The sequence below is a fragment of the Enhydra lutris genome, unplaced genomic scaffold, assembly GCF_002288905.1.
Source record: "Enhydra lutris kenyoni isolate GAN:26980312 unplaced genomic scaffold, ASM228890v2 scaffoldscaffold94, whole genome shotgun sequence".
Taxonomy (NCBI): domain Eukaryota; kingdom Metazoa; phylum Chordata; class Mammalia; order Carnivora; family Mustelidae; genus Enhydra; species Enhydra lutris.
The window spans coordinates 5,138,368-5,281,257 of record NW_019154178.1 but is presented as its reverse complement, the minus strand read 5'-3'; the positions used below and the strand labels follow the sequence as shown (position 1 = coordinate 5,281,257).

At 43.9% G+C, this 142,890-nt stretch overlaps 4 protein-coding genes and 1 pseudogene across 8 annotated transcripts; 3 read left to right on the top strand and 2 right to left on the bottom strand.

Annotated features, from left to right (window-relative positions):
- Positions 1-1,666: 1,666 nt before the first annotated feature.
- LOC111138800 (SLAM family member 7) lies at positions 1,667-18,648 on the bottom strand. The gene is made up of 7 exons (XM_022490700.1): positions 18,578-18,648; positions 8,236-8,568; positions 6,651-6,923; positions 6,322-6,438; positions 5,301-5,404; positions 3,629-3,691; positions 1,667-2,652 (listed from the first exon to the last, which is right to left on the bottom strand). Exons 1-7 carry the CDS (start codon positions 18,630-18,632, stop codon positions 2,581-2,583), a joined length of 1,017 nt encoding a protein of 338 aa, XP_022346408.1. The 5' UTR covers positions 18,633-18,648; the 3' UTR covers positions 1,667-2,580.
- A 10,210-nt stretch (positions 18,649-28,858) lies between these two features.
- Positions 28,859-47,522, top strand: LOC111138802 (CD48 molecule). 3 transcript variants are annotated; one of them, XM_022490702.1, is made up of 4 exons: positions 28,859-29,046; positions 41,704-42,003; positions 45,239-45,505; positions 47,180-47,522. In XM_022490702.1, exons 1-4 carry the CDS (start codon positions 28,983-28,985, stop codon positions 47,257-47,259), a joined length of 711 nt encoding a protein of 236 aa, XP_022346410.1. In that variant the 5' UTR covers positions 28,859-28,982; the 3' UTR covers positions 47,260-47,522. The 3 variants fall into 3 exon arrangements, with proteins under 3 accessions (XP_022346410.1, XP_022346409.1, XP_022346411.1); XM_022490701.1 differs by lacking the exon at positions 28,859-29,046 and adding an exon at positions 29,053-29,231; XM_022490703.1 differs by lacking the exons at positions 28,859-29,046; positions 47,180-47,522 and adding exons at positions 29,053-29,231; positions 46,647-47,027.
- A 22,969-nt stretch (positions 47,523-70,491) lies between these two features.
- On the bottom strand, positions 70,492-70,649 carry LOC111138804 (annotated as a pseudogene).
- Positions 70,650-73,436: 2,787 nt separating this feature from the next.
- On the top strand, positions 73,437-107,410 carry LOC111138803 (signaling lymphocytic activation molecule family member 1). 2 transcript variants are annotated; one of them, XM_022490705.1, is made up of 7 exons: positions 73,438-73,722; positions 81,214-81,552; positions 83,433-83,720; positions 93,179-93,277; positions 96,107-96,180; positions 103,436-103,528; positions 104,954-107,410. In XM_022490705.1, the coding sequence occupies exons 1-7, from the start codon at positions 73,647-73,649 to the stop codon at positions 105,002-105,004; spliced, it is 1,020 nt and encodes a 339-aa protein (XP_022346413.1). In that variant the 5' UTR covers positions 73,438-73,646; the 3' UTR covers positions 105,005-107,410. The 2 variants fall into 2 exon arrangements, with proteins under 2 accessions (XP_022346414.1, XP_022346413.1); XM_022490706.1 differs by lacking the exon at positions 93,179-93,277 and having other exon boundaries at positions 73,437-73,722.
- Positions 107,411-114,390: 6,980 nt separating this feature from the next.
- Positions 114,391-142,374, top strand: LOC111138918 (CD84 molecule). Of its 2 annotated transcripts, XM_022490912.1 has the most exons (8): positions 114,391-114,546; positions 128,316-128,666; positions 133,550-133,801; positions 134,147-134,266; positions 134,920-134,952; positions 136,984-137,081; positions 138,119-138,178; positions 139,753-142,374. In XM_022490912.1, exons 1-8 carry the CDS (start codon positions 114,501-114,503, stop codon positions 139,816-139,818), a joined length of 1,026 nt encoding a protein of 341 aa, XP_022346620.1. In that variant the 5' UTR covers positions 114,391-114,500; the 3' UTR covers positions 139,819-142,374. The 2 variants fall into 2 exon arrangements, with proteins under 2 accessions (XP_022346620.1, XP_022346622.1); XM_022490914.1 differs by lacking the exon at positions 134,920-134,952.
- Positions 142,375-142,890: the final 516 nt, after the last annotated feature.

Sequence of the window (142,890 nt, the reverse complement as noted above, 5' to 3'; positions counted from 1 at the left end):
GATCCCAGGACCCTGGGATCATGACCTGAGCTGAAGGCACCCAGGCGCCTCTCATTCTTTATTTTTTATCTTACAAAGTCTTCCAGCCTTCTGCCCCATTTTGCACATGTCCAAATGGAGACTGCCCACTTCATGAAGCGCTTAATAAAGCTTGTTTGTATTATCTGCATTTTGTTAATCATTTTTTAACACCATTGAAGGGGAGCAGAATACACCAGCCCAAAATATATCACCCACGCTTTGGCATGTGGATTATTTTGAAGTGAAGTCAATCAAGACCCAGCAGACTCAGGAAAAGCTTTTTGCCTCTCCATTATTACCTGATAAAATTTAGAAAGGGAGCCTGTACCAGAAAGAGAGCCACTACCAGAGGTAATGTTTTCATCTGAGAGACTTACCTGCATGGCAGGGCAAACACCGTATATAATACATTTGCTCTTCTCATTCTCCTGTGAATCATCTTCCTCCCCTTTGAAACCTCAGGCCCCTACCCCTTTCCTTAGTTCAAGATGGTATAAAAGCCTTAACTGCCTGAGAAGTTTTGAGTCTCATATTTTTTATGGGAATCTCATACATATAAGATCAAAATTTTTGACCTATTAATCTGGCTTTTGTTAATCTAATTATTATACCAGCCAAAGAACCTAGAAAGAAAGAAGGGAAAATTTCTCCTCCCTTCTCCAGACTCCTTCTTTTAAGGGCTGATTCTTCATTTTAATGCTTCTGTATCTTATGCTAAGTTGACATGGGAAGTTAACCATTTCCCCCCGTATTATTCCCTTCCTTAAACATCATGAGCCATATATGAATCTTCTACTACATACCATATACTCACAATTGTTTCATATAATCCCACATTGCAAACCCTATAAGATTTAGAAATAAGAAAGTAGAAGCTCACAGAACCCAAGTCTTTGGCAAAGGTCATTCTGCTAGTTAGGGCTTTTGACCCCAGGCCTGCTTGTCTCTAAAAACCATGTCCTTTTCTCCATGCTACACCTGGGAAGAGGGGGATCCACCCCTCTTTTGAGCTCCCATCTTCCTCACCCTCCTTTGGTGAATGATGGCTGGTAGAGTGGGCACTGCTTTTTTTTTTTTTTTTTTTTTTAATAGCTTTGATCACATACTGAAGTTTCTCCTTGTCTCAATTTCAACATTTGTAGAAGAGACATAAGCCCAGCTTGCCTCATGGGAGTCATGTGAGAACAAAACTACTGAACGAAACTTTACATAAAAGCAACCAGCCCCTTGCAAGAGTTTGTGAGATGTGGATGGGCATGGGAGAAGGTGTCTTAGAAAACTCACCTGTTGTTGGGAGGTTCACCTTACTCAGGAAATCCCCACCCTCCTAGCCAATTGTGCCCTGTTTCCATGTTGTCTCTTCTAATGCTTTGTAAACTTGGTCTTGCCCAAAAATCCCTTGAGAAGAGTACCCAGTACTTCTGAGTCAGTGTGTTCCCCAATCCATGGGTTACTTTCTTTTGAATAAAGGACTTCAAACAAAACTGTTTCAGCTTTTTCATTTAACAGTTTACACCCCTCAGACCTAGGGCATCAGATGCCTCCCCAATATTTTCATTCAAGATGTGTTCAGAAACATATCAAAAGCAACTGTCCTCCTCCCCATATTTCTCATTTCATTAAAAAGGTAAACTGTAAAAAGGGAGGCAGGGATTATATCTGTTTTATTTGCCAGACTGACCTGGCAGAGATCCTGAATAAATATTCATTGAGTGAATTACGTGACTTTAAATATTTACATATGATCACCCCTAATTCCAAGTCTTTTAAATAGATTCTAAATGCGTCTTCATGTTCAGTTTCTCCGTTGAGATGGCCCTGGCTTCTCACTTGCAGCACAGAGTGTAAATGAAGCTGGGGCTGTGGTCCTTGTCCTCAGGTCAAGCACACTTTGGAGTATCCATCCAGACAAAACCAGTCTTCTGCCTGGCTTCTCTGTCCTCATACACTTTGGCTCCCAAGTCCTACGGATTCACACCTGACTCTCTGGTTATTGGGAATTTGCGGTCAGATCTGCTGCTAATAATGCCCACAGAACTCACTCAATTCACTCATGATGAATCAATTTCATGAGAGCAGAGAGCACACCTGAGCAAAATCAGTGGAAGCTCAGCACAGTGCTAGGCACATAGGTAATGAGTTGGTTAAGGAATCCTTTTCTGAGGGCTACATCTGCTTTTTCTGGAAATATCTGCCATTCCTATGTTCTCACTCTTTTGGTCACCAGACTCTTGGTCTAGTCCTATCTCCAAGCCCTGGAATGGGAGTTGTCATTCATACGATCAGACAGTGAATGTACATTTCAATAGAGATACTTCTAAGCCTCTTCCTTGGGACTGGCTGATAAATTCACAGTAACATTTCCAGGAAGAGACCGTTACACATCTGGGGGTTGAGGAGATTTCTCAGGAGTGAATGGAATTAGGAACTCAAATCTGAAGGAACATAGAGGATAGTTATTCTGGAAGGAAGTCAGTGTTCTTCATTCTTCCTCAGTATTTCCAGTCAATTCAGTGATTTATTTTTCTTTGAGGCGAGGCAGAAGGAACGCGCTGCTGTTTAGATGACATTCTCATAGGCAAATAACCTTGGTGTGTCTGGTGATGTGGGTGGAGAGTGCGGTTTCTCCGTCTGTTAGGCAGATATAAAGATGCAGGTTGCTGGAGGTGGGAGGGCGCTGGATCCCACCAGGAGACCCCACCATCCCAGACCCCTTCCTTGCTAAGGTCATCCAACCCAAACCTCCCGCTGTAGAGAAACTGTTACTTAAGGTTAAATTTACTTTTTTGAACGCTTTATGAACTGAACTTTACTTCCAATAATCCTATTACTTTCTCCATTACTATGCAAACTGCTTTACTCATTCTTGTTTTTTCTGACCTGGTTGGAAGGGGAGACAGGAAGGTATCACTATTTCTGCCGGGTATGATCTGTGAGGGAATAAGCTTTAAAACTTAGCCCATTAGGAGTGCCTGGGTGGTTCAGTAGGTTAGGGCCTCTGCCTTCGGCTCAGGTCATGATCCCTGGGTCCTGGGATCGAGCCCCGCATCAGGATCTCTGCTCTGCAGGGAGCCTGCTTCCTCCTCTCTCTCTCTCTGCCTACTTGTGATCTCTGTCTGTCAAATAAATAAATAAAATCTTAAAAAAAAAAAAAACTTAGCCCATTAGTAGTCTGGGGAAAGGATGCAAACCAGATGTAACATAGCTAGATCAAAGAAAAGTATTAAAAATCTCTCTTGCCTCCAGCTTACTGGTAGCTCAGAAGCAAGCTGGAGTTGTCTCCCCAGCAATCTCTCCCATCTGAGGCACAGCCTGAGCCATGGGCTTTTCTCCATCCAAATCCTCAGGACCCTACTGATTTTCTTGATCATCTCTACCTAGAACCTCTCTCCCTCTCTATTTGTTCCATATTACTCCATTCGACACATAATTCTCACTTATTCCATATATTCTTGTGTAACCCTAAACAAAGGGAAAGGGAATGTGCCGGGGAAGTTTTAATACCAGAGAATACAAGATCGCTGGGGCCCAACACTGTTTCAGCTAAGCTCGAACCAGCAAAAAGGATGAGACAAGTAAGGTGAATCTTGGCTCTAAAGCTTCTTACCTTTTGGGGTATTTGCACAGAGGAGTAAAGTGAATTTGCTAGATTCTCCTCTGGAATAGTGTCCTGTTAAAAAAAGAAAAAAGCAATCATAGGTCACCTAGACAAACCCAAAGAGACAGGCAGAATCCAGGAAGGAAAGCAGAGATGGGAGGAAGGGCAAGACGGAAGAGAGCTTCTGGACCAGGAGTGGGAAAGGGAGGAGCTCTTGTTGGTAAGTGCTATTATAATTAGTAATAACTTTTTTCCAAGAAGCAATTGCCAGATTTCTAAATTGTGTTGTGTTTAAATAAATCAAAACAGGGGCGCCTGGGTGGCTCAGCGGGTTAAAGCCTCTGCCTTCGGCTCAGGTCATGATCCCAGGGTCCTGGGATGGAGCCCCACATCGGGCTCTCTGCTCAGCAGGGAGCCTGCTTCCCTTCCTCTCTTTGCCTGCCTCTCTGCCTGCCTGTGATCTCTGTCTGTCAAATAAATAAATAAAATCTTTAAAAAAAATAAATCAAAACATGTATAAGATATAGAAGTCTCATGAGCTATGAGAAGCCTAAGGTGATCGAAGGATAATTTGAAGTAATATAGCTAATGTTGCAAGTAAACTTTGCCATTAGCCCGAAGGACCCTTGGAGCAAATATGTGAGGACGATTGATGGGTCAAAACAACAAAACAGCGATGACAGCAATAGCAAAAGCAACTTCCAGGCTGGAGAAAAGTATCCTGGGTCAGTGAAGTTTCTTCCTGAACACCCAGGACAGTCCTGTGGTCTCCTGAGAGTGTGTCTTGAGCAGGGAAGGAGGAGGGTGGTGATAAAGCAATTGGTTTTGACATAAGCCAGGCTGTGTGGAGCCCAGAACAGTCACCCCTGGGAGGCAGAAAGGAACTCCCAGGACACTAACGGCTTCAAAAGAAAGCATAATATCTCCTCTCAGAAATGTGGTAGATAAGATATAACTTGAGACACCAAGGGCTGGACTGAAGCTGGCATTCTGAGGCCCCAAAGGGCTGCTTTTATTTCTTCACTGAATGGGCCAATGTGGAAAGTGTTCTATGCCTTCTAAGGAGTAGGCGCACCTGGGGCTACAGTGATTCCTGGGGCCTGTCAAAGTTGTCTGTCCAGGTCATGCCTCGAAATTATCTTATTATTTGAGTTTCTTTAAACTTTATTCTTATGAACTTCTTTTTGAAGAGTTTCATTTGAATTGACAATGTGCTTATTTACCTCAGCTTGGTGACCCACACCTAGAAAGCCTTGAATGTGGGCCCAGAGCAACCATGGCCCCTGAGCCTTCTCTAGATGGAAAAGGCATCTCTATAGCCCGTGTTCTGACACCATAACTCAAACATCAGGCCAAACTCACACTTCCCTATGGGCTGTTCTTTGCAAAAGGAATTTGGCCTGTTGAGTGGCCCTTGTGAACAGTGGAGGGAAAAGAGAATTCCACAAATTACAGGGCAAGCATTACTGGCTGGGTCAGAACCTGGGGCTCAGAACCAGAGGTCACTGACTCCTGCATGAGAAAGCATTCATAAGGACTTAGGGAGACACAGGCGTGTTGGGTTTCAAGGGCTATACATCCTCATATTCCATGTTGCCCAAGTCCACAGAGAAATCTCAACTAAAGCAAGGAGGGCGTTGAGAGGAAGATTAGGTTCCAGGAAAGATGGGAAAGGACTCACATTAATGCAGGTGATTGTGTCATACACTGGGGTCTCTCCAGGAGGGGGGTAGTAGTTAAGAATTTCCTGATGAGTATCCATTCCCTTCTTTTCTTCAATGGACTCTGAAACCAAGGAGGGAAGGAATCAGAGAAGACCCTCCTTTGATTCACCACCCCACCAGCCTACCCCTCAGAAGACCCACTTAGGGTGACCACCATGCTGGTTTCTGGGACATGGGACTTTCCATGTTACACCCAGGGAGATCCCATAATGAGCTGTTTACCCTGGTTACTTCACTTCCCAATTTGTGGACTAGGGCAGCCAAAGGGGAAGCATAGAAAGTCAGAAACACTTTCAGAGTGCTCTTGAGAGGGAGGAAAGATCTTAACACCTACAGTTTATACACAACTGCTGCTTAGGTCCCTCCCTAACACTCCACATGGACAGTATCAGGGAAGCTGAGAAGAAAAAACCAGCAGAAATATTTAGGGATGCAGAGCATGGGGTTTGGCATGGAGAGAGACAGAGATAGCCTTCTCCAGGAGGAATGTGTCCAGACTGAGATGGGAGTAAAGAGAGGTCTCCGGAGTTGATCTGATGAGGAGGACTGGGTATGGGTTGGGGCTCTGAAAGGGATGGGGATTTGGAGGGCCGACAGGAATGTGTTAGTGTATGGGACCTCAGAGTTGGAGGCCATGCCCCAGGTCTGGGGAGTGGAGTCAGTAGTGTAGGGCGGGTGTCAGTAGGAGGGCTACACCAGAAAGGCCCTCAGGGGGAAGGAGAAGGGTTAGCCCTGGAGAGGAAACTGGGAGGACTTTGAACTTAGGAGATAAATTATGGATTCTCTTACTCTCTTACTCCAGAACTGAGGAGTGCATGATGACTGTGCTCTCCTTGAGGACACAGAATATGGCCTCTTCATTTCTGTATCCTTAGTGCCTAGTACCAAGCCTGACACACAGTTTAACATATGTTTGTTGAAGAAATTAGGGGGCAAATGCAGGAATGAGGCTGAAGGCAAAACTAGTGCATGCTCTACCTTTTCTTCTTTCTCTCCGCATAATTAGAATTACCGGCACCAGGGAAAAGGCGCTGAACAGGAAGACCAGCCCCAGAACGTACAGGAACATGGAAGGTTCCAGGTCATCAGCAGCACCTTTAAAGAGAGAACGGGTGGAGGCACAGGGAAAGGAGAAGAGTCAGCGAGGGAAAAGTGACCCAGGTCTTGGAGCAACTGCCACCTTCCTCCCAGTCTGGTGACTTCCCAGGGGCCCTCAGTTTTCATGGGCTATTCCCATTCGGACCAGGAGCTGAAGAAGGTATAGGTCCCAAGACAGAAGTTCCTGGAGAAAAGGGGGAAACAGTCACCTTCACAGAGCTTCCAGGCAAAGACAGGGTTTGAAGAATTGCTGCTGATGGGGTTCCTGGCCACACAGATGAAGGTCATGCCCCTTTCTCCCAGCCTCCAGGATATGGGGAGGATGGAGCCAATATAGGACTCATTGGCTCCCTGCCCCAGAGACTCCCAGCTGTAGGTCACATCCTCTCCTCCTTGGTCCATGAAGCATGTCAAATTAGTCACACAGGTGCCATTCTCGTTGTTCTGTAGACCCATGGTAACTTTGGGCTTTGACAGGTGCTCTGCAGAAGAGAATTGGACAACCAAGAGTGGAAACTATGACTTTTCTGAATTATTCTTGCAAACCTTGGACCTGAATCTCTGGGGGTGCTACAGAGTGGAGAGCAAGAAACAATTCAGAACAGAATTCTCATTCTTATCTGGAAAAAAGAACTGTCTAGGTTGGCTTTCCCACAGTTATATATAAACAACAGTAGCAACAGAAATAATAATAATACAACAAGAATGCAGCTGCCATTTTCAAAGCAAAGCTATATAGCCAGGCTCGTGCTAGATGTATTTTAGATGTGAGCTAATTTTATCTTTTTTTTTTTTTTTTTTTTTTTTTTTTTTAAGAGGCTCCCTATTCCTTGGTCTTTAGGTTTCTTTGAAGAGACTTTCAGTTTACTCTCCAGGAGAGAATAGTATGGGAATAATATTTCTGGCCCTCTCTTTCTCATGCTCACTGTTCTCCCTGAGAGGATGAGCAATTGGTTCGTTGATGAGATGATGAGAGTCTGACATCCAACATCCTTTCTTTATTATTACCTTCTCTACTCTGAGAAAGTTAAGATTGCTGTTTAAAAAAAAAAAAAAGATTGCTATTTAAATGTGGTTTGCCTCCCACCGCCTTCAGCTGACGCATGCCCTCTGTTCCTTTCAACTATGTACATATGGAGGACACACCTGGATCAAGGTACATGGCCTACCTCTTAAAGGCAAACCTGGAGGCCCATCTCTGGCTGTCCCTGATCCTACATCTCGGTGAGTAAGGCAGCTATTCCTGTAACTGGTTGAGTAAATATTTTGTAACGTTGTCTTCCCTGAACGGGCTCCAATGTCTAGAATTGGGGGAAAATATTTCTCCTATCTCCTAGCTTCACCAGAAAAAAAATAAAGCTGATATTTTTATCTTCCTTTTGATTCTTGTGTTTTCACTACCCATAGGGAAACAGGTGTAGTTGATGTTTATATGCAATAATCTTTCTAAAATAGGCATCACCTTCCTCCCCACTATAGATATGGAAATGAAGTTTCACATAGTTTAAGTAATCTGGCTAAAACTATGCAGTTAGTAGGTAGAGAAGCCAACATTTGACTTGTGTGATCACGGCTTCCCCTATCACCCATCCTCTACATTGCACTGCCTCTTGGCAGAACCTCTGAACAGGAAGGGGCCTTAGGGATCAGCTACATTTACTTCATCCATGCAAGACTTCCCTCTTCTACATTCTTGCCAAATGTTTACCTAACCTTTGTTTGAACATCTCGAATATCAGAGAGTTAACCACTTCATGAAGGCAGTCGTCCACATTTAGAACTGATTCTGCTCACCATAGACACGCAGCCTATACCGCTGGATGAAGGGGTCTTTGAGGGAAGAGCTGTAGATATTCACGCGGTAATCACCCGAGTCACTCTTATCCAGTTTGCCGAGCTTCAGGGAATAGTTTCCACGTAGATAGTCCACCCTTTCCTTGTTATGACTCTGGGTCACTATAGCATTGGTTTGTCTCTCTGGTGTTTTCGGCTGTATGGTAATGAGAGGGGTTTCATTGAAGATCCAGACAAGGCTGTCAATCTGAACTCCTGGGGCCTTCAGAGGGAAAGTCACAGACCCACCAAGGTCACCGACCAGCTCCTTCAGAACTCCAGAGGTTACTGGCCCTGCAGACACAGAGAACCATAAAGTAAACCTAAGTCTCTGCCCTTGCCACCAATTACTCACCTGCTTTGGGTTCTGGGAAGGTCCCAAGAAATCCTCTCAGGCCAACCCAACCAGGCCCTGGGAAGCCCTTTGAAATTCACACAAAGGCAATAAGGTCAGAATACTTTGCCCAGGGGCGCCTGGGTGGTTAAAGCCTCTGCCTTCGGCTCAGGTCATGATCCCAGGGTCCTGGGATCGAGCCCTGCATCAGGCTCTCTGCTTAGCAGGGAGCCTGCTTCCTCCTCTCTCTCTGCCTGCCTCTCTGCCTGCTTGTGATCTCTGCCTGTCAAATAAATAAATAAATAAAATCTTAAAAAAAAAAAAGAATACTTTGCCTGAAAGGAGGGACTGCAGGTGAACCCACCTCTTCCCAGAGACCTCAGGTTGGAAAGTCTCACACTCTGAGGTAAGTCATGAGGCCCACCTCCATCTTGGACAAATTCCTGTTAGGGCACAAGTGGTGAGGTTATCGTCCAAACTCCCCTTTGGAATCCCAGATTGCTCCTGGGAGAGCTGATTTTGCTGCAGATGCAGAAGCAGCAGCTTGCCTGATGGGGGAGGGTGTGGGGTGGGGGGAGCAGTTGTTCTCAAGCAGAGATCAGGACACTGGGAAGGGAGCTCTAAGTTCTTAATGATAACAATAGCTAGGAAGCTTGTGGGTGTTTCATCTTCTGTTTTATGATTGATGAGAGTGCATTTGAAATCATCCCCTAGTGAGGTTCTCATTCACTTGAATTTCAGTGTCCTTCCTTGAGTGGAAAGGCAAAAGAGCACTGGACGCTCTGTAGGATGCCTAGACCGACTTGTGATACTCACCCCCAACTATTAAGAGTTGTAGTAGGGGTTCACTTCCCCAAGAAATTTTTGTCTCACCGCAATCTTAGTTCACTTCAAAAAGTATGACCTATGAACAACCACCACTGGTTATGTGGTTGCAGGTGGAAAACAGTGAAGTATGGCTGTGGGAAAAGCTTTCAGAAGTGGCCCATGGAGCATTTCCAATGAACAAGTGTGGGGGATGAGTCTTCTACCTGTTAAGATCTGAGGGACAGACTTGGGATAGCATAGAGCAGAAAGGAAATTTAGAGGTACACAGTCAGTAAGAGGCAGAGCTCACATCAGTACTCACAGGATTGAGTTTCCATCCATCATCGCTTACAAATGAGAAAACCAAACAGCAGAAACTGAGAAAGTGTTCAAGGATCACAAATAGTGGCAAAACCAAAACCAGAACCCAAGTCTTCTTAAAGGTGTTCTCCATACAAGTACAAAACCCAGTTATTTTCCATTCTACCTCTTAACATAATGCGTCATGCTGAAATGTCTAAGAGAAATTTTATTAATTCCATCATGGAAAGCACAAAAAAGAAAGAAAGAATGAAAGAAAGAAAACCTTTTTAAGTCATTTCCATGCCCAAGGTAGGGCTCAAACTCACAACCCTGAGATCAAGAGTCACACTCCACCAACAGAGCCAGCCAGATGACCCTGGAACATATTTTTAAAATCCAGTAAAGCATCCAATCTATAGGATCCCGACAGTTGTATTATAATGAGGTGGTTGTTGGGCTGCACTATGACATTTGTAGGCTGTATTCACTTTTGCCTTCATCCATAAAAAATATTAAAAATTATATTTTATGACTGCATTGGTATAAAAATGAATGTAATGCCAGCTGGATTCATTATTACATATTAATTATTTTTATTATATTTATTTTTCTTCTGATTCTGAAAGAAATTCAAATAACTGTGGGCCCCGGACACTGTGGCTCATTGGTCCTGTGTGATTGACCAAGCATCCTGGTTCTACTTCATGTCAAAGCTTGATCTGTTACCATATTTTTTTAATTGAAATATAGTTGACATACAATAATTATATTAGTTTTAGGTGTACCACATAGTAATTCAACAATTCTATACATTTTGCTGTGTTCACCGTGATAAGTGTAGTCACCATACTAAGTTATTACAACATTATTTTTTCAAAGATTTTATTTATTTATTTGACAGAGACAGACAGATCACAAGTAGGCAGAGAGGCAGGCAGAGGGACGGGGAAGCAGGCTCCCCACTGAGCAGAGAGCTCGATGTGGGGCTCGATCCCAGGACCCTGAGATCATGACCTGAGCCGAAGGCAGAGGCTCAGTTCACTGAGTCACCCAGGAGCCCTTATTACATTATTGACTATATTCCCTGTGCTGTACTTTTCATCTCTGTGACTCATTTATCTTTTTTTTTTATTGTGTTATGTTAGCCACCATATAATACATCATTAGTTTTTGATGCAGTGTTCCAAGATTCATTGTTTATGCCCCACTCCCAGTGCTCCATGCAATACGTGCCCTCCTTAATACCCACCACTAGGCTCACCCATCCCCCCATCCCCCTCTCTTCTAAGACCCTCAGTTTCTTCCTCAGAGTTCACAGTCTCTCATGGTTTGTCTCCCCCTCCAATTTCCCCTCATTCACTTTTCCTTTCCTTCTCCTACTGTCCTCCGTATTATTCCTTATGCTCCACAAGTAAGTGAAACCATATGATAATTGACTCTCTCTGCTTGACTTATTTCACTCAGCAGGATCTCCTCCAGACTGACTTATCTTCTAGCTGGAGGTTTGTACCACTTCATCCTCTTCACCTATTACATTCATTCCCTCACCACCTCTTCCCTCTGGCAACCACCAGTTTCTTTTCTGTATTTGTGAGTCTGTTTCTGGTTTTGTTTATTTGTTTCTTTTGGATTCCACATATGAGTAAAATCGTACGGTAGTTGTCTTTCGCTGCCTGACTTATTTCACTTGGGTCCATTCATGCTGGAAATGGCAAGACTTCATTCCTTGTGATGGCTGTCATATTCCATTGTGTATATATACGACATCTTCTTTATCCCTTCATCTACTGATACACACTTGGGCTGCTTCCATATCTTGGCCATTATAAATAATGGTGCATTAAACACAGGGGTGCATATATCTTTTTGAATTAGTGTCTTTGTATTCTTTGGGTAAATACCCAGTGGTAGAATTACTGGATTGTATGGTATTTCTATTTTTAACTTTTTTTTTTTTTTAAAGATTTTACTTATTTGACAGAGATCACAAGTAGGCAGAGAGGCAGGCACAGAGAGAGAGGAGAAAGCAGGCTCCCTGCTGAGCAGAGAGCCCGATGTGGGGCTCGATCCCAGGACCCTGGGATCATGACCTGAGCCAAAGGCAGAGGCTTTAACCCACTGAGCCACCCAGGCGCCCCTATTTTTAACTTTTTGAAAAAACTGTGTTTTCCACAGTGGCTACACCAATTTACATTCCCACCAACAGTGTGCTAGGATTCCCTTTTCTCCGTACGCTTGCCAACACTTGTTGTAGTCTTTTGGATACTAATCATTCTGCCTGGTATGAGCCGATATCTCATTGTGGCCGATTTGCATTTCCCTGATAATTAGTGATGAGCATCTTTTCATGTGTTTGTTGGTCATCTGTATGTGTTCTTTGGAAAAGAGTCTATTCTGGTTCTCTGCACTTTTTTTAAAAAAGATTTTTTATTTATTTGACAGAGAGAGATCACAAGTAGGCAGAGAGGCAGGCAGAGAGAGAGAAAGAGAGAGAGAGAGAGAGAGAGAGAGAGAGGAGAAAGCAGACTCCCTGCCTAGCAGAGAGCCCGATGCGGGGCTCAATCCCAGGACCCCGAGATCATGACCTGAGCCGAAGGCAGAGGCTTAACCCACTGAGCCACCCACGCGCCCCTCTCTGCCCATTTTTAATTGGATTATTGGGGGTTTTTGGTGTTGAGTCTTACCATCATATTTTCTACCACCCTGGCACTGATGCAACTCATTCCCCTTCTAGCAGACCAAATTCCTGTCCTGGCCTCTCCAGTTATCCAAAATTGCTTCACTAGGGATTTATTTCTATAGTTCCTCTTAAAACTCAATGACTCCGGCAATAGTCCCCAATATAGATACTATGTATTAAGGTTGATTCTGTGCCAAACATTTATTATGAAGATTATGCCTAATACCTAAAGCAATCCTAAAAACCAGGACTCTTGATCCTTTTACACAGACATCAGCCACCTACATAGTCCATGGCCAAATGTGGCCTGCTGCCTATTTTGGTAAATCAGATTTTATTTGGACACCTCCATGGTCTTTTTTTTTTTTTTTTAAGATTTTATTTATTTTAGAAAGAGAGAGAGCTGGGATGAGGAGGAACAGAGGGGAAGGGAAGAGACAAGTAGACTTCATGCAGAGTGCAACCGCCGTTGGGGGCTCTATCCCACAACCCTGAGATCATGACCTGAGCTGAAACCAAGAATAGGAAGCCCAACCAACTGAGCCAGACAGGTGCCCCAGGAGACAGCCACGTTCTTTCATTTACATATTGTTTATGGCTGGTTTTCCACTACAAAGGCTGAGCTGAGTAGTTGTGACAAAGGTTATTGTGCTGCAAAGACTAAAATATTTACTATTTGACCCTTCATAGCACAAGCTTATTAACTCCTGATTCGATGAGAAAACTGAGATTCAAAGAAACCTAAATAACTTTTCCAAAGGCACAAAGCTAGTAGGTGATGATTTGAGGATTTAACTCAATGCCACTCTGGCTCTGGAGCCTGAGGTCTTTCCAGTCTGGCTCAGTTTGAGGGGCTTGGAGCACTATTGCCAACTCCAGCTCTCTCCCTCACTCCTCTTCAGCAGTGAGGGCTCAGCTGTCAATTCTGAAGCCCTTGGACCTCACAGAATCTGATTACCCCTTTGTGTCTTTTGGTGACCTTCAAGCACAAGCTGCTTTACAAGTGCCCCAGAGAAAGGGAATCCTGATGCTACCAAATGTTAACCAAGTGCCTTGATTACAATTTTGGGATTTTTTTTAATTTAAAGATTTTATCTATTTATTTGAAAGAGAGAGAGAGTGCACACACATGCATGACAAGGGGGAGGGGCAGAGGGAGAAGCAGCCTCCTGGCTGAGCAGGGAGCCAGATTCAGGGCTCTATCCTAGGACACCACAATCAAGACCTAAGCCAAAGACAGCCACTTAACTGACTGAGCCGCCTGGATGCCCCTACAGTTTTGGGATCTTAACCAAATCTTTTCGCTAAATTTGTCTCCAAAAGTACTGGCTTATCCCGTGGTAAAAGTCTTTTTTGGGGGCTGATTCCTGTTTTCAAACATTTCTGTCTCCTCGCTCCCATCAGTCAGTGCATATATAATTTGGATCTCTCAAGTCTTTATTAAATCAATCTGTTAAGTAATCTGATTTTTCAAAAACCCTCTCCCTTGCATCCCTAAATACTAAAGCAGGATGATTTCCAGTTGCTCTGTCTTTGATCATCTCCATGGTGTATCAAAGTAGTCCTAGTCCATGCTACAAAGTCAGTGTCAGTTTGAATTTTCGACAGATCCTATAATGTTTGTATCCTTTTACATCAACAATAAGGTGAATATTTTGCAGTCAAAGAAAGCAGTTGTCACTTGGCTCCAAGTAGCTGCAACCCTGAATTTTCACACAAGGTTTGGGGGAGATGTTGAAATCAGGGAGACAGCAAGAATATGACTTTAGTACTATAGCTGGTGTGCACACATTTAGACACGGGCAATCATTGTTTTCACTTCCTCACGTGTGGTGTGCTGTATTCTCTGGGCGAATGCCAAGACACGTGAATTTTGTGTGAGGATATAAAAAAAAATCTCCAAATTCACTGCTCCTTGTTAGGATGAAATTGGAAGATGACACAGTGCAAATTGTCAACACAACACAGTGCAAATTGTCAAGCCTAGAGGGAGTGTATTGTTTCTATCGTAATTATATCTTTAGGATGAATATAGGGGTCATGAAAGAAGAAAGTAGCTCCATGCTATTCCCCAAGTGTGAGTTCAGATGATAAGAGGCAGGGTTAGCCAGTCCTAGCCATTTTTGTTTCCTCTTCTGTGGAAAGAGTTTCCCAGAGTTGGCTGTGAAAAGGGATCCAGAAACAAGAGACTTCTCTCAGCTGCCCAAGGCTGACCTGAAGTTCCCCATTCTGTGATGGCTTTTCCACCTGGAGCAATCCTGTTGAGTTTTACCTTGCCTATGTAGGTCATGTTTTCTTCACTCAGTCATTCTTTCCTCTAGCAAGAATTTATTTAGTTCCATATTTGTGTCAGGCACTGTCTAGGCGCTGAGGACATAACTAGGGAGGGATACCATCCTGACCCTTGTACTCTCGGAGTTAGGAAATAGCCATTAAATAAATGGCTGTATGGGATATGAAAGGGGATGTAGTAGGCATTTGGAGAACCTACAATACCAAAATTGAGCATGATTTGTAAGATTGGAAGACTCTAGAGAATGAGTGGCTACTAACACCCAACTACAAGGCCTGGGAGGATTGGACCCCATGAAACCCTCCCACCTAGATCAGTGTATTGAATGTCCTAACTTGTCTTTTCCTGCATCCACTTCATCCTTTCCTCATTTAATAGCAGCCAACTGGGTTGGGTAAGACTGACAGGAACCCAGTTCCAGTGGTAGACTTCCTCTGGCATGGTAATCAGCTTAGCAGCACATGACCTGGGCTGACTTATCTGAAAAACCCTGGGCTTTTGCTCTAAGACGTGATGCTATGGAAAGATATGAAGCTGGGGACCAGCAACCACTTGCTCTCACCAGACAAGCAGCCAGGTCTCCTTCACCTGACCCCCAGTTTCCTTTGTACCTCACATTTTTGTTTGTGCTTTATCCTACTCTCTGCCTATCCAAATCATATTCAAGACCCATAAAACCTAGTTCAAAGCCCTTCCCTGAGTAAGTCTCCACCTTTTTCTCACACCCACTCCCTGAAATTCTACCTCAAATGTCCCTTCTTTTTCCACTTTAAATTCCCCAGAAGGAGTTATTGTCCTGGGTGGTGATTGGACATACCCTTTGTAGACCAATAGTTGATCTAAAGGCATTAGGTTCCAGATTACCTGGTGGTAGGCTCTGGGGTTGTACCCTGAGAAGGGTGGGGTTGGCCTCTCCTCCAGGCAGCATGGAACAGCGTAAAGAGGTAGTGCTCTGGCTTAACTGAGAGTCAGGAGACCTGGGTTCATTCTGGTTCCTCCGTAATAAACAACAAACCCTTGATATCACTCCTTAGCTCATAAACTGGTTTAATGGCCATCATGTTTTTACCCTCAAAGTAATTCCATAGGATAGAGGTTAATTAAGCTCCATTTTATTAATGCGGACACTGGGGCTCTGAGATGCTGAGTGATTTCCCCCAAGGTCCCAAACTGGGAAATGGTAGACTTGGGATATGGAGTTAGTTGGGTCTTTTGTGTCAGAGGCTTGCATTCTTTCTACTACTACTTATTTACCACACTGAGTTACAGTGTTCTCAACTCTCAAAAAGAAAAATAACCTTTATTTTCAAGGACTTGGGGTGGATGAAGGGTGAATATGGATTTGAAAGCATTTCGAGAAATGCTTTTCGAGAAGTACAGAGCTTTCTGCCACACAGTAGGAGGTGGGAGGGAAGGGTGAGGAACAGTGTTATGAGACAGGTCTTGTGAAGGCTTCTCATTTTTAATTCTCATTTCCCCAAGGATGGCTAGAAGTGAGAAACAGATTTCCCAAAATTTCTTTGGATGGCTTCTCAGCAGGATGAGCTTTTCAGAAGGTGGTCTGGAACCTAATGCCTATAAACCATTCACTGGCTAATTCATGGCAAAACACTGTCCAGTCACCATGCATGGTGAGATCTCCGGCAGCAAGCATTCCCTGCCAACCTGCCTTTGGAGGTGGAGGGACCTGGAGCTGGAGACCCTCTGTCTTCTGTCCCGCCCAAGACTCAGATATTTTGGTATTAAAAGAGTCAATCCTAAGATACCCTTCATAACAGGAAGGTAAACACCTCCTCCCCTTTACCACCTCCTTTTCCTCTGAGTTATCACCTCTTCCCCTCACCTGCTCCTCCCCCCCCACCCAACAAGACTCAAGAGTTGATTGGAGGTAAGGATCCATATTAAGAGGAAGGGACATCATCAGTACAGCAAGAATTAAGGGATGGTACCAAGGAGGAAGACTTCAGGGTAAAGAAGGGTGTAAAACTCACTTCGTGCTTGGTGGCCTGGTCCCCAAACAAGTCTCCCAGGATGCAGTGTCTCCATTAGAATTTACCAGCATATCATGGCATCCTCTTCATGGAAACAAGAGCATCTCAGAGCTGGAAGAGGTCTTAGGGACTACTTAGTCCCATCCCACTTCACAGATGAAGAGACTGGTACTCCAAGGGTCATGGTGACATGCTCTAAGTCAGTGGAGCCAGGACTCCTAAGGCAGGGCTTCCCAAGCTATGCCCCCAACACCCCTGAGATCTGTAACACTGCCTCAGTGTATTTCTGAAGAGCTTAAGAGGGAGCAGGGGTAGATGAGTGAGAGGCAGAACAGTAGGGAGTTTGAATGTGAATGTGGTGGGTTAGGGCACGAGTGTTGGCAAAGGCATGTGGCATATTGGGAGGTTTGCAAACCTCTGTTCCCTGTGTATCAGTCTCGGTACTGATTTAAAATTCTCTTTCTGTGGCACATTAGTTAAGGGGAAGTTGGGTAAGGCACAGTAGTTTCCAAAACTGGTTTTTTCTTTCTTAAGCAAGAGTTAGTTTTGATGAAATGAACTCTATGCAGAATCAAACATGTAAATTACTGTATAGCATCAAAGCCTCTCTGATGGAAAAGGAGTCCCCTAGCTTCTGCCCTATCACCCGTCCCCATCTCTCGCCCTCTATACTTACTTTAAGCTCTTCAGAAGCACTATAGAAACACAATAAAGAAAAGATAAAGGGCAATCTTGGACTCCTTTCTTCCATGGAAGGTGAACCGTGTAGGCTGTACACAGCCCCATGGAGTAGGGCACACATGTGTGTGCCTATTGCTCATAGTTCAGGTTGCAGGAGACAGCTGGGATTTTCAAGAGCTCTGCTGTGTACTCCTCCACTTCACTATGAAGTTCCACTTCTGATCACTATTTCTATTCAGGGAGTGGTTTTTAAAGTGAGAAACCTATTCTAGGACCACCTGCTTAGAACCAGGTGCTTCCTAAATATGCAAAATTCTAATGAACTCAGGGAGGGCAACAGTCTGCTGAACACTCAGTGAGGCCAGGTTGTGGGGAGGAAAGGATTAGGAGTACTGACTGACTGTGTGGTCTTGGGCAGGTCACTTTAGGCAGGCTGGGGCACACATAAACATACCAACCAAGTCCTCAGAGGGAGATCTCATGGTGGTACCCCATGAGTTTGATGAACAGAGAGATATTCCCATTTTACAGGGCTCCAGGTCCTATCTGAGAGCCATGAGGACGGTAAAACCTTCAAAGACTAGAATCTTTGTGACAGGAACAGAAGATTCCTCAGTTCTTCATGGTATTAGACATAAAGTACCTATAGTATAAGGTGGTTTTCTAAGTAGAGACTGACTGAATTATTCAGACTAAGAAAGAAAGTTCAAATGTTTCCTTCCACTAATATCATTATTATGCATAATCATTTAAAATATTTTCTAATATATTTCTAAATAAATATTTACAAATATGTTTAAGCAGAAATTTTTAAAATGTATATTTATAAATAAATAAATATACACCTGTATGAGCTCATTTTGGTTTTAAAGTTGCCCTCAAAGGAAAGGAGGGCTAAGGCTCAGGGAAGATAGCATTCTTTATTTAATTCATGACAGAATCTAGATTAGAACACAGGTCATTCTGCTACCCAGCACCCTTTCTTTCAGCCCCTCCTTCCCTAGGACAATCAGAAGGGAAGTCTGTCTGCTGATTCATTCTTTCTTCTCTCCTAGTTTCTTTCTGTCCTCTGATTTAGAAACCACAGATTACAAAAAGATATGAAGTAGCAGAGCTTCTTGAGTTGGGTCAGAGTCCCAGAGTGGACCCAGAAGCCTAGAGGTATACCTCAGGATGGGGAAGGCAGTCAGGAGAACAGGGGAATCTGGACTCACCTGTGAGCTGGCAGAGGAGAAGGATGAGAAGGAAGCATGCTCGGGGACCAGGCATGTTGTTCTCTGGATGCCAGCCACTAAAATGTGCTACTTCCCCTCACAGTGCTCACATCTCTTTCACAACTAGCATTTGCAAAGTAGGAGGGGTCATGAAATCACAAATGAAAGTGAACTGTCTATAATTTTTTTCAATGTTTATCTCACTTGTTAATTATAAGTGGTCAATAAAGAATGGGAAAAATGAACGGAATCTCAAAAGTGATGAAGCCCTCCATTATACAGATAAGGAAACACTGGCTCAGAGAAGCTAAGAATTGATCAAAGCCATATGGTCAGTCTTTTCTACAACATTATATGACCTCTCAGATACTCAGAACACAAGAAATGTTAGGAAATAGAAGATTAGAAGGAGGGAAAAAGGGCGGCATTAGGGATAATAATAATAATATTTACTGAGTTTTGCTAAGTGGCAGGAGTACATGCATTCTTTTATTTATTCCTCTTAACAACCCTGTGAGATACACCATAACTCATATTTTCCAGATGAGAAAAATGAAGACCTAGAGTATATTACAGCAAAATTAAAGTTATTTTAATTAAAAAAAAAACGGAATGAGAGGTGAAAAGTCAAGCCAATTAGTGGGAAATGATATTTATAATACATTTATTCCACAAGTCTTATATCCATAATACACAAAGAAGTCTTACGTATCAATAAGAATTAGGCGGACAATACAATGAACAAGAGGCTGAAATAGGTACTTCGTAAAAAAAGATATCCAAATGGCAAATAAAGATAAATCACTAAGAAAACGATGTCAATAGGAATAACTAAAAGGTCAATAGAGGCACTAAAATGAATTCTAAAAAAAATTCTAAAAATAATTAAAAAAAAAATTTTATTTGTTGGAGAGTGAGAGGAGAGAGAGTGAGAGCACAAGCAAGGGGAGCATTAGGCAGGGGGAGAAGCAGACTCCCCGCTAACCAAGGAGCCTGATGTGGGACTCGATCCTAGGATCCTGAGATCATGACCTGAGCCAAAGGCAGACACTTATCCAACTGAGCCACCCAGAAAAGAAAGCAGAAATGGTGATGCCAAAAAAAAAGAGTAAGCAGAAAACATAATAAAATGGTATATCTAAATTCAACTTTATCAGTAATTACACTAAGTATAAACAGACTAAACACTCCAATTAAAAAGCAAAGTTTTTTTAAATGAATAAGAAAACAAAACCAAATTATATGCTGTCTACAAGAGGTGAGTTTACAGATAAAGACATGGTTGGGCTCAAAGTAAATGGATGGATATCATTCAGCCACTAGGCATAAGAAGGTTGGACTGGCTATTGATATCAGATAAAGTAGACTTTAGGACAAAGTGATAAGGATGGGCATTTCATAACATAGGATCCATTTATTAGGAAAGCATAACAATCATAAATGTGTATCACTAGTAATCACAGATATTCAAAATACAAAAAGCAAAGAATTTCTTTAGGATAAATGCCCAGGAAAATGATTTCTGGGTCATATGGTAAATGAATGTGTAATTTCTTAAGAAATTGCCAAAATATTTTCTAGAGTTGTAACATTTTACATCCCCACTAGTACTTTATAACAGATTCTATTCTTCTCTATCCTCATCAGCATCTGGTTTTGTTACTATTTTTTATTTTAGTAGTTTTAATAGACGTGTTGTAATATCTTATTGTGGTTTTAATTTGCATTTCCTAAAAGGTAATGATGATGAACACTTTTTCACGTGCTTATTTGCATCCACATATCCTCATGAAACATCTATTCATGTCTTCTGCCTGTTACATAAGCAGATTCTTTGTTTTTTTTACTGTTGAGTTTTGAGAGTTTTTTAATATCTTCTGGATACAGTTCTTTGTTAGATAACTTGTTTGCAAATATTTTCTCCTAGTCTGTAATTTTTTTCCCTTCTTCTTCTTCTTCTTCTTTTTTTTTTTTTTGACAGACGGAGATCAAAGTAGGCAGAGAGGCAGGTAGAGAGAGAGGAGGAAGCATGCTCCCCACAGAGCAGAGAGCCCAATGCGGGGCTTTTCTCTCTTCTGACCCTATTGAAATAATGATGAAATCCTTAAAAAGGATTTTTTTGTTAATTGGTGAAATGAATCCAACATAGTTAACTTTTTAAATCTAACTTGAAAAACACAGTAGCAATAGATGAAACATTTTCAAATGTATTAAAGTCTATAGCCTTGCTGAAAATTAAGATAACAATCTCTGTGAATGGGAAACAGTGAAGAGACCCACAACACATGAGAAGGGAGTGTATATGCATCTAAAAGGAACCTTGATACCAAAAACCATACAGAAACAGGAAAAGAATTATAGACCAGTATCACTTATGAACATAGTTAGAAATGAAATATTAACAAATCAAAACCAGTGGTGTGTTAAAAATACATCATGATTGAATATCACTTATCCTAGGAATGTGAGAATGGACCAATATTTTAAGCATTCACCAGTAAACCATCACATTGACTGAAAACAACATAACATATGATCATTTCAGATTATATAATAAAAGATTTGATAAAATTTAACATTTACTCATAATTTTAAAAATATGTAAAAAATTGGTAAAAAGAAAAACCATAGCAAACATCATATATAAAAGCTGAGCCTTGAGAAGCAATACTATCAAAGTAAGGAATAAGATAAGAATTGCTCCAGTTACTGTTACTATTCATTAATTAACTAGTGTCTTGGCCAAAGCAATGAGATAAGAAAAATAAATAAGATGTATGTGGATTAGAAAAGGAGAGACAAGTTATTATTATTTTTTGATCATATCACTGTTGTCATAGGAAATCCAAAAGAATATGCAGACAAATTATGAGAATTAGTAAGAGTAAATAAGGACTGCAACCATATTTTTTAAACTGGGCTTACAGGTTGACACTTGTTTACTAACCTTGACCTAGTCTGATTAAGAAATAGAGAGGTATTTTCCCCAATGTTTTATTAGCAGAGTCTGGAGAGAACACAAATACTGTGACTTCCAGGCAGTGATTTTCCCATTGTGAGGTATCACCCATTTGTAAACCATGCTACTACAAATGTGGCAATGGTAGAAACAGTAGCTTTGAAATGTTGTGATTTTGATTCTGACATTCCTGGCAAACAGAATGAGGTGGGAGAGGAGGTGTTTCGTTGAAACCTACCCAGCCATGGTTTTGATGCAGATGCTTTATTCTCATTTAATTTCACTTTAGTGATTCCTGTCATGGCTTTCCTTGTCCTAGAGATGACCAAACCAAGGTTTCTGGGAAGATAGGGGAAATAAACTATTTTGATATGGGAAGGGGCTAAATTGGCCAGAATGACATCACTGAAAAATCCTGGGGCACCCCATCAAGATACATGTGGAGAGAGAAACCAAAAAAGAAAGCATATGCCAAAACAAAGTAATTGCTTTTGTAACATTAAACATATCAGCAACATTTGTTAATCATTTCTTCTTTTTAAAGACATTTTGGCCCATGAGGATTGACATTCTCTTGATTCCTCCTTCCTTCCTTCCTTTCTTTCCTTCTTAAAAAAATTATTTAAATTCAATTTATATATAAAGCATTGTATATTTTCAGAGGTTTCAGAGGTAGAGGTCAGTGATTCATCAGTCTTTTGGTTCTTTCCTACCCAAGGCTTCTCATTTTCCTTTGCTCAATGATGCAAATTTCTCCCATCTATAAATATTGAAAAGTCTCTGAGTTTAGTCCTTACACTTAACTCATTTATTTATTTAATCCCAATTCTTTTTTGTTGTTGTTGTTGTTTTAAAAATTAAAAAAAATTTTTTTTATTAACATACAATGCATTATTAGCCCCAGGAGTACAGGTCTGTGAATTGCCAGGTTTACACGTCACAGCACTCACCATTGTATTTATCCCAATTCTTTAGTCAGTCTCATCTAGTCTCTTGGTTTGATATACCCTGATTTTGTTTAAAATTCTGAACTCTTTCCTGAATTCCAAGTCTGTATATCTGGTCACCTACACAGCATCTCCATTTGAATGTATAACAAGAATCCAAAACTCCACATGTGCCAAATCAAAGTCTTGCTTCCCTACCTTTTATCTTCCTCCTCTGCTTGTCTTCCTTTTACTAAATTGTAGCTCTAGTCATTAAGTTTTCATGCCAGAAAATTATAATTATCCCTGATTTACTTTCTTATATCTCATATATCTCATGTCATATATCAGCAAATTCTATCGTTTCTACCTTGGACTATGCCCAGAATCTGACCTTTCTTATCACCCTTATCAGACTTTAGCACTACCATCTCTCGCCAGCCCTATTGCAGTGGCTATTTAATATCTTTGCTTCTACCTCAGTCCCCTATAACCTGTTCTTCACTGGCCACTAGAGAAATACTTTTTTTTTTTTTAAGATTTTATTTATTAAGTTGACAAGAGAGAAAGAGAGAACAAGCACAAGCATGGGGAAGGGCAGAGAGAGGAAAAGTGAGAAGCAGGCTCCCCACTGAGCAAGGAGCCTAATGCAGGGCTTGATCTCAGGACCATGGGATCATGACCAGAGCTGAAGGTAGACATCTAACAACTGAGCCGCCCAGGTGCCCCACTAGAGAGATACTTTTAACATGTAAACCAAATCATGATATTCCTCAGCTTGCCAATTTTTTCCCATAACACTTAGGATAAAATGCAAAGTACTTTCCAGGGCCTCCAACCCTACATGATGGCTCTTAGCTACCTTTCTGATGTCATCTCCTAACTCTTTCTCCCTATCCTGTTCCACACCTGTTAAACTATCCCCTCACTGTTTCTGAATACCCCAAGCATACCCTCAAGGCCTTTACACTACAGGAAAGCTCTTCCCTCAGATATCCACATGGCTATCTCTTTCTTAAGATTTACTCAGTGTGGGGTGCCTGGGTGGCTCAGTTGTTAAGTGTCTGCCTTTGACTCAGGTCATGGTCCCAGGGTCCTGGGATTGAGCCCCACATCAGCCTCCCTACTCTGCGGGAAGCCTGCTTCTCTCTCTTTCACTCCCCATGCTCGTGTTCCCTCTCTTGCTGTGTCTTTCTCTGTCAAATAAATAAAATCTTAAAAAAAAAAACCCTTGTTTAAAAAAAAAATTTACTCAGGTTACTTATTAGAGGGGGCCTTCTTGTCCCCTTGTTAAAATATCACTTCCTGATCTTTTACTTTCTATTCCCTTAGCTATTATTATTGTTGTTGTTGTTGTTGTTGTTATTTTCCATAGTATGTACCATACTGAAATCCAAGAACCATAAGAGGAAAGACTTTGTTTTGTTCACTCCTCCATTCTCAGCGACTAGAATAGTGCCTGATATATAGCAAATCCTCAACACATCTGTTAAATGAATGAGTGATTGTCTCGAGTAATAAAAGGTGAGTGATTATGAATAACACTCATCATTCCTTTTTTTTTCTATTTGAAGAGGAAAATTGGGAGCAGAAAAGGGATGGGATTTCTCAGGGACTCAGGATCCCATTTCCTGTGAGACTGATATGGTGGCAGAGCAGAATATGGGGTGGGGGGGAGATTCAAAAACTCTAGGGGGTGAAAGAAAATTTGCAAGGAAAATAATGCTCTTGTATTTCCAGGGGGAAATCTATGTCATCTCAAAGTGAGAAACGTTTGTTGGTCTGAACCATAACAGTTACAACTCATCTAATTTAAAAATATCTCTTTCGATAGTTATTTCCTTTTTAAAACACCTATAATTAGAATATATTAGGCAAAATGGCCATATAGTAAGATTAGCAGTCACTTTTCTTATTAAGTGAAAATTGATGTGATTTTGCATTCAATTATCATTTACATTTTTTCTTTGTAAAATAACTAAACATGACATTAAAATGTGAAATAGAGAACTATAAATTTTAAGCTAAAAAATATACAGGAACTTTTTGGTATCTTTCTCACTAACATACTTTCATCATAATTTGACCAAATTTTTGCACATCTTCAGTTGAATGCTTTTCCAACTCACTCTGAAATATTTAAATTAGTGTTAAAACTTCCCTGGAAATGCACATTAATACTTTGAGACTTCATAGAAACCAGCTGTAGTCCAATGAGGATATTCCTTTCTCATTGGCTGGTGGCTTCTCTGTAGTATAGCCATGGAGTCTACACTGCTGTTGCAAAGCTATACACCCAAGTTCTCAAGCCCAGTGTGGGAAGCTGGGAGGACATGCCTTTCCTCTGTGGGCCCTGGTTCCCCTGCTGACTGCTCACAAGCTTGGACTTTGCTGATTGTCGTGCCCTGTTAGATCAGTGAGCTTTGCCTCTGTGTCTGTGCTTTCCTGTACCTGCCCCAGTTTCTGAGAGTCACTTCTAAGTGGGCAGAGGTGAAAGAATTATTATTATGTCTCACATGTCTATTGTACATTCCAGTTTCTATACCTCTTTTTTTTTTTTTTAAGATTTTATTTATTTATTTATCTGACAGAGAGAGACACAGAGAAAGAGGTAACACAAGCAGGGGGAGCTGGAGAGGGAGAGCAGGCTTCCTGCTGAGCAGGGAGCCCGATGTGGGGCTCAAACCCCAGACCCTGAGACCATGACCTGAGCTGAAGGCAGACTCTTAGCGACTGAGGCACCCAGGAGCCCTCAGACATCTTAAACTTAACATATCCCAAACTGAGATTATCCCTCATGTCCCCACCCACTGATCTGGCCACCCAAGTCAGCAAGGAGGCTCCTCTTTTTCTCATTTCCACCTCCCCCACACAAAGCCAAGTATGGAGGCCTGCTGATCCTGACTTATCCTGTCACCTCTCTACCCTTGCTGATCCTTCGTTATTGTGTAGCTGGATTCTTGTAGCATCTGCTTGCTTCTAGTCTCATCCTTCTCTTCATCAACTTTCTTTCTAGCCTGTGGAATGAAGCCTATCACTGATCTGCTCAAAATCCTTTACTTGGGGTGCCTGAGTGGCTCAGTTGAGTAAGTTTCTCCCTTTGGCTTGGGTCCTGATGCCAGAGTCCTGGGATCGGTCTGCATGTGGCTCCCTGCTCATGGGGAGGCTGCTTTTCTCTTTCCCTCTGCCTCTCCCCCCAATCCTGCATGTTCTCTTTCTCTCAAATAAATAAATAAAATCTAAAAAAAAAAAAAAGTCCTTTATTTACCTCCCCTTAAAAGGGGTCAGTGGAAATCCAAACTCGTAACGGCACACACCAAAGCCATAGGGCTGGAACTGGTTTCTTTTCCTTTCTTTTGATTTTAGCCACACAAAATATCATCAGTTTCCTCAACTAGCCCATTCTCTGGCTTCTCAGATATTACCATGTTCATCTTCCTTAACGTAACACACTTCCCTTACTCTTCAAAGGAGTCACACCTATTCACTGTTTCCCAGCAGCCTCCCACGACCACACCATTTGTGTTGGGTGGTCCTTCCACGCGGCCCCATAATTCCGCATTTCACAACCACATTTTAACACAAGACTGTGAGCCACATAAGAGCAGGCAAGAGTGTAGCTTTCATTTCTACGTCTTCAGAAATGATGTTCAGGTCAAGACATAACTCGTTGATACAGGGAAGGAGGAGAAAGGAGAAGGGGAGGGGAGGCTCTGGTCTCTGCTTCCACAAAATGGCTCTTACGAAGATTAAGGTCATGAGTGACCACACAGTTACTAAATGCAATGGACGGCTTTTCCCCCGAGCAGCCTGAGGTGAACTCTGAAAATGTTTGTTAGTCACTTGACCCAGAAAACCCTACAAAATCATGAAAATCAAGAGGTTCACATCTTGATTCACTAAAAGAACACCCAAGAAACTGCCCGGGCCATCAGGGGTATGCAGATCTGAAAAGCCACCACGTATCTGAAGGATGTCACTTTGCAGAAGCAATGTGTGTCATTCTGTCACTACAGTGGTGGAGTTGGAAGTGCGCCCAGGCCAGACAGTGGGGCTGGACACAGGGTTGGTGGCCCAAGAAGAGTGCTGAATTTTTACTGCACACGCTTAAAAATGCATAGTGCTGGGGCACCTGGGTGGCTCAGTGGGTTAAGGCTCTGCCTTCGGCTTGGGTCATGGTCTTGGGATCCTGGGATCAAGCCCGGCATTGGGCTCTCTGCTCAGTGGGAAGCCTGCTTCCCTGCCTCTCTCTGCCTGCCTCTAAATAAAATCTTTAAAAAAATGCATAGTGCTGAATTTAAGGGTTGAGATGTAGATTCTCTGGTCATTGAGCACATCCAAACGAACAAAGTCCCCAAGATGTGGCCCAGAACTTAGAGGGCTCGTGGTGGAACTCACCCTTACCTGAGCTCTCCCTGCCACATCGAGGTGATCCTTACTGGAAAAGAGCAGATTGCTCCTACACCAGAAGAGCGGGTTGCACCAAAGAAAAAGATATCCCACAAGAAACTGAAGAAACAAAAGTTCATGGCCCGGGAGTAAATTCTGCATAGAAGAAATGCAAATAAAAATTTAAAAAGGAAAAAAATGTAATGGGTCCACTTTCTGCTACTCTGGATCCAGTTTTTTGAAACCTCACTTCCTCCTAGACTGTCTGATGGATGATGCTTCTCATTTTCATCCTTAGCGTCCTTTTCTTCTGCTCACCTCTTAAATGTTAGGCCTGCCTCCAGGGTATCAACCCGCTGTCGGGCTCTTTCAGGCTCCCTGGGGTGTGTATGACACCTGTAGTGTTGCGCTGCCCCCTACGGGAGCCAGAGAGAGAGGCCAGCCAGCAAGAGTATCGTCCCTCCCTGCTTTGGCGGGAAATAGGCTTTGTTACACTCCCTGCGGCTTGCCTCGAAGCCTTCCCCGGGCGGGCTAGCCTCTAAGGTTTCACCGGGCGGCAACCCTCCTGAAACCATTTTGAAAACTCCCCGGGGGAGTCAAGATCTGAGTAAAGCCCACCCACAGTTTACTTTACTTCCTTTTCTCTTTCTCTGCCCTTGTGACTCTGCTTCTTCCTCCTCCTCAGCTTCTGGTTTTTGCTTTCTTTAAAACCTTCCCAAGCTGGCGCCTGGGTGGCTCATTGGGTTAAAGCCTCTGCCTTTGGCTCAGCTCATGATCCCAGGGTCCTGGGATGGAGCCCCACATCGGGCTCTCTGCTCTGCGGGGAGCCTGCTTCCCCCTCTCTCTGCCTGCCTCTCTGTCTCCTTGTGATCTCTGTCTGTCAAATAAATAAATAAAATCTTTTTAAAAAATAAATAAAAAATAAAATCTTCCCAAGCTAACTGCATTTCAGCTTAGCTCATTCTAGTCCTGTCTTCTCGTCTCTTCTAGTCCAAAGATTTACAGTAGCCCACGCTGCGGGGAGAGCTGAAGACTGGGGTGGATTGGAGCAGAACCTTGGTCTGACTCTGAGATTCAGTTAAAAAGTGAAGGCAATGATGCCTGCCGTTCTCACCTCCCAGGGCTCCAATGTGTTCGAATGAATGGGGTGTCAAGTGCAATTTAAGGCACTGAGCTGCCTCAGTTTCCCCATGCTGGTCCTTTTGGGAAGGGTATCTACTATGACAGGAGTTCAGAGGTTGAGGAGAGCAGTGTTTTTACTGGGCTCCTCTATGTCAAATCAGAAATGTCTCCAATTTGGGGCGCCTGGGTAGCTCAGTTGGTTAAGCGACTGCCTTCGGCTCAGGTCATGATCCTGGAGTCCCGGGATCGAGTCCCGCATCGGGCTCCCAGCTCCACGGGGAGTCTGCTTCTCCCTCTGACCTTCTCCTCGCTCATGCTCTCTCTCACTTTCTCTCTCTTCTCTCAAATAAATAAATAAAATGTTTAAAAAAAAAAAAAGAAATGTCTCCAATTCAAAAACAGCTATGAATATGCTGTATTAGGGACTGTGTCTTGCCTTATGGGTCCCCAAACTGGCCTAGGTGGGCAAATAATTCATTTAGATTCAAGAGGGATGGGCCTGAAATTTCTTAGACCATAAGGCTGGGAAATCCATTCTTCTGGGCCAAGTAATCTTGCTTTTTCTATTAATGTTCAGTAGCTCGGCCAGTGTTAAGTGTCCAAGCAGTGACTTTATGATGAAGGAGGAGGAGCCCGAGGGTGGGGCTTAGGGCATGGGAGATTTGATTTCCTAGATTTTCTGCTCTGAATGACACTTGTATATGACCTATTCCTCTCATGATTTGGGGTTGGCTCAGGCCAGAAATCCCCTGCAGACTTGGTGGGTACCTTCCAATTTTAATTTCTGCATTAATCAGGGTGACTCCTGCCTGGGAAACCAAAATTAGATATTCTCTACCGGGGGGACTTTAATCTTTTCTCCTCTTTTCTTTTTTGGACTTCAATCTTTTCTGAGCACTGACCCTTCCGAGAATCCAACAGAAGCTACGGATCCTCTCTCCAGAAAACAGAACCGACTGCACATTCAAACAAAATAGTTAATTTCATTGCTTCCGTACTGCTCTGAGATATGGGGCCTTCCTGTTTTCTGTCACCAGGCTCCACCCATGAGTTGCTGAGCATCAAAAAGATCAGTAAGTTTTCCTCTCACCTTGAACTGTGACTTCAATGGCTCTGGAGCCCTTGGTCTCTTCTTAGCCTGATTCCCACCTGTCTCCAGCGTTCCTGGGAAGTAACATGTGCTCCCAAAGCTTGAAGCCGTGTCTGGCTCTGGAACTTCTACTGCTCTTTCATTTGGTCTTGCCAACCAGCACTCAAGGTACTTCACACAAGTTGTGTGCATGTGATTGTGCATTGAAGGCTCGGGTGAGGTGGGAAAGGGGCTATGGGGTGGGGCTTAGTCCTCAAAGGGGAGTGTGGTCTCCAGACAGCAGATACTTCTGTGCTGGTAGGAGGGCTGTGGCGAGTTGGGGAAACTTTCTGAGCCTTGGAAAATCAGCCTCTCTCTTTCCCCAAGGGATCATGACAAAAAACAGGACCTCAGGGAGACGGGGAAGGAGGCCCCTCAGCTTTTGTTCCATGCTTTGTGGTCCGGGAAGATGTTTCATTTTGTTTTGCATTTTGAATAAGAGGAAGCTGCCTATTGATGGCTGCCACATTTTCTGCTCTGCTCGGTACACTGTGCTCCCTGATGCATTCTTCAGACCTCTGTTGATGCAAGGGATTATGTCCTGAACAAAGGTAAATGATGTTGTTGTGATCCCAAAGAGACACCTAAATTGTAGGAAAGAAAACTTGGAGAGGATTGCTTTCTCTAGAGTCTCTGAATGAGGGTCTGAGCAGAAGGCTGAGGCACCTCAGTATCAAAGGAGCTCTCAGCATCTAGTTGTTAGGAGTTGAGGGTCATTCCTCTGCCATGGGCTGTCCTGGTCCCCCTCATGTACCCGGGGACTGAGTTAGCTCTCCGTTTTGTTACAGCTGTTCACCTTCCAGTACCTTTTTTTTTCAGGTCAGCTGAGAAGTGAGAGTTAAGCTATTGTCTTTCTCACTACTCCCTTTAAGAGATACTCAGGTCTTTTTCATGTCAAAGGCTTTAGTGCTCACCACTATGGGGAGAAAAAAAAAAAAAAGAGTAAAAATGAACAAGCACGGGGAACCAACACAGCATCATAAAATTACGGTGTAACTTTTGGGAAGAGGAGACAGTCATGCTCATTCATGTCCTGTTGACCACTGCTGTAGGAACTCTCCGGGTGACAGTACTTTGGGTCTGGTTGATGACTGTGTACATCTAGACACACGATGTCTTCAGGACATTCCTAGCTGTGTGGGCTCCATGGCACTGACTCAACTCAGAACACGGATATGGCCTTGCGAGTGGGGGCTGATATGAAATATTAATCCAACTGTTGGGAAAAATAGTGCTGCTAAGAGAACTGGAGTATTTCAGGACTTTCTCTAGACACAAGGGCAATGTGTCTAAATCTCTTCATGCATAGATTATGCCCACAGATGGTCATCTTATCCCCAGTTTATGACTTCTCCCCTATTAATTGCTGTTTGCCTTGAAGGAGGTGCTTTCTCTGTTATGGTTAGGTTTTTCCTTCTGCCCAGGATTCACTGCACCATCCTCTCCTTCTGCCCCTTCTGTAGGCTTCCATTTTTATGAGACTTCCTCCTGTTAGCCTCCAGATTATGATGGTGAATTGCTTGTTCGAGTGTCTCCTTGAGAGGACATGAGGACAGAGACCATGTACAGTGCTAAACTTAGCAGAGTGCCTGGAACTTAGGCTGGGCTCAATAAATAATTTTTGAATATATGAATGAATGACTTCAAAGAACTTTCTTTCGGTCTCTATGTTTAGATCTTCCTGGGGTCATAGTGGTACTCTCCTCCCTGGTAAAGGATGCTTTTGTGGAAAAATCTGAGAAGTATTTTTAAATCTCCTCTTTCATCCCTCCTCAGGCTTTAGTCTCTCAGCACTCTGATTTTAGGTTCCCTCCACTACTGGGCATCTTCTCCTTCTGCTCATAGCACTTAGCAGAGTGCAGTGGAAGAAGCATGTACTGCATCAGAAGACCTTTGTTTTGTCTGGGTTCCAGGCTATGGGATTTTCTATAAATCATAAATGCTTCCTGGGCCTCTGCTTTCTCAACTCTATAATGGGTATAACAATATACTTCCCATTTCTTTCTTTTTTTTTTAAGATTTTATTTATTTATTTGACAGATATAGTGAGAGAGAGAATGCAAACAGGGAGAGTGGGAGAGAGAGAAGCAGGCTTCCCCCAAAAGGCTGACTTGGGGCTTGATCTCAGGACCCTGAGATCATGACCTGAGTCGAAGGCAGACACTTAATGACTGAGCCACCCAGGAGCCCTTTATGATTCCTGTTTCTTCAAGAGGTTATATCAGGATCAAATCAAATAAAGAATGTGCTTTGAAAATGTGACACACATAATCTGAGACAAATAAGAGCCTGGGAAGGACATAAGTAAACTTCAGAGCCCAAAGTTCTCTCATTACCCTCAGATCTGAATTTTTAATTGCTTTTAAAACATCTCCAGATTCTCCAAACATATGCCCCAAATCTGATTCATCATCTTTGTTCTGGCTATCTATTGCTGTGAAATAAGCCATCACATCTCTGCAGCTTAAATTAATAATCACTTATTTTGTGCACGAATGAGGGGGCAGACTATGCTCAGTATCTCCTGTGTGTGTGGTCAGATCATGGTGGGGCGTGAGGTCATCTCTGAGGTTTCTTCAGTCACATGGTTGGTGCCTAGGCTGAGTAATACTACAATAACCGTTTGTCTGATCTTCTTATATGGTAGCCAAACCTCCTAGGGTGAGTATCCTGACAGAAGTAGGCAGACACCACATGGTCTTTTCTAACCTCACTTTGTGAGTCATACTTCTGCTGTCTCCCACTCATTGAGGCCATCACCAAGGAGAGAGGATGGAGATACCACCTCTTGATGGAAAGAGTATCAAAAGTTTACTGACTTAAAACATTTTTATAATCTGCTATTCCTCTGCTGTTTGCTTTCTCAACAAATGACATCTCTGTGTCCAATTATTGAAGCCAGAATTCTGGAAGCCATCCTTACCTCCTTCTGTTTCCTTGCCTGTCATTTCCAGTGAGTAAGTCCTGTTAATTATACCTTCAAAAAGTCTCTCAAATATATCTAATTCCACCCACTTCTGCTGGCAGATCAAACCATCTGTCCTAAATCAAGACATTATTTTCTCTCATCCAATTACTATAATAGTTTCCTATCCTGCTTAAAAGCTCTTTTTTTAAAAACTCAGTTCTTCTCTCTGTCTACTATTTACCATACTGCCGTTGGTATAAATTTTCTAAAATGGTGATCTGTTTATTTTACTCTTCTTTTAAAAACTCATCAGTGGTCATCATAATGAACAAGAATTACAGCAGACACTGGGCATAAGCCTGCACTAGATAATGTGGTCACTTCCTACTGTTGGGTCCCCCAATAATGGGTCTATGGTCAAAGGAGCAAGACTGATACAAAGCGAAGGTCAAGCAAAGCTTTATTTCGCGCCAAGCATCAAGAATCAAACTGACGGTCAAACAGACTGGTCGGGGCCGCCCCTTACAGAGAGGGCGACCCCTCCCTGCCTCACAGACCAACTTTTATAGAGCAAAGGCCATGCGGTTGAGCCTGGCCACACACAGGTGGCCAATGACATAGCAATACACAGAGAAAGCTGCACAGTCATGCTAGGTCACACACGGGTGGCCAGTTGAACTACAATTCACCCCATAGTAGCTATTTGAACTAGCCTATCACCTTAGTCAGAATTGGCACCCACAAGGCACCCAAAAGGTGGGGCCCACACTCCTTGGTAGCTAGGGAGACAGTATGCGTACTTTACTGATTGGATGTCTCCACCTGACTCGACTCATCCCTGCATTTGGGCCGTTATCTCCACCTGACCTGACCCACCCTTGTATTTGGGCTTTGTTACCTGGGACTGATTTCCCGGACTTGCTTTTAAGTAAGTTCCCCAGGACGGGGGAGGGCAGGGTCAATTTAAGTTTTACTGCATAAACAACAAAATGGCTGTTCAACCGAGGTGGGGCTGCTCTGGCTAAATAGGCCTTACACTACCTTCCCCCATTTGGTGTTCTAATCAAATGCACTACTTCTGCTTCCTTAAGTGGACCTTGCTTTTGTGGTCTCTGAGCACTTGATACTTTTCTTCTCTTCTAGATGGAACATTGATTACTCTCAGTCCTCACCTTTACCTGGCTAATTTCTACTTATACTAATTCCCACTCACACTATTTATGGAAGCCACTCCTGACCCCTGAATTCAAGTGATATGCTCCCTTTGTATTCCATATTTTCCTTATCCTAATACTTAATCACCAATAGTGGTTAATTGTCTGTATCCACAAGAATGGAAGCTCCTTAAGATAAGGAGCTATGTCTCTTTCATTCTATGCATGGTGCCTACCACAGAACCTAGTTCACAGTAAGTGCTTGTTCTACATTTATTAGAAGAGTGAATAAATGAATAAATTGATGTACATATGTATATGTGTATGGATGGATGCATAGATAGAAGGAAGGGAAAAGGGAGGGAAGAAGGAAGTTGTGAATCGTTGTTTCTGTCAGGCTGGGATCTCAGCAAAGAATTTGCCTCCTATTTCACTAAAAAAATGGGGACTGGAGATCATAAAGCAGAGAACCTCTCAACTTGTTGCCTACCACCTCTAAACTACAGACTCTCTACATCCCCAACTGTCTTTTCCTCCTTCTCTTTTCCCTCAAAGGATAAAGTATCTCCCCTTCCAGGCAAGACCTGAGCCATTAACTCTTCTCTAAACCCCTTCTAGCCCAATGCCACTGGTCACCTTCTTTCTCTTCCATGTTTCCTTCTCCACTGGCTCCATCTCTTGACCTATTAAAGCTTATCTTTTCCTTCTTAAATAAAACTAAAAAATAAAACAAAAAAACTCTTTTTACCTTCCATGTCCCTCTACACAATGCCCTGCTAGTTTCCTTTCCATTCACACTGAAATGTCTTAGAATAGTTTACTTTTGTTCTCTCTTCTCTCTCAGCTTCAATTGAGTTCTTGACCCATTGCAGTCTAGCCTAGTAAACTCATTAGTTTTCCCATCTTAGGAAATAGTACTCTTGTCACCCATAACAAAACCTGGGGTCCTGATCTCTATTGCCAAATTACTTCCTTAAGGTAGGAAGCAGTTCAAGATGGTAACATAGTAAGATCTTGAACTCATCACCTTCCATGGACACAAATCAATGACTACACACAGTATAATTCTCTCTGAAAAGAACCTGAGAACTAGCTGAACAGCTATTCTAGAACAAAGGATAAAAGGGCCACATCAAGATGGTTAGGAGAGGCAGTATCACCAAAATCCCACCCTAGGCATGGCAACCCACCATTGGAAAGGGTTCCCACAAATATAGAGCTTCTTTCTGAAGGAACAAGGGTTTTTTGCCCTATATCAGGAACTCCAACTTGGGACCTGTACTGGAGAGACAAGCCTTACCTCAAATACTGAGCTTTGAAAACCAGTGGGGCTTATACCCAGGAGAACCATAGGACTGTAGGGAATGGAGATTCCACTCTGGAAGGGCTCACATGCAGATTCATTCATTCTACAAATCCACACAAAAGCACCATTTGAAAGGAGCCTATATCATATGTGAAGGAGATTAATTTGCTGATCTTAAAGGGTCCACCACAAAGACAAATCCTCTTGGGACTCTATCCAGGAATGGAGGTGCCAGTGGGTGTCATTTTTATGTTCTATCTCTAGCTTGCTAGTGCTGTTAGCTGCCATTTTTGCACTCTCACTCTAAACTGCTAGCACCTGCTCTGTTGTGCTGCTGATGCAGCTCTACCCTACCATGCTGCCTCCTCAGTGGGCTGGTGTTTTGTTCCCTTCCCACCCCATAGTCTCTCCAAACCAGCAAGCACATACACAGCTCACACAAGGAATGCCCCTTGAACACCCTCTTTGGTGATTCAGGGGGATTGTGTTTCTGGGTTCCATGGGTCTGAAGTAATCAGAGAGAGTGCAAGAGACAATCAGTTTAACCACAGTTAAATAATGAGATTCATCACCTACAGAGGCCACCATTTCAATACCAGGAGAGGTAGTTGTTTTGCCTGACACATAGAAAAAACACAGAGAATAAAGCAAAATGAGGAAACAGGGGAATATATTCCAAAGGAAAGAACAAGACAAAATCCCAGGGGCAAAACAACAACAACAACAACAAACCTTACTAAAATGGAGATAAGTAACCTGATAAAGAAAGTGTTCGAGAAATGGTCATAAAGATGCTCACTGAACTCAGGAAAAAAAGCGGATGAACACAGTGAGAACTTCAACAAAGAGAAAATATGAGGAAGTACCCAACACAGAAGTCACAGAGCTGAAGAATGTGACAATTGAACTGAAAAATGCACTAGAGATGTTCAGTAGCAGACTAGATGATATAGAACAAATAACTGGTGAACTGGAAAACAGGGCAGTGGAACTCACATAAGCAGAGCAGCAAAAAGAAAAAAAGAACTTTAAAAAGTAAAGATAGCTTAAGGGACTCATGGAACAACATCAAGTGGAATAATATTTGCATTGTAAGGCTCCCAGTAGAAGAGAGAAAGGAGAAGAACACTTATTTGAAGAAATAATGACTGAAAACTTTCTAACCTGGGGAAGGAAACAGACATCAGACCCAGGAATTCGGAGATTTCCAAATAAGATAAACACAGAAAGACTCACAACAAGACATTAAAATGTCAAAAGTTAAAGGTAACGAGAGAATCCTAAATACAGCAAGAAAAAAACTAGTTACATACAAGGGAACACCCACAAGGCTATCAGCAGATTTCTTAGTGGAAATTTTGCCAGGAGGGAGTGGCATAATATAATCAAAGTGTTGAAAGTAAGAAACTTCCAACCAGGAATATACTACCTGGCAAGATAACCATTCAGAATTGAAGGAGAGATATACTTTTCCAACAAGCAAAAGCTAAAAGAGTGCACCTCCACTAAACCATCCTTAAAAGAAATGTGAAAGGGACTTCTTTTTTTTTTTTTTTAAAGACTTTATTTATTTATTTGACAGAGACAGATCACAAGTAGACAGAGAGGCAGGCAGAGAGAGGGAGGGAAGCAGGCTCCCTGCTGAGCAGAGAGCCTGATGTGGGACTCGATCCCAGGACCCTGAGATCACGACCCGAGTCAAAGGCAGCGGCCCAAACCACTGAGCCACCCAGGCGCCCCTGAAAGGGACTTCTTTAATGTGAAGAAAATGTATGAAAGTAAAAGTCCCACTGGTAAAGGTAAATATATAGTAAAGGTAGCAGAATAATCACTTATAAAGTTAATATGAAGGTTAAAAGAGAAAAGTAGTAAAAAATATAACTGCAATAATTAGTTAAGGGATACACAAAATAAAAAGATGTAAAATGTGACATTAACAACATAAAATGTGGTAGAGGGGAGTAAAAATGCAGGGTCTTAGAAAGCAATCAAACTTAACTTGCACTTAAAGTAGACTGTTATATATATAGCCTGTCATACGTGAGCCTCATGGTTAACCAGGTTAAACACAAAACAAAAATCTATAATAGGTCCACAAAAGATAATGAGAAGGGAATCTAAGCATAACACTACAGAGAGTCATCAAACTAGACTTATTGTGGTGACCATTTTACAATATACACAAATGTTGAATTATTGTGGTGTACACCTAAAACTAATATAATGTTGTATGTCAATTATACTTCAGTTTTAAATATTACTTCCTTAAAAGGTTGTACAAGTTAGATAAATGGTTGATCCCATCAGAGAGCTCTTGGTAACTCCATATTAGTATCTTTAAAACTCATGTCTTTTCTTCCTTAATAATTCTATTAGAAGCCATGTGACTTGATTTTAAAGTGATGAGAACTTCTTTAGGATCTCTTTCGCTTTGCTGGTAGACCCTTTGGTATGAAATGATCACTTTCTTTGTTCTGTTTCCTTCCTTCGCCTTTTTAGTTTTGGTTTTCTACGGACAGGAAGCATGGCTAGGCACAGGAAAGAGCTGCTTCATTTTTCTATTGTAAACTGCACATAAACACAGTTACTTTATCCTTAGCATCCAGATACATAACCAAATACTTCTTCCTGTTAGAATTAACTTTCTTTACAGTTACTTCTCCTACCTTTGAACATAGGCAATTGTTAGGAAGGCGAATCAAAATTTTGTCAATTTACTTTAAAAATGAAAAAAAAAAACCCACATAAATATAGATATCAATTTATCTGAATTTAGTAGACAATTAGCAGCTAAACCACCATCTTTATACTCCAAATTATAGTACTTCATTTCCGCATTAATTTTGCAATCTATACTTGTAAAATTAATCCATATTTCTTCTTTAACTTGTGAATGAATTGTAGAATTCTTTCAGAAACTGTTACCCCTTTTTAAATGGTCAGTCAAGCATTCTTTCTATTGCTTCTATCTTCAGGTTTTTATTACTTTTCCAGGCTACCCTTTCATTAGATATTTCAAAACAAAATTCACTCTTCCATTTTCTGTTTTCAGGCATGATCTCAGCCCTTCTGAGGCTGTGGGATTAATATTTTAAGGTTTCTTTTAGCTGCTTTGCATTGACTTTTGATATCTGAAAACCTGAATGCCCTATTCAACACATTTCTATGTTGTTGGGGTTTTTTTGAGAATTCCTGGGCACCTGTTCCACTGCTCCTTGGCTTTCTTTGTCTTAATAGTCATCTTTTATTCATTCATTATTGATTTTATTCATTTATTATTATCAGGATCCAGCCATTAGACAGGGCCCCATTGGCCCAGTTTGGGCACATTTTCATATCTAAGAAACACAGTTCATTGGTTATAAGTAACTAAATAGTAACTCAGATTTCTATTTATAGTCTCTCAAAAGATGTTAAAGGAAATCCAATTAATAAACTACAGCAACACTTCCTACACTCATCTTTCCTGTCCTCTCTAGTCTTCTCAAACCGTCCCATCCATCTGCTGCCCAGACAGTCTTACAGTTTTGAGCCCCAATGTGCTAACACCCCTATTTCCTAAACCAGCTTGAGTGACCTTGGTATTTGCTTATCTTTTCCTTTCCTCCCTGCCTCATCAGTCCAAATGGGTCTTAAGAAGTAAACAAGAGGGAAAAGCTGAGTGGAAAGTAAAAATATGAAAAATGTTTTTGACTAGCAGGAGGTTATGAAAAGAAGACAGGGAGCACTTACATAAATATATTTTGTCACTGTCGTCCATTCACCCATTGTCTGCTAAACTCTTAATGTCAACTGAGTACGGTGGGGATTCAAAATTGAGCAAGATACTGTCTTTGCCTTTGAGAAGCTTACAAAATTAGTGACTGTGTGTCTGCTGTAGCTTCTCCCTGTCCCTTACACTAAATTTTAAAGTTCTTTTGATCATCTTGGGAATACCCTTGCCAAATATAATATCTTTGTCCTTATAAAGCAGTTTTTTGTCCTTATAAAGCAGATTCCATTCTCACAAGGAGAAAGGATAGAAGATATAACTGGACCTGGATCATAACTTGAGTCTATGTGCTGTGTATTCTTCATTCTTTCTCATTAGATGTATCCTTCTTTCCCCTTCCCCAAGGAAGCTTCAGGGAAGTTGACTGTTCTGATGGAGGTACTGGGACCTCTTTTCATCACATGTCCTATGTCAGTGACCTGGTTTTGTGTTATCTCTTGTGCATACCGACATCCTTTATTTTTAGACCATTAGGCTACAAGTGAAAGCTGATTCAGGAGCTGCTACTTTTTTGTTTTTAATTTTAGGCCCCTTCTTTCACATTCTTCAATCTTTCAGATTCACATATGAATATCCATTTCTAAAAAAAAAATATCATTAGTCTAGTCCTTGTTTTACCACTGTTTTGGTATAATAAGTTCAACAGGTAATTGTTAAACATCTTAGTAACTTAGGCATAGTACTGGGTGTTATGGATACAAAAAACAATGTAGGTAATAATAATAAAAAAATACATGAAATTTATTGAATGCCTATTATTCTTCCAAGTATTATTCTAAGTACTTTACTTTTATTAGTTGATTATTTGTATTGTTATATTCTAAGCATTTTATTAATGAAACTCTGTATTAGACTTTTTCAGAGAAACAGAATATATATATTTCTATATATAAATATATAGAAAGAGGTTTATTATATATATATGTATGTATACATATATATAAAAATACATAGAAAGAGGTTTATTATGAGGGATTGTCTCATGTAATTATGGAAGCATAACCCATACTGTGTACTTCTCTGTGTGGAGAAGTCTCACAACCTGTCATCTACAGGCTGGTGGCACAGGGAAGCTACTGGTAGAGCTCCAGTCCAAATCTGCAGGCCCAAGAACCAGGAGACCCAATGGTGTAAGTCCTTGTCCAAGTCCAAGGCCCAAGAACCAGGAACACTAAAGTCCAAGGGTAGGAGAAGATGGATGTCCCAGATCAAGCAAAAAGTAAATTAGCCCTTTCTCTGCTTTTTTGTTCTTTTTGGGCCCTCAATGGATTACGGTGCCCATCGCATTGGTAAGGGAGATCATTTTTACTCAGTTTACCTAATCAAATGCTAATCTCTTCTAGTAACACCCTCACAGACACATCCAGAAACAATGTTTTACCAGCTATCTGGGCATCCAGTCAACGTGACACATAAATTTAACCATTATGAACTCTATGAGATAATAACTAAAAGAAAGACAGAGAGGGTAGGTAACATGCTCATGTTTACATAGCTAACAAGTGGTAGAGCCAGGATTTGAACTGAGGCAGTGTGATTTCAGAGCACATGTTCTCAACTCTCACACTTTAATGGAAAACGAATTAAACTCAAAGGACTCATTCCTTTCTTTAGGAAGCTTATACTCTGGTGATCGAGGCAGGTAGGAGACATCAAATATCATTTCAATATGACATGATTGCGAAGATATGGACATGCACAGGATGTTGTAGCTTTCCCTCCTCTTGTCTTCACTACCTATGTGTACTGATTCCCAAAAGATCATTCTGGTGGTCGGCTATCACTTCTTACTGAGAAATAAAGAGGGGGTTAGTTGTGAGTTGTGCTATCTTCCTGAGCATATGTCTGACACTTATTGGAGAGTTTGCCAAGGATGACTTAGGCCAGTAGATCTTACCCAGAATGGGGGTGGGATATTTGGCAATATCCGGAGACATTCTGATTGTCACAGCTGGGAAGGGCTACTGGTCTCTAGTGGGCAGAGGCCAGGAATGCTGCTGAACCTCCTGCAGTGCACAAGGACAGCTCCCACAACAGAGAACCCTAAAATATCAATAGTGCCAAGGTTGGAAAACACTGATCTGGGCTATCTATTGTCATCACTTCTTTTAATTCACATGGAAGCAAGTAGCAGAATGAGAACAAGTCTAGAATCTGTGTCTGGTGATTTTAAAATCCTGAAGAGAATGTCCTGCTGGGCTGCGTGCTCCGAGAGGCAAAGCCTCCACCTGCATTGCTGACGCCAGAGCCTCTCACAGTGCCAGGCACATAGTGTTTGTTCAAGTACCATTACGGGCACTGAGTTGGTTATGTCCCAGATAAGAAAGTGTGTGGAATGGACCAACCAGAAGCGCTGTGACCAGGAATGCCTGAGTATGTCTGCCTATGCACTAGGCACAGGGTAGGTGCTCAATAGACTGTTGAAGGCAGAGACAGGTGGTGGGAAGGATTAATAACTAGAAACTTGAAAGCCCTGGGGACACAGGCATTTTCAGTCTTTTAACAGTTGAAGAGAATGCTTTTGGAAAGGACAGATTTGTGGAAAGTGAACAGCTGGATATGTATACATGATGTTGAACAATATGACTGAGGTTTTGAGGGACAGTAGAGGAGGCCAGAGTAATACAGGTTGTATTTCTTTTTCTTCTCCAGGTAGCTTCTTTCCACTGTTCTTTCTCAGCCTAATTATATCCACCTCCTTTGTTCTTCTCCCTCTACAAAGATTCAACACACCTCCTTTCATCTTGCATCTTCCTTGCTGTCATCTTTTCTTTTCTTTGCCTTAACCAAACAAGGTTTGGGCACCCTCATGAAATAAATAAATAAATAAATAAATAAATAATAAATAAAAATTTAAAAAAGAACAGCAAACACAAATAGGAACAAAAGCGAATTTAGTTAGAATGAGAAAAGAAACCCAATGTATCACACATTTTAAAAGCTAAGAAATACTATAAAAATTACAAATCCCAGAAAAATAGCGACTACTTTCATTAATGAAATGCCTTCATGCTTCTATCATAATTTGCCACTGAATAGCTCTGGTTCCCATTCACTTTAAACTTTGTTTCTTCTCTACTTCCTGCCTACTGCTAGAGAAGTAAATTAAAGCAAGAGGGAACACAAGCCCAGAAGAGGGGATGTGACTTGTCATCATTTTATTTGAAAATCTACTGGTATGAGAGCAAGGGAGAGAGTTGGGGCCAGCATCAGTGTCCTTTTTCTTTATCTTCTGGGGGAGAACTAGAAGGATTATCAGCAACACACCCTACCCCCATACCCACCCTCAAGCTCCAACTTTTACTGCATTCTTGATCAGAGGCCAGACCCCCTGGTGAAGACCATACTTACTGTTTCCAAGCAGAAACTTCTTCTCTCTTCTCCATCCCACCAGCTCAGGCAGAAGCTTTGCCCGCTGGGCCCCTCTGCCTTTCTAAGATGGCTCTCACTCTCATTGACAGGTCATTCAGAAAATCGGCTGACTGCCATCTCTGGCACCAACGTGAGTCTGCAAATCTCCAATTTGCCTGCTAAGTACAAACAACTCACCTGGTTTTACACCACCAGTCAGAAGATTCTAGAATGGGAGTCCAACCAGACTATTCTCTTCAACTCTAAGTTTAAGGGCAGGGTCAGTCTTGGTCAAAGCCATGATCTGTGCATCCATAATGTCCAGAAAGAGGACAGCAACACCTATATCCTCAGGGTGTTGATGGAGTCTGGGACAGAGAAGGAGTGGCATATCCCACTGGAGGTATACGGTGAGTTTTGGGGAGTCCCACTCCAGGACCCCGGAGGGACCACTGGGAGGTTTCCTAGGGTTCATGGGGGCTCTCTCTGGGAGGAGGATAGAGAAACCTCAGGACAGGCTTCATTAATTTCCCCTGGAGCCACTTCCTCTGGGGAGTAACCCTGGGCCAGCAGAGCCCAAACTGATAGCCTGAGGACATTTAAAAGTTCTTCTGATGTTAGTGATCTGAGATGTGAAGAGAGGGAAAACTATAGAAATGATTTCCTATTTTCTTGATGCTCTCCTGTGATCAACCCAAATCAGTTCTGAGCTCATCTTAATAATATACCTGAACACAAACTTCATCAGACTTAAGGAAAAAGTTACAAGAGACACAGAATGGGGCAGGAGCTGTTAAAAGAAGGTGTTTTGTTTTTTTTTAATTTTTCAAAATGGATAGGACAAAAACTTCCACTCACAGCTCTAGCCTAACCAATATGTGGAGAATAAGGACTAGGATATCATACTTGGAATCAGACAGACCTGGGTTAAAAACGTTGGTTGCTAGCTCACTTCCTAGCTGTGTGATCTTGGAGAAAGATCTTAACATTTCTGTGCCCGTATTAGGTAAGTTTCTTTTGATGGCAAGTAAAAGAAGCCAATTTGATGTAAATAAATTTAGCAAAAAGAAAGAAAGAAAGAAAGAAAGAAAGAAAGAAAGAAAAAGAAAAAAGAGTCTATTAAAGAAACGAGAACTATTTAGAGCAATTCAAGGAACTGAGAAGAGTTAGGAAGGGCTGAACAGTGGGAAGAAAGAGAACCAGGGCCAGCCCCGAGTCCCCGGCCTCAGGAATCTGTGGACTATGCCTCCGGATCACTGCCATGTACATGACTTACCTCTCAGAGTCTAGACTTTTGTAACTCTGGGTTTAAATTCTCAGAATTTAAATAGAAATTAAAAGAGAGAAACTGATTAAGCCAACTTGGTTCAAATATGTGTACTGATTGAAATACTTATGGCCCAAAGGGTCAGAATTTAAGGCAGAAACATGGTTCCTGGGGAGACCTCTGTGGTGTTGAGGTAGACAAAATTAAAGTAGAAGGGTGGGCAGGCATCCACGACAGATATCTACCCAAGAACCTCATCTTATGAAGATAATGACATCTTCCTTTTAGGGTGTTATGAGAATCAAAGCAGATAATGGGAATGAAACATAAAAAATGAAAATAAGGGGTTTTTCCCAAACCAAATCATTCTACCATCCAGTTTCCTTCTACCAGATGATTACCAAAAATATAAACACAAAATCTCTACAGAATACTCAGAACATATCTGTAATCTTTCTTCCCCAAAACAGTGTAAATGAAGAGTGTCTTCTATAACCCACCCACTAGATGGTTCCTGTTCTAAGAGGCTGGAAGCCTCTTCTCACATGCTTCCCTCAAGTCACATGGCCTGAAAATTTGGGAGGTTCTGGGAACAGGAAAAGATTCAAAGTCTCTTACAGTGGTGTTAAGAAAAGCCCAAATTTATATCATTTACCAATTTTTTTAAAAGATTTTTTTAATTTATTCATTTGACAGATAGAGATCACAAGTAGACAGAGAGACAGGCAGAGAGAGAGGAGGAAGCAGGCTCCCCGCTGAGCAGAGAGCCCGATGCGGGGCTCGATGCGGGGCTCGATCCCAGGACCCTGGGATCATGACCTGAGCCGAAGGCAGAGGCTTTAACCCACTGAGCCACCCAGGCGCCCCTCATTTACCAATTTCTGTTGTAATTACTCCCACCACAGCCAACTCCAAGTTAGCAGTGGTTTCACAATCAGCTCGCAACGATTCTGGATATTTTAAATTCCATAAGCTGGTGTGACGTAAGCACACCTGCCTGGGCATACGACCCTCAGGATGAGATTAGCAGAAATCTCATTCTTCAGTACAGTCCTTGAATTTCTGATAGCTCCAAGGAGATGTCTTAGAGCCAGACCACCCCAGCTAGCTCAATGAACCCCACCACAAACCACCCAGTGCGTGCTGCTAGCCATGTGAAATGCGGAAGATGTATGAGGCGAGAGGTTAGACGACAGGAAATGGCAAAAAATAGTATGAAAATTGCTCAGTTCAAGCATGCAGGGAAAGTCCAGCAGTCTCAGGGGGGTTCACATAGAAGATGGGGCTAGAGTTCCAGAGGCCAGAAAGATGGAACTCCCATTGCCCCCCACACACTTGCAGCCAGACGTGAGCTCTGTTCTGGTCAATTCTTGGCACATCTAATCCTTTGACACCAAAGCAGCACTGATTCTGCAGGTGTTTTACCCATGGGCAACATGAAAAGGCCCGGAGGATTTCAGAACAAGTGGCCCTGGCAAAGGAAGCAGCAGATGCTGGGATTATCTTCCATTCCGTCTGGCGACAAGACGACAGCAGTAACGACTATATGACCTCCAACATGCACAGAACGCTCGTGCCCCATGGACAGCGTCCCTTTATCTCACTAACATGGTTCTATGGGGTACAGTCAGTTTACCCATGGGAAGGAAATTCAAGGGGTTACTTGTCTCGATAATGTCACTCCAAGTCCAAGACCTAGGCTGATTTCACTCCAAAGCTGCTGCTTTGTCCTTTGTATATCATAACCGCTCCATCCATCCATCCATCCATCCACCCACCCTTTCATCAGATACTTACCGATTCCTATCAGGTAAGCATTGTGCTAAATCCTGAGACACCAAAGTTAGCAGACACAGTTCATCACGGCTGACGTGTGCTGGGGGTTATATGAGCTTCTTCTCATGAATCCAGGAGAGGGCTTTGCCGTGGGCAGGGTAGTATCTCTTACTCCAGGACTCTCGCTGAATATGAGCCCAAGAGCTCCTGATGGGCAGGTGGGCCACGGTGCCAACTGTGGGCTGGCACTGGAGAAGGAGGCTCACATAACTTAGTTGAGATACCAAGTCTGACCCCAGGAGATCTCTGCTGCTTTTTCTGGCCCACAGAGACTCAGAACCCCATTTTGTTTCTGGGTGCACAGCTCCCCCTCCTGGATCCATTTTAGCTTCACCCCCAAGCAGTAGCCCTTCCAGTCTGAACCTCCAGAGGGCCAAGCTGGCTCCTCCTGTAGGGGCCTCTTCTCCACCGCACCAGTTTCCGCGGCACTCAGGGCTCCTCCCTAGCTCCCTTTGTGTTTTGTTGGCTAAACACTCAAAGCATAACTGCCTCATGAATGCATGAACTCATGTCTCATCTTGCAACGTCCTCCTGATCTTCAGATCCTGTACCCAAACCTGAGATAGAAATCCAGAAGACACAGGAAGTGAACAATAGATGTCACCTACAGCTCTCGTGCAGGATCCCGGACCGGCTCATGAACTATACCTGGTATAGGGACTCAGGGCCCTTTTCAACAGGGCTTCAGAATTCTGTGCTTGAAATCGTCGTTGAGCCAAATAACTACTCCACGTTTTACACCTGCCAAGTCAGCAACCCCGTGGGCAGCAAGAATGACACTGTCTATTTCACCTCACCTTGTAAACTGGGTAAGAAGTGTTCCCGAGGGAGCTGGGGGTGGGGTGGGGGTGGGGGGCTAGGGCAACTAGTTTCCTTTTGGATGAAATGAAGGAGGGTGTGGGGAGCCTGTTCAGTCCCCTGCTCAGGTGGAGGATCCCAAATGCATCTGTGAGACCTGAGAGGCTTGGGTTCTACCTCGGGCTCTTCCACCAGCTGTCATCAAGCTTACCTGGCTTTTGTGGAGTTCATCGTCCTCGCCTGCAAAGGGTGGCTGGAACTCCTACCCTGCTCCAACAATGCATGGTCTTAGAATCCGGGGCCGGGTGATTGTAGGACAATCTGAGCTGTCAGGGGAAAAGTCCAAGTGGAAGAGCAGACCAGACACAGTTGAGCAGGTGCATGAAGGGTTCCTGGCAGACAGCTTAAATCAGCAAAGGGAAGAAGGGCCAAGTAGATGAGCACAAGCAAGAACAAGGATGGGACAGGGGTGAGGGCCTTATCCTAAGGCAGAGACTCTCTGCTCTTTAGAAACACAGACTCTGGGTTTCATGTTTCAGTTTTCTCTGTCTCTTGGGAGGACGCACTCACTTGAGCATCACTGCCGGCTCTCTATCAAGCCTACGCAGGTCTGATAGTGGGATAGCCAGGATGGGGCAAAAAGCTCAGAGGTTTTAGAGTCAGGTACCTGGGGTTAATCCTGGGATTGTCACTTAATAGCTAAGCAAGTGACTTAGCTTCTCCAAGTTATGCCCTTCTCTAAGTTGTATCCTTCTTAAATACCAGACAAAATAGTAATCCTTATGCTGTTAAGAGGACTAAATGAGACAGTACAGATACCCTCTCTAGAACAGTGCCCGACAGGTCTCCAGTGAGTGGTACTGAAATTAAAACCAGTTTCTTCAATTCTGGAGACACTAGGGACTGGCAGGAGCCCTCAATAAATTTAGATTACTACCCCCAGCATTCTGGGTCTTGTACTTTCCACACCCCTGGGACGACATCCCTGAGTATACAGATCCACACCCTTCCAGAATAACTCATTTGCCTGAGTTCCCTGTCATGCCAGTCATCAGGGACCATGGCCCCCAGGGACAGTGCTCTTTCACAGTCTTCCTAGACCCAGTCTACTCTCCCACCTGTGCTGATTTCTTCACCTCTGTTCCCACACAGGGACAATGGAACCTGGACATTCTTCTTCATTCTTCCCACCTGACTTGCCATGCCTCTTCTAGTCTGTCCTGCCACCACAGACCCTATGTGACAGTTTGGTATCTGACCATGAGACCACCTTCATATCAACACCACATCCTGAGATCCAGAAAAAGAAAGAGAGACAGTCCCTGTCCTTTATAAAATGAGGGTGACTGCTCATCTACAATGAGGATGAAAAAAATACTAAGGCCATTTTTTTGGAAGGGCAAGTCCAATCTTTTCACTCTTTAGCCACCCAAATTGTCCTAGAAAAGCATCCCTCATTTCCCTCCCCTACTGTATCACTCATTCCCTTTTTCATTTTCTGCTTCCTTTCCTATCCTCTCCTCTTACTCCTTCTCTCTCCTTCCCTTCCTATCAGTCTTCCCCTTCCTTGTCTTTTTCCCTCTTGGTATAGATGGGATGTGGGGTGGCGAAATGGAGAGGGGATGTAGTCTTACCTTCCCGAAAGTCCAGACATTCAAGCATTTGGAGTTTTCTTGCTCTTCCAGGCAGATCCTCTGCAGTAGCTTGGACTGTGACATGGCTAATTATCATGGTACCCATTGTTCCTGGCCCCCTCTGGACCTGAGACGAGCTCTTCTAAATCAAGACATTATCCAAGACAGGAGCTCTGACTACACGGGATGATAGAAAGTGTGCTATTAAAACATCTACAAGGATTTCCAAGTTAACTCTTTAAAAACTACAGTAATATTTTATTTTATATCTTCTACTTATTTTCCAACATAATTGCATCGATACTCCTATATTCTTCCCACCAAAACACGTGATCACATTATGCAATGTTTTCTTGTTTAAATAAACGACGTGACCATCAATGTCAAACAGTCAGACCATGTCTACTCCATTGGCCTGAACAAATGCCATACAAAGGAGAAGAGCCTGGGACCATAGGCTCCTATGTGTTCGTGTGTCCGAGGTGTTAACTTGTGCTGTCTCTGACTCTTGCTCCCACATCCATGCCAAATCTCCTGGGGTTCCAGCTCCTCCCCCCAAGTTCTGGCCTCCTTTCTGAGGGGCATGCTCTTTAGGTTTCCTGGGAATATGGCATTAGGCTTACCCCTCCAGAGTGAGCAGGGGTGAGCATGCAGCTTTGCCACATAAAAAGGGTCCCTTCCAAGCCTTTCCTGGGGAGCCGAGCACCGCCCTCTCCCTTTGCGAGCAACTCTTCAAGTCCTACCTGTGTCACAGGATCTAATAAAACCAACAAATGAACAAAATGTTCTCACTAGGGTCTTCCATTACAGGAAGGTGGGAGCCCCCATCCCAGGCCCAGCACTGACAGAACACCTGGGATTTCTGCTGTGTCTTCAACTCCTCCAAGGCTTTCATGGGCCTGGAGCTGAGAGGGCCTCTCAAGGAAGTGTTCCCCTTCAGGGAACAGTCCCACCACAGATCACTTTTCCTCTGCATCAAACCAGCCTTCCCTGCCATCCAGCCCTCCTCTAGCCAGAACATGTCCTGTGCTCTCATTTTCCTCTTGGGCTGTCCTGGTTAATTTTATGTGTCAACTTGACTGGGCCACAGAGATGACCAGATGTTTGACTGGTTTTGATGTTTGACTCAACATTATTCTGTGTGTGTGTCTGTGAGGGTTTTCTGGATAAGATTAACATTTGAATCAGTAGCCTGAGTGAAGCAAATTTTCTTCCCTAGTGTATATGGGCCTCATCCAATTAGGTGAAGGTGTGAATAGGCTTACGTCCCATAAGTACAGAAAAATTCCCTCGGCCTGACTGCTTTTGACCTGGGACACTTGGATTTTTTCCCTGCCTTCAGATGTCATCTGCAGTCCTGGTTCTCCAGTCTGATGACTCAGACCTTGGGCCTTGTCAGCGTCCATAACTGCATGAGCCAATTCCTTATAATAGATCTGTGTGTGTGTGTGTGTGTGTGTGTGTGTGTGTGTGTGTGTGCGTGTAGCTCTTATTGGAGCTGGAGCTGGAGAGTCCCAATACATGGGCCAAAAGGAAAGCTACCTTTCTCAGCTCCCTTTCCATTTTGCTGGGTCCATGTGACTGGTTTTAGCCGACAGAAAATGGATGGAATTGATGTGACAAGAAGTGAGGGACTCTGAGAAGTGGAGCCACATAATGCAAGGGGCCTGGGTCCAAGCCATTGCATGGAAGCCAGTTGCCTGGTCTACACTGAACATACATAAGAAAGTTTGGTTTCTGTTTGTCACCATGAGATAGCCTGGGCTCCCTAAAACTCTCACCATCTCCGTCAGTCCAGCCTGTGGTTCCGTCCCAGCCTCACCTCTGGTTGGCTTGCACCTTCCGGTGGGACTGTCCATGTCTCTTTTCTACATGCAATGTCCTTCCCTTTTCCTTCACTTTTTTTGTGGCAGAAGAGGTTTTCTTGAAGGGACATGCACACATATGCGCACAAATAGAATCAAAGAGCATTTCTGGGGAAAAGCAGTAAGAGGAAAGAAATGTCACTTTCTATCCAGAATAAGCACAGTCCTTCACAGCCAAGAACACGCGCACCTCCCCAGGCAACAGGTTTCCATCGGATCTAGTTCCTTGAAGACCAGAGGCAAATACTGACTTTGCCAGCCCAGGTCACTGGCACCAACTGTTCCCTGCCTCTTTCCCTTAAGGCAGTGCCAGATACGTAATTTGTTGGACTAAGTGTGGAATGAAAATATGGGGCCCCTACTTCAAAAAGAAGGGAAAAAGTGTCATCAAATGCTCTAAAATAATAAAGTTTTGTCCTTTATTCTGCAGCCTTTCTGTACTTGGGATGATTTTTTTAAATACCTATTTAATGTTCTAAGTAAAGGAAATTTAAAATTTAAGTTATTATTACGAATTGTATTGTTTACATTGTGCCATGTTAGTTTTGAACAAAATAAAGAATACTTAATTTGTGAAATAATTGAAATTACTCAATTCATATCTTGTAGCCTGTACATGCCTATGCATTTTTTTAAGGATTTTATTTATTTATTTGACAGATAGAGATCACAGGTAGGCAGAGAGGCAGGCAGAGAGAGAGAGAGAGAGAGGAGGAAGCAGGCTCCCCGCTGAGCAGAGACCCCCGATGCGGGGCTCGATCCCAGGACCCTGGGATCATGACCCGAGCGGAAGGCAGAGGCTTCAACCCACTGAGCCACCCAGGCGCCCCTGCATTTTGTTTTTGCTAGAACAGTAGGAATCATGCAAAAAACTAATTTAACTATTTGTTTTACCCCTTGATGGACACACATTTTCCCAACACTCTATGGAAGCCAGTGGCTTTCATGACACAATTCCTTTGAAGTCATTTTTGGTCTCTGTGAACCCTTACAGACCATTGACCCACTGGATTCTGTATTGGGGGTGGGTCCACGAGTGCTGCATTTGGTGGAGGCGGCCAGAAGAGGACGGGTGTGCCGGCTGCATGTGTTTCCTCTCATGTGCAGGCTCTATTGTCCCAAAGGACCTCACTTAAACAACACAAGTTGAAAGACGAAATGATTAAGAATTTCAAGATAGCGACAGCAGAGCACCCAACCAAGTGAAGGGCCCTCTGGACACAGGGTTCTGTTTGACTCATTGCCTCTGCAGCCGGTGTGCCTCAAGGAGACCTGGTACTTTACACCAAGACAATACTGTCTCTGGGAGTGCCAGTACAGGGACCAAGCCTTATTCTCATGGATTCCCCAGCCCCTCGTATGTTTATATACATCAAAACTCAGTCCAGTGATTTTCAGTATTACAAAAAAGAAAAAGACAGGGCCCCTAGGTGGCTCAGTCAGTTAAGTGTCTGCTTTCAGCTCAGGTCATGATCCCGGGGTCCTGAGATCGAGCCCTGGGTCAAGCTCCTGCTCAATGGGGAGCCTGCTTCTCCCTCTCCCTCTGCTGCTCCCCCAGGGCTTCTGCTCTCTCTCTCTCAAATAAATAATATATTTAAAACAAACAAAAAAAAGACAACAGGCTCCCACATGGAGACACTTGTGCTAAGCCCACATTGCCAAACCGGTACTTAATAATTAACTTAATTACAGTTTCAATCTCTTCTAGGTTGAACCAATCAATCTGGAATTACCAGATTACCTCATTACTAGTGAGGTAATCTGCCTGACAGAACTCTTCTGTCCCCTAAAGGAAAGTGACTTTGCCTGAGACATCCACTCTGCCAGTAACCTCTCCTGCTCCCTTCTGCTTATGAAAGTCTCTCATTTCATATAGCTCTTCACAGCTCCTTTGTATCTGCTGATGGGATGCTGCCTGACTCCTGAATAAGGCCAATAAGAGCTTTAAAATGTACTCAGTTTTTTTTAAGATTTTATTTATTTATTTGACACAGAGATCACAAGTAGGCAGAGAGGCAGGCAGAGGTGGGCGTGGGGACGGGGAACAGGCTCCATGCTGAGCAGAGAGACTGATCCAGGGCTCAATCCAAGGACCCCAAGACCATGACCTGAGCCAAAGGCAGAGGCTTAACCCACCAAGCCACCCAGGCACCCCTGTAAGGACCTATTTAGAAACTGTCCCTGCTCCCCTTCCCCCAGGGGATATACTTGGGAAACAAGTCCCGGAAACCAGCTCCAGGTAGCAAAGCCCAGATACAAGGGTGGGTCAGGCTAGGTGGAGAATTCAATCAGTGGGGGCATGCATACTGTCTCCCTGGTTACCAAGGAGTATGGGCCCCACCCTTTGGGAGCCTTTGGGCGCCAATCCCAATCAAGGTGTAATAGGCTGGTTCAAATGTCTACTAGGGTAAATTGTAACTCAATTGGTCACCTAGCATCACTGTGGAGTTTCCTGTGTGTGTTACAATCTCATTGGCCACCTGTGCGTGGCCAGGCCTGACCGCATGGCCTTTGCCCTTAAAAGCTAGTCTGTGAAACAGAGAAGGGTCACCCTTTCTTGTAAGAGGTGCGTCCCCGAACGTTCGGTTAGATTCTTGATGCTTGGCATGAAATAAAGCTTTGCTTGACCTTCGCTTTATATCAGTCTCGCTCCTTTAATCACGGACCCATTATTGGGGCATAACACCCCTCAGTGGAATTTTAAAAAAACATTTCATTTATTTATTTAGAGCCTGCAGGAGCAGGGGGAGGGGCCAAAGGAGGGGGAGAGAAAGACTCTCCAGCAGACTCCTCACTGAGCACAGTGCCCAATGGGGGCCTCAATCCTATGACCGACCCCGAAATCATGACCTGAGCCAATATCAGGAGTTGGACACCCAACCAACTGAGCCACCCAGGTGCATGAATGAGCCATTTGTCTTTGTGCAAAGAAGATACTCCAGCATTTGCCCCCAGTTCTTACTGTGCACGGCCTCCTGAGAAGGAAGTCTCAGGAGGATGTCTTGGCGGTCGTCCTTTTCAGGATGCTCTGCTGAGGTCCACAGCACCGCCCTCTGCTGGTACCATGGCAACCAGCTTCAGTAAAACGGAAAGCTGGGGATGAGGTCAGGGCTATGAAAACTTTCACTTTAACTGCAGCAAACCTGGGCATCTGGTTAAAATACAGACCCAGGCAGTAGGTGCGAGGTGAGGACTGAGACTTTGCATTTTAAACAAGGTTCTAGGAGATACTGTTGCCCTTGTCCACAGACTATTTTTTTGAGCAGGAAGGTGCAAGATATCCCTGAGCTCCCTGTTTCTGGGCCTGTTTTCTCCCACTTCCTGCCCTGCTCTGCTCCTGGACACCACACTCCTTCCCTTCTCAATTTAAAATGCTCAGTGGTTCCAGCCGGGTTCCCACAATCCCCAGGTGCACCACTATGGCACCAGCTTGTCCCAGAAGGCCGCCCAAGGTGACACACAGAAGGTTTGCAAGACAAAGAGCTCCTGAGAAGTGAGAGAATGCAGCCTTCATATCCTGGTGGTGGGAACTGGGCCACTAAATTAGACCTGGACCCTATGACCTATGAGCGCATTCATTCCCCACCCATATTTCCCCAGCGCTGGGCCCTACTGGGTACTGGGAGCTGCTTAATGAGAGCTAACGTTGACTGACATCATCAATGTGCCTGGCTCTGTGCTGAGCGATTTACCTGAATGTGCTCTTTTAAGGAATGGGGATAGGTATTGGAAGAAGAAATGTTTCCAACCCCCCCACTTTTAAAAGTTTTTATTTATTTATTAGACAGAGCACAAGAAGGGGGAGCCAGGCAGGTGGAGAGGGAGAAGCAGCCCCTCCCTCCCCTGCCAAGCATGGAGCCCCACACATGCCTAGATCCCAGGACCCTGGGATCATGACCTGGGCCAAAGGCAAAACACCCAACCAACTGAGCCACCCAGGTACCTAGAGATTTGGAGTTAAGAGTTTATTTATTTGAGAGAGAAAGAGAGAGGGAGAGAGGCGCACAATCAGTGGGGAGGGGCAGAGGGAGAAGCAGACTCCCTGCTGAGCAGGGACTCTAAAGTGGGGCTCAATCCCAGGGCCTTGAGATCACAACCTGAGCCCTACACTTAACAACTGAGCCACCCAGGTGCCCCAGGGATTTGGATTTAAATAACTTCCTTGACCCTGTTAATTCTACAGAATTCTTACTGAGACCAAAGCAATCTTAAAAAGATCCCATCCCCCATCCTTACTTCTTACTGAGGAGTAAGTATCAACCTCCTGCAGTGCTTTGGGGCTAAGTTCAAGGGCACTGGTTAAAGTGGCAGCCTCTCCACCCAGAGAGAGGTGCTTTCCCCTCCCCCTACCTGCTGCTCTCGCTGCCCCCATCCCTCAGAAGACTGCATGAGGAGGGAGGGGACCAATTTAGCCCAGAGCCACCTGCGTCAGCTGCAGAGTGGTAACCACAGGCCCCTATTCTCATTCAGCAGCTGCCCTGCCTCTCTCCCTTCCCTACCCCCCTACCCTGTGCTCCAGCTGAGCCCACTGTGGCTCATCTCCTTGGGCAGTCTCCTCCCTGACTTCAGTTCCTAGTCTCTTCTCCTCTCCTCCTCTCCTCCCCCATCTTCTCCCTTTCCAAAATTCTGTCACCTCACTTTCTATTCCCATCATCTTTCCATCTCTCATGTTTTCATCCTTCTAGTCCACATTATCCTGGGGATTGTTTCTCTCATTCCTTCTGCTCTTCACCTGGCCATTCCTGCCTCTGATGTCCCATCTGCTCATGAGGGTCTGCACAGCCCCTGCCAGGTGATGCCTTGCCTGGTTTCTTTCCTATTTCCTATTTGTGAAATAGGAAGTGTGGTCCCCTCAGTAAATGCCTTCTAGTGCTGTGACTTCTGTGCCTGGGGCCCAGCTCCGGCAGAGCTCCCTTTGGAACAGACAGCACCGCAAACACACTGGTTCATTCTCTCAACAGATATTTTAATGTTATTCCAATGTGACCTTCATGCCTCAAATTCAGAGCTAGGACAAAGAGACCTCACTTCTAAAGAAAGCTACAAATAATCAGGGGTGGTACCACCTCCAGGGGGCACTGAGGATTTTGCTACCCAGGCAACCATCCAGCACTTCTCCTCTCCACTCTGATGTGGGACACAGAGGCAGAAGAAAATCATTAAAATTCCTTACCTACTGAGAAGCCCTTGAAACAGGCAGAGTGGCTCTCCCCTGGGGACTCAACTGCCCTCACCTTGAGGTTTTGCTAAAGACAATCCTAGCCTGACCAACCCACTACCCCAACAGGTCCAATCAGGATCCTGTAAGTCTACTATAACAATTCCTTTAGGAAACTTTATCTCTAAACCTCCAAGATAGTGTCGAGAATCATTCCCAAGCGTAGGGCCCACTGATATACATCTAAAGGGTCTCACGAGAAGATTTTTATTACTGGTAATAAAGAACCTTTCTCCCAACAATAGCTAGCCCCTCAAGGTCCTGAAGACCTTGCTTCCAAAATCCTTGGAGACTTACATCATCCATAATCCCCTTTGTCCTCACCCACCGCCGAGTCCACCCCTACTCTGCCTTTAAAAACTCTGTAATCTGGTTCAGGGTCCAAGTCCCTACTCCGCTGTGTCCGGTATACTTGGGCCCAAGCTTAAGCTTGTCAAATAAACCCTCATGTGATTGCATCGGTGTTGGCTCCTTGGTGGTCTCTTGAATGCAAAAACTCGGGCATAACAACTCCATCTAAACAGAGGACTGGGGAGGGAATAGAGAAAGGGAACCATCAGGATCAGAACTTTTGCATTTGGGAGAGACCTGTGACTTTTCCCTCTCCTCCTCACAAATGAGGTGCCCTTCTCATGATGTCCATTGAAACGGGCCTCTGCAAGCGCCACTTTGAGAGATTCAAGGTATGCCAAAGAAGTGGATACTAATGTCTCCCTTCCTGGCCAGGCAGTGGGTCTGCTGATCTTCCCTACAGTTGAAGCATGGCATTGGATGGGAGCACACCCTTGACTGGAATGGCAAGGATGTTGTTTCCCCAGAGGACGCTGCAGACGCCAGCCAGGCTTCACAGGGTAGGTGGATTCCAGTGGCAAGAGGGAGCTGCATCACCGGTGGGAGCTGAGTGGAGAAGAGAGGGCCAGGAGAGGCCAAGTCAGAGAACCTCTCCCACAGCAACACTGTCTTCAGTGAAGAGCTCTCGCACCCCCTCAAACTTTGCTGAGGCCCCTAAAGCACTTACAGGTGCTTCATAAAAAATCATATTCAGGTACATCTGCAGTGGTTCAGTATCAGCCAGAGAAACAGAAATGACGACAGCCACCAGACAACAGTGGGGCTCTCTCCTCCCTGCCCTGAGCCACTTGAGAAGCTCGAACTGGATGAGGTAAAATGGGAGGGTGGGGAGCTTAGGTCATACTTCCCTCCCTAGTACAGAGTTTCTGGACCATGAGATAAGCCTGTGCTGGAGTGACAGGAAGAGGTTAAAAGGGAGTTTTACATTGAACTGTACTATTAAATTACTAGAAGTGATAAAAATGAAACTGAGGGATTTTCCCAAAACATCCTTAAGTGACAGAAGGCCAATTTGACATAGACTTGATACTCGAAGGAGCGAAAGACCATACTTTGATGTTAGCTCCCAACCAAGTTCAGAATATTTTTGAAAATGTGGTTATATTTTGGATGTGTATTTATGTATTCATAAAGCAGCTGCTATGAATCAAACACAATCTTCGATTTGGTGCTCAGAAAGAGAGACATGGTTCTTGCCTTCAGGCAGATGATATTCTAGTCTGGAAGACTGCCCTAAGGAAAGTTAGTAATTTAATTTCAGTTGAGACAGTTCTACAGGAATTAGATATGACAACTTCCAGACAGAAGAGCCAGTGAGGACTGAGCTGAATCAGGAAGATGGGATCTAGTTTTGAGGGTCAGGGAGAAATTCCCTTTGGAATCAGAGACTGAGAAAATGAGCAGGCGTTAGATTAGTCAGGGGAGTGTGTGTGGAAGAGGAGCCCTCAAGATGGAAGAAAGGAGCATGAGACAGGGGTATTCTGGAAGAAAAAAATAACCTGGTTGCTGGAGAGATTTGAATAAAAAAATATCCAAAGAAAGCTATATTTCTTTTTCATATTTCTCTTTCTTTCTTTCTTTCTTTTTTTGGGGGGGTCAAGATGCTTTTTTTTCCCCCTCAGTGTTCCAAGCTTCATCGTTTATGCACCATCATATTTCTAGATGCCAATAAAGAGTCATCTTGGGTGGTGGTTCTAGAAAAATAAACAAGTTCTCAAAAAATTGGATGTTCCTTAGCATAATAATCCTGGGGCTTTAATTTCACAAGCGTCAGGGTCATATCAAAGAAAAACTTCGTTTTTCTGATAGGACTGAGCCTGTTTATTTCCTAGGAAAACTAGTGAGAAAATTAGCTGCAAAATTTCACTGGCATGGAGACTTGATTAGTGGTCTCATCCTTTAGACTACAGTTTACTTTTCCCTACTCCAAAACCAACTTTGATTGAGCAAAGGAGAACTTCAGTCACATCAGGCTAAAGCCAAAGCCTCTGTACTTGGAAAAGGCAAGGGCAGGGTGTGTGTGTGTGTGTACAAGATACCCAAGCAAAAGAGAATTTCACTGAAGGGTTTGGGAGTAACCAGGAGAACTGAGGGGAAAGTAAACCCTGGTGTCTAGGTAGCAAGATTTAGTGGGCAAATTTTTAGGGTTCCCCATCAAGATGAATCAGTTGTAATTATTTTCCAGACTTGTGACACTGCTTTGTGTGCAAATTACTGTAACTAACCACTGTTTCTTCTAAAGTTCCTTGGGCTTTCAAGACCTACTAGGCAATTCAATAAAGAACTTTATTTGCATCCATAGTAGCGTGGGTATTATTTCTCTAATAAAAACAGGAAATATAGGAGTTACTCTGGAAAAGGCCAGTAATCCCTTTCCAATCTCTTGTGAGGGGACTGGGAGAAATAAGTTTGGAGGAGAATCAGCACCGCCCCCCCTTGTGAATCTCCAAGTAATCAACAAAGATAGTTATTGGTAACAGATCCATGAGCCAGGACCTACAGAGACACTGCCCTAATTCCCACTTCCCACCTCTCCAGCTTTGCACCAGCAGATAAAAAACTGAATTCAGGAAAGCCTAACTCAGGAAAAGGAGGGAAGCTTTGCCACTCCTGAGATATAGGCTGAGATCAGTGGGTCTGGGAAGGCTGGAGAAAGCATGTCAGGAGATGAGACTGATGGGACTGCAGGGCCCATTTCATACAGGGTCTTGGGAATTTTATCCCAAGAACATTGACAGGCAAATGATGGGCTTTCAGCAGGGAAGGTGCATAGCCAGATTAACGTTTGTAAATGGGGGAGCCTGGGTGGCTTAGTGGGTTAAGTGTTTGCCTTCAGCACAGGTCATGATCCCGGGGTCCTGGGATCTGCCCTCATCCAGCTCCCTGCTTCCTGGGGAGCCTGCTTCTTTCTCTCTGCAGCTCCTCCTGCTTGTGCTCTCCCATACATGCGCGCTCTCTCTCTCTCAAACAAATCAAGAAAATCTTTAAAAAAAATTGTCATCTCTTTTTTTCTCAAACCAACAAACCTGATATTTAGTTGACCATGTTGCCATTCATCTAAAGGTTGCATTTCTCAATTCCTTTACATGTAGATAAATTTTAGCCATGTCTATACAAGCAGAAATTGTGTGGGATTTCTGGGAATGGATAGGAAGATATTTTCCATTTCTTTTTTCATCCTGTTTTTTGGGACAAAAATGCATGGATGGAGTTTCAATAACCATTTTGAACCAGAGCATAAAGGCCATGATAGAACCACCATATCCTAGAGATATCCCAGATATCCTGGAAATATACAAAATATCGTTATACTGAACGAAACTGCCTACCTCTTTTTTTGTTGTTGGGAGAACAATAAACGTGCATCTTGTTTAAGGCGCTCTTTTTCATTTCTCTTTAACTCATCTAGTCTCAATCCTAACTGGTTTTCATGTGGACTTTCAAGTAGATTTACCCACTCCCCAAAAGGAAACAACTAGAAGTTATAGCTAACTCTTGCACATAGAAATCATGCCATCCATACAGTCTTCTCTGAGTTCTGTCAACTAAACGATGGTTATTTTCCCTTTAGTTCTCTTTATTACAGGCCAATCTTACTTTTGAATAGAAATTCTAAATAAAATATTACCAAATTGAATTCATCAACATAGTAAGATATGCTATAGGACTTATCCCAGGAAAGCTAAGATAGTTTAACTTTTAAAAAATCTGTTTATGTAATTAACCACATTGGCTAATTAAAGGGGAGGAAAGCAGAAATCACTTCAATAAATGAAAAAAAAGGTGAAATATTTATGACAATTTAAAAAAATCAACCTGTAGCTGAGAATTCTCTTAACCTGATATAATTTCACACATGCACATATACCCACACATGGTATACACACATGGTACGTGTTAGCAAAAATGGCAGAGGAAGGGCCTCCAAAAGCTCTCTCATCAATAAAATCAATGAGAAAAGAGGGATAAAATAATCAGAACCAACTTTTTCAGAATTCTAGAAATGAATCAAAGGCTTATAGAAATTCAGAGAGCCTTTATTCAAGAAGAATGGCTGAATCCCAGTAAGAATAGTGAGTTTGTGGTATTTTAACTTGCCCTACATCCATCCTACTCTGTCTAGCCTCTCTCTTGCCTTTAAAACCAACAGCCCACAATTATGGTGAAAGCCAACAGTGTGGCAGCCACTGGCAGGGCCAAAAGGGGTTGGAACTCCTTTGAAACTTCACTCTCAGAGAATTGTCATTGTTTGATCTATCTGGTGGTTCTTTGAAAGACCCACTTGTGGGGCTGTCTTTATTGGACATGACTGGGAAATGGCAGTGTAAAAGCCTTTATCCTGGGGGTGTTTGTCAAACACAATTAGAGGCAATTGATTAACTCTGCAGCTCTCTCAGGTATTGGATAATAGTTCTCTTATTCTTATTTTTCTGTGGAATCAAAAAAAAGAGAAGAAAGCTTCCATGAATAACAGCTAGGTAGGGGTTATAGGTTGGCTGTAGTTCAGCGGGGCTCTGCCCCACAAATGTCTTTCCATTTCAGTTCCCAGCCAACAGGAGCAGCTTCTTTCTCTGTTGGGCTATTCTCTGGGAGAGGGTATGAATACAGAGTAGAAGGGTCTTTTTTAAAACTCAAGTTTGGGGCTGCCTGGGTTGCTCAGTGGGTTAAGCCTCTGCCTTCAGTTCGGGTCATAATCTCAGGGTCCTGGGATCGAGTCCCACATCGGGCTCTCTGCTAGGCAGGGAGCCTGCTTCCTCCACTCTCTCTCTCTCTCTCTACTTGTGATCTCTCTCTGTCAAATAAATAAAATCTTTAAAAACAAACAAACAAACAAACCCTCAAGTTTGGCTGTGACATTTCCATGCTTAAAATCTTCAAGGATAGGTGCCTGAAAGTGACTATTAATCCCTACATGACTTGGCTTCTGTGAATTTCTTCTGTCTAATTTCTAGCCTGGCCCCTCCTTTGCATCAATGCTGCAAGCTTCCTGAACTACTTATAGTTCCTCAAATTCACCCAGCTTTTGCTCAAGCTTTTGTATTTCCTGGAATCTCCCCTCCCCCACCCTCCTTCCTTGCCCAAAAACTCCTACTCATTTTTCAAGATTCAAACCAATTGTTGCTTCTCCAAAACCCCAAAACCACTTCTTAGGGATGACACTCTCTCCTCCCCCATACATGACTTCTTTATATCCCCTATGAGATGGAGATGATTATTACGGAGAAGACTTGGAAATCATCAGTAGGGAAACCCATAAAATTTGTATTTCCCCGTATTTTCTTCAGTCTTGAAAGACCAAGAGAGGGAAGTGAAATGCCCAAGGCCATATAACAAGTTACCTGCTGAGTTGAAGCTGGAAGTCAAAGATGTTTTCTCCTTCCTTTGGGATTTGCTGATGCCCACTTGGGCACTCTGTAGGACTTGACATATTTTCTCTCCTATGTTCATATAGGTATCCTGGGATTCTCTCAAATCCAAGACCACTGAATCTTGCAAGACTTGCTAAGATGGCAACATTGGAACACTTGTTGTTACCTCAAGAAAGCCCTGAAATGAGTTCCACTTTTAGGCTTATACCTAACGTCTAGAACCACAATGGAAACCTCTGGAAGGCTGCATGATGTGAGGGAAAGAGTGTAAACTCTGGAGCCAGACATCTTATGTTTGAATTCCAACACCCACCAATTGCCAGTTTTAGAACCCCAGGAAAAGTAAACTTTCTAGACTCAGTTTCCTCTGTGAAAAATCGGATGCTCTTTTCATCCGGATTAAATGAGTTAATAGTAGATAGATCTTAGTAGATCCTTCAGCACAAGCTCTGGCATACATTAAGTACTTAGTATTAGTTGCCTTCCTTTGTCTCATACTGCTCCCTCCTCTTTCCCAGGCATAGGACTTTAATTTGACTGAATGAAGACAAGATCTCTTGGCCTAACTTTTTGAAGGTGTATAATAAGAAGGAATTGATTATGTGATTTCTGTACCCCAAATACTATCTCTTTTCTATTTTTCTTACTTTTGACAATCTTTCCTTCAGGTCTGTGGACAGGGCACAAAGCCTGCCCATGGGAGTGACTTACATGACAGAAGTTTTGCTCTCAGAGGAAGTAGAGGGGAGTTGGGAGGTACCTGGGGAAATGCAAATTTGTGGCTAAGTAGGACTTCCCTGGGTCTGATGATTTCCAAGATGCTGCTGAGATATAATTCCAGTGATGACGTGGAGAGGAGAAGCCAGTCCTGCCTCAAACAATGGTTGTAATTAGCATGTCTATTCCATAGATATTTTTAACACCTACTGTATGTAGAGTATTGTTAGATTGGGGAAACATGCATATAAATAGAGCAAAATGAAACTCAGGGTGGGGGGGTGGGGGGTAGATTGACCTAAACTGAAGAGACCTGGTTTCTGGTCATTGCTTTATAAAAACTGGCCATGATGCTTCTGGCAAGTCCCTCAGTAGTAAGTGTTAACCTCTAAAACACAGCTTTTTGATAGTGAGATGAAGGACATGGAAAAATAGCTTCTAAGGTTTTGTGTGTGTGTGTGTTTCCCCAGATTTATAACTTCTCTGAAATTGAGCTCTGTATATTCAAGTACTCTCTGGAACTTTCTATCTGGATGAACCATAAACACTTCAACTGAACATATCCCAAGCCGACAAACTAATCTTATACTCTTGCTCCCAATTTTGACCCAAAGTTATCTTTACCTCCTATATTTCCCATCTTAGAGACTGATATTGCTATACTCTTGAAGACTATACCACAAATCTAAAGGCCATTGTATATGGGATCTTCTCTGTCACACCCCATGTCCAATCAGTTGCCAAACTTTACCAAATCCACCTATGAAATGAGTCTCCAATGGACCTTCTTCTCCCCTACCTCACTGCCACTTCTTTGATGGAGATTATTATCTCTTCTAATCATCTTCCTATCTATAGTTTTACCTAAATCTCTCCCATACCGTGCCTGAAGTAATCTTACTGAAGGAGAAATATGGTTACTCACCTGCTTAAAACTCTTGGTGGTTCCCATCAAGAGGATGAACAACTTTCCAAGAATGTATTTAATTGTTTATGTGTGAAAAAGAGTTTTGATTAGGTGGAAGGAGGGACATTATCTGTTGCTGGAAGGTCTCAGTTCCCTTGGTAGAGTATCCTTAGGAATGAATGAAAGACAAAACAATGAGGAAGAGAAGGGAACTAGCAAATATTGATACCCGTGCTCTATCAAATACTGTACATTATATACACGATGTTGTTTTACCCCTTGGAAAATATATGAGACATTTAAGGTCAGGTTCCCTCCAAAGCAGGCTCTGAGCTGGAGATTTGTGAGCAGGAAGTGCACTGAGGAATACTTGTGAAATCATCTGTCGGAAGCGAAGGACAAAGGACTGAGCAGAGGGAGAAGTTGAACTCTCGAAGCAGTTGGAACAAAGGCCTCAGCTGACTATCTGAGGTGTTCCAGAGCCAGGATGGCCCCTAATGGCTGCTCCAAATTGAGGCATGGGGACTAGACTTTTATACCCTTTCAGTGACCAGATGACCAGTTGTTAGATGTAGGTGGTGCTCATGGACGGAACTGCCTGAGGGTGTCTCCCAAGGAGAGACTTGACTGCAAGCCATCAGGCCCTGATGCTTCTGGCAACTGGGGAATGGTTGTTTTGGTTCTCAGTCCCGAGCAGCATACCCTAACATCCATTACATGAATAAACTTGTAGTGCACTATTTTATAGATGAGAAAACTGAGTGTCACCAAGAATGTGACTTATCCCAGGTCATGCAAGTAGTGAATGAAATCCCTGTAGTTACACTTCATATTTTTCTGACCCCATGCTCCTTTAACTACAAATATTTCTGCAATTAGAAAAGCCTTCATTGGCATCAGGTCAAACCTGAACCCTTAGGGACTTTGTGTGGCACCATAAACTATCACACACAATAATCATTAGAGGAAGAATTAGAGCCAACCCATAGTGGGGCCAAGTATTTAAGGACTTAGAGATTTCTGAGAATAGACAGTGTAAGTTTCAAGATCTGTGGGGCCTCCAGGTGAAAGCCAGGACAAGCAGAGCAGGACCATGCTTATGGAAGGCCCAGCATGGGTCTTTGTAGAGGACTGGGAGCTGGAAGAGCCATCAAAGCAGCAATCACAGACGTGGGAGCTGGTGGCCAGAAGTGAACGGCAAGCTAGAGAGCTCAAAAGACTGATGATAGTGGGACCAAGGGGAGGGTGGAAAGAGAGCGCCTTAAGGGCAAATGTGTTCCCTTCTTCCTAAGAAGACAGGAAGTACCAAAGAAGTCAAGGGTCATAGATACTTAATGATAAATACATTGGGATATGGTGTGCAGAATTCAGAAAGAATGATGAAGGCTTTGCTAAGCAACATATCTCCCAGGCCAGTGTGGCAGGAGGTGGTGGAGCTTATATCCAAGTGCTATTCCTGTTCCTTATTTTCTGTGGGACCTCAGACAAGTTATTAGCTGTCTATGACTGTGTTTCCTCATCTGTGAATTGGGGGTAGTAAGGTCTAGATCCAGTGTGAACTCATGGGAAAGAGAAGCTGTTTCTGTTGTGGAATTCTCATATTCTTCCATGCCCATGACATAGCATACCTATGTGAACAAGCCAACTTTAGAACCCAGGCTCTTAAAGTAAATTCTTGTATTTTGAAAAGTTCAGTAAGCAACATAGGAGGCACCGTGATTGCCCCTCTTTCTTCCAGCTTCTATCTCAGTGTGGAATGGTGGACACTCTGGGATGCGGGTACACATTGGCTAAAGCCCCCATGGGAGTACTAGCTGGAAGGAAAGCTGAGAAGGACAGCTAGGTCTCAGGGTACCACCTGAGCCTGCAAGGTTTTATATTCCAGCTGCTTGCATCCAGACAAGATCAGAATTTAGCATTTTAATGGCCTTAACCCTGGTTCTATCATCAGAACAGGGAGCTGGGAGCCATCCTTCTTAAAGGCTGTACAACAGAAACAGAAGCCTGCTCTCAACTGACTTATTCATTCCTAGAAAAGTATCTCAGGGTTGAACCCTGGGCTTGCCGTTTTAACTCTGTTATGTTGCTTAACAACGCAAACAGTTAAACTAAGGAAAGAAGCCTCTGTGTCCAGGTATGGTCTATACTGTCACCCCATGGAATGCCTTCTACAGTTTAATGTTTTGAACAATTTCACGATCTTCTTCTGCTCTCTTTTCAAGGCAAGATAATTATTCATACAATATTCTTTAAGAAATCCCTGTTCAGTAAACTAGGGAACAGCATATAATCATACATTTTTATGTATTATGTTAAATAACAAAGAACACAAAAGTGTGTGCAGAACTGTCATTTTAGTTACAAACATGCTCGTGGAAGGGGTAGCCTACTGAGGCAAGAGGGAAACTCACGCCAGCCGTTGCCCAGGAGGGATCATGGCTTCCACGCCAGGCTCCAGCATCTTGACCATAACTGTTACTTACAACGAGCCCAACTGCCAGGTGTTTACTTAGGATGACCCCCAAGAGGCATCTTTTACTTGAAACTTCATAATGCAGCAGAATAAATTGAGGTGTCCAGACCCATCTCACAGAGAACTCTACAGGTATTTTTATAGTCACGGTTAAATTAAACAATAACTAATTACTATGGTGTGTGATTTTGATCTCTACTTCAAATCCTTCCACATGTAGATTTTGCGAAACTGAATCAGGTGTGGCTAATGGCTCAGTTCACATTTTCATTCTGTTTCACATTTTCTCTTCTGATTTTTGTGTAATGGTACAGTTCCCATTAGGCTTTACATGCTGATGCTTTTCTTTATGAAATGTGATTTTCTGTACTGAGGTGTTCAGTTCCTTTATAACAGAGTTTTTAAATACTTGTTGCAGAAAATTCACCTCTCTGCCTTAAATTGCTAAAAGTTTTTAACGGCCTATAACGTGTTTCACCTCTAATTTATGCTGCCAAGTTACTGTTGTCTCTCATGGGGAAGCCCAGGAACGACATCCATTACCAGAGTGTCCATAGCATTCTGGTCCAGTCTCTGAGGATTGTCCCTGATCTTGACCACAAGGTAGTACTTCCTGTGCATCATCTGCTGCAGCTACATAGGGTTCATCATCGAATCACTCATCCCCACTTTCAGGAAATGATGAAACCGAGAAATACCAAATTCAAAATGGCCGCCACACATCAGGCTCCAAGCTGAGCGCCTTACTTGCACTGATGTCATTTAGTTTCCCACAACCCTGTGAGGTGTTTCCTTATCTTTATGTCACTGATGAGGAAAGAAAGGTTCAGAGTGATTGTGCAACTTGCCCAAGATCACCCGACTTATAATTAACAAACTGGGGACTTGAACCCAAGTGTCTCTGATCACAAGTAGGAGTTCTGAGCCAGCCTATTCTACAGCCTCCTAAACAAAGAGTTGGAGATCTACAAACTTGAAAGCGGTTGTGAAAAAGGTAGAAGATTATGGAAGATTTTACTTACTTTCTCCTTTTAAAAAAATTATTTATTTTAGATAGAGAGCAGGGTGAGGAGCAGGGGGAGAGGGAGAGAGAGAATCTCCAGCAGACCCTCTGAAGAGTGTGGAGCCTGACCCGGGGCTCCACCCCAGGACCCTGAGATGAAATTGAGAGTCAGAGGCTTAACTGACTGAGCCACCCAGGCGCCCCCTTTCTTCTTTTAAAATGTTCAATACTGTATTATATTCGCAATTTTAAAAAGAAGAGACAGGACCCTAATTTTTAAAAATCCCATTTCCTACATATCCCACTCTTAACTAGAAATGTTATTTGATAAATTCATTCAGGTGGTTGATAATTAAATGTGTAAGTCCTTGTTATGGTTCCATCATTAAGGGATGTTGAGAATCATTATATTTAAAAACTGATAGAATGTTTTCCAGATGGTTAGCATGGGGTCAGGCAAGTGCATGGAGAAGAGGAAGATATTGGACTTCCTTGCTGTGTGTCATCCCAGGGTATCCCCATACTGTCCCTCTCTTCAGTTATGCCAACTAGAGTTCTTCACTCGAGTCCCCTAGTCTACAGCTCCATTTTCCAAGCTGCTCAAGTGTCCTAGCTTTTCCTTCTTCCCTGGACTTATTTCAGGTCAGCCTACATCATTGGCATGTCAGTGCAGGAATCCCACTATATAGCTTGTGAGCATTTCAGAAGATCATTCAGTGACCCATGGGGCATTCAGTCCTCCTCCCCAGCTGTCTTTGTCTCTCAGGAATGTAATCACTGGTTAGGGACTAGGACTATTCAGAAAGGAATGAATCCTCTTCCCTGACAAGCTTTGCAAGATGAGTGCTCAGTGGACTTGACAAAGAGCCTTCTAGAACTGCCAAAGAGGAGCCCTTAGTTTGAGCTTTGTATGAAGGAAAGAAGGCTGACCACAGTCATCCAGGATTTGTAGCATACTTTGCAAGTTATTGTTATATTTATAACTCTATCTAAGAAGGGAGATCAGAGCTATGGGAGGCAGCTTTTGGCACACAGAAAAAGTTTGAGGTTGGTGACTCAACAGCACTGTTGCTGGTTCCTAAACTCGGTTCCTTCCTAGAAGGAGTGGAATTGCGTGGGCATTTCCCTCTCTGTAGCAGCTTATGCCAGTAGAAAGCAGGCCAGAAAACTATATGGCTGTCATGTAGGATAATTTGGGGGATACTAGGAAGGACCCCCAACCCTACTAAGAATGCGTCTCAAAGAGCTATGGGGACTGTGGGACAAGAGAAAATTAGTCTGTCCAGGGCAGGCCCAGAAGGAAGAGATCCCCACATATTGACTCTGGGGTCTGGAAGGAGGGCAGGAGCATCAGTGGAAGTGACAAGAGTTTGGGGAGGTAACCTCAGATTACAGATGCCCATAGATATCTCTCCTCAATCTCTAGATTCTAGTGTTCTGACCTGGATCTGAACCCTGGAGAAGGTGCTGATGTAGGAAACATGTGGAAGACCTTGGAGAGAGCAATTTCAGCCTTACACGCTAGGTAAAGGCCAGAAGGCACTTCCAGTGGCATCTTCACAAGCCACACTGGGCCACATCCCCAGCTTCCCTTTCTGAGCCTGGGTCACTCAGTACATCCATCTGCTCAGGCGGGTAGCTACTGGCATGAACATGTTGGGCAAAACCTGGGTCTCGGTCTGGGATAAAGCCACCTCATAACCTGGTTTCCCCACTCCCCCAACCCCCAATGCCCTTCAACTCCTACAGGCCCTACCCAGGAGGTCTGTCTGCTCCACTGGTCTGCTCAGTCTCTGTAACAGACACCTGTCCCATGGGCTTCCTCATCTCACCCAACAGAGCTGAGCTACGGTGTTTTTTCCAGTGATTTCCCCGGGCTGATTTTAGACTTTGCAATCAGGTCTCCTAGGAGATGTTTCAGAATTTGGGGGAATTTTGTATTTTCATTTTGGTTTTGTGGGGTTTTTATTGTTTTTTAATTGTTTTATTTATTTATTTATTTATTTATTTATTTATTTATTTATTTTTAGTTTTTCTTATTCCAGTGGAGATGCTTATTATGGGCTCCAAGCAGCCAGGTAGTGTGGTCTGCTCCTATGAGATCCCTCCTTGTGTTGCTGGCTCATGTTATAGGGACCTCTTTGGTCAGAGATCTTGATGAGCACAGTCTTAAGCTGGGAAGCCAGGATGTTCAGGGGCAGCCCAGACACAGGCACTTTCAGGCAGGTCACTCTGCAACCCTAGCCATAAAGGGTCAGGAGGGAAAGTAGCAAATCTTAGGGGGATGTTACACCCTTCTGTTTAGGAGATAACCTCATTGTGCAGCCTACCTTAGATCGGGGGAAGGCTCTTTTCCATAGACATATGGTCTTCCTCAATCTCAGAAAGGGGTTCTATAAAGCCAAAGGGAAGGAAGTGCTGCTTTGTCACCAGTGATGGAAGTCAGGGGCAGGAAATACTGCTCACTCAGGATTCTCCTGTCGCCCATACCTTCATCTGTGCCAAATGTTCCATGAATAACAGGCAATTGACCAACGTGAGCCCAAGGATTAGTTAAGGTTCTTGCCAAGTGTAATGGAAGTGGTATGGTGAATGGAGAGAGCAGAGACTCTGGAGTCAGGTAATGCAGGATTTGAATCCAGTTCTTCCATTTTGGGCACTCTGAGCCATTAGACAAGTTATTTAACAGGTCTGTACCTCAACTTGTAAAATAGTGATAATTATACCTGCTTTTTCCTATTATAAAAATTAATGAAATAACATAGGTGGAAGCTACAGGCATCCAGGGAGTTCAGTTAGGAGGATTTCCTTCCTCCTTACTTTCTTGAGTATTCATGGGGATAATGAGTATACTCCAGAGAAAGAGAAAGAGGTTTTGACCTGGAGACAGGGTTCCCAAGTTTGGTCCAGTCCCTGCTTTCCATCACCACCAGATCTGCTTCCTTCATAGAGCTGTTATAAAGATCAAATAAGGTAGTGAATATAAAGGATTTTGAAAATGGACTTATGAATGTGAGGCTTTATCACTTGTACATCTTTAGTTGTGGGTTTGTCCAAATCTGCTCTTTATAGCTGATGGAAACAGCTTGGTGTACCAGATACAGTACAGGACAGACTGATTTTTGAATGTTGAACCAGCCTTGCATGCCTGGGATACGTTTCACGTGGTTGAAACATACCACTTTTTATACATTATTGAATTCGATTGGGCAATACTTTGTTGAGGATTTGCGTACCTATGCTCATGAGAGATATTGGCCTCTGGTTTTTTTCTTGTGATATTTTTGTTCGGTTTTGATATCAGAATGAGTTAGATATTGAATAGAATAAGCTAGAAAGACAGGACAGAATGAGTGAATTAGTATGCATTCTGATTTGGAAGGTTATTTAATTGTTGGTTCAATTTGTTAAAAGAAATAGACTTATTTAGATTGTCTATTTCATCTGTGAGTTCTGGCAAATTACATCTTTCAAGGATTGATCCGTTTTACCGATGTTATCAAATTTGTGGGCTTGAAGTTATTCATAATATTCCTTTATTGCCCTTTATTTGTCCATGGGTTTGGTAGTGATGCCCCCTCTTACATTTCTGATATTAGTAATCTGTGTCCTCTTTTTTTTTTTTTTTTTAATTTATTTAGCCTGCCTAGAGGTTTACCAATTTTCTGGTCTTTGCAAAGAACCAGCTTTTGCTTTCATTGATTTTTCCCTATTAATATCTTATTTTCAATTTCATTGCTTTCTACTCTAGTTTTTTTATTTCTTTTCTTCTGCTTACTCTGGACTTAATTTGCTCTTCTTCTTCTTCTTTTTTTTTTTTTAAGATTCTATTTATTTATTTGACAGACAGAACTCACAAGTACGCATAGAGGCAGGCAGAGAGAGAGGAGGAAGCAGGCTTCCTGCCAAGCAGAGAGCCCGATGCAAGGCTCAATCCCAAGACCCTGGGATCATGACCTGAGCCAAAGGCAGAGGTTTTAACACACTGAGCCACCCAGGTGCCCCTAACTTGCTCTTCTTTTTCTAGTTTCCTAAAGTGAAGGCTTATATTGATTTTAGGTCTTTTTTCTTTTCTATTATATGCATTCAATGCTATCAATTTTCCTCTAGGCACCACTTTTTTTTCAGAATCCTACAAATCTTCATAAGTTGTGTTTTCATTTTCATTTTGTTCAAAATATTTAAAAATTTCTCTTGAGATTTCTTCTTTGGTCCATGTGTTATTTGGAAGTGAATTGTTTAATCTCCACATGTTTTGGGATTTTCCAGTTGTTGTTTTTTTCATTGTTGTTATGGACTTCTAGTTTAATCTCCCTGTGGTCTGAGAGCAGACAATGTATGATTTCTATTTTTCCAAATTTATTAAGATGTGTCTTATGGCCCAGAAGTTGGATTATCTTGGTGAATGTTCCATATGAGCTTTTTTTAGCATCTGTCAAGGCATTTATTAGTTGTCAAAAAGCATCACAATCAGTTTCATGATCAGAAAATAAAGCAAGATATTTCATAATTGTTTTCCTTATAAAACTGTTGAATTTTTTAAAATATAAAGGATCATTTGCTTTCTAAAAATATCAGCTTTGCTGCATGCTGTTCGAGAGATCTGACCCCAGAAGCTCCTCAAGTTTTACCATCCATGGAGTCCTTATTTGTAACTGAGACCCAGCTGTTATTTTCCATCTGAAGCTTCTTTAGCAGTTTATAGCAAAGTGAGAGAAGTTGGACTAAAATAGCCATCATGGATCTTGTCTTTGTAATACACTTATCAACCTTTAGAAACACTTGATTTTGCAAGGTTGTCTTAGTTACTGTCTGGAGCTGGTGGCATAAAGGAATTAGCAGGTGTATTCTGCTGTTACTGGGTGAAGTAGTCTATAAGTGTCAGCTGATTTGTGGTGGTGTGAATTTAGTGGTGTCCTGATTTTCTGCCTGTTGGATCTGTCCATTTCTGATAGGGGGATGTTGAAGTCTCCAATGATGATAGCAGATTTATCTATTTCTCATCATAGTTCTATCAGTCTTTGCCTTATGTATTTGAAGCTCTGTTGTTAGGCACATATATGTTAAAGATTGTTATGTCTTCTTGGAGAATTGACCCCTTTGTCATTATATAATACCCTTCTATTTCTGATAACTACATTCCTTTCTTTGAGGTTTGCTCTGTCTAAAATTAATATGGCAACTTCTGCTTTCTTTTAATTAATGTTAGCATGTTTTCTCTTTATCCATTTACTTTTAATCTTTATGTGTCTTTATACTTAAAGTAGGTTTTTTATAGATGATATAGTTGGGTTTTATTTTTGTTTTGCTTTGTTTTTTTGAATAATATTTCAATTTATTGTCATGGTTAGTCTGTGAATAAGACATGTATTTAGGGCAGATAGTTTTCAATCTGCCCTAACATGTGCCCACATAGCTTCACCTGGAAAATGCAGCATTTCAAGCTTCAGTCATAGTAGATTATTCCTTTTTCACTTTCACAACTTTTTTTTGCCACTGCCGGAAGTCTTCTTGTCATTTGTTTCGAATTTTGTAGTCAGTGCCTCTCTCACTGCTTTTGCACAGATCTGGGAGTTTCAAATGTAGCTGAGTCCAGTCCGTTAGCAGTACACCACCATGATGTCTCAAGAGTGAGTGCCTCTGGCCAACTTGTAAGGACATATCTATGGGGAGCATTGTGGGCAGCCCAGCTACAGGAAGATCAGGCCTGAGCAGCAGAAGGGATGAGGCTCTGGACCTGCCAATCCTGCCACTTCTTGCCCTGATCTACCTCTCCTCTGCTGTCCACCAAGAGCCAATAGGATCTTGTTTTTTGATCCATTCTGACAATTTCTGTGTTTTAATTGGTTCATTTAGACCATTGACATTCAAAATGTTTCTTGATATTGTTAGAATAATATTTACCATATCTGTTACTCTTTTCTATTTGTTGCCCTTGTTCTTTGTTTCTATTATTGCCTTCCACTCTTTTTCTGCCCTTTGTGGTTTAATTGAGGATTTCATTTTCTCTCCTTAGTACATAATCATACTTTTTTTTTTACTTTTTTTTAGTGGTTGCTCTAGATTTTGCAATATACATTTACAACCAATCCAAGCACATTTTCAAATAACACTATACTGCTTCATGGGTAGTGTGAGTACCTTATATAAGAAAATAATCTTAATTCTTCTTTCCTATCCCTTGTATCTTTGTCATTCATTTCACTTATAAATAAGCATTCAGAAGCACATATATATATAAGAAATATACATAAGCACACATAATTGAATATATTGTTATTGTTATTATTATTTTGAACAATGTGTTATCTCTTAGATTGATTAAGAGTAATAAAAATAAGCTTTTTTTTTAAAGATTTTTTTTTTAAATTTATTTGACAGAGAGATCACAAGTAGGCAGAGAGGTAGGCAGATAGAAATGGGGAAGCAGGCTCCCCGCTGAGCAGAGAACCCAACATGGGGCTCGATCCCAGGACCCTGAGATCATGACCCGAGCTGAAGGCAAAGGCTTAACCCTCTGAGCCACCCAGGCGCTCCTAAAAATAAGCTTTTATTTTATCTTCACTTAGTCCTTGTCTGATGTTCTTTCTTTCCTTATGTAGATCTGAGTTTCTGACATATATAATTTTCTTTCTCCCTAAAGAACTTCTTTGACTATCTCTAACAAGGCAGAGCTACTGGCAAAACATTCCCTCAACTTCTGTTTGTCCAAGAAAGTCTTTGTTTCTCCTTCACTTTTGAAGGATAATTTCTCAGGAATCGGAATTCTAGGTTGGTGGGGTTTTTTCTTTCTCTCAACTCTTCAAATATCTCACTCTATTCTCTTCTTGCTTCCAGTCACTTTTTTTTTTTTTTAAGGTTAAAGAAATATGCAACATCAAAGACATATATTGCAACCTCATTTACTGGTCAGTGACATTAGTGACTTTTTGCTGAATAAGATGGTAGTTGTTAAATCCTGGAATCTAATTCCTCAAATTCTGTGTGCTATTCACAACATCGAGGCTACAGTCATGACATACTTTTAAGTTTAATCTGAATCATCACCTTTTCTTTAACACTTTCTTACATCCAGAAAACCAACAAAACATTAAACCAGAGCTCTGATTCTATCATTTGCCAATAGGCTCCCACCCTGACTGATTTCAAGCTATGAACATGCTGTCGTTGAAAGTAATACAGAGCCCATATGATACCTGGTATTTTATTTCCACCATAGAGATACAATAGATGTAAATGTCCTCAAGACCATAGATAATAATAATATGTTGTGAACTAATTAGGAAGTAATTCGTTTTGAGTTTTCCCCTTAGTTATTATTCCCTCATTTACAATTAAATAAATATAGTAAATTCATATCAATCGAATTCTTAATAATGGTAATATTTATCAATCACCCACCTTGTAAGATTCCTGAAAATTTAAAAATCAGCTCTCAGTAGTTGGTACATGCTGGCTCCCACACCCCACCAGGTAGTATTTGGGGAGGATGCTTGGGTGTCAGATGAGGGAGGGAGAAAAGCAGTGAAGATAAAGGGTAAGTTCCCATATATTGCCAGGTCTTGTAACCTTAATTTCCTCAGGAAGGCCCATTGGAGAGTGCCTCTGATCTGTTAAAAAATTGTGGGTTTTTTTTTAAGTTTTTTTTTTCATTTATTCATTTGAGAGAGGGAGAGACAGAGAGAGCACAAACAGGGGGAGCAGCAGAGGGAGAAGCAGACTCCCTGTTGAGCCAGGAGCCAGATGTGGGGCTCAATTCTAGATGTGGAGATCATGACCTGAGCCAAAGACAGATGCTCAACCATCTGAGCCAACCAGGCATCCCTAAAATGGACTTTAAAAACAAGAAGCTGACCTCTCAAAATCTCTTCCTGAACACAGGTAAAAGTATCTTTCCAGTATTTTCCTTTTTACAGCTTAACTCGTGGAAAAGTATGTCTTTCTTCTGCCTGTTTTAGTCCCTTCCCCTCTACAAAAAGTTAGACACAAGCTCTGAAATAAAGGTACCCCCTCAAACACAACCCAGAGCTCACTAAATCCAACCACACTGCACCATCTGGGAAGTTGGATTTCTGCCAGCTGGTCCACCCTTGCCCTCCCCATGTCTCTGGGGCTTTGACATCAGGACCCGACTGCGTGTGGAGGGGTTCTCTGAAGTTATGGAGCAAATCAGACATGAGACATAAGAACTCTTCAAAGTTTAGTCATCCAAGTTCAGCCTTGAACTAACTGACCCAGATCTGACAAGCCTCCATTTCTTCTTTCCACTCTAAGAAGGGTTACCAGACAGAACTACCAGGGAAGGCTGGGGCTGGGAGGAGGGGGGTCAATTTCTGCTCAGGGCTGGGTTTGCTGAACTACTTTCCCGTCTTAGGCAGTCTGAGCACTTGACACGGACTTCTTGGGAACAGCAAGTGATTTGAAGCCTAAAAGGAGATGAGCAATCCCCGAGACTCAGGCAGAAAAAGTCCCAGTGATACAGGAAGCCATCTGGTTCCTGATGCATAACTAGGCGGCAGAGGCACCTCTGCCTGACACGGACCTCACTCCGTTGTGGCATCTGCAAGCAGCTGTTGGGCTCCTCACAGGGCTCCCTTCCCTCTCTTCGCCAGCTGATGGATCCCAAGAGGCTTCTCTCGTTGAACTTCCTGCTGTTTCTCTCCCTGGCTTTTGAGCTGAGCTATGGAACAGGTGAGTGTTCATCTGTTTGAGGACGCGAGTCCCACCATTACCTGCCGGGAGTCAGCCAGACCATGGTTGGAGAGAAGTCGCAGGGGCTGGGGGCTGTGGTTTGGCTGCCTCTCTCTCTCAGGGACTGGCTCTGAGTTCCTTCTGACTCTTCCAAAGAGGAAGGAATATTGTGGGTTCCTGGATGCCAAGACTCAGCCCCACCAATCCTAGTTTCTAAGGAAACCAGGAGCCCTTAGCTAAAGGCACAGGTAACATTGCAGACCAGGGTCTCAGGGTGGGACGTTCTGGTCAAGGTTTTGGTCGAGTAGTTGTTTTTGCATCCGGCAAATACCCAGGCTAAGGGGCTGAGATGGATCGATGGAGCTTGGGAGACGATGACTCCTACTTCCCTGCCCTTGAAAGGGATCCTCACACATGCGAGCAGCCCAGCCAGAACCACGGTCCAACAACAGGGAAGGGCTGTAGTGTAGAAGTGAAGTGAAAACCTCAGGCATCAGTTGAGGTCAGACAGTGGCTCCAGTGTGGTCATGCTGGTGGCGACTTTCCTGGAAGAGAACCTCCCAAGGCAGTGAGATGGGGGAGAGGCCAGGATTTCTGGAAATGCAAATTGGGAACTCTCAAGGGTCTGGGGAGCTCTGGCAGTCGGGCCAGACACACAACATAGGGTTTGGGGCTGAGCTCTGCTCTTGTCTTTCTGGTGTGTGTCCCTCCTGGAGGTGAGCTGGGGTGCTCTGTAGTAGTATCAGGGCTATGGGAAAAGATACTTGAGAAAGAAAAGCCATACAAGAAGTGGACTTTGGGCTTACTGGAAATGTTTCAGAGCCTGGAGTCTGGTTAGACTAGCGGAGGCAGCCCGGAGTGGAAGCGGTATTAGGGAAGGGGGGAAATCCTGAGGCTCTGGGTGTTTTGCACTTGGGGTTTTCAAGACCGCAAATCCATTAAGGACTTTTACAGGAAAAGTCCAGAGATACTCTATGGATGTCGGAGAGGCTGTGCATGGGATCTATCTTTTGCTAGACTCCTAGATAAAGAGGACCTTTCTCGACCCCCATTTCCCTCAGAATCAGGCAGACCTAGAGTTCTTGCTTTCTGAGGTCTAGGGAAGGGGTGATTGAGCTCAGGGTTCAGAAAGCCAGACTGAACCACTTTAAGCCACCACAGAGAAAGCCAAACCTTCCCAGATGCACTTCGTTTGTGGCTACCACTTGGGAATATTTCTTAGTGACTATCAGGAGTGATGGGATTGAACAGTGGGTTGGACTTTTTAAATCTCTGTGTTTACTTGCCGGCTAGCCAGCCTGGCCCACAGTGTTCCCATGGCACCAGGTGCTGGCAGCTGCTCCACTGGAGGCTTGGCGGTCCCTGGTCAGCAAGAAGCAGCCCAGCTCCGTGGGGTGTGTCCACCCAACCTGCAGTGTCTGTCTTCCTTGCATTCCGTTTTCTCTGAAACACGCCCAAAATTTTTAGTGTTTTTATTTTTAAATACACACCCTTTTGTGAAACCCCAATTAAACACAGATGGAAATGCTTTGCAAGTGGGATAGGTCAACCATGACAGTTACTCAACCAAGAAGTGCAATTCTTGTAAAATCAGGAGCCACTTTCCTTCCCATCTCTACTCAATTCCCTGTCAGAATTGTAGAATCAAAAGTCCACATGTCCCTTCCCCCAATAAAGCAAATTTTCCATTCCCTCAATGGATTTAAAAAAAAAAATAGACTATTTTTGGAGAAATTTTGGGTTCACAGCAAAAATGAGCAGAAGGTACCAAGACTTCCCCCACTCCCCCACATACATAGCTTCCCTATTATGAGCATTCCCCCACCAGAGCGATGCATCTCTTACAACTGATAAATTGCCCCAAGGGGATGTTGTATTCCTCCAGGTGGGTCCACCTCATTCACACACATGAAGGATAGAGTGTGGGCTCCAGACTTGGCCCATCTTTGTTCACTGGGCCATTCTATCCCGAGGTGTCGATCGAAGCTTCTCAAAAAATTTAATACTGGGATACCTTTTTCTCGAAAGATTTAATACTGGGCTATAAAGCCATCACCTTCACATCTCCAGCACCAGACTGGAAACCATAACGTCAGGGCTGATTGGTTTTACCCATGCATTGACTTTAGACAATCCCATTGAGTAACTATCTATTAAGGACCCCTGATGTGGCAGGCATTGTGCGAAGGGTTGGGGAAGCACAATGAGCATCCACAGCCTCTGCCCGGGACCTGACCCAGTATCTGGTATATCAGAGCCCTTCCACAAATGATTGCTGAATGAATAATAATAGTATGTAAAGCCTGTTTGCTGTATACCAGGCACTGTTCTAAGTGCTATGTGTATTATTCACTTAATTCTCACACCAACCCTAGAGAATATGTTATCATTGTTACCATTACAATTTTACAGAGGAAGGAATGAGAGCCACAGAGAAGTTTAGCAGTTTGTCTGTAGTTATACAGCCTGACTTCAGAGACCTCAGTAAATGAGCCTGGATAAACTTGTGTTTGGTGTGGGTGGGAGGGATGTTAAAATTTCTCTCCAGGTCCCATGGTGAAAATTAGAATATGCTATCTGTAATTGGAGCATGTAAGTTGATTTTAATTGAATTGAAATGAAGTGTAGGAATATGCAAAAGGTGAGAGAAGCTGATAAAACTATAGAAGGAAGCAGAGGGCACATGGAAGTATTTGATCTGGATAGGAACTTCTTTCATCACCTAAGTTTTCATTTAGTTTTTTTTTTTTGTTAACTAGTTTGTTTATTGCAAGAGTATCACACATATGTCTATTTAAAACTTCAGCAGTACAGAAGGGTATACAAGGGAGACAGGACAGCAGCTATCACCAGTTCCTTGTGTGTCTTCCCAAATATATACACTGGATTTTTTATAAGACTTGATGAGAGTATTCCTGATGAAGATATCAATGTAGAGGTGAGGTGTTGTGAGGGTTCAGGGGGATGGCAGTGGTCTGCTGAGCTTGAAGCCTGGGCTCCATAGTCAAGCATTTTCCATCTGCTCCCCTGGCAAGCGGGGAGAAGGGTCCCCATCATTTCCCAGCCACACTGTACTTCTTAGGGACGTTAGAACGATGAAACAGAGTACATTCTGATTTTGGAGAGAAGGGTTCTGAGATTCTGTGTTGCCATTTGCTCACTCATTCAGTTTTTCATTCTCTTGAGCAGCATGGTTTTACTGAGTTTCTACTGTGTCCCCGGTGGGTGTAAGGACTCTAAGTGGACAAACAGACACAGTCACTACTCACAGAAGCTTATTCTTGAGTAAGGGTGACAGGCAAAGAATCAGAGTTAAAAGTGCAAGGAGTGATATGAAGGGGATATAATAAGGCACTGGAGGCATAAAGCAGGGAGGCCTAGAGGAGGCTAGGGTTCAGAGGCAGAGACAGGACGGAAGGAGTTAGTCAGGGAAATAGAGGGCCGTAACCGGTAGTCAGCCTGGGGCATGCAGATGTAAGTCCTCTGACTCAGAAAGACTCAGTAGCATCAAGGAAGGCGGGGAGGAGGAGAGAATGGCTCTTGGGAGTGCAGGTAAAAGAACAAACGTCTCTTCTGGGGCCTCGCTCTGCTGTAAGAAGTGTGAGGCCTGGTAAGACCTGCCCGCGTCGGGGTGCCTGGGTGGCTCAGTGGATTAAGCCTCTGCCTTCGGGCCAGGTCATGATCTCAGGGTCCTGGGATTGAGCCCCGCATCGGGCTCTCTGCTCAGCAGGGAGCCTGCTTCCCCCTCTCTCTCTGCCTGCCTCTCTGCCTACTTGTGATCCCTTTCTGTCAAATAAATAAATAAAAATTAAAAAAAAAAAAAGACCTGCCCGCGTCCTCTCCCTGAAAGCTATGGCAAGATGGCGTGAGCCCATGTGAGCGTGTCATGACCTGGCAAAACTAAGTGGGTGGTTATCATTAGGTAGAATCCCATCTTGAGAAGGGTTGGCCACATGGGGCTCATTTCAGGAAAATATCCATGGGCCCATGTGAATCACTCTACTTTCTAAGTAGAATTACCCTTGAAGAAAACAAGTTGGTGTTAATGGCTACGAATGTTTCCTCCAGACTCTTGAGCAAACAGGGTTGACTGAATCACGGCCCCGCTGGAAAAGTCGCATCAGGCCGTAGGATGTTTCAGGAGTGGGGACTCCACTTGAAGGGTTCTCTGAACCACTTTAAAGTCCCCACGTGTTTTCCACTTGTGCTTAGCTGGTACTGGTTTCTAGTACCCCTTCCAGACCCAGCCACTCACACGCACTCAGTTGTGAGATCACCATTCTTTATGTGGGTTGCAGGGTGTGAGGGTTTCTTCCTGACCGAGTTTCGATCCCACTCCCCGTGTGTGAGTGTGCAGATACCACTCAGCCTGCCCTCTCATCTGCTCCTTCTTTTCTTTTTTCTCTTTCCCTTCCTGTTTTATTTCATTGGTTTCTTTGGTGCTGCTGGTGGTGGTGGTGGTATGGGGGCCCCTCCTGATGCCATCTTATATCCTCCCTTACCCTCACTTCCCTTCATCATTACGAGTCTCCACCAATCTCACCCTAATTTCGCCCAAGTGGACTGCCTATTGTTTTCTCCCAATTTCTGGATCCCTTTATGGGCCTGTGTTGGGATTTCAGAGCATTTTGGTATCAAGAACATCTGGACCAGTTTGTCCAGTTCTCCAACAACCCACGTGAGCCACAAGTCAATGGTGTCCTTTCTAGGCAGTTGCACTACTCAAGCAGGCGATTTTGTTTTACTTCTCTGGCTTCCTTATCAACTAAAGCAATCTATATTCTCTGAGTCATGGACTCCATTTTTGAGATTTAGCTTATGGGTAACTTCAGTTACATATTGGGCAAAGCTAAGTAAGAGAGATTTGAGTCAGGTAATGTAGCTTTCTGCACTCATATTTTGAACAGATATTTATTAAAAGCCTACCATACACCAACTATTGTTGTAGGTCCTAGACACAAAACTACGAACAGAATGAAATTCTTCCTTTTGAAGAGTTTGCATCCTAGCCAGGGACACAAAAATAAAATAGAATAATACACGATGTATCTTCAGACAGGGGTAAGTGTGCAATCAGAAGGGGTGCTTATTTTGTATAGGATGGTGAGAACAAGTTTCTCAGAGGCGATAACTTCTTGAGCAGAAATCTAAAATAAAGTGAGGGAGTGAGCTACCCAGATATATAAAGAAAAAGATATCCAGAGAACAGCAGAAGCAGAAGCTCTGATGGGGGAATGTTCTTGATGAGGTGTCTGAGCCAGTATGACCATAGCGCAGTGAGTGGAGAGAGAGGGCCGTAGAAGGGTCAGGGACGGGGTTACTCAGAGTCTTTGAAGCCATAACAAGGCCTGTGGCTATTTCTTCTATGATTGCTAGAAATCCCTGGAAGTTTCAAAGCAGGAGAGAGACAAAATCTGGCATAGGTTTGAAAGATGAGTCTGTCTACTGTACAAATGCCAGAAGATTAGTTGGAAGCCAATGGCCGTGCCAGGCTGTGACAACAGTGGCAGAAATGAAGGAGGTTGGAGGTGTTAGGATTGCAGACATATCCTGAAGGTAGAGCCAACAGGAGTTGTTGATAGACTCGATATGGCGTATGAGAGAAGGAAAGGAGTCAAGGATGATTCCAAACGTTTTGGCCTCAGAATTTGGGGGAGTTGTAATGTTGTTGGTGGGACGGGCTATGGAGCCAAGAGTTCCTTTGCTAAGTTTGCAATGCCCTTTTGACCTCCAAATATGGATCCACGTGGGCAGTTTGGGTGCGAGATCCATCTCTGCAGGCATTCCAGAAGTATGTTAACCCACGCAACTGGATGAGCACAGCTGAGAGAGAGGGGCTCTGAGTACTGAGTCCCAGGATGCGCCAGTATTTAGAGATCTTTAAGAGCAGCAGGTTCCAGTCAGGGAGACTGAGAAGGAGTAGCCAATGAAATAGGAAGGAAACCAGGAGAGTGGTATTCCAGGGGTTGAGTGAAGGCAGTGCTCCAAAGAGGGAGTGACGAACCATGTCAGGTGCTCCTGAGAAAGCAAGATGAGGATGGAGAATAGACTCGGCACTATGGCGCACACAGTGACCTTGATGAGGGTGGTTCTAGTGAGTAGTAGGGAAGAGCACCTGCTAAAGTGGGTACAGGAAAAATGAGTCAGGAAACAGAAACAGAAAATATAAACACACATTAAAGGACTTTGCTATAAGGGAAAAGAGAGAAATGAGGCAGCTGCTAGGGATGAACCTGGGGTCAGGGGAGGGGTTTGTAAGAGGAGGGAAGTTACAGGTTGGTATGTTGTGTGTTGATGGAAATAACCCACAACATTCTACACCAATAATAAAGCTGATGGTGCAAAGGGTGGGGGCTATTGCAAGAGCAAAGGCCTGAGGTGGGTGAGTGTTCCATGACGGAAGAGGCTAACCTTAATGGGGGCATAGACCATCCAGCTGGGTTGGTAGAAGTTCTCTTCTCATTTCTTCTGCATTTTCAGTTCAGTGAGAAGCAGAGTCATCAGCGGAGGCCATGGGTTTGAGGAGAGAAGAGGTGTTAAATAGTCAGCAGTAGGATCCCTTACAGTGATCTGAAAGGGTGTGGTTTTGTGTTGTTGTTGTGGTGGTGGTTGTGGTTGTTGTTGTTGGCTCAGTTCTTTTGAAAAAGAGAAATAAAATAATTTCTCACCCTTAATATTAGGAACTATCTTATGGTCTTTTTTTTTTTTTTTAAAGATTTTTTATTTATTTGTCAGAGAGAGACAGAGCACACATAAGCAGGCAGAGTGGCAGGCAGAGGCAGAGAGAGAAGCAGGTTCCCTGCGGGGCAAGGAGCCAGACGTGGGACTCGATCCCAGGACCCTGGGATCATGACCTGAGCCGAAGGCAGCGGCTTAACCAACTGAGCCACCCAGGTGTCCCTCTTATGGTCTTTTTGAGAGCAAGAGTTCCACAGTTTGAACACTGGGCTCACCACACTCCTAGCTCCACATCCCTCAGACTTTTTCTTCTTTTTCTGAAATTATGCTCTGTAGCCTTGGTCTCCTAGGCTCGCGAGCTCAGAATCTGTTCCAGTTGCTCTCTGCCCTTCATACTAGGTACCCAGCGGTGGTAAGAAGTCTGGTCAAGGAATGAGCAGACCTGGCTTCTAGTCCAGTTACTGGTTATGTGATTTCAGGGATGTCATTTAACTTCTCTACGTCTTAACTTCTCCGTGCCTTCGCTATAAATCTGAGTTGATAGAATTCTCTCCCAGATCAAAGAACCCCAGTGTCCTAGTTAGTCTGTACATCTCCTTTGTAAGCAATTTTAAGATTTCCATGGGGATTTTTCAAACATTAAGAATATAGTAGGATTGTTATGACCATTCCTATAGACTACAAGGGACCTGGCAACTCCAGGGAGAGCCTGAGAGGAAGAGCGAGCACCTTCAATCTGTCATTCCTGATGCACAGAGAGGATGAGATTCTCAAAGAGTTCTGCAATCACAGACTTTCTTCTTCCTCGCACAGGTGAGAGCTTGCTGAACTGCCCAGAGATACCTGGGCAGTTGGGAAGCAGTGTGCTGCTGTCCTTGGCATCCGGAGGCATAAGTAAGAGCATGAACAAGAGCGTCCACGTCCTTGTCACCAGAGCAGAATTACCAGGAAACAGTGTCAAGAAGAAAATAGCTTCCCTGGATCTGCCCGAAGGGGGGTCTCCACGCTATCTGGAAAATGGCTATACCTTTCATCTGGAAAACCTGAGTCTGGGGATCCTGGAAAGCAGGAAGGAAAATGAGGGCTGGTACTTCATGACCCTGGAGGAGAACTTTTCAGTTCGACACTTTTGTCTGCAGCTGAAGCTCTATGGTAATATTGGGGCTTCCGCAGTCTGCACGGGGAAGGGGGCACCTGAGATCATTCCTTACCTAAGATTTGGGCGTCTCTCAGAAGCAAGGGTATCCAAGGTTGGGCACAACTTGAAAGATCACCTAGTCCAGGGTCTTTAAACTGTGCTTTAGGAAGAGGTTTCAGAAATTCACAAGTCTTTTTCCTCCAAATCGCTCACTGATGGTAGTTGATTAGCACTAGTTAGCCCTACCCCATTTCCCAAAGACAAGGAACCCAGCTGCCTATGGACTACAGGGCCTGTTGGCCCCAAGAGTCTCAATTTGCAAATAAGACTTGGTTTGAAAAAAAGTTTTTTTCCCCCCGATTTTTAAAATGTTTGAATACCACAGATTGAACCCAATCTCTTTTCTGTTGATAAGGACACTGAAATCCAGGGAGAAGTGGTTGGCTTGTGTTTTCACAAGTCCTCGCGGGTGGTTCCCCACATGGGGACCCAGGAAGAGGAGAGCTGAATCAGCCCATGCACTGCCCGCACACCCCATGCAGCCGCATCTACCTGGTGAAAAAGCACCTTTTTCTCATTGAAACAGAGGCTCTGGTTATAAGGTTGCTTAGCTGCAGAGCTTAAACCAGAATCTAGGTCCATCTGAACCCAAGGCCAGTGCTTTTTTGAGCCTCTTTAGCTGCCAGCCCTTCTGGAATGCACCCAGATTTTGTATCTCTTAGACCCAGAGACTCTTTGAATTTCCAGAAATCCTGACAGCAGCCCATGTGGGTTGTCCTGCTTTCTCACAGAGAGACTTCCTTATCTTTGAGCTGGGACGGAGAGCCCCACCTACCCAGCATTTCTTTGAAATACTCAGGTGCCTACAGGAAAGATGACAATACCCCCCTCACTCTTCCCCTAGTTCCAGCATCCCCCTTCCTCCACGTAGTTTATGCAGAATCCCCTCAGCCCTCTGCCAGGTACAGAGAGCTCTGACTACTCCAGTAGTGGCCCTAGGGTTGACACATCATGCGGTTTCTAGAACAGTTCACTGCCTTTGTCACATCTTGTCACATAAACTCTTACCTTGGAAGATACAGTCTCTGCAACCATGACATTCTTCTCAAGTCCAAGAAAGAAGAGAGCCAGACAGCCTTAGGTTCTGATCTCAGCTTAAGTGATATTATATGAGACACTCCACCTCTCTGGGACTCCGTTTCCTCACCTGTAAAATGGGAGTACTTACAACTAAGGTTATAATTGTTGAGAAAGTTGTTAGAAGATTAAAGACTATGATAAATGTAAAATTCCAGATTCATGCCCATCGTACAGCAGTTGTTAAATAAGTACAACTTGCTTACTTGCCTTGGCTATTTCATAGATTAGAGTGAGATCTCCCCTAGTCCCCTCCGCATACCCACACAGACACACACAGACACACATACACACCTACACACACACGGACACATAGACACACACTCAGATACATACCCACCTACCCACACACTCCAGGTAAAACCCCACCACTATGTCATTCTTTCAGGTCTAGAGGTAATACTTTAGTCAATGACAATTAAACCATGCGGATTAGTTTGCAGAAAATGCCACAGGTAAAAAACAGAAGATTGGGAGCATCACCAAGAACAAGTGGATTACTTAACAATAGTGGTGGGGGGGAACTAAAAGATAAATGATTTTTCCCTATTTTGTCTTGAGGTCATACTGGGAAAGAGTATAGTAGAGAGAGAGGGATTTGGGGGAACCAGCAGATCGCCACAGCAAATAAATCGCACTGCACACCCACAGGGAGGGAAAAATAGCATTAGGCTGTATTTTCTTCTAACAAGAAGGTCAAGTTAGAATCCCAGGGGGTTCACTTTGGTGACAGCTTCCTTCCTCCCCCTCTTGACAGAGCTGGTCTCCACTCCGGAAATTAAGGTGTTGAACTTGACCCAGGGGGATGGGAACTGCAGCTTGACACTGGCCTGCGACGTGGAGAAGGGGGACTATGTGGTTTACAACTGGAGTGAGGAAGTGGCTACTGACCCACTGACCCCAGACAACAACAGTACTCACCTCCTGCATCTCAACCTTGGCCCTCAGAATGTCAACAATGTCTACGTCTGCACTGTGAGCAACCCCATCAGCAGCCGCTCACAGACCTTCACCCCGAAGTCCCAGTGCTGGTCAGAATCTTTAGGTGAGTGCCCTGGTGGGGGTGGGCGTGGCACATTGAGGATATGGGCTCGGTCCTCACCTGGACTAAATGATCTGCTCCCATAGCCATGGCCTCCACCTCGGTAAAACACTTTCCGTTTTCTCTATAGTTGATAAAAGCCTCCTCATGTGCATTCAGTGAATGTCCTCTGCTCATAACCACCAGGCTGGCATTATGCTTGGTTCACACTTGAGGACAACAATGAGAAATGATAGAGCCAGACCCAGAGTGCAGACCTCCCAGTTGTGATTCTTCCTCTCTGCTCCTGTCTTGACTCCAAGCCCCAAGGATAGCTGGGTGAGAGAGTGTAGGTGGCAGGTCCTGACTCCCCTGTCCATACTCCACTAGTGGTGGGACAGGTCTGCAACATCAATAAGTACTGTTGACCACCCATGCACAGAAATGGGGCAGGGATGTGATACATGATCTCTGCACTCCAGCAACACGTTCTAAAGATAAAACTTGAAACATTTGCTCAATAATGAAAAGCAGGATATAATGAAGGGCCACATTTTATGGAATGGACTGTGACTCTCATAGCAAGTCAGAAGGCCAGGGGAGTCAGCTCTTGGACTGAGACCTGGACTGTGAAGTTTGGGGATAAAAACAAATCATATAGTACTCTGTTATTGGCCGAGCACTCTCTATGCTATGATCTCTTTTGATCCTCACAATAGCCATACCATATACGTGTTATCATCATCTTCACTGTACAGATGAGGAACTTGGAGTTCGTAGCATTTAAGTACCTGCTCAAGTTTCTTCAAATTATAAACAGTAGAATCAGCACCTGAACTTAGACCTTCTGACTGCTCATTCTCTGGGAAGAGCATCATTATTCTGCTATCAGAAGGAACAGAAGGCTGATTAAGTAACCATCTGAGGTTGGGAGCAGGATAGACAGACCACTGACTCTTTTCAATAACAGATCCTGTGTCCATTCCTCAGGTGGGTTCAGGGACAGAAGGACCTGGGTTCTAGGTTTCAAAGCATTACTTATGTCCTGACATTCTCCTTCCTGCATCCACTACGGGGAACAGGAATCCTTCCAAGGAGACTTCAGCCCAGTGTAGACCTGGTGTCCATGGAGGAGGCTTTGTAGAGTTTTAGAAGGTGGCCTCCAGAAACCCTGACGCAATGCTGCTCTGTTTACTTACAAGGATAAGGTCACTTAACCTGTCTAAGACTTAGATTCTTTATCTAAAATAGTAACAACTGGGACGCCTGGGTGGCTCAGTTGGTTGGACGACTGCCTTCGGCTCAGGTCATGATCCCGGAGTCCCGGGATCGAGTCCCGCATCGGGCTCCCAGCTCCATGGGGAGTCTGCTTCTCCCTCTGACCTTCTCCTCGCTCATGCTCTCTCTCACTGTCTCTCTCTCAAATAAATAAATAAAATCTTTAAAAAAAAATAAAATAAAATAGTAACAACTGACAGATCTTAATGGTTTACTAAGTGCCACTTAGGTAGCATCTCATTTAATCCTCACAGCAACCAAATAGTATGAGTATTCCCACTTTATAGCTGAGGAGAGAAAGATTTCAAAAAGGCACACATAGAGCAGGTAACAGAGCTGAGCTTTCTGACCCTGGAATCCTCACAGGAGCTAGTGGAAGAGATAATGCACAAAAATCATAGGGTTTTTTCTTGGGGGCACAGTCTTCTGTGATTATAGCAACCATCTTAGAGCAAAGAAAGGTCATCCAGTGTTTTACCCTGGCCTATCTCAAAAAAAGAACCCTCTTCATGCTTCTCAGTGTGGTTTAAGAAGAATTTAATTAGTGCATTCCCAAGTCTTGATAGGTCATGAAGCTTCACCAGGGGCACTTGGCTCAGGACAGTCTAAAGAAATGTGGAGATGCTCTTACTTACCGAGGCTACATGAAGGACCAAGTACACACAGCATGACCAGATTTATTGACTATGGAGCAGGCTCCTAAGAGGCGTGAAGGAACATGAAGAGTAGAAACATGGTGCCGTGATAAACCGCAGCAGGATCTCCTGTCAGTCATTGCGAGAAAGCACCTAACAGAAGGCAGCCTTTTCACTGTCTTGGGCTCCTGTTCCGTCGTCTGCAAAATGAAGAGGGTGACCTAGGGAAGTTCTGTCCAGAGTCCATATTCTATGATTCAGTTTGCACTACATTTATAAGAAGTGCTAACCAAAGGTTACAATGAGTATTAGCCTGCTGGGGCTGCTGGGACAAAGCATCATAAATGGGGAGGCCGAAACACCCAAAACTTATGGTCTCACAGTCTGGAGGCCAGAAGTCCAAAATCAAGCTGTTGGCAGGGCTGGTTCCTTCTGAGGCTGTGAGGGAGGGGTCTGTGGAGGCCCCTCTCTGGGGCTGGCAGGTGGCTGTCTTATTCTGTGTCTTTACACTGTCTTCCCTTGAAGCATATCTCTGTTCAAATTCCCCCTTCTTATAAGAACTTGGACATATTGGATTAGGGCCCCCCTCTAACTCAAGCAGCCATAACAGAGTATGGCAGACTAGATGCTTGAATAACAGAATTTTATTTTCTCACAGTTCTGGAGGCTGGAAGTCCAAGATCAAGTGTTGGCAGGGCTGGTGGGTTTTTGGTTTTTGTTTTTTGTTTTTTTCCCTTGAGGCTTCTCTCCTTGGCTTGCAGAAGGTTGCCTTCTTGCTGTGTCTCTATGTGGTCTGTCCTCTATGCATATGCATCCTGGTGCCTCCTTGTGTGTCCAGATTTCCTCTTCTTATAGGGACACTGGTAAGATTGAATTAGGACCTACTCTAACGGCTTCATTTTAACTTAATCACATATTTTAAGATCCTATCTTCACATTCTGAGGTACTAAGGGTTAGGGCTTCAACATACAAATTTGGGAGGGATACAGTACAGCTCATAGCACCACCCTGCTGACATCATTTTAACTTGATTACCTCTTTAAACACCCTGCTTCCAAATAAGGTCACGTTCTGAGGACTTCAACGTATGAATTTTGGGAGGAACATAATTCAATCCATAACACAAATAGAGATCCCTCCTCCCTGCCTGCAAGGACGAGAGACCATAGCACATCAGAAATCACATAGCTGGTCTGTGGCATGTCATTCCCAGTACACCAGGTTGCCTAAAGACAGAAAGCAGAGTTTTATTAGTTTATTCATTTGTGTTTGAAAATGAATATTACTAACTCTTAAAATACTGTGCTTAGTTTGACAAAACTCTTACTGAGCTTCTCCTGCATCCCAACATTGTGCTAGGGGCTGAGTCCACCAAGACCAAAAAAGACATGATCCTTGCCCTGAAGGAAAATGATAGTTTCTGTAAATAACTGATCTGAAATTGTGTGGTGTGATGGGCAAAATGGAAGTAAAAAGAGGGAACAATGACGGACACTATCTGGAGGAATCAGAGAGAACAGCACAGAGGATGTGACATAAACTGGATTTTGGAGAATAGACAGAAATTACCCAAGCAGGTAAAAGAAAGACATTCCAGGCAGAGGGCAAAGCAGAGGTAGCTGGGCCTTGTCCTGTATTATCCTATAGGCAGGAAGTAATAAAGCCTTTTAGGTAGAGGAGTAACATGATCAGCTTTGCTTTCAGAGAGAAAATTCAGTGGTGCAGACAATAGGTGGGGGCAGGGCAGAGGCAGAAGAAAGAGAAACCAGTTGTGGGGAAGAGCCACCATTGCAGGGATCCATCAAGAGACGACAAGGCCTGGACCAAAGCAGTGACCATTAGTTTAGTGAAGACTTCATACAAGAGACTTTCCTGCCTTGGGATGAAGTGGTGGGATCTGAGAGTTTATGAAAGGTCTCTTCGCCATGCCATTTTTCTAATGACATTTCCCCAGGCTCTCAGTCATAGATTCATCCTGCTTCCAACTGGCACGCCATTATTCTACCGCAAGAAGCTTCTTCATGTCTCTTGCTATGAAGCATCTGTGCTGCAACGTCCAAGTCTTGGTTTCTACAGAGCGCTCCCGGGGAGTCATGAGAAGCATGCTCATGTGGGTCGGTCGCATATGACCTGCTGCCGTCCTTCACGACCATCTTCTGACATAGTTGTATCTATGCCAGAATGAATAATACGAAACCTTAGGTAATTCAGCTGAAAGGGAATGCCCCTGGAAGCTCATCTTGAAAAGAGGGCCCTTTTCAGTAGATGAGCAGAAAGTTGGCTCAGCAAGTCTGGGTTAGCTCAGAGGAAGAGACAACTGACACCTACTAGTGAGCCCCAGGGGTTCCCCCTTTCTAACAAGGCCTTTCTAATAATGGGAGCACCCATTGATACAGAGTCACCTAGATGTTCCACACACACAGAAGCAGGGCCCTCTTCATGGTACTCCCAGTCCAGGAAGCATCACAATAGTGGTAGGAAGATGGAGCCTGGTACCTCTCAGGAGCCTTGTCACAGGGCCACAGCTGCTGCGAGAGAAACTGAGATGAGTAGTCCTTAGCTGGACAGCCATGTGACTGGACAAGGTTTGCGCTGCCGCGGAAGCATGGGGGCAAACTGTGGCCACCGCTGGTAGCCTCTGCCCTACAGCATTGGGTGGGACAGGCAGGTGGAAGGGGTTTTCTGGGAACTGTGAACTCTGTGAAAGTGTGTACTTGGATGGTCCCAGATCTTAAATTAGTGCATGGTTTGTGTGAGCATCCTTCCCCCACCCCCAACTCTGCGTGGAAGCCATCATCAACAAGAAGGTGTTCTTTTTTGAAGATGGCTGACTTCTTCAGGTAGTGCCTTGCAGACCGCCTTGCTGACAAAACCACATGAAAGGCAGGAAAGAGATCGGCATTCTCAGACCGTTATGGTCGCATCTCGGATCTCCTGGGAGCAAACTTAATTTGTTTCTCAGTCTTTTCTGTTTACTTCTTTATCTCCTTAAAGAATAAGTTTTGTGGACTTGAGGAGGAAGAGAAGTTTTTGTGTTTCTGTGGCAGCAGACTCTTAGAGAGAAAACAGGCCCTCCAGTATTTTCCTTGGAGGCATGGCTACTTGTCAAGTTGTCACGGTTTAAACCACAGCCAAGAGGTCTTAGGACCAAAGGGTGGGGACTCCTCGTAAATGGCACTGGAGTTTTCAGTCAGCCTCCTTGGTGCTTCTAGGAGGCTCCAGGGGGATAAAGGCCCCAATCTCATGCATAGGAATATTCAGATTGGGTTTCTTTGTGCGTGAACAATGGGGCCTATGGGCCCCAGAAGGACATTTCTCCGATTGCTGAGCAGCGCCATTCTGAGAGTCCTCGCCGAGGAAGAAGAGGGAGAGCTGGAGTTTTCTGTCACAGGAAACGGTGGTTTGAAAATGGGAGCACAGGTGGTGCTGAGGGCACAGGCACTCCCTCTCTTCCTGGTTCCATTTCATTGTTTTGAAGCATAGGCTAAGTAGGTCATCACTCATTCCCTTCCATTCTTGCTTTGAGCCTTTCAGAAGTGACCCTGCATTCCTTCTGAGACCTTCTGATACTCAGCACTGTGATCATTCTTAACCAAAGGATAGAGGATAGAGGATAGTGTTCCCCCCAGCTTTGTTCTGCGACTTCTAATTTAATTTACCTTCCTTCATCATGTGCTTATTAAGTGCCCCCTAACCCTACATCATATCAGGTGGGGTGGGGGGTGCAGAGCAAATAAACCATAAGGAACAGGGTCTACCTTCAAGCATTTATAATCCGGGTGTGATTTCTATACCTTACTAGGTAGAAAAATATCATCATCTTAAGAAACGTCTGCTAGGGGCGCCTGGGTGGCTCAGTGGGTTAGGCCGCTGCCTTCGGCTCAGGTCATGGTCTCAGGGTCCTGGGATCGAGTCCCGCATCGGGCTCTCTGCTCAGCAGGGAGCCTGCTTCCCTTCCTCTCTCTCTGCCTGCCTCTCTGCCTACTTGTGATCTCTGTCTGTCAAATAAATAAATAAAATCTTTAAAAAAAAAAAAAAAAGAAACGTCTGCTAGAATTCTTCTTGCAAGGAACAGGGTACCTTACTTTAAATGTTAGAGGGCAGAAGGTGAGACCCTCCCCAAGGAATCCAGCCATGGGTTAGATGATTCTGTATGAGAAAGAGGACAGATGTGGCTTGTGCAGGTGTAGGAAGAGAAAAAGAGGGTCTGAGCCTGTCAGATTGTGGACACCCGCCCAGTTCACCATGGAATCTGCTCCCTGTGACCTTCCAGCTTTTCAGTAGCGGATTCATACCCACAGAATTTGTAGTGTAGGTGTTTGGCTCTTTTGTGTGGAAAGTGATGAAGGCACTGCACCTTGCAGCCAGGATAGCCCAGACTACGGCAAGCAGAGCCACGCAAGCAAAGACTTGGAGGACCACAGGAAGCTGTTACCAGAAATTGCAGGGATCATGGGCCGCCTAACCCCAGCAAGCCATAAAGTACCATTTTGTCCATATTTATCCAATTTTTTAAGGGCATACAGTTTCTGACATTCAGTTTCCATATGAACATTCGTATCCCTAGATACTAGTACCAAACAGATGAGCACCAAGTGCCAGACCACTCGGACCTGCTAGATCGGGAAACGGAGTCATAAGCAAACAGGATGGGGCTGCAGTGTCTCTGAACACCAGTGAGGGGCCTCTCTGGATGTGAGATCAGACCTATCTTCCGTCCTTCCTGTACTGTGCGCCAGTCTTAAGACAGCCACAGAAGACATAGCAGTGTGGCCTCTGGCCTCTGAGAGGCTAGTGGCTAGGTGGGGGAGTTGAGGCTGGTGGAAGGAGCCGGCATTTCTGCACTACATTTGTCCTCCAGGCATTGCTCTGGACACGTCCCATCATTCCTTCCTTGGCTCCTTTTTTTTTTTTTTTCTTTTTTAGATTTTATTTATTTATTTGAGAGAGAAAGAGAGAGAGTAAGAGAGAGCCTGAGAGGGGAGAGGGTCAGAGGGAGAAGCAGCCTCCCCATAGAGCTGGGAGCCGGTTGCTGAACTTGATCCCGGGACTCCGGGAACATGACCTCAGCCAAACACAGTCATTTAACTAACTGAGCCACCCAGGCACCCACTTCCTTTGCTCTTTAGAAAGACTCTGTGAACTAAATATTGTTGGGCTCATTTTGCAATCAAGACTGAGGCCCCAGAGGTTATGAGCAGTCTGTCTGAGTTCACAGAGCTATCAAGTGGTAGGTTCAGAATCTGAATCCACCTAGCTGGTTCCAAATGACCTTGCTGAAAATGGTCTACACAGCAATGGTAGGGTCGCAAGTCAGGTTCTAAGGCACATGACGTAAACCAAGGTGCTGCAGAGGCCCAGGGCGAGGGAAGAATGGGAGCTGGAATGGTCAGGGGAAACTGACACAGAGAGGATAGGATTGGCCTGGGGGTCAGCACTGGACAGGCCTGGTGGGCAGCTGAAGGTTGAGGAAGGGGAGGGGGCATAGCACAGAGGACAAGAACAGGCAAGAGTTGGAGGGAAGACGTGGACGGCATGGGCACCTCCCAGGGCTTTCCTTGTGGGGGTCCATCGCCATAGGCAAAAACCCAAATGTCGAGTCTACAGTTCTCATTCTGCTCAGTTCTGCCATCGGCTTCTCTGTGACTCTGGGGACACCTTTGAATCTCAGTTTCCTTGACATAACATTAGTGAGTAGGGTAAGAAAGCGCAATAGCTCCTTTAACAATTAGAAGCCTCTGTGGAGGTATCACTTAAATCTTGAACAGATTCATAATACTTTGTGTCCAAAGACTAGGAGAAACATTAGGGTTTATGAACTATGTCTCAGGACAAAGGCCAGCTTGCCTCTCAGGTTCAGCTGACGGGCAGAAGCTGGGTATTTATGTTACAGGACAAGGGTAGCAGATGGCTTTCATCCTCCTGAATCCCAGGAAAAGACAGAGGGCTGGGGCACAGTCATTTTTAGTCCATGTGAGTAGGTGAGCCTGTAGCTTTGGTCCACTCTGTGAATATCTTGAGTCTGCAAGGACTCTGTTTTTCTGTAAACCACCTATTACTTTCAGCTTCTCCCTCAGAAACCCACCCCGTGTTCCCCAACAAGCAGGCTGATTCCACAATCATCCTGACACATTAATGTTAACACCTGCTATCATACTACAGTTGACCCTTGCACACACAGGTTTGAACTAGGCAGGTCCATTTATACACAGATTTTTTTGGTCAAAGAAAGTACAGTAATGGAAATGTACTTTCTCTTCCTTGTGGCTCTTTAACACTTACTTTTCTCTAGCATACTTTATTGTAAGAATAATGTGCATAATCATGTAACATACAAAGTATGTGTTGATGAACTATTTATGTCATCAGGAAGGCTTCTGGCTAATAGTAGGTAATTAACAGTTAAGTTTTAGGGGAACCAGAAGTTACATATGGGTTTTTAACGTGTTAGGGGGCTCAGTACTCCTAACCCCTATGTCATTCAAGGGTCAACTGTAGTTAGATCCTTAATGCAATTACTTTACTTAGAATCCTGGTGCTTCAGGCTGACCCTGTGGTAACTCACCCCAAGCCCATAAGCCTTGCTGACTCTCCAAGAAGCCTGTCTTCAGCATTCAAACACATTTCTACCCCCAGGCCAAGCTCTAGTATGTGAAGGTCTCCGTGCCTGCTTCCTTTGCACAAAATCAGAGTAATGAGAGTAACTACCTTGTAGGATTATCAGGAGGATTAAAACCATTAACACACACAATGCACTAAAAATAAAATGTGGGCCACTGACGATGCTCTGGTAGTTGTCTGTTATTCACTCAGGGAGCTGAATGTCTTGTTTGCTGGGGCGTTAGTTCTCATTCACTGTTTTCCAAGGTACTGCTCCTGGCTTGGAAGGATTCGGAGAACTGGGTATAGGAGAGAAAGAAAAAAAAAAAAAGTGGCTCCATGACTTTGCGCCTGGCTGACTGCTACTCTAGGACCTGTATTAAGCACCGGAATCCGAGAGGAAAACATACATGCTTTTCTTCCGGTTCAGGTTCAGTGGATTCAATACAGTTATTTGCATGGGAGGACAATAATAGCACTATTATGTTTATTTTTAAAGAACAAAAGTCAGTTGTTCTTCCTCCCAGCATTACATGAGCGTGGTGTGGGAGTGTGGGGACAGCAGATGGAAGCGGCATGTTCTCTCTACCAAAACGGAAGCAGGACCGCCCAGAGACCTAGAACCAGGGAGACGGGCAAGAGATGTTGACCCGAGACAGACAACGATGAGTCTCATTTTGGGTATGTGGTCATCCAGGTGCAAATCAAACATTTGAGTTGAAAAATCCCTATGGAAGCTAGGACAGTCCCATAGGCAATTAGGAAAGTCAATACGGTGAGAGAAATTAGGATAAGAGAAGGGGCAGGAAATCATCAGTGGTCTGCAGCTGCTGTCTGAAGCCATCAGAATGGATGTGTCCCCTGAGACGATACAGACAGAGAACACGGGGCTTGGTCTCCCCACTTCCGTGAAGGATGTTTTTAAACTTACAGTACTGTTGAGTTTGCCCTTTGACTTTTTTTTTCAGAATCAACACAATGGGGACTTTATGCTGGGCTGTTCATAGGGGGCATCGTTGGTGTCGTCTTGATTCTCAAGGTGGTAATATTGCTGTTGAGAAGAAGAGGTACGTGTCTGACAATAAAGAGATTCGTATCAGACTCTGCGGTAAACGGGGAACCTCTCCGCACAGGCAAAGATTTGCTTGCCCCATTCCGGCTCTCTGCCGGAAACACCTTCGCAATAACACTAAATGCACATACCTGGGACCTTGCTCAGTTCGTCTAATTCGGTATGTCCTGAGCCCTAATTAGGCCTTGGGGTTGGAAAGAGGATTGAGCCCCAGGGGTTGAACGTGGGAGACACGACACAGGTCATTCACATTCACTCTCACTAGTACTGCACGGGAGGAAGGTATAGGATGCTGAAGGGGTCCAGCAAGACAACCTGACAATGTTCACCAGACATAGAATCCAGGGGACCCTTGGATCGCATTCAAGAAAAGTTATAATTATGGACCTAAAAAAAGACGTTACAATAAGATGTTTTCATCCAAGGGTTGAAACCTTTCTACAATCTCTTTTTATTCTTCTACTATCCTTTTGGGAATAGTAAGTTAGTTGTTTCTATGGGAGTTAGCAGTGGGGTAACAGAGGCACAGAGAAGCCACATGACTTGTGCAAGATCACCTAGCTTGAGATAGGAGAACCAGAGCTGTAACTATGTCTCCCAAGAACCAGACCACGTGCCACCAGCAAGGCTCACGTGTCCCTGGGAAGACCCACAGCAGAGGGAACGCTCTTTACCAAGATTTTTTTTTTTTAAGATTTTATTTATTTGTCAGAGAGAGAGAGGGAGAGAGAGCGAGTGCAGGCAGACAGAATGGCAGGCAGAGGCAGAGGGAGAAGCAGGCTCCCTGCTGAGCAAGGAGCCCGATGCGGGACTCTATCCCAGGATGCTGGGATCATGACCTGAGCCGAAGGCAGCTGCTTAACCAACTGAGCCACCCAGGCGTCCCTTTACCAAGATTTTTGCACAAATTCTGACTCATCTTGGGAAACTGTACAAGTTGTGAGATTGCTTAAGGCCAAACTAAAAAGTATGAAAGATCACCCGGGGTTGCTATTAAGGCCCAGTTCTCCCCTTGCAGTTTAAGTGTCTAGAGGATGTGTCTCCTGGCCTCCCCTCCAAGATGTCCCCTGATTCCACATCACAGGGCAATATGCTCGGCCACACTTACTTCACCGACCCACACCAGAGTCAGAAGGTCCTGCCCCCAGGCTAGGACAGGTCCCCGCGCTCGCCCTCCCAGGGTGAGGACAGGACTTGGTCCTTACACCACCAACTTGATGGCTGATCTTATTCTCAAGTAGATCAGTGTTCTCACGTGTAACCTTCTCAAAAAGCCCTTACCACAGCACTCTCGCTGGGTTTGCTTGTGTAAGAAAGTCTAGATCACAGCACAGCCACCTACTTTTATCTCATTTCCTCCAACTAAGAGTTAGATGGGGAGGTGTGGGGGAAGGGTGATTCAGACAGAAACCGTGATAAGAGCCTAAGGCAGTGGGGGCAGGGTACCCACATTTGGCTTGGATAATAAGGAAACAGTGAGATACCAGGATCAAGAAAGCAGAGATTAACGCAGCCATGCTAACCTATCGAGTGTGGGTGCGGGCATCCTAACTCACATTCTTTCCTCAACCACATTCTGCCCTTTGCATGGTTGTGCTCTGAAGGGAATGATGCCCCTCATCTCCACACAAGTCCCCGTCACCCTCCTCTGCACACATAGCCATCCTTGTCTCCAGCTGCCCTGTATTCCTTGTAAACCAGGAACATGAAAGCCTTGCCTCAAACCTGAGGGAAAACCTGTATTAACTGCTGTGCCCTCTGCAAGACTTTGCTCAAGAGGTTCCGTTGGCACCTTCTAACGCCGTCCCCTCCAAAGTGCTGCCTGGCTCCGAAGGTTTTCAGATGGTCTCCCTGGCAGTTTCATATCCGGAATACAGTCGTTAAAAACACAGGGTTTGGCATCATACAAACGCACATTCAAATGCAGACTTTGCCCTGACAAGCTGTGTGACTCGGTGAATGAGCTCTTCTCTGCTAAACGAGGATGGTATTATGGACTACATGGTGTTGTGGGGACCCATAAGTCCATACACAGAAAGTACCCAATACAGTGGCGTCCATGGTTAGACAACGGGTCATGAACAGGTGTGTGATGGACGGATGGATGGATGGACACATACACCCATGGAAAAATCTTTTAATGGAGTGAAGGAACACGTCAATGTTTAAGCCCTATGGCCAGCAGGGGGCGGCACTAGGAGCAGCTGGGAATAGTCGTTAGGGCAGATGTAAGTACATGACGTCCTGCTAACAAAGGATAACTTCGAGCTTCAGGACACAGTCCTGTGCACAGTCTACATCTTTTACGGTTGTGGTAAGAGGTCATCAAGGGCCCCAGAAACAGAGGGGTGAGAAAGCCGAGTGAGGCAATGCACGATAAGCAGGAGAGTACAAAAGGATAATGAGCCCTGTCTCAGAGAACTCAGAATCCTATTAGGAGACCAGATATGCACATTAAACAGTAGAGATTAAAATAATTGGATGGCATTCCAATTGCATGTAACACATGCAGGGAATTTACTATGTGCCGGGCACTCTTCTAAACATTTTACAAATAGTATCTCCTGTGATCTCCACAACAACCCTGGGGGGCAGATTCTTCAGTCCCATTTCACAAATGGAGAAGTTGAAGTAGAGAAATGGAGTAACTAACTTAAGGTCATGTGATACATATGGAGGTGGGGCCAGGTTGGGAATTGGCATTCATTCCTTTGGGATTGCTTGGGGAAGGTGGGTATGTGGTGGGGGGTATAGACCACACAGGTCCAAGCAGAGTTTGTGGGCAGGTCAGGCAGAGATAACCACTGTGGTTTCTTTTCCTCAGGTAAAGCAAATCAATACCAGCCAACAATGGAAGCAAAAAGCCTTACTATTTATGCCCAAGTCCAGAAATCAGGGGTAAGTTCTATATTTTCTTTGTGTGGGATGGGCCTGTCCTGTTTCCCGTGGGATTCCTGGCCAGTCCACCTTGCAAAATGCATTAAACTTCAGTGCTAGATGGGACTATTTGTTACTTGAAATAGTGGAAATCACGGGGTAATCTTCTGGTCATCTGTGTCTTCATAAGGGAAAAAAGAGGAAGCAAGAAGCACATGACACATGACTCCTCCAGCCCCGGCGTTCCAAGTGTCTGTGGTTCCCTGTTACCAACCTCTCCCCTCTCTAGGGACAGGGGTACAGGCTTGAGGGCAGAGGGAAGGTCCAGAAGGCTGCTGTCTGATGTGCTGGTCTGGAAGTGTAGGAGTTTGTAAAGCACCATGGAGACAGAGGACTTTGGCTGGGGAGATGGAAGGTGCCATACAGGTGGAGAAGAAAGAAGGCAAAGCTTGACTGAAAGTGATTGGACTAGGGGAGAGGGATGAAAAACTAGCCATGGTGAAGCTGAGGAGCAGAACTGTTAGAGGAAGAGGGAGGCTAAAGGAATACGGTTACATGGGAAGATATTCCAGTTCTTCAGACATGAAGGCGATTCTAGGTAACGGTACAGGCCAGAATATGGCCATTCAGAAGACTCTAGGACAAAGCTCTTATTTCTGCTGCCCCCTAGTGACTTGGAGGGTTTAATGCCTAGGCCATCTCCACCGCTGAGAACCAAGCTCCATTTAAATACAGGAGTCCCAAGAGCGAACTCCACCTTTGCAACTACACATTTAGGTAACCAGTTTCGACTTTAGGATAGTGCCTTCCCTATCTACTCTATCCCATGCTGTTCTTTTTACTGTAAACTATGACGTATATCCCAGCAGTGCACCAGGTCTAAATGTCAACTCAATGAATTACCCTATCGTGTTATCTACTAAAGCAGATCTTCCCACCTGTTTTTCTCCAACACTTTTCGTCTTGTCCCTTTATACTTTTGTACATATTTCAGAATCAGCTTCTCAAGTATCAGAAAAAGGAAAAATTCCTATTAAGATTGCATGGAATCTACAGATCTAGTTGAGGAGAAATTACTTTTTTCGGTACTGAGTACTCTAATACCATAGAAGTACCACCCAGATCAAGGAACAGAACGTTGACAGCAACCCCCACAAGTCCTCCTGTGCCTACCCCTTAATCTCTATTCTCTCTCTCCTCACCAGACATATCACTATCTTGACTTCTAAAAATATATTTTAGTGCATGCTCTCTCTCTTTAACTTTATAAAAATGGGATTCTACAGTATTTTTCCTCTTGGGTCTGTTTTTTTCCCCCTCAATAGTACTTTCATGAGATTCGTATATCTTTGTGCTTGGATATAATGCATTCATTTTCACTGCTTTATAGAACATCGGTGCATGAATATACTAGAGTTCACTTATGTAGTTGACTATTGATGGACATTTGGGTTATTTCCAGTTTGAGACTATTATAAAAATTCCAACTATGAACATTCACATGTGTGTCTCTTGGTAGATACGTGCACTATTTTGTTGGGTATGTACCTAGAAGTAGAATTGCTGAATCACAGTATGCATATCCTCAAATTAGCTAGATAAGGCCAAACTGCTTTTCAAAGTGAGCGCACCAATTTACTTTTAGGCCAGCTACACATTCTAATCAAAACCAGGTGTTATCAGCCTTTTAAATTTTAGTCATTCTGTGGGATGTGTCTTTTTTTTTTTTAAGATTTTATTTATTCATTTGATAGACAGAGATCACAAGTAGGCAGAGAGGCAGGCAGAGAGAGAGGAAGGGAAGCAGGCTCCCCGCTGAGCAGAGAGCCTGACGTGGGGCTTGATCCTAGGACCCTGAGATCATGACCTGAGCCGAAGGCAGAGGCTTTAACCCACTGAGCCACCCAGGCGCCCTGGGATGTGTCTTTTTATAGTTTTATTTTGCATCCCCTAATTGTTAAGGAAGTTGGACAATGCTTCTTTTATTTATTGGTCATCTTAATATCCTCTATCTTCAAATGCCTGTTCAATCTTTTGCCCATTTTCCTTTGGATTTCATGCCTTTTTTTAAAAAAGATTTTATTTATTTATTTGACAGAGAGAGAGCACAAGTAGGCAGAGAGACAGGAAGAGAGAGAGGAGGAAGCAGGCTCCCTGCTGAGCAGAGAGCTGACATGGGGCTCAATCCCAGGACCCTGGGATCATGACCTGAGCCGAAGGCAGAGCCTTTAACCCACTGAGCCACCCAGGCACCCCGAATTTCAGGCTTTTTAAAAAGTGATTAGTATGAGTTCTTTAAATATTTTTAGCTTTTTGGCAGTTACACTTTGTTTTCTTTTTTAATTAAAAAAATTTTTTTTGGCAGTTACATTTTAGCAGATACCTTCACCCATTCTGTGATTTGCCTTTGCAATTTCTCAGTGACACCCGATAAAGAAAGGTTCTTAACTGCAGTGTAGAGCAATTCAGGAATCTCTTCCTTTACAGATAATGCTTTTTGTGTCCTGTTTGAGAAATCGTTCTGTACTCCTGGGTAATGAAGATATCCTATCATTTTCTAAAAGCTGTGTTGTTTATCTTTCACATTTATATCTATTACGTACCTGAAATGACTTTTGGAGTAGGGTGTGAGATGGGTCAGGTTACATTTTTCTTCAAATGGTTGTCCTATCAACCACATATTGAAAAGATTCCCCTTGCCCCTGTCAGTGCTGCCTTCATCACAAACCAAGGGTTTGTATACGTGAGGATCTCTGTATTGTTTGGTTCTCTATCCTGCACCCTTTGCCTGTGTGTTTACGCTTGTGCTGGTGCCACGCAGTCTTTACAAATTCATTGTAGATTACAGATTCATCACAAGTTTGATGTCCGGCAAAATGTCTTCTCATTTGTTCTTGTTCTTCATCAAGAGTTCTTGGCCATTTTCAGTCATTTTCATTTCATATATATTTTAGATTCAGTTTGTCAAGTTCCACCTAAAAATCCTGCTGGAATTTTAATCAGAACTGCACTGATCACTTTGAGAAGACTATAATTACTTACAGTAATGAGCCTTTCCATTCACAGAAAAAGACATCTTTTCCTTCATGTAGGTCTTCTTAAATTCTCTAAATGACGTTTTATAGTTTTTTGCATAAGAGGACTTGTCCATCATAATTTATTACTTGGAATTTGAGCATTTGAGATTTCTGGAATACTATCATCAACGTTATCTTTTTAAAAATGTTGAGTTTCTATATGTTACTGATACATAGAAATACAATTAATTTTTGTATTTTAACCTTATATTTGCAACATTGCTAAACTCACTTATAAATTCTAGTTATTTATCTATAGATGACTTAGATTTTTCTCTGTACACAATTGTATCATCTGTAAAAAGAAATTACAGTATATTTCTTCATTTTCAAGTCACATAACTTCTCTTCCTGTTTTTGCTGGCTGAGATGCCCTACCCAGTGTCGAATGGAAGTGTTAAAAGAGGCATCCTTGGATGGTTCCAACCCAAAAGGGAAACTTTCAACATCTGACCATCATGTATGGTTTTTGCTGAAGGCTTTTATAGCTACCTTTTCTTCTGACTGAGAACATTCTCTTCTATTCCTAGTTTGCTAAGGAATAGACGTCGAATTTTATCAACACTCTCTCTGCATCTGTTGATATAATCTTCTGGATTTTTTATATTGATCTTTTTGATTTATCCGCGGAACCACAGTGATCTACAAAGACTACACCGCATTCGCATTCCTGGAACAGAAATGATGTAGTCTGGTCCTTTTTAAATATTGCTGGGTCTTATTTTATTAATACTTTGTTGAGAGGATGCTGTTGCTGACCCGTTTGGTTTCCAAATGCAACTGGCCTACAATTTTCCTCTCTTGTGACGCCCCAGTGAGGTTTTGAACCAATCTTATGCTAACCTGACAAAATGAGTAGAAGTGTAGGTTCATTTCCTCGTGCTACTATAACAAACGTCTGCAGACAAGGAGACTTAAAGCTATAAAGTCATTCTCTAACAGTCGTGGAGGCCACAAGTCCAAGATGGAGGTGTGGGCAGAACCATGCTCCCTCTGAAAGTGTTGCTTTGCCTCTCGCAGCTTCTGATGGTTCCAGGCACCCTTTGACAACCGTTGGCTGTAGCTATAGAACTTCTGCTTCCCCCTCCACATACATTTCTTCTCCCTGTTTCTCTGGGTCTTCTCCCTTCCTGTCTCTTACAAGAACCCTCATCACTGGATTTAATCCAGTGGGACCTGAGTTTGAAATCCTTGCCTTAATTACATCTGCAAAGATCCTCTTCCAAATAAGGTCACACTTATAGATTCTGGATGGATTTATCTTTTGGGGGTCACAGTTCAACCTCCTACAGGTTATATTTCCTTTGGGCAGGATTGATGTTATTTTTCCCTTAAATATTTGGTAGGATTCATGGGTGAAGCTATCTGAATCAGGGGTTCCTCTGAGGGAGGAATCTTTTAAATTATACTTTTATTATCCCATTCTCCTCCCTTTTGTTAATTAAGCAACCTTTTTTCCTGTTTTTTAGTTGCTAACCTGGAAATTATAAAATGCATCTTTGAGTCACCAAAGTCTAATATTTAGTCTCTTCCTGGACAATACGTCATCTTCCCTTTAACTTCACCCTCTGATTTATGTACATTTTTTGACCATTATTTTAATTTTATGTATGTTTTCAATGTGGGAGACATAGTTGTCATTGTTTTACACATCAATATGCATTTACACTTGCCTACGTTTTTACAGTTCTCTTTGTTCATAGTTGCAAAGCTATATGTTATGATATAAAGACTAATAATGTGGACAATGATAAAATGTTAATATTTCCCTTGTTCTTATTCATAATGGTAGTATTATAAAGACTAGGGTAACTGGGAAATTATGTAACACACATTTGCCATCCACTAGGGAACTCTCATAGGTCTTATCAGGACTGTTGCCTTGTACAACTCTGGGGGACACTACTTATGAAGAATATGTGAGAGTAACACCCCTGGGGCTTCTCGTAAGTCATGCTCCCTGGACTCATGCCCTAACTGAAGACACCAGCATAAAAAATGTACTAAGTTATTACAACTGTGTTTAAGAGAATTCCCTAAGTCCTGGTTAAAAACCTGAAAGGAGCATTAACAACGTGCTAACCATGTTGTGTTAAAGTGGAAAGACTATAAGTGGTTTCCTTTATGCTTTTTTCCTCCTTTCCAAAGCTTCTTAACTAAATATTAAAAGTGTAAGTTATTAACTTCTCCCCCGTGCCCTTAAGTCAGGTCATATCAAAGTCCTTGCAGACAGGAAGACAGGCAGGAGTGGATAAAGGTTTCTTAATTAAATTGTTTCACATTGTCTTCATCTATCTCATTATTATAAGTACTTCTCCCTTAAATTCATTTTTTTTCTCCAAAATATGGCATCTTTGAGTTGTATGGATCTTTTTTTTTTAACATTTTATTTATTTATTTGAGAGAAGAGAGAGACAGTGAGAGAGAGCATGAGCGAGGAGAAGGTCAGAGGGAGAAGCAGACTCCCCGTGGAGCTGGGAGCCCGATGCGGGACTCTATCCCGGGACTCCAGGATCATGACCTGAGCTGAAGGCAGTCGCCCAATCAACTGAGCCACCCAGGCGCCCGAGTTGTATGGATCTTGAAAATCATCTATTTGATGACTCAATTACTGCTTGAGTTATCTTCTCATTATTACTTCCAAAGTGTTGGCTAGCTTCTTTTTACTAAAATACAGTCTGTGAACAAGCAGCATGAGCATCACCTGGGACCTTATTAGAAATGCAGAAGCTCAGGGCTTACCCCAAGTCTTCTGAAAGAGAACCAGCCTTCTAACAAGACACCCAGGTAACGCATATGCACATTCAAGTGTGAGAAGCCCTGGTCTACCCCAGGCACTTCTGGTAATGGGGAATTATCTGCCTCCCAAGGCAATCCACTCCATATCTGAGCATCTCTTAGTTTTAGAAAGATCTTCACAATGTTGAAACAAAATGTTTCTTCCAAATCTCAATCTTGGCTTAAACCTAAAGGACTCTACAGAACAAATCTAATTCCTTTTCTTCAAGACAATCCAGCAAATATATAAAGAGAAAGATCATGTCCCACCTTGAATCTTCTTTCCTCCAATAAACTTTTTCAATTCTATAATTCTGAGATTCTTCATGTTAAAACCCATGTTTAGGTTCTGGTCTTGCTCTACATCCAGGAGAAGTGGGGGGCAGCACTATGCTAGACCAGAGTCCTGAAGCGTGTTGAAAGGATGGCATAAGTCTTGTTACCTCTGTCTTACGGGGATGTGGTCTCAGTTTACCCCTACATTGACTTCATCCTGGTATTATGGATTGTAAGTCATTTAAATTAACATCAACTGATTCTTTAAAAATGTGCGAGGCACTACTTTTGTGGGGAATGGGAAGAAATATGGGAATAATTAGTCTGTTTGAAAAAAACAACATGTAAATAAGTGAGAGTGTTTTAAATATCATACAGTTATGTGCCATCATGTATGCATTAGACTTAAAATATCTGGGGAATTCAGGTAGAGGAGAGGTCATTACAAGTTGGGGTAAGCAAAGAAGAACAGCCTGATGAGAAGACCAGGCACTTCTAGCTGACGGGTCTATGGGGACTCCTGGCTTTGATACTTCTTACACATGCACATAGGAAAGTACTAAGTCTTTCAGAGCCTTCGCTTGTCCACCTGTGACAATGCGATTTGATGTGCAGAGTTGGCGGAAGACAAATGTGGCACCTGTGGAAAACACTGTAAACACCCAGAAATGAATGCTTACTATGAAGTTCATCATTGGGGCAGGAGAGAGACGTCACAGGAAACCATGTCAGAGTCCGGAATAGTGGGAGCAGCAGCGTGTGCGGGGATGAACTTGGTGTGTTGTAGGTGACAGGAGCCAGACAAATGTTAGGAAGATCCTGTTCCCTTCCACTGCGCTGGTGACAGCCACACCAGTTCCGGTTCACTGCGAAGAAGATTTAAAACATCTGGGGAGTGTTCTTGGTGCAGTGTGCTGCCTCTCAAGGCTGTGAGCTCCGCGATGCCAATTAGGGAGTCCAAGCAAAACCCTGGGAATTGAATTCTGGGGAATCTGCAGGAGCATTTCCACCTGAGAAGGAGGCTGGGCCAGTTGACCGGAGGGGCTTTCTAGCTCCAAGTTTCTGGATCTTGTGCTTCTCCGTGGGAAGACTCGGATGGAAACGATTCTGCTCAGCTGATTTCCTCCTCTTTGCTTCTCTTATAGTCTGTTCAGAAGAAACCCGATCCCCTGCCAGCTCAGGACCCCTGCACCACCATTTACGTCGCTGCTGCAGAACCTGTCCCAGACCCTGTCCAGGTGAGGCATCTCTCGGTGCCTCCTCTCCGCAGGGAGGGAAGAGGTGGAGGAAGGGAGTGGTGGGACCCGGGTAGAGCCAAGATAAAACAGTCCTGATGTGCAGAAGGCAGGCCCTAGCAAATGGGTCACAGGGATCCTCCGTGGCCTTGGCTGTGGGACTTCCGGGAGCCCCTCCTGTCTGCTCACATGGGGACACAGCTCTCTCTCTGTTCACTAGTGTTTCTCTGAGAGCTGTCCAAAAAGCTGTCATCAGAATCAGCTGGCATATTTGCTAAAAATAAAGATTTCTGGAGCTTTCTCCTAGGATTCTGTTCAGTCAGAATGTCCATGGTGAGCAACCAGGCATCTACACATTAAAAAGCAACCTCCCCAATGGGTCCCAGAGCATGTTCACCTTTGCGATGTGCATCTTGATTCCAAGAGCTCCTGACTTCAGCTGCATAACAGCATCGCAGGACAGCTTTGTAAAAAGGGCTCATGCGGGGGCTCCATCCAGCCCAGCCGCATCAGAGTCTGTAGGAGTGGAGCAGTGCCTGGCATGAGTCCGAAAAGAGTGTGGTGTGCAGCCAGGCGGAGCCTTGCCATCTACCCCCTCTGCAAGATCAGCATGGGTCAGGTTTCCGACAGCAACTGTTCCTTTTCCTAAAGGGACAGACATAAATTCGGGGCTGATATCTTGGCTCCAGTGGGGTTCTGTTAAATAAAGCATTTTAGAAGATAATTGAGGAACAAAAGTCCACAGAAATGCCTACCTGGACCCCTCCGCCTCAAAGTGCTTACTGGACAGGTGCCTGGGAATGCCTGGGAGGATGCCCTGTCTGCATCTGGAGGTCTATTCTCAGAACACTGTCCTCTCCTATGGGGAAGTAAACACATGAATACAACTTTAAAAAGCTTTAAGAAATAATGCAGATTTTTAGTGACGTTTTCTTCATCAAAAAATAGCCTGTTGTATTTCACATTTCACAGCAAAACCTCCTGAATTCCTCCATTCCCATCTTTATCTGACTCTTGAATCTACTCTACCTAGAAGACATCTTTGCCTGCAGTCTTGTCTCTCCTCCCTCCCTCTCTGCTCCAATTCTTCCTTCTCTCTTTGGGTCTCACTATCCCTTTCCAAAGCTCAGCGAATTAGGATTCTCTTGTCTTCCCCAACTGTGCCCCATGCCCAGGAGCAAAACAAATGGTTTTCCTTATAAGGCAAGGTCAGGGAAGAAAGCAAAGAGAAACATCTCCCGGGTGTCCCTGACGGGGAATGATGGGGTGCACACACCTGGACGGGATCTGGAGCCCTGGGGTGCTCCTCCCAGCAGGTCACTGCACCCCCTGAAGTCTGAGACTCTTTCCCTTTACTAAGCAGCACAGTTCCCATTTGTAGCCTGTGAAGGTGGTGCCCCTACTCACAGACTTCTGTTTTGCCCCCAGGAATCAAATTCCATCACAGTCTATACCAGGGTGACACTTCCCGAGAGCTGACACCGCAGACTCAGTGAAGGGACATTCGAAGGAATCTGGAGGGACCACAATAAACACTGAACTTGGCTCCAGGTCCCAAGTTCCAAGTTCCCCGTGACACTCTGCACACCTGTACTCTTCTCAGCTCAACTCCTCGGTGATGCTTTGTCCGCAGCCACCTGTGGGATGGACAAGGGACTGAGGCTTTCCGAGCACTCAGCCTGTTCTTCAGGAAGAGAGAACTACAGGATAACTTTCCAGCTCTGTGGTGTAGCAGACGGAATGAGTAACGTGGGTCCAGGGAGCCCAGACCTCTAGGTGTCTTGCTCCTTGCTGGGACTGGACAATAAGAGCCAAAGGCAGGAAGCTGGGACTTCCAGTACCTCTGACAGCTGACTCACTAGCCGCAACATCTGGAACATTTTACATCTTGGCTGCCTGTGCTTGGTCCGGGGAGCTGACCCCGCTCCACACAGACCTGATCAAGGCTCTGTGCCTTGCTTTCTCTCTCTGGATGGGCAGTGAAGGGTGAACTCCTTATCATAGGTAGAGCACTCTGAGATTATTCTATGAAAGAAGCTAATAGAGTCAGTATTTTATTTGCGAAACCCAGAAGCTGAAGGGTCAATAAACTGACAATGTGACTGTGAAGTCTTTGAGCTCTGAATAATGGAAACAAAATCACCCAAGATTCTTAAGAAATTCTAGAATATTTAAGTTTAATATTATATAACACATATACTTACATATGTAATATTTAAGAATTTAAGAATACTTAAAGGTATTCCGAGCTGATGCCCTGAGGTTTAAAGAGACGTGACAAGCGTTTGGGGGCGCTGTTGCTGAGGAACTTGGCATCTTCAGGACTTGTCCCAGGCTGACCTTTTACTTCTCAAAGTGATCTTTTAATCCCTACTTCTCTGTTTACTCCGTTGAACAGCGCCTGCGGAACCTCCGCTAAGGTGCTCTCACCACGCTCAGAATCCGCTCACACCCATGGCCTCGCCGTCATCCGGCTCTTTACCGGGCACCTGCCCGCCCCTTCTCACACGAAATGTAACCTGCCCTAGAAAATTAACATATTGTGACCCAACAGCGTCCGATAATTGCATGCTGGATAACTTAAATTGCAGGTTGCAGACAGAAAGAGCCTCTTTTGGCAAAGTCCTCTTTTTTTCCCCATTCTCTGCTCTCAGGCAGGCCCGCTTCAATGTAAGCTCTTAGCGAAACTGGTTAAGTCGGTTCTTGGAAGACCTTGGTGAACCCTGGTTCAGAAATCACCAGCCATGTCGCAGCCGTGTGAGGGCATCAACTTTCCAGCGCAAGGACGCCGGGCCCCAGCTGCTCGGCTGTCGTCTTCCTGGATCCAGACCCCGGCTCCTCCACCCCTACCCTGCCTCCTCTGGACCTGGAAACTCAGGGTTGCTGGCAGACTTTCTGCGCCGAAGTGACCTCTCCCACGTCCCTTCATCTCCTGCTTTCTAGTTTCTAATTCGGACTCTGGGACTGAGTGGCCAGGGCGAGGTCACGCAACCATGTTCTGCCTCCAAGGGAGGCTGGGAATTGAGTATCTGACATGTTCCCCTTTCACAGTGGTTGGTGAGATCTGCCTTTTACAAGTTAGGGAATTCCACAAACACAAGCAAGTGAGACGGAATGCTGAGCAGGCGAAAAGAGTAAAAAAAAAAAGATCACTGTATGTCGTGTAAACGTAGGCTCACTGTCTGTTCTCAGAAACCAAGGAAGCTACTATCTAGGGTCTGTAAGCCTTGGGGTGATGAGCACTCAGACCCTTACCACAGCTCGGATTGTTCTAGCCCGTTAGTTCTCACGCTTGGCTTTTCCTTGTGGCCGAATTCTGCCCAATGGAAGGAAGGAAAGAAAGGAGGAGAGAGGAAGCTCTCCCCTCAAAATTCCCCAGCAGAGGCTCAAGACCTCACTGAGGAGGATGGCTGCGTCTTGTGGACTTTCAGACTGTCCTTCAAATGACGTTTGATGTCAGGTTCTGCACCACCAGGCTCCAGGGTCACGTGGGAAAGCACGCACCCCTCGGCTCACACCCTTCCCCCCAAGGCACTGATGTTGGGGCTGGAGTGTTCTTTTTCCTCAGGCCTAAAAAATGAAACTGATACTATAGAGTCCAGCTTCCCCATGTTTCTTTTCTAATGTTTTCTTTTGATTGAGCATATCTGAATTTTAGAGAACTCAAGAGGAACAGACCATTCCCAGTATTAAGGGGCCAGGCTCCAAAATGCAGCGGGGTGTAGTCCCTCCTGAGGACACTTCTCTGGTCCTACGAACCCATGTGATTGGTCAACGGGGCCTAGGCGCGTTGGAGAACCCCTGATGACAGTAAGCTACGTCTCTTCCTGAGTTTTTGTTTCTACCTCCTGGAAATGAATAAAATTTGGACAATCAGTCCAGGAATTTGCCCTTTTGTCTTGTGTTACCTAGAAGTTTCCTAAGATGGCAATATGGCAAGACATGTCCCACTGCCTGGTGTCTCTGCAGCTGTGAAACCCAGCGGGTGGCTGATTGGGTCTGATGAGCTGTGACGCTGTCCCTTTCCTAGGGTGTGGGCAAGGGTTAGCTCTGTGCCCCCAAGTCACCAAAGTTGGGAGCCTCTCTCCCCGAGAGAAGAGAGCTGTATATATGCCAATATTCCCAAGGTGATATAAATAGTAGAGTTTCCAGGGTACCTTTAAAAAAAAAAACCACACACTGATGCCCAAACCCTACCTCCAACCGGAACGGAATCTGGGTGGACATCATCAGAACCAGCCCCCTAAGAGCAGCCCAAGAGCCGGAGAGGGTTTTGTGACGCGTTCCCTGCGGCAGCCGCTAGAGGGAGATGGAGCAATACGGTCCACCCCGCGCCAGCACCAGCAGCACCGCTTCCCGGTCGGCACTCGCAGGGCTGAGTCCAGGCTCGCGGAAGCGGCGGCTGGACTCTCATCAGCTCCGCCCCGACCGGCTGAGGAGAGCGACATTCTAGCATTCCTAGATGCTCAGGAAGCAGCTAGGACGCGCGTCGAACTCTGGCTTCGGGAAGGAGGAGAGCAGGTTTACTTTACGCAAGAAGTCGGAAGTAACAATGGAAATGAAATAGAACGTTTCCAGCCAAAGATAAGACCCTGCAGCTCAGAATTTAAAAAAAAAAAAAATTGAACCAAGATAACAGATTTACTTTTACTGAAGTCACGCTTCCGACCTGAGACTAGGAGGAGGGGAGGGGGGGAAAAGAGAGGCATAATTTATGTAAATATCTATGCAAATATTTATGCAAATATTCAACTCTCTAAATGTATGCAATTGTTCTGCAAAATTTATACTACTGCTGACAGTACATTAGAGCTCCTCCTTTCCCCGTTCCTCAATAGCACTTGGTATTAGCTGATTTTCTTGGCCAATCAAGTATGTGATGTAGCAGTTATTTTTTTTTTCACTAAAATTATGTCCAATATTTAGACATAAATTTATGTCTATTTGTAGACAAAATTTTTTGAAAATATTTTATGAAACTCTTTTTCCAGTTCACCATTATAATAAAAATCAATTTGTCGTCCCATATATTATTATTTCAGAAAACCAAATAGTATTAATTAGGTAAGTACCCTTTTAAATCTCAAACATCCTTTGGTTTGGATGATAAATTATGTGATTATTCTAGAAAGAGGAGAACAAGGAATTGACCCATAGAGTTCACCATGTGATCATTCCAGCCTACTGAGAGAAGTAGATGCTGATTCACTTTGTTAGGAGGTAGGGATATCAATACTAGTTAATTCTTATTACTGGTAGAAAAATACGGACTTGTATATGTTTCTTAAAATGTAATGTGTAATCACTAATAGAATGGATTGGTTTCCAGATGTAGGCCAGTCAATTAAGGCATTATGACATATTGGCGAGAGAAGGAACAAGGCCGTAGGAAAAGTGGCTTCTGGCGGACCTGTGTGTGGGTGTAATGCTCCACCAAGAAGAAATCAGAAGGACACACTACAGTGAGCGGGCCCACGGGCCTCATCATGAAAATGTCAAGGGGCCAGGTCAATTTGAATAAAAAGAAACATGGCCATCCTTCTGGCAAATTCTAATTGTGTTTCAAGCAATTTTTGTTTCGTGAATGTAAATGCTATGCTGTTAGGTGCCTGAAAGTTTTATGAACACTACGTCCGTTAAGCTGATTGCACCTCCCTTTTATCATCATGCGCGCTCTCACTCAAACCGCACCTACAATGTGCTTAGTGCACAGAGCTCACGTGAAAAGGAAATTCAGGAATTATGTTGGAGGCTTGCTGGCATCAGGTGTATCGACTGGTTGATAGAAGCTCAAGGACTAGGACTCACTAGATGACACACTAGTGATCCACCATTTTCCAAGGACAGGGGACACCAATTACATAAAATGTCTAACAGTAATATTGAGAGTCTGACATTTGGGGATATGCAGTCAATCCGCAAACTTGCAACCAAAATTGAACACAGTGTAAATTGAGTTTCAGGTTCCCAGAGCGCTCTCTACTCAAGAAAACATGTGTAGGGAACTCCAAAATATGCTTAAATGTGTGTATGTATATTTTAAAATATATTCATATTTATATACATATTTTAAAATATGTATATATATATATTTATGTATCTATATGCTGCAAAACAACTACTGTACCCAAAATAATGAGCACATCCATCACTGCTAAAAGTTATTTTGTGCCTTTTGTGATCCTACTCGCCTGTCCCCCAACCAGGTAAATTTGATGTGCTTTCTGTCCCTATAGATTAGTTTGCATTTTCTTTCTTTTTTTTTTTTTTTAAGATTTTATTTATTTATTTGACAGAGAGAGATCACAAGTAGACAGAGAGGCAGGCAGAGAGAGAGGAGGAAGCAGGGTCCCTGCTGAGCAGAGAGCCCAATGCAGGACTCGATCCCAGGACCCTGAGATCATGACCTGAGTTGAAGGCAGCGGCTTAACCCACTGAGCCACCCAGGCGCCCCTAGTTTGCATTTTCTAAAATTTTTTTCTAGCTGGAACCCAGAGTATACTTTGTATCTGGCTTCTTTTACTTGGCATGGTTACGCTGCGATTCCCGATTCCCGCATGCCGGCATGTGTGTTAATAGACCACTCTGTTTCACTACTGAGTGGTCTTCTCTTGTATCAGTATAACACCATTCGTTTATCCATTCACCTGTTGATTGCTTTTGGGTTTTTTCTAGTTTTTGGCTATAACAGATAAAGTTGCAACGAATATTCGGGTGCAAGTCTTTGTATGGACACATCCTGTCATTTCATTTTAGTAAATGTCTAGAAGTAGAAGAGCTGAATTATGTGGTAGGTAAAGTTAAACTTGTTAAGAAATTGTCACTGGTTTCTAAAGTGTTTGTAATATTGTCTTAGTCCATTCAGGCTGCTATGACAAAAGACTGTACGCCAAGTGGCTTATAAGCAACAGAAATTTATCTGTCACGATTCTGGAGGTTAGAAAGTGCAAGGTCATGGTGCCAGCAGATTCAGTGCCAGGATGACCCAGTTCCTGGTTTGTAGATGGCTGTCTTCATGCTGTGTCTTCAGATGGTGGAAAGAGGAAGAGGCTCTCTGCACCCTTTATTTTTTTTATTTTTTAAAGATTTTTATTTATTTGACAGAGATCACTAGGCAGAGAGACAGGCAGAGAGAGAGGGGGAAGCAGGCTCCCCACTAAGCAGAGAGCCCAATGCGGGGCTTGATCCCAGGACCCTGAGATCATGACCTGAGCCGAAGGCAGAAGCTTAACCCACTGAGCCACCCAGGTGCCCCTCGGCACCCTTTTTATAAGGGCATTAATCCCATTCAGGAAGGCTCCATTCTCATGATCAAACCACTTTCCAAAGCCCCCACCCCTTGAAACCATCACATTGAGGGTTAGGTTTCAACATACGAATTTTAGAGAGCCACAAACATTCAGTCTACAGAAATCATTTTAGGAACATGTATACCAGCAATGTGTAAGAGTTCCAGTTCCTCCACAACCTTGCCAACATCTGCTACAGGGACCCAGGTTTCTCCCAAGAAACAAAACCAATTGGATATCTCCCTGGGTAGCTAGAATCAGGTTTATTATAAGGAATTGGCTCATGATGTTGATGGAGGCTGAAAGTCCTACAGTCTGACGTCTGCAAGCCGGAGGACCTGGAGGGCTGGTGGTGTGACTTCCAGTCAGAGTTCAAAGGTCTGAGAACCCAGAGCATAGATGGTGTAATTCTCAGGCAAAGGGCAAAGACTGATGTCTCAGCCTGGGCAGTCAGGCACAGAGAGCCAACTCAACCTTCCTCTGATTTACTCAGTGCACCAATTCAAATGCTAACCTCTTCTAGAAACACCCTCACAACACACTCAGAAATAATGTTTTACCAACTATCTGGATATTCTTCGGCTTGGTCAAGTTGACATATAAAAGTAACCAGCCCAGTGAGTCTTTTTAGTTTTATCTATTTTAAAGGATGTGTAGAAGTACCTCATTGTGGCTCTAATTTGATTTCCCTAATGGCTAATGATGTTGGGCATCTTTTCATGTACCTGTTGGCCATCTGTATGTCTTCTTTAGAAAAAGGTCCATTCAGATCTTCTGCCCATTTTTTAATTGATTTTTTTTTTTTTTTTTTTTGCTATGGAGTTGTATGAGTTCTTTATATATTTTGGATATTACCACCTTATCAGATGAATAATTTGTAAATATTTTCTCCATTCAATCAGTTGCTTTTACATTTTGCTGATGGTTTCCTTTGCTGCACAGAAGCTTTTTAGTTTAATGTGGTCCCATTTGTTTTTGTTTTTGTTGCTTTTGATTTTGGTGCCAGATTAAAAATATAACACCACCAAGACTTATGTCAAGAAGCTCACTGCCTATGTTTTTTTCTGCACGTCTTGTGGTTTCAGGTTTAATATTCAAATCTTTAATATATTTTGAGTTAGTCTGTCTCTGGTGTAAGATAGAGGTCTGTTTCAGTTTTTGCATGTGAATATTCAGTTTTCCCAGCACCATTTATTGAAGAGACTGTCTTTCCCCATGTAGATTCTTGGCTCCTTTGTTATAAGTTATGTGACCATATTATGTGTAGGTTTATTTCTGATTTTATTTATTTGACCCCTCTCTCTTTTTTTTGACTGGTGAGAGTCTTTTCAGTTCTGTTTATCTTTTCAAAGAACCAGCTCTTAGTTGATCTTCTTCTCTATTTTCTTTTTCATCCCTATTTCACTTATTTCTGTTCTAGCCTTTATTATTTCCTTCCTTCCACTAACTTTAGGCATCACTTTTTCTTCTTTTTCTAGTTCTTTGGGGTAGAACGTTATTTATCTGCTTTTTGGAGATAGACATTTATGGTTATGAACTTCCCTCTTAGAACTGCTTTTGCTGCATCCCACAAATTTTGGTATATTTCCATTTTAATTTTTCTCAAGATACCTTAACATTTTTGTTTTCTTCTTTGACCCATCAATTATTTAGCAGCATGTTGTTTAATCTCCACATATTTGAGACTTTTCCAGTTTTCTTTGCATAATTTCTAGTTTCCTACCATTGTGGTCAGAAAAGATGCTTGATACGAATTCGATTCTCTTCAATTTATTAAGACTTGTTTTGTGTTCTAACATAGGACCTATCCTGGAAAATATTCCATGTGTACTTGGAAAGAATGTATGTTCTATTGTTTTGGGATGGGATGTTCTGTGTATCTGTCTGTTAACTCCAATGGGTCATTTAAGGCTGATGTCTCCTAATCGTTTTCCGTCTGGATGGTCTACGCGTTGATGTGAATGGGGAACTAGAGGCCCCTATTATTGCCGATGCGGGGCTCGATTCCAGGACCCTGGGATCATGACCTGAGCCGAAGGCAGAGGCTTTAACCCACTGAGCCACCCAGGCACCCTATGTGAGGACTTCTTTATCTTTTTGCATTGTATTAAAAGAAGAAGTGTCAAAAATTAGTAACGTCTTGATAAAAACTTACTAGTTGGGTCTGGTGATCTAAGGCCGAAAGACAAACATAAGACACTGGTCCAGGTTCAACAGGAGGTATGTCCTTGAGTAAGATACCAATATAGAATTTCTAAAGACATAGACACGAGACCAAGCAATGCTTGTAAATGGCCAGAGAGGATTGAACATTCCTACAGAGAAAGAAAAAGGAAGAGAGAGAATACAAAGTTGGGTTTTCAGCAGCTCTTGGCAACTTCATATTCTTTCTTCTTTCTTCTTTCTTCCTTCTCTGGGCAATTACTAGATGGTAGATGTGTGGTTTTACACCCGTAGCAATTACATATTTCAAGAAGACATCTTGCTAGAAGTATGAAAGTAATATGGTTCAATCTTATGAAATGAATAAATTAATTTGGGAAATTTCATTTCCATTTCCAATGTTTCTTTGGTCCCAAACAGATGCCTATGTCACCCCTATACTACCTCTATGTAGATAAATGTATTCCTCTACTCAATTTTGAGCAAGTATACAGGAAGAATGATGAGCACGATAGTTTCATGAATGACTCTGGAGGCCCAGGAGCTAGCGAAGGACACTTCTCAGGGGGAAAACCTTTACACAATCTTACTACCGTTAGGTCTCAGGGGCCATGTCCTCAGCTTCTCCCAGCACTTCCTGAAACAGCTAGGTTCAGATTTAAACTGCTTGGCTTATGGGCCCAAATATTTATTCACAACACCTCTGACACCCCCCTCACCCATACAAGGCCCCTGTCATTCTTCTAACATGGAGTGTAGGCCTCTACTAGAGAACGTTCCTGTATTACATGTAGTTTAATCATAATATAATTGTATTCATTATGTTATATAGCATACGCATACCCATAATATGTAATTTATATAATCAATATAATCACATAATACAATTATGTATAGTAGAATTATACGTAATATAATTATATAACTGTAATTCCATAATGTGAGTCGCTACCATTTATTGGGTGTATATTGTGTCAACACATTCTTCTTATTCCCTATCCCCCCACCTTTCACCTAATAATGCTAACTTGCTCTTCAAGTCTGTCTCAGCTGGGCTGTCAGTTCCTTCAGAAAGGCTTCCCCACGCTCTCCTTGCCTGGGTTAGGGTCCCCTGCTGCTCTCCCAGTTCCCAGTATTTTTCTTTCTTGCAACACTTAGCAGACATATGGGAATTGCCTATTTAATTGCAATTAAATTAAAAGCAAGAACATGAGCTCCATGAAAGGAGAGGGATGAGTCGTCCTGTTGCTCTGTCTATTGTCCATTTGCAGACGAGTGCTTGGTGTGCAGGATGCATTCAACAAATAGTTCCCGAATAAATAATTAATTAATGCTGACCATTTTGTATTATATAATAGGAAAAAAATTATCATCATAATACATAGACCAATGTTTCTCCAATCGGCTCGCTCACACTTCCTTTCTTTGTGGTTGCTATAAACTGAGCAGGGAAGCTTACTTGCAACGGGCTTTTTGTTGGAGGAACGTCTTCTTGTTCACCCAGGATTACAGTCTAGAAGGACATGGCTCAGCGCTACCTGTGGATCTTGCTCCTTTGCCTGCAAACCTGTGAGTTCTGACCCTTGTCGATGCTCTCCTAGTTTCCTGTTAAGATTTAGAAATTGCCCATAAGGAAGACATTGAAGTGCCCTCTTCATGTACTTTAACCAGTACACCCTAGGTCTCAAAAAGTGTTCAACGGTCTGGGAAGAGACAGGATCCAAACCTAACTGTTTTTCAGCTTTTGAGTTTGTTTCTGAATTTTGTCTGTGCCCAGTCTGCAAACCCTGTCCAGGATAGTCCTCACTTGGGAGGCCCACCCAGAAAGCCCAGCAAAAGAACATATCATCTAAAACTATGAATAACTTAAAATCATTTCTTTTTGGCTTTAGATTTGGGTGTATAGTTTTTGACAGGGATACGCCCTTCCAAATTATATTTCATTACTCTATCAGGTTAGAGTAATGCTTACCTATAATTATCATTGTAAGATCTTCATCTCTCTAAGCCCCCTTTATTTTCAAAGCACATTCAGAGTTATTACTCTGCTTCTATTCTTCAGAAACTCTCCAAAGTAAATGAGGAAGAGACTGTTATCTCCGTTTTATAAGTAAGTTAGCTCTCAAAAAAGAAATGAACTTGAAATTTTGTTTTTCTTAGAGCTGAACAGTAAACTATAAGGACACATGGATATTGGTTGTTGTTAGTACAAAGAAAACTGTATAACATCAACACAGATCTAGGAGGGGTTTGTCTTTGCAGTTTCTCATTAAATCCAAACAATTATATTCTCTATATAAAAATTGACTATGCTTGACATTTCTTTTTTTTTTAAGATTTTATTTATTTATTTATACTTGGGTTTTTTTAAGGTTTTATTTATTCATTTGACAGACACAGAGAGCGCACAAGCAGGGGGAGTAGCAGGCAGAGGGAAAGGGAGAAGCAGTCTCCCCACTGAGCACGGAGCCTAATGTGGGGCTCGATCCCAGAGCCCCAAGATCATGACCAGAGTCAAAAGCAGACACTTAACTGATTGAGCCACCCAGGCACCGCTGTGCTTGGCATTTCTAAATCTACTTATAGTCTCTCCTACCCATTCTGAAAAACTCACCAGCAAATTCCCGGAATGTGTTAGAACACAGAGAATCTAGTGGGTTGGGATTTCCTAAAAAGGTAGAATCAATACACCTTTGTCTCTCTGGTTCCCTTGACTATTTAATTAATAGTCACATGTAACTATTTAATTAATTAAATCTCATTAATTCATTAATTGGACTATTTAATTTGACTAATTAATAGTTACTATTTAATTGACTTGACTATTTATTTTTTTTAAAGATTTTATTTATTTATTTGACAGAGAGAGATCACAAGTAGATGGAGAGGCAGGCAGAGAGAGAGAGAGAGGGAAGCAGGCACCCTGCTGAGCAGAGAGCCCGATACGGGACTTGATCCCAGGACCCTGAGATCATGACCTGAGCTGAAGGCAGCGGCTTAATCCACTGAGCCACCCAGGTGCCCTTGACTTGACTATTTAATTAATAGTCACGTGTGACTAATTAAGTCACATGACTGTGACTCCTTTAATTTGAGGTTCATGGAGATTGCACCAACTAGGCATGACAACTTTTTGGATCTTGTGCTAACCACCCTGACGTGACAGACGAAAATGCAAATAGACGGGGAAGAGAGTTGGACAGAAGCTAAGTGAAAATCTAAGGCTGTCCCGAGTCGTCCAGAGAAGGGCTGGAGGGTGACACTTGATATCACTTAATTTGCAAAGCGTTCTGCCATTTTTGTGCCTATATTCTCATGTGAGCCACACTAAGGCCACTGAAGTAAGCAAAAATAGATAATATTAATCCTATTATACACAGAAAAAGTATAAACTAAGACTCAAGTTAAACAATTCACCTGAAGTTTCACAACCTGATATTTGTATGGCTGGAAAGGCATGTGGGTTCCTCTGATCCCAAGGGTAGAGCTCTTTCTGCTCCACCCTTCCTGCCCTCTTCTCATTAGGTTTTCAGTTTCTTGATGCTCTGCAGAGTGCTAGCACATGCAGATCTAATGCGATTCCTATTAAAATACCAACAGCATTTTTTCCACCAAACTAGAACAAACGATCCTAAAATCTGTATGGAACCACAAAAGACCCCAAATAAACAAAGCAGTCTTGAAAAAGAAAAAGAAAACTGGAGACATCCCAATCCCAGACTTCAAGTTATACTACAAAGCTATAGTGATCAAAACAGTATGGCACTGGCACAAAAATAGACACATAGATCAGTGGAACATAATAGAGCACCCAGAAACAAACCCAGGGTTATATGGCCAATTAATCTTCAACAAAAGAGGCAAGAATATGCAATGGGAAAAAGACTGTTTCTTCAACAAACGGTGTTGGGGAAACTGGACAGCTTTGTGCAAAACAATGAAACTGGACCATTTTCTTACACCATACACAAAAATAAACTCAAAATGGGTCAAAGACCTAAAAGCGAGACATGAAACCATAGAAACCCTGGAAGAGAGCAGAGGCAATAATTTGTCTATAACATTGGCCCTACCAACATTTTTTTAGATGTGTCTCCTGAGACATAGGCAACAAAAACCAAAATAAACTATTGGGACTACATCAGAATAAAAGGCTTCTGCACAGTGAAGGAAAGAGTCCATAAAACTAAATGACAACCGACTGAATGCGAGAAGATATTTGCAAGTGACATATCCAATAGAATTCCTCTGAAATCACTGAGATAAGAGAAGTCTGGGTACTCAAACTCATGACTCTTCCACATTGGAAAAGTTTTCTCAAAGAACCAAGACTCACAGTCATACACTCCAAATTCTGCTTTCTTATCCTGACTTGTGATTACGATTCTGACCGCCTCTGCAAGGGCCTAGCCACCCACCCTCTAGGGTGGAAGACGGAAGAATCCACCACTTTTGTTCCATGCCCATTCTATATGTTCTTTCTCACACTCTTTTAATTCTTCCTTTTCTCTATGCTTTTCTTGCTTCGGTTTCTTCAACCCTTCACCTGGTTCCTGTTTCCTCTCCCCCAGCAATAATGGTAATAACTAACCATTTAGGAAGTGATGATGACGTTTGGCGTTACTCTAAGTAGTCATATTTACTATTTACCTTACTCCTCACAGTATTGTATGAGATACTATCAAGACCCCAGTTTAACAGATGAAACACAGAAAACTAGAGGTCGATTAGCCAAAAAGTGGAGGAAATAAGATTTGAATGCCAATGCCTTTAGACTTAACCACTGAACAAAGCTGCCTTTGCCTTTGCTGTCTTTGATGCTGAAATGGAATAAAAATACTGCCCCTGCTATCATTCGTGATCACATTTTGAGATTTGTCACTGGATTTATTATTTATTTACTTATTTATTCCCATAAAGACAGGATTATTCAGATAGAGAATGGGACTCGTGGGCAGGTCTTTGCCAATAATAGAAGTTTAAGTGGCCCCCAAAGCAGAATATCCAAGAAAAGGAGCATATCCAGATATAGTTCAAGTACCCCATCATATCGATATGATGTGGGTTGACTTGAATTAGCTTCTTCAAAATAAGCAAAGATCCAATATCAACAAGGTCTTGGTGTCCTGTTGAATGTGTAGCACAGTAGAAGCATTCCGGAAGTTGATAATCAGAAGTCCAAGAGGTGAATAGGCCCACGTGGATATCTGTCCATGGATAGGTAAGTCCTGACCATCCTCCTGGGCATTAGACACAGGATTTCATGGCTGGAAGGGTCCTGGTGAGATCCAATTTGCCACTAGTCCAAAGTCTTTGTAAAGAGGAGCCTTTGAGATAAAGATAAAGCCTTTGTTCTAGAAAGAGGTTTGAGAAGACTATTACCACAGATATTCAGAAAGGTCTTAAAAGCAGAAGCCCAGTTATAGAAATGGAAAAATATATTATGTATGGGGGAAACTGGATATCAAGACATTAGCTCAAAAATCCAGTTTCCAAATAGAGGGTAGGAAGGAGCATCAGTGTGCTAACACAAGACTCGTAGGAGGCAGGAGAGACACACCTTGTCAGCTTGGTGCACTGAAGCTTCTCTGGAGGTCAGCAAGGTGACTGACCAAGTGGACAGCATGCCTTCAAAGGGGCTTCAAGTTTCAGTGGTGGACATAGGCTGTTCAAGTGTTTCCTGTATCAAATCTTTCTTGTCTTGAACCTTGGAGAGGAATGAACCTGCAAGTTTGGGGTTACTAAGCTCACCTGTGTGGAAGCTGGAAAAAAAGAGGTATGAGCAATCGGTTGGGAGACTGATGTTGGTGGTGCTATGTACCCATATTTTCTTTGTTATACTCAATTCTTGATTATACAACAATAAAAGGAAATAGTGATAGAACAGTGGATGGCCAGGATCCCATCTTGGTTTTGAGAAATTGTGTGTTTCTTTTTGTTTTGAAGAAACAGATTCAAGTCAACTCAGATCTCAAAAACGGTGATAAAAGTTGGGGCGCCTTGGTGGCTGAGTCGGTTAAATAGCCAACTGTTGATTTCGGCTCAGGGTCCTGGGATGGAGCCCCACACTGTGCTCTGCACTCAGTGGGGAATCTGCTTCAGGATTGTCTCTCTATCTCTGCCCCTCTCCTCCAAATAAATAAATAAATCTTTAGGGGGAAAAAAAAAAAGAAGGCAGAAAAATCTAGTAGATAATAGTGTACGGTTGTGTGGGGTGGTAGGTTCCTTTTATTAAAAACTCATGACAAAGGACTTTCCACCCTCATGGAGAACGACACAAAACTGGCTGCTCAAGTCTTTGCTTCCTCTTTGCTCTTAACTCCCTTTCACTCAGTATAACGTGCTGTAACCCATTCTACCCCAAGGAGTGCAGGATGCAATCATCTCCATCCACCCTTCCGTGCCTGCCCCCCACTTACTGATCTAGGAAGCAGTGGGTGGAAGGAGAGGAGGAATGGTTAGCTAGTGTCCCCAAAGCACAAGAAATGCTTACTTGAAGGATCCTAAGGAAGCTGGGGGAGGGGAGTGGTCAGGTGGCTGTAATTAGCAACACATTCTTCCTCATCTCTGCTCTGTTCCAGCTCCCTGCTCTGGACTCCAGTGCTCTGACTCTCCTTTTTTCCCAGAGTTGACTGGGGTATTATTTTCATCTCTCTAACCATGGGTCTTGTTTTATATAGCACACACGTACAAGTGCCTAGTATACGCCAGGCATCATTCTAAGAAATTTATAAATATTAACGCCTTTAACTCTCATAATATGTCTATGAGGTAAGTGCCACTATTAACTTCATTTTAAAACTGATAAAACTGAGCACAGAGAGGTTGCTAACTTTCCTAAGGTCTCAAGCTCATGCAGTCAGGTTCTTCTTCACTAAGTGAACCCAAACCCACACCCTGGGGTTCCAGCTCTTTCTTGCCTTTACTTCTCCTCTAGTGTTGTCTTTTTCACCCCTCCCTTCTCTGGTCCGGTATATGTAGTCGGGAAATCACAGTCACTGGGAGATGTGGTAAAAGTGGGTCACGTCTTCCTCAACCTCTTCTTCCCCTTAGTCAATATCTTGTTGACTCCCTAGGATGTTCCTTACAGTAGCATTTCCTCAAAATTTTTACATGCATCAAAATAATAACAAGGACTACCATGTATATGTGCCAGGTGTTGTGTTAACTGCATAGCCTCATAATTGAATTTTAATAATTATCTGCATTTGAGAGGTGAGGAACCTGAGAATCAGAGAATTGCAATAATTTTCTCAAAATAGCACAGCTAGATTCAAATATACCTGGGTTCAACACGTGTGCTCCTCGACCTTCCGCTTCCTACCTCGTCCCACACTCATCCCTTCACTCTTAGCAGAGCTTCACCTTCTGCATTACTGAGGAGATACAGGTCATCAAGCATGACTGTTTTCTATTTCATCCCCTCTACTCCAAGATGTCCGTTGTGTATTAAGCCCCTTGAGATGCCCTCAAACATTCCTGTGGGGTGGGTATTATTACATCCCATCTTGTAGTAAAGTAAGACAAGGACCTCAGTAAATGTCAGGGGTTGAACTTGAGCCCACCTGGCTCAAACCTGTGTTGCCTCACCTCAGCAAGCAGCCTTTCTTCTATCCCCAGCCCCAACAACACCTAAAAATACTCTGTCCTTTTGCTCATCATCTCATTTTCCCCTTCCACCTCAGACAAGGCATGAGCATCTTCTGATTGAAAACCTATGCCTTCCACTGCCTGCCTCCATCTTTTGTTGCATGACAAGCATTAGTGGTCTGTGTTCCTGCACTGTTCTGGGTCTGGGGATTGAAAGGTATAGTCCCTGGACTCAAGTCACTCACGGTGTCTGGAAACAGACACATGGGTTCATGACCACCACATAATTGCAAGTACCATGAAGGAAAAACAGAGTTCCAGAGATCCCATGAGTAAGAGCAACTAACCTAGAGTAGGGCTGATCAGGGAAATTTCTACATGGTCTTCTTCCCTACCACCTACCCCAACTAACCTCTTTCCTCTCTCTCTCAGGTAAAACTGGTATATAACAGTATTTAAGTTGCAGGTGTACAACATTATTATTTGACATCTGTATATTCTACAAAGTGATCGCCAACAAAAGTCTAGTTACTGTATATCACCATATGGTTGACCTTCACCCATTTTGCCCACCCACCCTCTAACCCCTTCTGGTAACCATCAATCTGTTCTCTGTATTTATGAGTTTGTTTTTGTAGTGTTTGTTTGTCTGTTTGTATTCCAGATATGAGTGAAATCATACAGTATTTGTCTTTCTCTGATGTATTTCACTCAGCATAATACCCTCAAGGCCCATCTGCTGCAAATGACAAGATTTCATTCCTCTTTATGGCTGAATAGTATTCCATTAATATACTATATTATAAACACTCCATTATATATATATTCCAGTGTGTGTGTGTGTGTGTGTGTGTGTGTGTGTGTACGATGTCCACTTATCCATTCATCTATTGATGAACAATTAGATTATTTCCCTATCTTGGCTATTGTAAATAATGTTGCAATGAACATAGGGATATATATACCTTTTTGAACTAGTGTTTTCATATTCTTCAGTTAATTACTCACAATAGCTGGAGCATATGGTAGTTCTAGTCTTAATTTTTTGAGGATTCTCCATACTGTTTTCAATAGTGACTGCACCAATTTACATTCCCACCAGCGGTTTAAGAGGGTTCCCTTTTCTTCACTTCTTCTTCAACACATATGATTGCCTTTTTTTTTTTTTTAAGATTTTACTTATTTATTTGACAGACAGAGATCACAAGTAGGCAGAGAGGCAGGCAGAGAGAGAGGAAGGGAAGCAGGCTCCCTGCTGAGCAGAGAGCCCGATGCGGGACTCGATCCCAGGACCCTGGGATCATGACCTGAGCTGAAGGCAGCGGCTTAACCCACCGAGCCACCCAGACGCCCATGATTGCCTTTTTGATAATAGCTGTTCTAACAGGTATAAAATGATATCTTTTTTTAAAAAAGATTTTATTTATTTATTTGAGAGAGACACAGTGAGAGAGAGCATGAGCAAGGAGAAGGTCAGAGGGAGAAGCAGACTCCCCATGGAGCTGGGACCCCGATGCGGGACTCGATCCCGGAACTCCGGGATCATGACCTGAGCCGAAGGCAGTCGTCCAACCAACTGAGCCACGCAGGCATCCATAAAATGATATCTTATTGTGGTTTTGATTTACTTTTTCCTGCTGATTAGTGATATTGAACATCTTTTCATGTGTTTATGGCCATTTATATGTCTTCTTTGGAAAATAAGATCTTCTGACCATTTTTTAGTCAGGTCATCTGTTTTTTCATTGTTGAGTTGTATGAGTTCTTTTGTATATACCAGATACCAACTCCTTATCAGATATATGATTTGTAAATTTTTCTCCCATTCAGTGTGTTCCCTTTTTGTTTTGTGATGGTTTCTTTCACTGTGCAGAAGCTTTTTAATTTGATGTTGTCCCACTTGTTTATTTTTCCTTTTGTTTCCTTTCTCTTTAGTGTTGATCTACAAATACATCACTCAGATTAATGTCATGGAACTTGCCACCTATGTTTTCTTCCATGAGTTTTATGGTTTCAGGTCTTACATTCAAGTCGTCAATCCATTTTGAGTTCATCTTTGTTTACAGTATGAAATAACAGCCTAGTTTCACTCTTTGGCATGTGGCTATCCAGTTTTTCTAGAACTATTTTTTGAAGAGACTGTCCTTTCCCCATTAGATGTCCTTGGTTTCTCTGTCATAAATTAATTGTCCATAGATATGCAGGCAATCTCTTCCGTTTTAAGACAAAAATCAAATAAATTAGTTTTATCTGCTTCTCTAGCTACCATTCTATTTCATCCCCTTTCTTTCACTGTCAGGAGTTTCCACTTACTTAGCACTTATTCTATTCTCAATCCTCTAGACTTTGGCCTCCACTGAAATCATCTCAATTGCACCATATTCTCATGGGCCATCAATAACCGCCTAATGGACAAACCTAGGGTCCATTTTCAGTCTTTATTCCACTTGAGCACTGGGAATCACTAAACATCTGTGACAACCTCCTTCTCGAGACTCTTTCTCATCTTGGGTCCCATGATACTGTCCACGACTGGCGCCTCTCTTGCCACTTGTTCTATTTCGTTTCTTTTAATAACGCCTCCCTGTGACTGTTCACAAAGAAGCCTTGGACTTTAGCCTTAAGCTTCCTGAATAACTCCCCTCTCCCTCCATCACCTCCTCTCTGCGGAGGGAGGATTCATAATCTACTTGGATTTCAGTTCAAAGGCAAGTGACAGTTCTCAAAAATGAGAATAGCCTAAAGAAGAAGAAGAAGAACTCTTGTCCGTGTGAAGAAGTCTGGAGTCGGCAGTTCCATTGATTGGATAGTTAACAAGGCAGTGAGGGATACATACTTCTTTCTGTCTTTCGGTTCCACCATTTTCAGTATTGGCTTCCTCTTCTTGATCCAAAATGTGTGTCTGAGATCCAGCTGTCGTAGCATTTCAGCCTTCAAGAAGCAAGAAAGAAACGAAGAAAGCAAAGTACCCTCTTCTTAAAGACACAGTAGTCATATGCAACACTTTTGCTTTCATCCCCTTGACCTGAATCTAGTCACATAACCAAAGTTAGCTAGCAAAGAGCTGGACAATGTAGTCTTTATCCTGGGTGACCATATGCCTTGCTAAAAATTAGGCATTCTCTTACCAAGAATAAAGGAGAGAACAAACATTGGAAAATAACCGACAGATTTTGCTGCAACCCCCAAGCAATATTTTCAGACCATTCTCTTTCCTTATCTTCCATCATTCCAACTACTTATCAGGATGGTCCAACATAATCTTAAATTCAGTATTTCTTTTTTTACATTGGAGAGGGAGAGGAGAAAGGAAATCTTAAGCAGGCTCTGTGCCCAGCACAGATCCTGATGTGGGGCTCAATCTTACAACCCTGAAATCACGACCTGAGCCCCAAATCACAAGTTGGGCCCCTAACCAGCTGAGCCACCTAGACACCCCTCAAATTCAATATTTCTAACACTAAACCTATTTTCTCCTTTGGACTTTTTTTTCAGCATAATCTTAGCCAGTTTTCCAGTATCTATCAGTTTTCACTGACACAAAGTAGATGCTCAAAATATATTGTTGAACAACTGAATTCTATCAGGTTCCTCCTTACTCCCTCTCTTTCTTTATACTGTGTCTCAAATTCAGCACTTTCATTCCATTCATCTTATCATCCTCTGGTTCATGCCCAGATGCCTACAGAAGCTTCCAAAATGGTCTCTCAAGCCCAGTTTCTTTTTTTTATTCTTCCTACACAACATTACTATATTACTATGACTCTAAAATATCATTTTAATCTTCATCCTCAAGAACTTCAATAGCTCCCCTCTGCCTGTGATGTAGATCTCAAACTCAAGGCTGTCTCAGACCTAAACCAGATTTGTATCTCCTCCTTATCTTTTTCTACTCCATTATGCAAATCTATATTTATTCAATCCACATCGCATGTTCTCCTGCTTCTAAATTTTTACTCAGGACCTGAGGACCTGAGACACTCATCCTTTCCATTTCTCTTCAGTAAAATCCTATTCACTCTTTCAAAGTCCTCCTCAAATTCTACTTTCTTTAAGAAGTTTCCCCTAACCACTATAGTTCAAAGTGATCTCTCCTTTCTTCGTATTTGTACTGTAACTACTGTCTCTACCATTACATGAATTTACCATTTACTACCTCATTTTTCAAAGAAGAGTTATGTGTATGTGTGTGTATCTTATTTCCTAAGCAATTATGAAATTCCTAAAAAATGGCAGAGAACTGGTTTGGTCATAGACTTGCCTAGTACATTATGTGTTAAGTCCTCAAGACACTTTTGTGCTACAAGTTCTCTCTGAAGATGGGTTTTCCTTAGGTCTCTTCCAATGTTAATATAATGTTTACATTTATATTATATTACTGGATTTTATGGATTATATTACTCTTGTGTTATATGTTATTATATATAATTAACATAATACACAAATATAAAACATATAAACTAATATATAATATATATTATGTCATTAGTATATTATATATACCCTGCACCTACATTTTATTACGGCACTTACATTATATTACAGCACCTAGAAAAATAAATATTGAGGTAGTTCAATATGGAGATTCTCTTTTAAAACCTAAAGTCTTAAGCTTAAAGCCCATAAGTGGAGTGGTACCTAAAAGTATCTCTCTGGGCTTTACTTGAATTAGCCCTTAATAATGGCCCTTTATACATTCTTCAGTATGGTCCTGCTACCCCCCAACCCCCGCCCCGGGCCATCATGGGGGTGGCCTAGGAAGCCTTCAAAGGCATGTACCAGTTATGAGGATGATGATGAAGCAAATGATGAAGATGAGAGTCCTTGTCATCTTCAACTCCAGAAACAACTGACATGCATGGTGCCTTAATGGCTACAAGACATTCCACTCTTATTGTATGATTTGCTGGTCACTACTTAGGTAGAACAAACTTTATTGTTATTATTTCCATTCTATGGATGGAGCCACTGAGACTCAGAAAGGTTTTGTAGCTTTATGAAGGTAGTCCAGCTTCTAATCAGAAGTGCTATCACCCACACCTCCAGGCTCCTTGTCTTCCCAGCCACCTGCCTCAGACCACAGTCAGAGGGTCTGGAGGTAACCAAGGCTGCATCTCGTGCATGGGTGAGCCCTAGGCCTTTCCTCAGCAAGCCCAGGATTCTCACCAACAACGCAAGCAGCAAGAGGGGCAGCAGGACTTTCCCCAGTCCGACCTACCTGCCAGTGCTCCTGTCTCCTCGCCCTTTGATGCACCACATCACTCCCTGAAAGACTTGCTATGGAGGATAAGTCAAAACAACACGACACACACTCTGCCGTGTGGCCACCCAACTGCCATGAACCCTAAGAAGTTCTGTTTTCACAGTCGCCTACACACTTCCTGGGGCTTGAGGAGAGAACCCACATCCTCTTCACACATTTAACTTTTATCTACAGAACAGAATGGCAGTTAGGTGCCAGGGTCTGATTTTAAAAAGTTCCGCAAGACACAGGCTACCGGGCACCAGGATCAGCTGTGTAATTTGCAGAAGCCATTGCAACATGAAAATGGGGGGGGGGGGCTGGTCCTTGCCCAAACAATAGTAAGTCTTTCAAGGTGGCACAGCAGCCTTAAAGCAATCTCAGAGTCCTTCTGAGCTCAAGGCTCTGTGCACCTGCCCAGGTGGCATGCCCATGTCTGAGAAGGACTCAGGCTGGCACACACCAAGGACCCCTCTACCACACCCCATAGCCCAATGGAACAGTTTATCTGGAGAGAATTAATGTTCAAGAAGCTGGATTTTTGTAAACTATGACTCTTGCCCTGAAGGCAGCCTTAGTCTCTCCTTTGGTTCCCCAGTGGTTTGTTTCTTTTGCTTTTACCATTTAGCACTCATCAGATTGTGTTATTCTTTACTTGCATACACATTTGTCTTATTCTCCAGGGTGTGATCTCCTCAGCACCGCAGCCACATCCTATTCTTCTCTGAGTCTCTAGCATAGCATATGGCACATAGTTAGCACCTAATAAATGTTTGTAGATACAGGTCCTTAGTCTCTCCCTCCCCCAGGACCCTGTTACATCTTCTTCTGTACTTAACCCACCCCAACTAAGTCATCATGCATGACCTGGGATGGTCCTCCTAAGGCAAAATCTTGGTTGGTCTGAAAGGAAAGAGATTTTTATTAGCAATCTCTAGTCTCATTCAGGAGCTACTGGGCTGGAGGGCAAGGGCGGCCATTTTATAATTATATTGCCTTCCATTTTACAAACTAGGTATCAAGTCAGTTTATCTTCATAAGGTGAAAGAGGAGAAGAGAGAAAAATAAACTTCTCATTCCCCCCACATTGGATTTTAAAAGCATTCATCCTTCAGCTTTTACTAGAAAGTAACAGGTCAAGTCTCCTTGCTATTGTCTCTCAAAGCACCATAATACTTACACATTTGACCTTGAACAATGCAGGGGTTGAGGGTACTGACCCCTCATGCACTTGAAAATCTATGTATAACTTCAGGCTCCCCTAAAACTTCACTTACAGCCTACTCTGAACCAGAAGCCTTACTGATAATAGTCAGTTAACACATATTTTGTATGCTTTATTGTTACAGATCTTATTCTTACAATAAAGTAAACTAGAGAAAAGAAAATGTTATTAAGAAAATCATAAAGAAGAGAAAACACATTGACAGTATTGCATTGTATTTACAGGAAAATTTCATATATAAGTGGACCCACGCAGTTCAAGTCTGTGTTGTTCAAGAGTCAACCATATATATAGTATCTGTACATCTGTGATGATCTGATCACTATTGATTTCTTCCTTTAATTGTAAAGTTCCAAAGAGCAGGAAAGTTGTATCAATTTTCACTCACCTCTGTATCCCACAGCTCCTTGCATTGCACTTAAAAGAGTGGATGTTCAGCAAACATTTTTATTAGAAATTTGATTAATAATTACCTGCTGTAGTATCTGGGACAAAGCTGACCTTGAAAAAAATTCATGCATTCATTCATAAATGTACGAATGAATAAATGAATTTTGCTTACATCAGAAGCTGTTCCAAGAGATTCCAGGCAACACGTAAGTGAATTCCATTTATTAATTCATTCCACAAATATTTATTAAACCACCACTACATGTCATGGACTAGCCTAGAGGCTGGAGATAGAGTAGGGAACAAAAAAGACCTCTCCAAATCACCAACTTGGGAAATACTTTGGAGAACCTCCAAAGCACTATAGGCCTGTATCTTCCGGAAATAAAGGTATAAATGTAGCTTTCTTTTTGCAAAGACCACAGCAGCCAGGCTCTTGTCCCAGCTCTTCCGTCACTTGGCAATATGATCTTGGGAAAGAAAGACACTTAATTCTCAAACCTTCTGGAGGTGTATGGTCTTTGTCCCTCCAATCTCGTAGACCCTTCGGTCTGTAAGTCCAGATAAATATTTTTAATGAAATAGACCCCTTGAAATTCACTGGAAATTTCGTGTTTTTTTTAATGAGAATCCCTTAGAAAATTTAGCCATCATAACATATTATATGTAGAGTAGAATACCAAAAACAAAAAACGAAACGAAACGAAACAAAACCTAAAAAACAAACAAACAGAAAAACCCCACAAAAATACAAAAGAAAAACAAAAAACCTCTCCAGAGGTTGGATGAGCTGCATCTGGGCAGGTCTTCAGGGAGACTCAAGCCTGGGAGACAGGAGACTCTAAAAAGTGCAACAGGGAAATGGCATTGGTTTTCTATTTATGTCTCCAGGTCTGGAAGCAGACGGAAGTGACACAGACGTCATCACGCTGATTGGGATACTGGGGGAGTTGGTCACTTTCCCCTTAAATATCAAAAAATCACAGCAAGTTGTCAACATCGTTTGGAACTCTGAGACATCTGTTGCTTTCATAACGCCAGGAGATGCAGGAGCAGCACCCAAAGTTACTGTGACCCACCAAAATTATAATGACCGAATAAATGTCTCCTGTCAGAACTACAACCTGGAGATCAGTAATCTGAGGATGGAAGATTCTGGCATCTACAAAGCCGACATAAATACAAAGACCGTTGAAGGGGTGGTCGCCACCACCACCAGGCGCTTCAACCTTCAGGTCTTCCGTAAGTAGCGCGAGGATAAAGGGCTTGCTTTGTTTTGCAAATTCGCTATCTACAGAATGCCTTTATTTCTTTGTTGACGTCCCTAATTCTTTCTGTACCTGTAAATCCATACGTAAACACATCAATACTAACGAAGAGCTTGTGATTTTGCTTGTTTTTAGCCATGTAATCTTCAAGCAGCAGGTTGTTCCATGCGTCTGGTTTTTCTTTTCTATAAAATGTGAATAATCAATCACTTCCCTTGGTCACTGAGAGGATCAAGTAAGATAGTGTATGGAAAGCACTTCTTTAAAAAAAAACAAAAACTTTTTATTTTAAAATAAGTGTAGATGCATAGAGAGGTGTAAAGAGTCAGGCAGGGAGGGGCGTCTGGGTGGCTCAGTCGGTTAAGCGTCTGCCTTGGGCTCAGGTCAGGATCCTGGAGTCCCGGGATAGAGCCCCATGTCGGGCTCCTTGCTTAGTGGGGAATCTGCTTCTCCCTCTCTCTCCCCCTCACCCTGCTCATGCTCTCTCTGTCTCTCTCTCTCATACATAAATAAGATCTTAAAAAAAAAAAAAAAAGAAGAGGTCCTGTGTGCACATTCTCCAGTCCCCCCAGTGGTGGCATCTCGTGTAACTATAGGACAGTATCAACTCCAAGAAGCCCGCACAGGCATCCCTAGGAAGCTGATTCAGACATCAGCAGTTGTACGGGCTCTCCTCTATGTGTCCGTGTACGTGTAGCTTGCAGAGTTTACTCACCTGTGGGCCCTCGTGTGTCATGACCGCAATCAAGGTCCTGAACCACAACACCCCTGCAGCAAGAGTCCCTCAGCCATTCAGAGCCACCTGCTCCCTCCCCAGCTTCTGGAAGACCTTACTCCATTCTTCACACCCATCATTACGTTATTTCACACATGTCACATACATGGACTCATGCAGTACGCATATGCTTTTGAGACTGGCTCTTCTCACACAGCATAATTTCAGAGTCTTCCTAATTATTGCAAGTATCAATAGTTTTTATCTTTTTATGTCTGGATAGTATTCCATGGTGTAGACGGACCAGTCTGTTTAACCATTCACTGATGAGGGGATATTTTAGTTAGTTCCAGCTTGGGGGTATTACAAATAAAGCTGCTGTGCACATTCATGTACATGTTTCTGCATGAAATGACTTTTTGCTTCTCTAGGATAAATGCCCAAGAAGGAAAACACATGGTAAATTCATTTTTTCTTTTATTTGTTTAAAAATTTTTATTGTGATAAAAATATATGTAACACAACATTAAGCACTTTAACCATTTTTTAAAAGATTTATTTATTTATTTTAGAGAGAGAGTGCATGTGAGCGGGGGGAGGGGCAGAAAGAGAGGAAGAGAGAGAGAGAGAGAAGCAGACTTCCTGCTGACTTCCTGCTGAGCATAGAGCTCCAACATGGGGCTCAATCCTAGGACTCCAACATCATGACCCAAGCCGAAATCAAGAGTGGGATGCTTCGCCAACTGAGCCACACAGGCGCCGTGGCTTTCATCTCTTGTATGTTCAGTTTTACCCACTCAATCTCTGGGAGGTGTTATACTATTTGCAGGTAGAGCAGACCACCAGAAAGTCTCAGAGAAAGCCAGATTGCCCACCTAACACAATCTGTACCTTTGGGGGAGTTAGTGGAGAAGATAATGAGACAGGAACTGACACTTATTGAACTCTGTGTGTCTGCCATTTTACCACCTAATTTTAAAAAATATGTAGAGATCACATACATTTAGGCAACACATGCACAGAGTCAAAGACAGTACACAGTGCATTGCAACTCTCCCTTCTCAGAGGCAGTCCCTATTGCTGGCTTGTTTTGTCTTTCCCATAGATAATTACTATGCCTAGACAGATGATAGGCAGATGGACGGAGATGGGTATTAGGTGCTCTTTAAACACAATAGCTCATTTAGTCCTCACAACAAACAACCCTAGCAGGAGAAAATTGTATCAGTGTTTAAGGGATGGAGCTGAGGCTGCGTGCGTCCCCTTTCTGGAGAGCAGCAGAGCCTGGTCAGACCCAGGTCTCCAGTGGCTTCCCCACTCTCAGCCACAGCCCTGACCTTCTCTGTCCAGCAGCCTGATGCAGGTAACATCTCTGTTCCTGCTGAGAAGAATGAGATGGGATCCTATCTTTTTTTTTTTTTTAATTTTATTTTTTATAAACATATATTTTTATCCCCAGGGGTACAGGTCTGTGATCGCCAGGTTTACACACTTCACAGCACTCACCATAGCACATACCCTCCCCAATGTCCATAATCCCACCCCCCTCCCAAACCCCCTCCCCCATCAACCCTCAGTTGTTTTGTGAGATTAAGAGTCACTTATGGTTTGTCTCCCTCCCAATTCCATCCTGTTTCATTTACTCTTCTCCTACACCCTTAACCCCCCATGTTGCATCTCCTCTCCCTCATATCAGGGAGATCATATGATAGTTGTCTTTCTCCGATTGACTTATTTCGCTAAGCATGATACCCTCTAGTTCCATCCACGTCGTCGCAAATGGCAAGATTTCATTTCTTTTGATGGCTGCATAGTATTCCATTGTGTATATATACCACATCTTCTTTATCCATTCATCTGTTGATAGACATCTAGGTTCTTTCCATAGTTTGGCTATTGTAGACATTGCTGCTATAAACATTCGGGTGCACGTGCCCCTTTGGATCACTACGTTTGTATCTTTAGGGTAAATACCCAGTAGTGCAATTGCTGGGTCATAGGGTAGTTCTATTTTCAACATTTTGAGGAACCTCCATGCTGTTTTCCAGAGTGGTTGCACCAGCTTGCATTCCCACCAACAGTGTAGGAGGGTTGGGATCCTATCTTTACCACTATCCCCCACCTCGACACTCAGCAAAAGAGTTTCTCTAAAAATAAGTAAATATCAAGCAGAGACTTGAATATTCCTGTAAGTCCGGTTTCTAAAGAAAAGCGTGCTGCACGCGTGCACGCACACACACACACACACTTTGGCTGATTTTCTTTTTTTTAAAGATTTTATTTATTTATTTGACAGACAGAGATCACAAGTAGCCAGAGAGGCAGCAGAGAGAGAGAGTGAGAAGCAGGCTCCCTGCTGAGCAGAGAGCTGGATGCGGGACTTGATCCCAGGACCCTGAGATCATGACCTGAGCTGAAGGCAGAGGCTTAAACTCACTGAGCCACCCAGGCGCCCCCTTTGGCTGATTTTTTGCTATAGATGTCTCTATTGATCACCGTCGTAGCACATCAAGGTCACTCCAAACTTCTTTGAGAGTTTTTTCGCAAGTCACCACTAATTCTGGTCTGGAGTAGATCCCTCTAAGAGACTCACAGGACCAGGGTTTCTGGTGCGGTTGGAATGAAAAACATTTATAGATTCTTCCTTACCATATTCTACTTCCTTGCAGGCACAGACAACTTTAAAAATACTACATGAACCAGAAAGCCACATGCCCCCTCCTTCTGAACCCTCCCCACGTGGCTAGGATAGAGGGAACAAAGCCCAGCACAGCAGTCTGGCCAAGAATTAACTAAATTTACCAACTCAGAACATGGGCACTTTCTTATCTGCCAGTAAAGGGAAGAACTTCCCTTTCCTTCTGCCGGCCCCAGATAGCTCTTACTTCAACCTAAATATAATTGCTCTTCCGTAACCCCTTACCAGCCTACCACTTGGACAGTTAACCTTTTGATTGCTTTTGTAAAAACATCTTTTGAAATGAACTTTTGAAGGGATTTTAACTTTTTACTGTGGCGCTTTAGAACAACACAAAACAACTCCATGAAAACACATCAGAAAACACAGCCAAAACATTTTTTGTAGAGACTTTCATGCAGTGGTGCACTGGTTCTTGATGGCCTGGGTGACCCAAAGGGCGTGCGGCACATGATTTCATAAATGGTAGTAAATATACACCGGTCTTTATTGTGTATCCCATAGAGCTAGCCGTATGCACAGAACGTTTTCATTGAATTTTGCTGAACGTTTATCCTTCTCAGCCTTCAGGTGTCAAAGAAGAAGCCAACGGGGATACTGGCTGATAGTTTTGTGAACTGGGCTAATAAGGAAAAAGTAACCCAACAAACACATACTTCAGACCTGACCTTGCACGTCAGTGCAAGAGACTGCTTTGCTGAATCGGATAATGGTTTTCAAACACTGGAAGAATATTTCCTAGATTCTTTGGTGCTGTTCCCAATGTAATGGCTGCAGACAGGAGGCAGACTGAAGTTTAATTGACTTTAACCATCTTTAGTGTTCTTAATGTTTCTTCATCTTTAATGTTTCTTCTTGTTTTCTTCAGTCTAGAGTGACAATCTGTAGACCGGTCAACCCAGCCCAAGTCTGAGCATTTGCCAATTTCTTTTATTTGAGGGGAGGGTAAAGGGGGACAGAGGGAGAAGGAGGGAATCCCAAGCGGGCTCCATGCCCAGTGCGGAGCCCCGCGTGAGGCTCAATCTCATGACCCTGAGATCAGGAACTGAGCTGAAATCAAGAGTCGGACGCTTAAACTGACAGAACCGCCCAAGCACCCCCTGATTTGTCCATTTCTGTGGTGTAAAGACTCCCAATGTGTTTTGAAGCTTGCAGAACTGGGAAGACTTTGTATATCATTACACAAGACAGATCTGAGAGATGTAAATAACTTTTAGAGCGTAGGTAACAGCAAATCGGCCAAAAAAATAGAAAGCGGTGAATTTTGAGTACATATTAGCTTTTCAAAATGTGATTTATTTTATTGTAAGTTGTTATCATTTCATTTTTCATGATGGTTGCACTTAACAACCCTCTTGAAAGAATTTCTGAGAACCCAACAGCTGGCTCTCCTGAGAGAGGTTAGCTCCCGCTCAGCCCGGACACCTGTGCCTCCCTGTCCTAGGTCGGCTTGGGAAGCCACAAATCACACAGAGTTTAATGACGTCTATGAACAGCACCTGCTATGTCACCTTGACGTGCTCCGTGGAGAAAGAAGAAGAGAACGTCACATACAGTTGGAGTCCTCTGGGGGAGAAGGGGAATGTAATTCGGATCTCCCGGACCCCCGACAGCCAGGAGCTGACTTACACGTGCACAGCCCAGAACCCCATCAGCAACAGCTCGGACTCCATCTCTGCCCAGCAGCTCTGTGCAGGTGACCGGCGCCGTCGGGCTCCCCTGTAGTCTCCAAGACCCACTCGGAAGAGCGGCCTAAACTGGGCCTTGTTTCCCCGGGGGGTGTCCCTCCCTTAGGCCAGGCTGGTCCCCAGGGGCATCTCCTCCCAGAAGGGCCTGGAAAAGAGGCCAGAGCTGTCTGAGATGGGCCGGGTGTTTGCGGTGTTCTGAAGCAGTCCCTGCTTGGCCCTCTGACTGTTTCTAACGCTGACTTTGAATACCAGAAAGTCCATTTTCCCTTGGAGCTGTGGCACTCCCCCGGCGGGCACCCCTTTTGACAGTGTCCCTGAGTGTGGCCAAGTCTCACTGTCTCTTCTGTTTCCAGACACTGCAACAGGCCTCCGTTCTCGCCACACCAGGCTGCTGAGTGGGCTGGCCGGGCTCTTTCTGTCTATACTCATCGTGACTTTGGTGCTTTTGTTCCTTTTGCGCAAACGAGGAGAAGGTAGGATTTCTCCAGAAGGTAAAATGTGGAAATACACCTTCCTTTTCCCGGGACAGGAGTCATCTATCCAAGGTGGGGTAGAGAGGTGCCTTGTTCCAGGGAATCTGCCTTCCTCCAATCCACACTCCCTCACCCTCTCCGGAGTGCTGACCCCTGGATGCCAGTGCTCTGAGTGGGCTCCGGAATCCGCTCCTGCTGTCATCAGTATCTGGTGGGCCCAGAATCTGGGTGTGAGTTCACTACTGCCAAGGAGGACCTGGGCTTCACTGGACTGTATCTTTCCTTCTCTGGCTCAGTGCTCTCACATGTAGAATGAGATTCGAATTATAGGGTATCCTGAGTCACTTCCAATTCTACCATATTTTGACTTTGGAGAGTCCCTGACAGACATGTACTAACTTTTCATTCCATGGACGTCACTAGATCCCTCTGGATCCCTCTGGATCCTTCTGTAATTGTGCTATTTGCAATGCAGAAAACCTAATCTTGGGCCCTCCCCCCCGAGGATCATTATGCCCTCCTATTCCTCCTACCCCCATCATCTCCCCAAATCTTCCCCAAATCCTCCCCCCAATCACAGTAACAAGCCTGGGTGTAGAGAGCTCCACCTCTGTTTCCATGTTCCTGACTCTCCTTTGGGTCTGATTCCTCAGGTTCCTTCTTGAAGCCCTTCAGTAAGAACTCTGGTAAGTTCTCAGCCACGAGTTTCCACGGATGACAACTGAGAGCCATGAGTTCACAGCAGATGAGTTAAGACTCAGCTTCTGTTTCGTAGGCGGTCTGGGCCGAAGGTCCCAGCTTGACTGTTTATCAGCTATTAGTGATCTGTCAGCATAAGCCTCAGTTTTCTCGGTGGTAAAACAGACATACATACTTATTAACAGGATTAAATGGAATTACCCACATTATGTACTTGGCCTGGAGCCCGGTGCATAGTAAGAACTCAGTAAATATCAGCACGATGCGTACAACTGACCATCCAGCCTTGGCACGGAAGGAGGCTTTCCGGGGCAGAGAATTTAACTCAAATGGGAGTGATGGAGAGAAGTCCTGTAACCTGACTCAGGCCATAGGTATCTTCAGGGTTCCTCCAAGAGACATCTGTCTCCAATCCCTCACGGTCTCTTGGGAAGGAAGAAGTGCTACTTTTTTCATCTACCAATGAGATGACAGAGAGTGCCCGGGCTGACTCTCTTGGCGGGTCGGAGGTAGGGTCTGGGACAGGACTTACCTCTGTGTGCCACTCAGCTCGCTGCTATTTGTGGATGTGTTGGTGCCCTGAAACAGCTCTTTTTGACTTTGCCCTAAAATGTTGCATGTTGGGAGCAGAAAGAGGGGCACACTGGGACGGATGCCTTTACCAGCCCAGGAATTCTTTTTTTTTTTTTTTAAGATTTTATCTATTTATTTGACACACAGAGAGAGATAACAGGGAGGGAATACAAGCAGGGGGAGTGGGAGAGGGAGAAGCAGACTTCCTGCTGAGCAGGGAGCCCGATGCGGTACTTGATCCCGGGACACCTGGGATCATGACCTGAGTCGAAGACAGATGCTTAACCGACTGAGCCACCCAGCTGCCTCAGCCCAGGAATTATTATTTTTTTTAACATATAATGTAGTATTTGCCCCAGGGGTACAGGTCTGTGAATCATCAGGCTTACACATTTCACAGCACTCACCATAGCACATACCCTCCCCAATGTCCATCACCCAGCCACCCTATCCCTGCTCCCCCACCCCCAGCAAGCCTCAGTTTGTTTCCTGAGATTAAGAGTCTCTTATGGTTTGTCTCCCTCCCTGGTCCCGTCTTGTTTCATTTTTTCCTTCCCTACCCCCCCAAGACCCCCTGCTCTGCTCTCAAATTCCTCATATCAGAGAGATCATATGATAATTGTCTTTCTCTGATTGACTTATTTTGCTTAGCCTAATACCCTCTAGTTCCTTCCACGTTGTTGCAAATGGCAAGATTTCAGGTTTTTTAACGGCTGCATAATATTCCACTGTGTGTGTGTGTGTGTGTGTGTGTGTGTGTGTGTATACCACATCTTCTTTATCCATTCATCTGTTGATGGACATCTAGGTTCTTTCCATAGTTTGGCTATTGTCAGCCCAGAAATTCCTAAGAGTAGGGACTTGTCTCTGTGGTCTTTGCCTCCCGTGGAGCCTGGTGCACAGAGGAAGCCTCTCATCAGTGTTTTACCATGTGGCTCAATCGAGCAGACAACGAATGTCTGTAGAGTATCTGCTCTGTTCTTCTCCCTGGAGATAGTCACAGGAAGGTACGGGGCAAAGGAGTCCAACACAATGTGTAACTAGAGAGAGTCAACCTCACGGAAAAACCAAGGCCCTCGCATAAGAAGACAATGAGCCCAGGGGAGGCAGTCAGCACCATGTGCCAGAGAGGCCATGCGAGACCCTGCGGGGAGGGGCTGCCTCTGACTGCCCGCCCGGGCTGGGGGAACCTCGTCAGCCTCCTGTGGATTCTGGAGTAGAGCCCTGGGTGAGCCAGGCCTGAGCTGGTGCCTCCCACACCGCGCGAAGTCCCGACAAGAGGGAGAGGCCGTCCCAGGACCCGAGCATCCATCTCAAGGCGATGTTAGCCCTCTGACCTTTTAAGGCTTCGTTTCTTTACCTTAAAAAAAGAACCTCAGAAGAAGTCATCTCTAAAACCCATCCGCCTCTCACACGCTGTGTTTCTATGTTTCTTTGTGACGCAGATGCCGCCTCGAAGAAAACAATATACACCTACGTCATGGTGACCAGAGCTGCCCCCCCAGCAGAGGGCAGAATCTACGATGAAATCCCCCTGTCTAAGGTGACCTAATGCCACTCACGGGTCCTCACACCACCCCCAGGGGAAGGGAGTCGGGGGCAGCAGGCCAGGGATCTAGAGGGTCCAACCAAGCATCGTCATGTCAGGGAAATGATGCCATGAGTCCCCCCGTGGGGACAGGAACATGGCCAGTCGTCACTGCACAGCAACCTTCAGGGGTGGAGGCCGTCAGCTTCCACACGGGGGTCTGGTTCTGGGTGATGTGAGAGGCCTGACTAGGTAGGAGTGGGGTGCCCTCCACAAGGGACAAACAGCAAGGGGGCTGTTTAGGTGTGAGGTGAGGGCTGCTAGGTGGCCACCAACATGGGAATAGGAGGCTAAGGGGCCTTTAAGAGCACAGAACTGAGAGAGATTCCCCTCCTTTTTTAAGATTTAGTTTATTTGAGAGAGAGCACCAACAGAGTGGAGAGGCAGAGGGAGAAGCTCCCCACTGAGGAGGGAGCCCGATGTGGGGCTTGATCCCAGGACCCTGAGATCATAGCCTGAGCCGAAGGTGGACGCTTAATGACTGAGCCACCCAGGAGCCCCAAGAGAGGTCCCCTTGAACTTCCTGGTCTGGCGGCGACACCCCCCTCCTCCCACCTGCCCTTCACCTGCCTGTCCTGCCCTCATCTCCACCCTGAACCACTTTCCTCTGTGCTCCCAGGCCCTGGCCTGCTCCCCCGAAGTCGACAGGAGTGGAAGGGCAACGGACGTCCGCCTGGTCCAGCCAGCACTGAGCTTGTGCTGATGGGTGACTAGGTGTCCAGAGCCAAAATCTTCAGTGGGCAAGACCCAGTGTGAACCACGCAAACCCCTCCTCTTGGCTCCTGAGGGTTTTACCCAACTGCTACCCACTCCTCCCGCCCCACACCCTGCCCTGGCCTTCTCGAGGCTGGATGGAACCAGAGCAGAGGCGGGGAGAGGAGGTGACCTGGTGGGAGTGGGATCAGGGAGCAGCAGGCCAGGCAGAGGCGGGAAGGGGGCCTCACGAGGTTTTGCCTGGGCCCCTCACTGAGGGAAAGACGGGTGTTTTACAGGAGCTCCCTGCCAAGGAGGACCCAGCGAACAGGGTTTACGCCACATTGCAGATGGATAAGGTAAATCCTTTTGATTTTTTATCCCAGCCTGTCTGTTCCAGCCATTCTGCTGTGCCCTGTCCGTCCGAGCAGGGGCCAGCTGGTTCGCTCGGTGCTTCTCTCTGTCCCTCTCAGGACTAACTGCTGGGGCCTTGGCCCACAGCGTCCCACCCTGCACAAAACCCAGCTCCAGGTCCGTGGCCATCCAAAAGCTGGCTCACTTGGGGTGTTGAGCCTGCCTCTAAATGCAGGAGCCCCCGGACCTCTGAACTGCGGGGTTCCAACTCTAGCCTCTCAAGCAGCTGGGGCCATGCGGGCTCACAGAATAAAATTAGACAACCAGGTGCCCCCCTCTGGACAGACACAGGCCCACACCAGGTGCCCAGCCCGGGGAAGTAGAACACAGGCTGAATTTCAGTTCCCACTTCCTCTGCCAGCTGACTTGCACAGTGTGCAACCTGCACCACAATTTGAAATGGAGCAGCAACACGCACAGTGCCCTGTGCCTCAATGTCCTGCTCTCGGCTATGCATAGAGGGCAGGTGAGACTTTCCGTTTGGGGCATCGCTCACTGTCTGTGAGGATCCTCATTTCTGCTGCAGTCAGAAGGACAGCTTTGGGGTGTCTTGGGGAATCGAATGTTTTGTCAGTGTTCCTGGGTAATAGCTGAGCAAAATCATCGTGAAAGATAAACAGGAACCTGGGGGTCGGGGGAAGGGAAAGTCAAGAGAACAGAGGAAGAGTGGGAGGGGACATTAGGAAATGGGCCACGGATGGGTGGGGAATGAGAATTAAGAGCTGGTTCGGTATAGAGGGCATCTGTGAGCTGCAGAAGCAGGAGGCTTGCAAGAGAACTCGTGCTCGGGTGGTTGGGGTGTGGGGCTAAGCCAATGTCCTGGAGCACAAGACAGAAGGGCCTTCGCTCCCTCAGTGCTCAGGAGAGGGAAGGAGGGAGAAGGAGACAGAGGGACAACGGAGGGACAAAGGACAGGCGAAGGGGAAGGAAGAAGGGAGGGGCAGGGCTGCATGTGTGAGCCGGGATCTGCAGGTCGGGGAAGGACACAGGAGGAGACACTGGCAAGGACTCTACTGGAGGGATTCACCAGGGCGGCTCAGGTTGTGGCATCTCAAAGCACATCCTCTAGACAAGGTGGATAGCAATTATTGATTGCTCATTAGGTGATTTGAGAAGAATTTTTTCCCTGTCCTGTCGGGTCCACTTTACTTGGGAGTGGGGTGTGGGGAGGGCTCTAGGTCTGTCCGCATAACTAGAGCACAGGACACGGGTGGAGGCAGCTCCCTAGTATGTGGGGAGCACTTGTGGGGGTTCAGAAGGAGCTGAGGCTCAGCCAGGAGCAAGGAAGGCGGGTAGGTTGAGCCTGGTGTTGCCCAAGCCTGTCATCAAATCAATGCAAATACCCCCATTCCCTCCTGCTGCTTTTTTCCTGGGCTCCACTGCTGATTACCCAAGCGCTTGCAAGTGGGTGACCGGAGCATCTCCCCGGGCCATCTCTCTGTCCTGGTACCGCCCGGGCCGGGCTTCCCATGCAGCGTCTCTCAATTAACCTGCCGCCTCAACTCCCTCTTGTGCACAGATGGGGAAAACCAGCACTCAGGACGGCAAACCTCCTGGGATTTCAGCCTATGACAATGTGGTCTAGGCTCCTGGGCAGCCTTCTCCCTGTGGACAGAGCTTCAGCCACCATCGATAGCCCAGCAGATGCCCCGGACCCAGACTTTTCTCTGCGCATGTCTTACATGGAGACTGAAGCCATCACACCCGATAGGTGACTTTTTGTGATTGGAGGTGATGACCCTTCCCAGCAACCCCCTATGTAAGAAGGATTAATACTTTGCACACCTGTGCTCCGTGGTGGTACACCACCTGAGATGCTCTTACCACACTTGGTGTCTGCGAGGAGCCCTGATGCAGAGCCTCCAAATTCTACACAGCCCCAGCGACAAATGAGACAAAAGCACCTTTCCCTGAGGCAGAAGCAGCCCCTCCCAAGCACATGGCTCGACGAATAGAGTGTGGGCTGCATTTCAGCCTCTCTGTGCCCCTTTGCCCAGGAACTTTTGTGCAGGGGACAGCTGGCTGGACCGGCCCACCCATGCATGATAGGGTCACATGGGAAGCCATTGGTGGTGTGGCTCTCAGCTGTGCAGACACACTCTCCAAATGGAGCGTTGGAAAATGCTCTTTCCGTAGGGACTAGACAGCTGGGGCATTTTTCTTTAGGCTCTACTTCAGAGGCCTCATAAGATTCTCATAGAGAATCATGGACTTCACGCTCTGGTTAGATGTCTGTGCCCCTCCTACCTAGCACTAAGGAGGAATCGCCCACGGCTGAGCAGAACTTTCAAGTGATCATATGAAGAACAGTTCCCGTATGTGTGAGCACCCACGGCCAGCTAAATCCCAAATCCCCATCAACGATCCCAGGCTGGGCAGCAGAAATGAGCTGCATGTAGGCAGAAGGGAGGTGTTAGTCCCAGTGAATGGATCCATAGCACCGTCTAGCCCTGAACACCATTAGCCCTATGTTGGGGGCTGCAAGACCCCCCAAAGTATCAGATGAGCAAAATGTCCGCTCTGGTCTAGCTGCTCTGTGCAAGGCAAGCATGGGCACTCATGTTAAATGCTGAATTACATGTTTCAGGGAGTGGCGGGAGCTAGCAAAATCAGGGAAGGCTTCCTGAAGGAGGTGGGTCTTGGAGGGTTGGAGGCGGGTTGAAACTGGCCTCTAGAGGAAGAGTAGGATTTGGCCAAGAATGAAATCTAGGTGGCATCCCACTGAGGAAAGCCCAAGAAAGAAGCGGAGGCTGGATCTGTGTGATGTGCTCTGGGCACTGCCCAGATGCACGGACCATGCTCACCGTCCCTTGTCTATGACGGCAGAGCACCTCTGTTTCGGTGTGTGCCCACAGCCCCAGCCCTTTGCACACACATCAATGCTCAGCTCAAATGTCATCTCCTCTGTGAAGCATCATGGGTCTCATGGGTCAAATTAATTATGGCTTTTTTGCCCTCCTTTCCCCCCCTTTGTCCTTATATCACTGCAACTCATTTCCTTCTGCCTCACAGTATAGACACTATTTGCATCCCTCCACACTGTGCATACTGAAGGGCAAGGTCCGTGACTTCAAACCCATCGAGACTGACCCTGAATGATGAGAATTTTGTTCCCCTGTGCACCCACCACCAGCCAACGTTGTGCCCTGCACCAGGCTTGTGAGCAATAAATTCTTTGAATAGAATTGAAAATGACCAGCCAGCTCAAACAGAAGGTCTATGTTTCAAGCGCTGATAGACAGAAGCATAGTGGAATCCCGTTATGGCAAGCCTTCAGTGTCAGAATGCAGACATCAGTGTAAGGACACTTTGGAGGGAAAAGACTTTCAGAGTTAGACCAGTGGAGACATCGCCGGAAGCAATGAACCAGCTGTGAGTGAAAGGCATTCACCCAGGGAGGAACATGAGGGAGGAAACAAAGAGACACATCATAAGGATGGAAAGCTCCAAAGGGACACTGAACAGGCTGGGTTTCCCCTTAAAAGCATGGCTCCTCACCTTTGTGTGAGCTGAGGGACCACTCCTGAACATGGTCCTTCTCTAGCCTGCCACTCCTTCCTGGTGCGCTCACCCAGTTAGATTGCTAGTTTCCTACAGCCCCGATGGCAAGTGGGGGAGAAGGAATAGAACCAGAAGCAAGTGTTCCTTGGGTCTTGCAGGAGAACAAACCTGGAAGGGAACCAGTGCCCCGGAATTCTTCATGTGGCCTTTGGGACTTGGGACTACTGAGCTCCCAACTCTCACTTTCTTTCTTCCCTAGTCTTCTGATTTATGAAGATATAAGCTACTCACCCCATCCCCTAAGGGCTTGGTTCTCAGATTCTCCTTCTGCAAAATGGGTGTGATCTTATGGACCACACCAAGATGGGCCAGTTTTTCCGAAGGTTCATTAAAATTGCAATCTCGGGGGCAGGGCCCTCTAGTGGCAAGCTCCGGTAAGGCAGCACAAGCCCGGCACCTGCGGGTGCCCATGAGCTTTCCGCAGAGAACAGGGAACAGAGAACTGGAGGATCCGTGCAGCAAATGCCTCTCAGAAAAAGAAAGTGAAGCTGATTTCAAATGTGATGCTTTTTAAAAAGCTATGGAACGCTCTAAACTGCACAGCCCACAAGAGAGGAGCTTGTCTGGGCCACTCTGGAAACCGGGCAAAGGAAGGAAGGAGCCTGATTGGTCTGGTGATTTTTTTCTTTTTTAAAAGATCTTATTATTTGAGAATGAGTGAGAGAAAGAGAGAGAGAGAGCGCAAGGAGGGGGCTGGGGTGGGGGTGTGTGGGAGAAATGGACTCTCCGCTGAGCAGGAAGCCCTACATGGGGCTCCATCCCAGGACCCTTAGATTATGACCTGAGCTGAAGGCAGGCACTTAACCCACTGAGCCACCCAGGCGCCCCTAAGGCATTTCTTAGGTTCCACCTGGAGAAAAGAAATGGCTAGGTCATATTGCCTTCCAGATACATTACTTTTCTTCCACTTGACTTTTCCCTGAATTTTCTGGATTTGAGTAATTTTCTCAAGAACCATTAGCGATAGTCTCTATTGGCTATAAGATGAAGTCTGGAGGAGGAGACAGAAGGCAGAAGGGTACTGAGTGATCCCAAAGGTAGGCTCTGATGCTGGAGTGCCTGGGTCTGAATCCTGGTTTCTTAGTTCTGTGACCTC

Excerpts from the sequence above, each read along its gene's own strand:
- LOC111138800 (XM_022490700.1), bottom strand. The coding sequence starts at position 18,632 with ATGCCTGGTCCCCGAGCATGCTTCCTTCTCATCCTTCTCCTCTGCCAG. Across the intron at positions 8,569-18,577 it reads TCTCCTCTGCCAGCTCACAG|GGCCAGTAACCTCTGGAGTT; the intron begins GTGAGTCCAGAT and ends CTGTGTCTGCAG. Across the intron at positions 3,692-5,300 it reads ACACAATCACCTGCATTAAT|GACACTATTCCAGAGGAGAA; the intron begins GTGAGTCCTTTC and ends TTTTTTTAACAG.
- LOC111138802 (XM_022490701.1), top strand. The coding sequence starts at position 29,150 with ATGTGCTCCCAAAGCTTGAAGCCGTGTCTGGCTCTGGAACTTCTACTG. Across the intron at positions 29,232-41,703 it reads CTTGCCAACCAGCACTCAAG|GTCATTCAGAAAATCGGCTG; the intron begins GTACTTCACACA and ends TCTCATTGACAG. Across the intron at positions 42,004-45,238 it reads TATCCCACTGGAGGTATACG|ATCCTGTACCCAAACCTGAG; the intron begins GTGAGTTTTGGG and ends CCTGATCTTCAG.
- LOC111138803 (XM_022490705.1), top strand. The coding sequence starts at position 73,647 with ATGGATCCCAAGAGGCTTCTCTCGTTGAACTTCCTGCTGTTTCTCTCC. Across the intron at positions 83,721-93,178 it reads GTGCTGGTCAGAATCTTTAG|AATCAACACAATGGGGACTT; the intron begins GTGAGTGCCCTG and ends TTTTTTTTTCAG. Across the intron at positions 93,278-96,106 it reads ATTGCTGTTGAGAAGAAGAG|GTAAAGCAAATCAATACCAG; the intron begins GTACGTGTCTGA and ends TCTTTTCCTCAG.
- LOC111138918 (XM_022490912.1), top strand. The coding sequence starts at position 114,501 with ATGGCTCAGCGCTACCTGTGGATCTTGCTCCTTTGCCTGCAAACCT. Across the intron at positions 114,547-128,315 it reads GCTCCTTTGCCTGCAAACCT|GTCTGGAAGCAGACGGAAGT; the intron begins GTGAGTTCTGAC and ends TTATGTCTCCAG. Across the intron at positions 134,267-134,919 it reads TTTGCGCAAACGAGGAGAAG|GTTCCTTCTTGAAGCCCTTC; the intron begins GTAGGATTTCTC and ends CTGATTCCTCAG.